The sequence below is a fragment of the Pagrus major genome, chromosome 21, assembly GCF_040436345.1.
Source record: "Pagrus major chromosome 21, Pma_NU_1.0".
Taxonomy (NCBI): domain Eukaryota; kingdom Metazoa; phylum Chordata; class Actinopteri; order Spariformes; family Sparidae; genus Pagrus; species Pagrus major.
Window position 1 is genome coordinate 21,800,477 of NC_133235.1, and position 121,896 is coordinate 21,922,372.

A 121,896-nucleotide genomic window follows, 5' to 3' on the forward strand; every position below is an offset into this window, starting at 1 on the left:
GGCAGCCTGTGACGGATGACTAATCTTCCCCTGGTAATGAATGAGACACCACCCCCTGAATGCCAAGAGGGTGCTGCTGGTGGTGGTGAGGGTGGCAACACAGAAAATCATATGATGAATGGTATGCAGGCATGATACCACGCGTCTGTGCCAGGCAGAAAATTCAGTGCAGCTGCCAGCCAGAGAAATTTCATGAATCACGGTCTGAAAGCATTGAAACACAGTGCATCTATTAATTCTCCTCATGTGAAGAAGGAGGGAAAAAAAGGGGAGGGACACAGAGCATAAATGGATCAACATGTGAGAAATTAGATTGCGGTGCTTTAATGATGGAAACATGTCATGTGTAGGTGGAGAAGGGGAGGACATGTATGTGTGTGTGTGTGTGTGTGTGTGTGTGTGTGTGTGTGTGTGTGTGTGTGTGTATGTGTGTGTGATGGATGTGATCGTCTTGACTGTGCGTTGAGTAGCTGAGACCTGTCTTATCTTCACCTCATAATGCGCAGGCGTGATCCTATCTGAGCCCCGCAACAAAAAAAAAAAAAAAGAAGAAGAAGCTTTTACCATCACCATCTGAACTAGACGTCGTGCGCGCTGCTCCTCAAAGGAAGAGATCTGAGAGAGAGAGAGAGAGAGAGAGAGAGAGAGAGAGAGAGAGAGAGAAGGAGAGAGAGATTTTTTTTTTTGCAGATCGCATGCAAACACAGCCGCAGCATGAAGCTTTCTGTGACAGCTGATCCCTCCGAACAACACACTTCAACCTGTGGATAGTGCGGAGCGCGTCTGGTGGCCACCGGCCAGTCTCGGCTATCTGGGACGCTCTGCCTCCCTCCAGCCGGGCTTGTGCGCGTCTTCTCCCCCTCTCCTCCTCCTCCAACCCCCTCCTCCCCCGCTGGCTCCCCGCTCCGTGTCGGCGTGTTCGGTTTGACCTCAGCCGTGAGCAGGTATTCAGTTTATGAATGGCACTGACATGGAGGAAATACCGTTTCAGAAAGTCAAAACCAGGCGAAAGAGAAGTCACTGTCCACCGGGCGTCCCCTTGACCACCATCGTGTGCGAGGACGAGTTCGACTGCAAGGAGCTCGAGTCCCTCTTCCAGAACTACAACCTGAAGCTGGAGCAGACCTCCACCCTCAAAGCCCTGGCCGTGCTCATCTTCATGTCCTCGACGCTGGCCGTGGTGGAGTTGCTGTCCGGCCCCAGCCTCACCATCTCCAAGGGGTCCCATCCGGTGCACTGTGTCATCTTCGTGTCCCTCTTCATCGTAACTAATGTCAAGTACCTGCAAGTGACTCAGCTGCAGCAGATCGTCAACCTGACGCTGCTCTTCGGCTTCACCTTCTCGTTCCTCTGCTGTCCCTTCTCGCTCGGCGCGATGGGGCTGGAGCCCCCGACGTCCCCGGAGCAGGGCATGTGGCAGCTCATCCTGGTCACCTTCGTCGCCTATGCGCTCCTGCCCGTGCGGACGCTGCTGGCCGTCGTGTTGGGAATAATGGTCTCCATCTCGCATTTGATTGTGACCGCCACTTCTGTCACGGTGAAGACACAGAAACTGTGGAGAACGGTACGTGCAATGCTTTCACCTTCATCCGAGGGGGTTTCATGTGAATGTTTCACCTTGAATAAGCCTTTATTTAATAACCAGTCCAGCTTTCCTCTACATGCACATACAGTATAGTGACATATGATATAGACCCATGCAGTGGAAAACACTGTCAGGAGCTCAGATCAGCACCGAGGACAGCTCCCACCACTGTGGTTTGACTTGATGGGATTTGCTCAGGCTTTGATCAAATTTGACAAAAAAAAGTGTAATTCTGCCACAACCTGTTCTGGTGACAAAAAACTACCTCATGTCAACCATAAAGAAGAACTTCTGGTGGACAAACACAAAGTGAGACTGTGTTTCTAACCTAGGAATACAAAAACATCCCACCTGTATGCAGTTCTGTATGTGTACACTGGACTGACAAAATAAGTGAACAAGCAGTGTACACAAGCAGTGGTGATCCTAGTCTGCTGGGGCCCAAGGGAGAAAACAAATCCCAGGGTGCCCCTCCAACCAGCCTTCATCACCATGGTGTTAAAAATAGTCTGACACAAGGAAAAGTGTACACAATCCTAACCTTTTCACTTGTATTTCCAATTTCACGTTAGTAGATTTAGAGCGATCCAAACCTAAATTAGCAACTAAACAACTTCAGCGTTGTCATATTGTAAGGCCAGTGATCAGTAACACATAAAGCATTGACTTTAAAGGGGCTCTGTGTAACAAATTCTTAGTCAAATACATGTATTAATCACTTGTTATCGGCCCTATGTGAGCCGATTGTAACGTGATGTGAAAAATGAGACCTTGCCCGTCTATACGAGCCTGTGGACGATTTGTTGAAGCTGTTTAATGCTGCAGGACTGTGGGTTTCTTTGTGAAGGACTCGGGTCGGGTTTTTCAACGACAGTCCAAAGGATGTGGCTTGATTCACGTTCTCGAGCACCTCTCTCCGCTCTGCTGACAGAGAGCAACAGTAGCTAATGTTGCAAAGAGTAAAAAAAAACTAAATTGTCTAAAAACAAGCCTCATTTATCGGTCTCCTTTTGAGATGATTGAGTCTTAAAGGTGCAGTATGTAGGTTTGGGGAAGCTATTTTAATCACTGACAGATTATTTTGTTTGTTTGACTCAATAAACAAACTCTCTTTGTTATCATGACTGAATAAACTGAATAAACAAACTGACCTTAAAGGACAACACAATTCCATACTCTTTTACTTTGTTTATATGTGGCGGACCCTGCCGCCTTTCTAGCTTCAAACAGTGTTCTGGGGACATTATTTCCCTCTGAGAACAGCTTGTTTATTCCGTTATGTAAAAAATAAATATTTCTGAGTTTATATTATTTCCTCATTAATATTGTAAATGTTAAAATTCTGAGTTTGAATTTCTTCTCCCAAACTACGTAGTGCCCCTTTAAGTGTAATGAGATATTTTTGACTGGTAAGACTTCTACTACAGTGAGGTTATAGTGGACTACTGTATAGGACACAGCGGGTGGTCGTGCATACCTGAAGGCTCCTTAAAAGAAAACAAGGAAAGACAAAAAAAAAAAAAAAAGCAGTCTGTACTTGCTCACGGCTGTTTCCCCTAGGGATATGATTCAGTCCCAAAGGAGCTGGCTGGGAATGAAGAACAAGACTGACATCCTGAAGTAGGGCAAACAGAGGGGCACACACACACACACACACACACTCACACACACTTTCACTTTCACCACACTATATGCTTCAGTTGTGAAAAAGAGGGCAGAGTCATGCATGCCATTTCCCAAGCTGAAATAGAAATTGATACACTGCTCTCTGTACATTTATATCTTGGCACCTTTTTCTGTGACAATGAAACACTCTCTCTCTCTCTCTCTCTCTCTCTCTCTCTCACACACACACACACACACACACACACACACACACACACACACTCTCCCTCACACACATTTCAGACTGTCATCAGGTGTGAGGAAAGAAGATATGTCACATCAGTCAAACCCTCCAGGGGTAATGGAACATTTCTGCCTCCGTATGACACGAAGATTGTGCATTTCTTGGCAAAGGAAAATTGAGACGCGATCAGTTCATCACGCCCTCGGATGATGACAGCGTATTTGCCGAGGAGATTGTTTTTCCCTGTACGTAGGCTATGAGATACCTGCGTAGCCATGTGAAGGACAGTGTTAGCTGGACTACCAGAGATAGCTAATCCATTAAGCTTAGAGATGAGCTGTGTGGCATGACCCCGCGCAGCCCAGGCTCGCACCAACCACCCACCGAGGTCCCAGGCACTCAGCCTGCAGTACTGTCTGCTTTACCTGAAATATCTTATTACTGGAGCGACTGTCGTGGAGAATATAACTTGGTTGAAAAACTGGTTATTTCTCACTCCCTGCTCTTGAGTTGTTGTTGTTGTTGTTGTGTGCTGTCAAGAATATAGTCCATTCTTTTCACTGCCACATTTTATTGATACACTAACAAGTTTGGAGTTATGTGGCATTAGTTTACAACCTTGCATGTCTAGATAAAGCCGGCTTGGTTAAACAGAAGAAGGAGAACAACACGGATCAGCTATTATATTAGACCCTAATGCAAAACATAGTCAAACTATAACGGCTGCGATAAACAACAACCAAGCCCAGGAGTCTTTTATTTAAGTATAACAGTGAAAACATGAAACACTGTATATTCAATATGTTAGATACACGTTTGCAACCTTAAAGGTGCACTATGTAGTTTTGGGGGAGAATTTTGAATCAGAAGAGAAAGATTGATTTTTTTTTTTTAATGCTTTAACAAACTAAACTCTTAAAGGACAACACAACTTCATATCATTTTTACTTTGTGTACATGTGGTGGACCCTGCCACCTTTCTAGATTCAAACACTGTTCTGGAGACTTCCTCTGAGTACAGCTTGTTAATTCAGTTATGGAAAAAATGAATATTTCAGAGCTTGTATTATTACCTTATTAATATTCTTATTAAAACTCGTGGCCCTACAACACACACTGAAAACAGTCATTCTTCAACATAAAGGTTGTAATTTCCCAGGGAGCTACAGTATATCTTACTGTCATTGAATGCAACACATGAGGATCATTTATGGCTGTCCAGAGTCAAATTGGGGTTATCGCCACAGATAAGCAGAGGTGTGAGTGTTTTACACCACTCAACTCCGATGCCAACGTTTACTTACTCGCGGCTGTAGAGTAACTCGAGCATCGTCTGAACATGCCGATGCTCGCCAGCACTCCTGCCAAGCACAAAGACAGACCGCTGCTGCCAAAAACAGTCTTTTCAAGGCAATGCATTATTCATCGGACTGGGAAACATGCCTGTCTGCAGTGATAGAAGTTTGTTAAAGTTGAGAAGTTGTGTGTATACTGTGTAAAGCTTTGACAGTGTATTTATGATGCTCGCTGAAACACCAACGCCCTGAAATGACACTGTATTTTTTACAAGTGAAGAACAGTGTAATTTGTAATAGCTTTTCCTGAGGTCAAATACGCTCCACTGTTGACTCCAGCTTTAGAAAGAAACACTGATGATGAACGAGCCGAGATATAAAGAGAATGAATACCTTTATTCTTTACGAATATACAATTACTGCCCGGGGTGACAGCTTGCTTGTGTACACTCTAGAGGTGAATATAGGACCTTGTTTGGTTTGTGTACAAAGTCGCAGCCAGCGGACCTCCGTCAAGTAGAAAAAAAAATGCTCTTTTCTTTTGTGTCCTGCACAAGGTTGAAGCAGTCATGCTGCTGTGCATCCGCCGTGATGGATGAAGCAGGGCACGGATTCAGAAATGTTTTAATGTCACAGACCCCAAAATAGAGAAATATTAGGCCCCACCACCCTCTCGCCCATCTCTCATGTAGGAGGAGGTTTGTTGTTGTGGATTTAGTTTTCAATCATTTTGCTTCATACATGAGAGAATCCAAGTGAGACAAGTAAAACCTGTGTTTGGAATAGTGATCCATACAGTAGCTCTATACACTGGTTGCTATGAATCTAAGTAGTTAATTACAGAGCCCCGACCGATATTGGATTTTTGGAGGCCGATGCGATACTAAAAGAATCCGATATCGTTATGTCGGCTGATATATACATATCTTTTGTAATAATCTCACAAATGTGGTTATCGAGCGCTTGTCACAAAGATATGTAGCAGGGGCAGGATATGTTACAGTTTAACAATAAACTGTAGTGTCATCATATTCTGCATTATTATCTCTAAAAGAAAGTTTTCATATCAGCTCACGTCGGAAAAAAGAAATGGGGAATTAATTCTAAATACGTTCATAGAAAAAAAATCTCAAAAGATCTTCTACTTAAACCTCCGTTTAGGATACTTAAACCCTGGTTTCAGGACTTCAAAATGAGAGGCACGCTTTCACTGTCACTGTCTAATGAGCATGAGCATCATGTACGCACGTCAATCAAATGACATGTTGAAAATTTGATAATTTACTGTACATGTGTGAAACTACAAATCCTCTTCTCACATCTAAGGTTATTAAGCACACTCGTAGATAAAGTGTGAAGAGTGTATACAAACACACAAATTGTCTGATAGTCGGTACATTCACAGCGTCTCCTAATGACTGCCTAGCACCGTATGTGTCAGGAAATCAAATTTTTTTTTTCTCCTGTCTGCAGTTGGTTGCCAACACAGTGCTGTTCACCAGTGTCAACCTGTCAGGGCTGTTTGTGCGCATCCTGACAGAACGAGCCCAGAGGAAGGCCTTCCTGCAGGCTCGCAACTGCATCGAGGAGAGACTCCGCATGGAGGACGAGAACGAGAAACAGGTACGGGCACCTGAGCTCAAGCTATTGGTAAAATGAGATGTGTGTCTATGTTTTTTTTTTACCCCCACCCCCTCCCCCCCTCTCTTTCTTGTGCCGTGAGTCATTTCGACACATTATTCATTTCTGTTAGATTTCATGCCTCTATGTCTCGCACATTTTCTTATCGCTACTAACACTTTGTCCTATGATAACTTTGACTGTATGAATGTATATTTTAACTTACTTCTTTGCTCTCTCTCTCTCTCTTTCTCTCCCTCTGACACACACACACACACACACACACACACACACACACACACACACACACACACACGCTTACACACTCAGGAGCGCCTGCTAATGAGTCTGTTGCCCAGGAACGTAGCTATGGAGATGAAAGAGGATTTCCTGAAGCCCCCAGAAAGGATCTTTCACAAAATCTACATCCAGCGCCATGACAATGTCAGGTAGGATCCTCACATCAACACGACTGCAGACCAATCCCAGTGATATTTAAATCCCTCTTTGCTGTGGATTGTCTTAACTTATACCAATTTTAACAGTGGTCTTTAGTACAAAACTGTATTCTCCATGGGAGAAGTAGTGGCATAAACGCTGTCTCGATGCATCATGGCGCATGCTGAAAATGAACTGTATAACTTGACCAAACATGTCCTTTGGAAAGAACACTTAGGGCTACACAGTGTAGTGTGATCCGACCCAACAGTGTCCTAAAACATTAACAGCGCCCCAGGCTGCAAAAACTGAAACATTTAATTCTTCACGTTGAATATCGAGGGTTGGGCCCTGAGTCACTTCTTTGCTATCAGTCCTGAAAAGTCCAAAGACATAAGGCTTTCCTTTTGTTTAATATGGGGGGCAAATTTTGGAGAGAAATGCTATATGGGCAAAAAAAGGAAATAACCCAAATCCGATCATATTTCTCTGCGTTGAGGCTAACATGCCAGTGGTGCATATGCCAACTCCCTGGCTGTCATATCTCAGTAGCCCCTGGGGGAAACAAGGCTTTTGGAGTGAGGGATCCTACTGGGGAAATAGAAGGGCAGATTAAGTGATGCTTAGTGACGAGAAGTTCCCTCTGGTATTTTGTTATGTGCCGTACAGTTGCCAGCAGTTTGAGAGCGATGTGTTCTGTCTTAGGATTACTCTTTGCTAAAGGTTCATCGCTACCGCACATAAATTATCTCACAGTAGCACAATCTCTAGTTAATGGATATTCTCTCTATTGGATCCAGTGTCTCTCTTTGAGAATTTACAATAACTGCTTTTTCAGAGGACATTGGCTGCCGTACTGTATCAAAACAAAGCTGACACAATTTGTAGCAGAATTAGTTGGGAAAACCTTGATTGCTCAGTAAATCCCCAACTTCTTGCCTTCATGTCATCATCGATCCTCCCTCTCGGCCTTTTTTTACCTCACCTTTCTTCCTCCCAGCAAACACACCAGCTATTAATCAATTTTATGTCTCTGGGCTGGCCCTTCAGTTTGAGCTATTCTCCAGGTTTCTGCAAACTGCAAATATGTTGAATATGTTAATATGTTAAATGTAATCTTCTTTATCTGTGATAACACTGTGCTGATGGTCTGGTTAGATTTAGGTCCAAAAACTACTTGGTCAGGGTTAAGAAAAGATCATGTAGCGACTTGCCTGTGACACCATAAGCACAGCTGGAAATGGTCCTCATGTTATTGTTGTGTTATTGTTGCTCCTAGAATATTATAATTAATGTTGTTCCAGGGCCATCACTGCAAGTGACCAATCACACTGTTGTGACGTCATACAGAAGCTCTGTGACTCATGTCGGTGTTGCTCCTGGAACATCATAACTAATGTGGCTCCAGGAAGTCCAAATCTGGAGCGAGCTGTCATGGCTGAGTGTGTTATTTATTTACTTATTTGTCTTGGTTTCTTTTCACTTTTCTGTCGCTGTTTGGTTAGATTTAGGGAACTAAAATACTTGGTTAGGTTTAGGAAACTAAAATGCTTGGATAGGTATAGGGAACTAAAATACTTGGTTAGTTTTAAGAAACTAAAATGCTTGGATAGGTATAGGGAACTAAAATACTTGGTTAGGTTTGGGGAACTAAAATACTTGGTTTGGTCCAGGGAAGTAAAATGCTTGGATAGGTATAGGGAACTAAAATACTTGGTTAGGTTTGGGGAACTAAAATACTTGGTTTGGTCCAGGGAAGTAAAATACTTGGTTAGGTTTAGGGAACTAGAATACTTGTTTAGGTTTAGGGAACTAAAATACTTGGTTTAGTTCAGGTAACTTAAATGCTTGGTTAGGTATAGGGAACTAAAATACTCCATTAAGTTTAGGAAAATATGCTTTGGGTTAAAATACACCTTTTCACATCGTTAAACACGTGTCTGGAAGGATAACTTCTCCCATGTGTGTATTTTTCTGGTCTTTTTGCCCAAGTTGCTAAGCGATGACATTGCAAAACTATGATTGGTCGGTCTCACTGATGCTCCTGGTTCAACATTAATTATGATATTCCAGGAACAACACCAACACGGCCATATCAGATTGTGCGTCTCAAACAATGGTCTTGGCAGCGTCTCGTCCATCTCTCACACCACCACTACCCCCTCCTCTTCCTGACATGAAAATCCGCTCATATGATGTGATCTGAACCTGATATGACACGTATTGTGGAAGTATTGATATGATTCTTAAAAAACATACAAATGTAACATATTCATGGTTTGCAGAAATTTACAGTGCCAACAGATAGTCTCTTGATTGGGCTGGTTTAAGCACATTTAATGTCTTAATGTTGCTTATTTACTTTGGTCTTGTGTTATATTATTATTATTATTATGTCTAATTGTTACAGATTCATTAACATGTGAGCAGCATTTCAATGTTGGAGCTAATTTTACTACTTTATTTACGTTGGTTTAGTTTAACCTTAAGCAATGAATCATATTTTCTAAACTGATTATATGTTTTGCATGTTAATACTGTGTGAGATACATTCTCAGTAAAGTTCAAGTAAAGTACCTGGTAATCTTACTTGGTAAAGTACTTAAGTAAATGCACTTAGTTACAATCCAAAACTGCAGATCTGCAGAGTCACGACCTTCACTCTTCTGACACCTGCAGCTGTGAACAACCTTTTAACCCTTCACATGTAAACAGTATGTTAGAAAGCGTGGCGTTCTCTGCTCCATTCCCTGCAATCTATAAATTCTCTCCTCTTCATCATCTACTTTAATCTGCGTTTCTTACTGTATTGCCAGATCTCCTTTATCATGCTACAACATTTCCTCATTTCCTTTCCTTATCTTCTTCTCTTCCTCCTTTCTTCTGTATTCTCAGAGCAGCAGGGAGGCTTGAGGAGAAGGGTTTGCTTAGCCTCAGGATTAAGTTGCTACAGGGGATTAAATGCAATGGAGACTAAATTCTTGTTGCATAACGCTGTGTGTTTGCCTGTGCGTGTTGCGCACGTGTGTGCGCGCACGCACGGCGGTTAAATATGGACACATCTCAGTGGAGCTCTGCTGATTACTTTCGTGCCTTGAACTCCTTCAGATAGCGCCACCCTTTGAGAGTGATCTAGACTGGATGCAGACATGATTTATGTGATTTGGGCGGACTGTAATTAGAAAGTAAACAGTGTGCAGCACAATGTACTCCGAGTTTTCTTCATTACTTTCTGAGACTGTGGGCAGTGTTTGATCTGATTAAAATCCAGCCAGGGGGATATTGTAGTAATCACTCACTAAAAGAAAAAGAATATGACTCCAAAGTAACAAACGAGATATCAGAAATATCAGCCCCATATTGACTTAAAATGTTCATTATTTTTAGTGGTGGTAATACAGGAACTCATATATTTTCAAAAATGCTCTCGATTATGAGCATGCGCAGTTTAATATCACATCGTTGTTTCAATGGAAGAGCATTTCCTGCATGTGTATTTATAACGTTTCATTCCACCATCAGTTTAATGCGAGTTAAAGACAAATTCCCGCTGATGAAAATATTCACATTACGAAATAGACGTTATGTTGCTCAGATTGAAGGAAGCTTTATAAAAGGCTTTTTCAAGTTTGCGTCAAATAGAGTGCAACAGGGATGATGTATTTTGTAGGTTAACCCGGGAGTTAGCATCTCCCTGGTTCCCTCGACAAAAATGATACTCGCATGTTTTGTTCAGCAAGATAACAAACACCACTCTGATTATTTTTAAGGGCGTAAATGCGACCGCCAGAAGTAAAAGCGGACATTAGGCTATAAACAAACTACACTTTACGATAAATGTATCAATATACAAGTTGGAAAGTTCGAGTTAGAATACAACTAAAGTCCGCTTGTAAAGACATGAAGTAGATGAGTCTCTGTGTTCGGCATAATGGTGTCCCACGACAACCTCTCTAGTCTCATTTAGCCTCTTGTTAGCAACTGCCTTTTCGAAAGACACAAAGACACGCTTAAAAACTCACATGTGGGGTATTTACTGACATATTTTAAACATGATAACCTGTTAAACCTTAGACCTTATTTCAGGCATCCTAATAAAGTTGTATCTAAGTTCTATCTTATCTAAACCAAAAAGCCATTCAAAAAAACCCCACTGATTTTGAGACCAGGAAGTGCAAAAATGCAAAAATTCTTGCAGCACTCTAAAATGCCTAAAAACAAATGAGTTCACTGAAGAGAAACATCAGAAAAATCTAGAGTATGTCATTCTGTTTTAAATGTGACCTACTTGGGTCACTGATGTCTCCAGCAGCTCACTCATACAGTACTATCACAGATAAGTTACAGTTTCCCCTTCTAAAATGTGTGATTTGGATCTCTCACACTCTGCTGTGCTGGCCCCTTTATTGGCCTGACATCAGCACACACTGGGGTGTTCTGGGGCTCTGGAGGGGCCGGTCCAAACTTAACCCTTGAGTTGGCAAGAGGCTTGTCTTCCACTAATTGAAATAACGTCAGCCAAAATAACTCCAGTAATGCCTTCCACAGAGGGAAAACGGAGATTAACATACATAATTAGGGGAATAACTTTGCTCAAATATGTGCCAGTGGAGAGGAAATAATGGATGAGGGTCTGAGGGAGGTCGAATTAGACAATATTAGACATGAGAGAAGTTACCTTGGGGAAAATCATGTTTGTATTACATGGCTTAATCATTTGAATTTGCAGTGCTTTGCCTGCTGTAGATAATAGAGTTTACTGAGTCAGACACTTGCATTGGGGATGTGGTTTTGACCTTGAGCAGTGAATATAGTGCAGTACAGTACAGTAGGTTTGGTGATAGGCAAAGGCGAAACTTATAGCTGCTGCCAAGAGTGCTGCGGTGTTTGTTTTGAAGTTTTTGCTGGAGGATATTCAAAATCAGATACAGAAGTTCACAGCCTGCCATCTCTGCGCCTTTCAGTGCTCCAACTCATTAAAACAAAGTCTATCTCAAATATCTCTGGCAACGTACAGCGAGTCAACTAGTCGATGCTCTGTAGGTTAAAATAAGCCCCAGATGTATGTGGTATTAACTGCATGCTCGGTACACACTCATTGTGATTTAATGTCCCTGCCGGAGCACACGTGAATCTGGATACTAATTACCGAGTATTCTCATGTGTGCTAATGTATATTTACTAGATTTACGTACCTTTATGATGTGCTAAGCAGAACAAGCTGCTCATGTTCAAGGTACTTAATCATAAACATTTTTAAGAGCTGAAGATGCAGCAACACAACATTTGTGGCTTATTTTGAATTTAGCAGCATCTTTTGACCCATATAACAAGCTGATCGCAGAACATTTTCTACAGGCCGTCATGGCATGGTAGTATATTTTTGTGTCTTTCCTAATCAGGGACTATATCAGTGAAGTTTTCTGCTGAACATTCTGATTTAAAGGGCTGTTCTGTTGCATTTTTTTCCAACAAGGCCCACATCTCCCACTGTACAGTGTTGTGGCGCCTCGTACGTCATGAGTGCCTCATGTGAAAGCAGTGACAATGGTGCGCGTGTGGTTTAACTGGGGCCAAGAATAACTGAGGTCAGAGAAGTTCACGTGGGGTCACGAGACATTGGGACCATGCACTCAATGGGAGGCTCTCTGCAGCACGTTACCAGTTCAACATACAGCAGGGAGAGCACAAACTGAGACATGTGTCACTTTGCAGGAGGATGTGTGTGCAAGGCAACTATATTGGCGTTTAATATCACATCAGAGAAAGAGATTAGAGAGATCAGATCTTTTCATTTTTCCCACCGATATGAAATATGCTATAGCATCACTTCAGTTCTTGTCAGAGTTTTAGTGGCTTGAACTTTGAGTGTTTACTCCACCACAGTATTTAACGTTTCAAATATTTGTCAGCCGCAGATGGTCACCAATTAAAACATTCACACAAATTGAATCCGTTCCCCCTCGTTACCGTGACATCTGTGAGACAACAAAATGACATTTAGCAGCTCCTTCTTCGAGATCCAGCACTCTGTCACACTGCGAAGACTCCAGCCCACATGCAGACAGCGCCGCAGACATGCGAGTTGTTCAGGACAGCCAGAGTTTGATGACTAATCCCTTTCACACCCTCCGTCGCCACCTAGCACTCAGGGCGAATCCCTCATGGTAAAAGTTCCTGCTCCGCTCTGATGTAGATTGATAGTGAGTCGTCTCTCAGGGGCAGCGGGGCCATATTAAGACACCAGAGTTTTCAGCACAGGTAACCTTTCCTTCAGGGCCCGTTGTCAAGTTTTAATGAAACATGACAAATGAGCTCATCAGCAGAAATCACAAACAACACACACAAATGCATAGGGTTTTTAATGTTTTAAAAGTTTGGGCATATTTGTGGAAACAGTTTCCTTGGCTTTCTTGGCTTTGCAACAAGGCGCTGGTTTTGTACTTTTAGTAGTTTAAGACTTTTTATGATGCACACTACAGGCACACCAGACCTCAGACAACCAGTTTGAAAGGAGTCTTTCCTGCCACAGCACTTGAATAAATGCAAAGTTTAATGTTTAATGTTTGATTCACCTCATCTTTCTTGGTGTATTTGTATTTCTCTGTGCATTTGCATGATATCCTCCTCTCCCATGCCTATTAGAAGTCCATCTGCAGCCACTCCAAGTCAGTTGAAACCGCTGTGAATCCCAACTGTGTGCTCGCGTCAGTTTTAACAACGCGATTGGTGGATATGTTTCCCGGTTCAGCTGTGATGAAGCAGACGGTTGGCTTTTGGACTTTCCCGTGCAAAATGCTAGGCTAACTAGCTTCCACTCTGATGCAATAATTTTTTTTCCCAGGATTTTGCCTCTGATTGGCTTACCCTGATAATCTTTCCTTCGGCCTAACCAATCTCACTCATTAAGGCTAAACCTAACCAACCCAACCAACAAACGCAACAAGTATTAGCCAATCACAGGCAGAGGAGGGCAGGTAATGACTTCGCCACCCTGGGAAACTCAGACAGTGGAAGCCTCGCTCGTTACCATTACCTGATTGTCACAGCACAATACTTCTGTACACCTGTAAAAAAAAAGCATATATGAAAAAGAATTTTACTTTCAGTTCAACTTTGAACCTAAAGCACTTTCAGTCCAATATACCAGCTGTCAAAAGGGAATACAAGTTCACCTGGAGACGGTGACAGTGCCTTGTTGGTTGCATTATATCCCAGAACAGCTCCTCACCAGCTCCTAACAGGACATGTCTCCTCCTTGATCCCCATGAGAATGCTCTCGCTTCTATTTTGAGTCGCTCTGCTTGACTGCGCTGCCAGTCAGTTGGAGAACGGAGCAGACTCTCTCTCTCTGTTTTATTTCTTTTATTTTTTTTTGCTGCTGCAGGTCATTAATTTGAAAGTTTGACTTGTCTCTCTTTAATCATCCAAGGAGAGTGTTCAAATTGACTCCATCTCAGGCTTCCTTAATGTCATTTTAAACAAATTCCTGAGAGCTAATCTGATCAGGCTTCCACTAATTCTACTCTTTCTCTCTCTCTCTCTCTCTGTTGCAGCATCCTGTTTGCAGATATAGTCGGTTTCACCAGCCTGGCCTCCCAGTGCACGGCCCAGGAACTGGTTAAACTGCTGAATGAGCTGTTTGGAAAGTTTGATGAGCTCGCCACGGTGAGTCTGTTTCCCTTCCTTGAACACATATCCCTCAATTAGAGCCACTGTTGGCATAGAAAGCTGCTCTTTTTCTCTGTGTCTACATTTTGTCCAAATTTTGACGCGGGAAGGGTGTGTGTGTGTGTGTGTGTGTGTGTGTGTGTGTGTGTGTGTGTGTGTGTGCATGCACTGCTCAGGCCACAGGCAGTTGGCACATGCCACTATAGTACCAGCTTAGCATGATGTCACACTGAATAATGGAAGCCCATATGATGCTTAATATGATTATCCAGTGCTTCATTTGAGGAGGAGTTGACAGACCTTTTTAATCTAGGCCAGATTTACCCAGGGCTAAACCTCGCCTCCACTCGGGTAGTGTGAATGAACTCAATGAAGGGGCCACTGAGTTGCACTTGTTGTCCCAATCTCTCTTGGTTCGCATGTGTAAAAGATTTTCAGCTCTCCCATCTGTCTATATTTCTCCCTTTGTGATTTTGTTGCTGAAAATCCTCTCAACTTTCACTGTGAATTCGGCCGCTGCGGTTAATCTAGTCGCTCTCAAATGTGACGCCGTCAGTGGTCGCGCTGCAAAATCTTTTAATCAAAACACAGCAGGTACTATGACGTGCTTTTGCCTTAAGTTAATCAGAATCAGAGCACATCTCCAGACAAGGTGCAATATCCCTCCGTCTGCAACACTTTCAGTTTGGCTGACACGTACAGTATCTTTGTTTGGTGAGAAGGTTGAGCCCCTGCAGATCACCCTGCCACAGCCTTATCTACATGTAATCTGGCCTCTATTACTTACACTAGGCACATGCCCTTGTCAAATCCATTAATCCACAGGATTACAACTAACCCTTTTTTGCTTTCATAGAAGGTTTTACTTGGCTGTGTCGAGAGCTGCTATTTTTAGCTTGTTTGTTTACAGGCTCAAAATTAGAACTGACTAAAAAAGAGAGGGCCTCTCTCATCACGTGTCAAATAACTGTCATTACATTTCCAGATAAGTTGCTAACCAGACACCAGAATAAATGTTGGCAAAGTGTGACTGCTGATATGTTCAAGCTTTATATTTGTTTTACTTTGTGTGTTGGTTTAGTTATTTCCTGTTTTATTTTGTAGTTCTCTCCTCATGTGTCATGTTTTGCTTCTCACTTCCTCCCTTCATGCACATTAGGGCCTCGATGAAGTCCAAAAGCTCATTTGAAATTGTGCCTGCTGGGTCCATGTTTGGTCAATCCGTACCGTCACAGTTATGGAAATAGGACCCAAATGCAAACACACAAAGTCAGGCAGGTAACAGAACAAAAGGCAAGCTTTAATAAAGTAAGCTGTAATCCCAAAAGTCTTAAAAATACCAAATGCAAGAAGCGAAAGGCAAAAAATATGAAAACAAACCAATGAAGTGCTGGGAACTCGAGGAGAATACAGGACTGACACGAGGAAACAGAAAAGACAAACTGACAAAGAGTGAGAGAAAAACACAGGCTGAAATAGACAGGGAAAAAGCAAAACATGACACATGAGGAGAGAACTACAAAATCAAACAGGAAATAACTCAACCAAAAACTCAAACCATGACAATTGTATCTTGTGATAAACGCTGTAGTTATGGTCTGGTTAGGTTTGGGCACAAAAAACACTTGGTTAGGGTGAGGAAAAGATCATGATTTGGCTTAAAATACCTGTTTTTGTTGCCACAAACACGGCTGGAAATTGCCCTGAGGTCTTGTTAAAAGCAACAGTCGTTGTCGCCACAAACATGGATGCACATGTCCCGACTTCCTGTCAAAAATATTCAGTTTTTGTCGCCACAAAAGGGGTGTCACGTTTACAAATATTTTAGCTCTGCAGTCCCTATACAGTATCCAATTGTTTCACACTTGTTGAACAAATGTTGATGCACAGTCTTGAACTATGATCACTGGTTTGCCAGCCTTGTCGCCTGTAACCATCCCCTCCACATCCAGGCATGAAACGTCTCGCTGTTTTGATTCGAGCTGTCTCGTTCATTTGGTTACAACTGAATACATTGATCTGATTGGCTGCTAGCTGGGATCCTCGTGTTACACTGAAAGGCTGTCCGCAGCCGCCAAAACTGTCTTCAAACGTTCTAGCCTTGCCCTGACCCAAAGCCCCACTCATTCTGATCCATTTTGGCAGGAAGTGGCAGTGCCAGTGACTCATAGCCGTGGTCACTGTGGGCACTCAGACTCTTCTCGTTCCATATGAAGAGCGGGCGATGCCACATGGCCACTGGGCATCGTCTCATAATACCATTCCAGCACCATCCCCACACCACCTGTCCACTCTTTGGACTTGTCAAGCTGCATGGGAAGTGGGCCAGGAACGCAGTGTTCTCCTAAAGTGCTGTTGATGTAGTAGACCAAGTCTCCTCTCCTCTCCTCTCCTCTCCTCTCCTCTCCTCTCCTCTCCTCTCCTCTCCTCTCCTCTCCTCTCCTCTCCTCTCCTCAAGCTATCTGGCAAAATTTTTAACATAAACAAAGATTAGGCTGCAAAAAAATGACCCAAGCTTTATCAGAAAGCTTCCACTCACATTACAGTCTCATCTCGTTTTAACCCCAGGTAGCTTTCAAACACGTACACGAATTTCACATGCATCAGATAAAAATAGACATTTTTGTGATTGAGCATTTAGGAACAGTTTGCCACTTTTTCAACCTCATCTCCATATCAATTATCACTAGTGCACTATTTCTGGTTAGCTGTGTCAAAGAGGCTTTGATTTTACTCAGAAGTGTACTGGTGAGAATTTGAAACTCATTTTTTCTCTTCCGGCTGTGTGCAGCTAAAAACAAGTTTCATGCGGAGCACTTTCACTGCATCCTGGGTTTAGTGCTGCCCAAGACAATTGTGTTAAATACACATGTTGATAACGCCTGATGAGATATGTAGATTGTGAGCCTTTTCAGAGTGGACATTTCACTTAGAGGGAGAAAAAAAACCAATACTATTTCTCTCTTGCACTGTGCCATATTCAGTTGGGAGCGTAGCTTGAAAATTGAAGTTTACAGGGAACCCACTCACACTGATAAGTATTTGCTGTTTGATTCCCACCACCCACAAGAACACAAGCTGGGAGTAATTATAACTCTTCACCACCAGGCTGAGAATCTGCCGACTACCGCTGAGATCCAAGACAAGGGGCGCAAACATCTCAGGAAAGCTTTGAAACCTTATCACTATCCAAACTCGGTCCGTGTTGAAGTAGTGGAAATATAACACCGAGACTGGCTACACAGAATAGGCACATATTTATGTCGTACATGGCTTGGGAACTTTTCTGTGCGAGTCTAAATACAGGAAGCGTTAAAGATTAACATAGCCGTCACAATAATAATGACATTGTTTGCTTTTTAAGAAAGTGATAGAAGGGATAGATTTATTAAGAGAATGCAAATTAACACACCAACTGGTCGCCCCTCTCACACGATAAACACTTCCTCTCCCTGGCTGAGTTTCCCACAGTCTGTCCAGCACCCGAAACAACAGTTTCTGTTGTGAGAGGGACTCTGTGATTAATTTATGGTTGCCGTGATGCTATATAACATTAATAGCTCTGGACTGGATGTGCTTCTGTGTCTGTAAGCATGTGTGTGTATGCATGTGTGCATGTGCCGTCGCTGTTTCCATGGCAGACTTTCACAAAGCTTTTTCATTCTTGTCTCTCTTCTTTTCTCTCCTCTCGCAACACCTCCCTGCATCACAGCTTTAAGACTCCTCCGCTCCTTGTTTCTCGGCTCCTTGATTGACATGCAGCAGCCTACTTCCCTCAACTGTGTCTTTTATGCCCCGTGGTTCTCTGCACTCTCTTCCTCTCTCATGTTTCCATTTTTAGGACAGCTCAGTGATGTATCTATCTGCTGCCTCTTACTTCCTCGACAAGTCAGAGTTCCCTTTTTTCATTCACATATACGTATGACTGTGAAAGCTTACAAAAAGGCCTGCGCCACATGTGCTGTGCGTGAATGTGCGCTGCTGTTTACACAAAACGTGGCATATTTGTATCCCTGCACTGCAGAATATGAATGATAAGACAAGACATCTTGAAATAAGTAAATTTAGTCTGGAAATACTAAGTGCTCAAAGGTTTGAAATGAGTGGAAAATGCTGTTTTTTAGATCAAATTATTAGACTGGCTATAGCTCAGTAATAAGTGAATGCATTGGATTTTTAGAAAAATATTCTTTTTCTCATTCTTAAAGCTCGGGATGGTAAGATTTTAAAAACCAGTGAGAGCAAGCAAAATTTTCAAAGTATCCAACCAATAAAAATCCCACCTCCTCCCTTCAGCTGGGAGATAGCGGATGTGTTTACAGCTAGTTCGTTACGTTTCACAAGCTCTCTTAGCTTTTTTAGTCCAATAAATGCATAAATAAACAACTCTGTTAAATGCCACAATCATATAAACATAAGCAAAAAAGCCATCACGAACTTAACCTCAGTCTGGGTTAGCTTGGTTCAGGGGCTGTTTGCTTTGAGCTGATGTAAGCCGCTGCAGGAGGCTGTTGCTGCCACCGCAGCTCTGTTCGGCTCAGAGGGTGTGTGCTTTGTGCTAACGTTAGCCGCTGAAGGAGGCTGTTGCTGCCACCGCAGCTCTGTTTGACTCAGGGGCTGTATGCTTTATGCTAACGTTAGCAACTACAGGTATGTGTTGCTGCCACAGTGGTACTTTTTATTGGGCTCAGGGGCTGTGTGCTTTCTGGTTCTCTGTTAGCGGCTAAACAATGGCAATGTCACTGCCCCTGCTGCTCACTTGTTCTCTGGGCAAGAATGGTATATATGGAGCCTGTTTAACCAGTACATAACTCAATTTTAAGGTTTCCTGACTAATTGAGGCCTAATTCATGATCAATTTAAGAATATAAATGAGTTCAAAGATAGAAATGAGTAAATAACTTTTAAAACAAGATGATTAATCACATTATTTCAAATCAAGGAGCTCTTTGTAGTGTGTCACTTTTTACAACTATTTTTAAGCAAATAACACTCAACCCAAGAAGCATATCTGACATTTGATAGTGAGAACTATCATTCACTGTTTAGACATGATACTGTGAGTACATCATTTACTGTCAGAACTGACAGAGCAAAGACATGGTAACCTGATGTGGTGCAATGTCAGTCGTAATCTCTTTTTGTGAGGAAACAAGTTTTTGTAAAGATTGTGAAAGAAATTGAAATACACACAATTATATTCTCAAAGAAAGCGTAATTCTGCAAAAAGTTAACTTTAGGAAACCTTTTCCAAATCTAGACGTGATCATTTGTACATCTGCAGGTTTATATAATATAAAATCCTATGCCAAGAAAAATAGAACAAATACAAGTGGTTAGGAGGCTAATAAAAATTTGTGATATTTTTAAATTGAGCACAAGGACTGCTCACTGCCCACACTGTGACAGCTGCCTGCTGGAAAACCAAAGTCTGGGTGTAAACACAACTCAAATAACCCTGTTTGGGTTTCTCTCACGAGCAGGTGCAAGGATCACTGTCGAGTCCTGCAGTTTCCCCCTCAGGCGCCTGCGAGTGAGAAAACTGTGGACTGAAGCAAAACCCAAACCAAACAAGCAAGCTTCAGTTCTTGAGGGAGGAGTACGACAGGAAAAATGTTTCTGTTTCAAGAAAAAAAACAAAATCAAGATATGATGGCTGCCATTTCAGTGACCGTAAAGCATCTTGCACTTCCATAAGCTGGGGTCTAAAACTGAAGCAGTCATGGCAGAGAATTTGTTTATAAGTTGTAATAGCTTAATTGTATGTTTTTTATATCATTCCAAGAAAATGGTGTTCCTTATTTCCAATGCTATCTTTGAAAAGAAATATCTGAACACTGAGCGGTCGTTATCTGTCATATCCGCCATATCTGTTAAATATATCCATATAGGTTTACTTCACAGATCTCCAACAGCTGCTCACTCCAACCCACCAGGTTGTGGTGGGAGGAGGAAGTGTTGATATATTATTCATTTTGTTGTTGCACATAAATGATTGCATATGAATTCAAATCAATAAGAGAGCTGGTGACCAAAAGGAAAATATCCAGTCAGTGCAGCTCGAGAGAACTTTTTCAAAAACATTTTGCCCAACAGAGGCGCCTTGCAATGAATCATCGTCTGCCGATATTGATGAAATGTTGACTCGAAGTAATTCAACGAACCAAGGTAGACTCATTTTTCTTTCAAATCTATGTAATGTTCTGATATAGTATGCATAAAATAGTGTGAGTGCGTGAGAAAAGTGTTGAAAACACACGCTATAAATCTACACAGTCAAACAGCTGGAGACAGACAGCCTGTCCTTTCAACCACCCGAAGCTACAGGAGTGGAAACCCTAATCTTTGGCCTCATCAATAATGTGTACACAGCACTGATCTTTGTCTTTGTATGACAGACAAAGCACGGTGTGTACCGCTCTCTCCTTTGGGGCCTCATAGGAAATGAACTGCTGCCTCTCTCAGCTGGCTCATCTTTTCCTTCATCATCATTCACTGAATATTCCCCTTCCCTGTCTCTGTCCCTCTTTGTCTCCCTCTCTTTGTCTGTGCGCACCGAAGCGTTTGCTTATTTGCATCTCTGCAAGCGTATGGGTTTACTGTATGTAAGGTGCCTGGTAATACAGCTACACCTGCTCTAAATATAGTCTGACCTCAGCGAAAACAAAACAAAATATCCAAAATATATTGCCTGTGCTTCCTTTTCTAGTGGTAATAGGTGTCTGACTCTACCTGTGCTTAATACACTCTACTCATCTTTCTTCTTCGCTGATGACCACCCAGATTGCCCACAATGCTTCAGTCACATGACGGTGGTAATCCAGCTTGTGACTGAATCAGCTCCTAAGCCCTCACAGTGCAGATTAGCACAGGAAAAGTACAGAGTAGGAGACTCTATAAGTACCAGGGCTTTCCCTGCTTCCTGTAGCTTCAACCATGCCTCACTGTAGCACCATCTGCTACTGCTCCACTCTGACCTTAGTTAGAGACCTGAGTAACCTTTATTTATCTAATCAGGTATGTCCCATTGTGATCACTACATTTCATTTACATTAAAATATTACCAACAGTTACGTGATAGTCAATAGACCTCTTTTGGCTCCGTTCGAAAAAGTTTATATTGCCAAATAAAGATGTGGAAGACTTCAAACAAGGAAGTAAATACATTGAGACCGAGTTTCAGGACACCCAGTTTAAATGTTTAGGTAAATAGTTTTTCGACCTATGTGACTCATAAGTTGCTTTTGACACCCATTCTAGGCGTCTGTCAGAAATTGAGGGTCCATAGAGCTCCACCAACAGCAAGTATTCTCAAAATAAGTGAAGTTCAAAAAGAAGCTCTGCATTTTCAGTGGACGATATAGGGGAGAAAAAGACAACTTTGACGATAAGATATTTTGTTGTTATTTTAGCACCAAGCTCATTCCATTGACCAAAGGTTTTAAAAGGGTCATATGTATATCAGTACACCTCCACCAGCTGCATATTCCTGCCCTCTCTTCTTTCCGACAGCCAATTGACACATACACATCTTATTTTTAAAGGCTTAATCCAAAGACGAAAAGACATTTTCTAAAAAAAAGTGTAATATTTAATGTTCACAAGTCTTTCTGCTGTTCTCTTCTTCTAGCCAAGGAAATAAATTATCATATCTGCAATGCCCAGCATTGTTTTATTTCTCAAAAATGCTATAAAACATTGATATTTTTCAAGATATTGTTTTGTAGTTAGAAATTCCATTATCTTAACAACACTAATTCTGCACGAACATATTTATTAAATGTTATTAAGGGCCCATACTGAGCAAAGCATATTAAGATCTTAATTTATGTACAACAACTTCCTTACTTACTATCAATAAGCAGTAATAAGAAGGTTAGAAAACCATGAGGTAATGGCCTTGTAGCTGTAGAAGATGGTCATGCAGGATAAGGCATCCATGAGTGTTTTATAATGACTGATAAAGAGCCAAAATGCTACTAATATGCATGCTAATAGGTAACTGATTAATGGTTAATATGTGTTCCTTAACCTTAATTAATCAGCATGATGTTTATCTAAGTACCTAATTATTATATCTCAAATAATTTTGAGATCTTTTTGAATGAGATCAGTAGTTATTATTTCATTTTGGGATTCAAATATTTCCTAAAATATTTGAACAGAAGCTGCCTTTGTCAGAGCAGAACTACAAAGAGCTGCTCAACAGTCTACAATACTGCTGCTGAGTGCTTTTTACTTTATACCTTTGTGTCCAACATTATATTTTACATGACCGGCACGTGGTGGGCCTCCATGCCACGAAAGCATGACCGGCAAATATTTGCAGCCGACGATCACGAGCTGTCTCTCTTTTTCTGAAACTCACATGGCTCGCATGTTAAAAATAGAGCATCCATCTTGTCTTGTGCCCACCATTGTGCATAATTATGAGTCTTTGTGCTCGTCACATGCATGGCCAGCGATCCCATTACCTCCATGGAAACAATAAAGGGTTATGAGGAGGCATCCATGGTAAACCCGGTCTCCCTGGTAAAATGAGCGTCTGTTGCTCATATCCTCTAATAATGGGTTACGTTTGTGAGCCGCCTTTTCATGCCACTGCTTAGAGTGAGAGAGTGACTCACCTTATTCCCCAAAGTGAGGCTGAGCCGTTGATTTGGTGCTGCAGGTGTGGGAACCATTTCGGTGTTGTGTTGTTCAAGTTCAAAGTCTCGAGAATTTGCATGGGACAATGAACATGTGATCAGTCCATGTGTCATGGCTGTTGTGTTCTAACGGTCTTTTACTTTATTGACTGCCTCTGTCTCTCGGATTTTGTGCCAATATGTAAACCTATATATACATCGGACATGAGTCTTTGGTTGGGTACTGTTACTCCGTTGCCTCCAACATTTTTTGCAATTGGTCATTTCGAACCACACAGCAGGTGTTGCCAGCATGCTGTCTACTACCATGCTGGCATAAACACTTATTTATGCCAAGGTTATTTATGAGTTTCAGGCTTTTTTGTGCCCTTCTGTCAGCTTTGTTGTGGATCTCTAATATGCTCTAACCTATATCTTATAAATACTCATCTCTGTACTATGTTGCAGCCTATATATTCCACGAAATGTAGATGTGAAGGAGCAAAAGGATCATAGAGGCACACTATTGATCTTATCTCATCTAACTCTTGGCAAGAAGAGTTTACTGTTGTGTTGGTGTTTCACTGTGGCCAGCAGATTTTTGAAAAATGTTGTTGTTCACTTTATTCTAATGTTTCAAAGTACGTATAATCCCAAAAAATGTGCCAATATTGTCCGAAAGCTGTCATTACAAAATATCCATTGTGGCCTATAAGAACTGGAATTAATCGTACAACTTTTAAGAAAGTATATATCGTTAAACTCTTACATCACAAGTGTGATTAGCTTGAAATGTTTGGTGAAGACAGATTTTTTATGATGATGATGATGTTACACTTTAAGGTAAAAACCTTCCTATTTTGAAAGGCTATAACTCCTGCACCATGAACTCAATCGACCTTGTTACTTGCAGCAACGGGTAGCTTGAAGCGATACTTTATAAATTACACTGATGGATATGGATCGGTGTAATCAGTGTAATGGATAAACTATAATTAAATGTCAGAATTTTTTTAACACAAACAACACTGTTGCTGCAATTTTGATTGAGCTAGAAGAGTGATGCCTTTTGGTCCTGTTATAAAGGTTTTTAGTAATAAATGAGCCGACTATGATGATTAAAGGTTCATTTTGAATCCTGTGAAAGGCCAGAAGTGCTGTACCATGACTTGTTTTGTGAAGTTGATCTTGTTACTGATTGGCTGATTTCTTTTTTGAGGAAGATGTTGAATCACATGTAAGATCTTGTCCTACACGTGAATGTACATGTGAGAGTCATTGGCCAAAATGCACCTACCTTGGCGGTGGACGTGTGTTTTTTGGTGTCTTAGGTTCGTGCAGGGTTCTATACCACCCCTGAAATTTCACCTGCATAACTATGATGGTGTATGCTGCAGTACCACTTCGACCAAAGGAAGAATTATATAATAACTAGACCTACAGGCAGGTTTTAACGGTGTCCAAGCCCCCCATACAGGTCGCACCAATGGCCGTCAAGGAAATACAAGTCAAGATCAAAATCATGATGATGTTACATTTGTTTGATGTAAAGAAAAAGTCTTCTTCTTCTTCTATCTGAAGAACAGGATTTATAGGCCAGGGCATCCCTGCAGCACTACAGTACTTCATTATAACGCTGTTTTTTGGTTTGCAGGAGAACCACTGTCGCAGGATTAAAATCCTGGGGGATTGTTACTACTGTGTGTCTGGACTGACCCAACCCAAGACCGACCACGCCCACTGCTGTGTCGAGATGGGTCTGGACATGATCGACACCATAACGTGAGTGTTCATATTTGTTTGGGTCTTTCATTTCATATTGTTTTTTTTAATATATATATTGAAAGTGACATATCGAATTGTTTTATTGTTGTAATCTTTATCTGTCCATCTGTTCAACAGAATATGCTTTTGCACTAAAATCGTCCTTCTCATTGTTATTTGTTATCCAAACACACTGTTTAACTGAGTCCATGTTGAGAGATTTCCTTCAAGTAGAGCAAACTGCAGCCTGATTAGCCATGTGTGCTGCGATTTAATTCTAACACTGAACATTTGAGCGAGCAGAACCACAGTTGGGTGGGAGAAAAGGCTTTACTGGTGGAAGAAAATAAGCAATTTTACTGAGCTTGAAAGTGTTTCCTCTCTCTGCATAGCCTGCGTTGTTTGGAAGTGTGAAAAAAAGGACAAAAAGAAAGTGAGAGATTGAGATGCAGCAGAAGATAATATCAGATACTTTCATGACTTGACTGAAAGCCTGCTAATTAAGATTAGACTTTTTCCTCAACACTGATTAAATAGAAATGCTTAACTTAGCAGTCTGTTTTGTTCTTCCAGTCTATTTTGGGATGTTAGAGCAAAGTAGAGAATTTTTTGAAGACTTTTTTGTTCTTGACGGACTGACATACAGTATTTACAAAGAATGCCTGTAGTAACAGATTTGATCTTATTCTGAGTTCAGGACGTGTGTTCGTCGCCTGTATCTGACCTCAATCATCATACATAAATACTTCTTTTCTTGAATTGCCTAATTACAGATATACTGTCCATACTGATATGGATTTGATCCTACAACCTCACTCCAACCCTCCACGTGTTCTGCCCCTGCAGGTCAGTAGCCGAGGCCACTGAAGTCAACCTAAACATGCGCGTGGGCTTGCATACAGGTCGGGTGCTATGTGGAGTGCTGGGCCTCAGGAAATGGCAATATGATGTGTGGTCCAATGATGTGACCCTAGCCAATGTGATGGAGGCTGGAGGACTACCTGGGTAAGTACTGGACTTTTTTTTTTTTTTTTTTTTTACAAACCTCTACACCGATGAATACATTATTTATTTTTTTGGTGCTCTGGAAAAAGGATTGTAACTGATTATGGAAGCTAGAAGCAACTATTGAAACCTAGACACTACTGGTGAATAGAGTAAAAACTTTTAATTGATAGACATTTTCCCAGTTGATTACTTACATTAAGATGATTAAATTTTGCATTTAAGTTTTCTAAAAATTGTGTGTTTAAATATGCTAAACATTGGATAAAATTAGGTAAAATATTCTTGTTACATTTTGTTGACAATCTCTTTTTATCAGTCTATAAATCAGAGAATACTGTCAACAGCCATTAAAAATGCATTTTCCCCATATTTTTTGTATAAATTGTTAAATCAATCAGGCTCTGAGTGATATACTGTGTGAACAAATCCCTCAGTAAACCTCAGGAGCTATGGATAGGAATAAAACTGGATAGTTTGGTGTATGTAAGTGCTACTAAAGTGGAAATATCTGGCTCAGATTATGAGAAAAAATGGCTTAAATTCCATGCACTTTTAAACCGGGAATGAATAGGGTTAAAAATGTAAACATTGTAACAATGTTATGTGTTGAAAACTTGTATGCTGAAGTAAACATGTATGTAATGCTGTGATCCTCTCTCACTTAAGTTACATAGTGCAGAAACAAATGATGGGGGTGCAGAGACACCATTCACCCTATTACAAAACACTGTACCATCAAAATGATTTTGAATCTGTTATTTTATGGTAAAAATGTTACATAATGTTGCGTTATAAGCAGAATGACATTTTTTTTCAGTATCCTAAAGTAAGTCTTGTCATCTTTTCATTTTTGCAAATTGCCTACAGGAGCAAGATGTCAGCCCTCATGCCTCCTGTAAAACTCTTTTGCAGATGACCTGCCCTGAACAGTTTGTGCCAAAATGCACATAACTGCTGCTGCAGTGGCTATGAGTCTACTTGTCTTGTGTATATTATCCTGTCCTGCCTGTTCCTGTGCTCTGCAGGAAAGTCCACATCACCAGATCCACGCTGGAGTGCCTAAATGGAGATTATGAGGTGGAGCCTGGAAACGGACATGAAAGGAACGCCTTCCTCCAAAAACATGAAATTGAAACCTTCTTTATAGTGCCATCTCACCGACGGAAGGTATCGTATTGTAATACTGTGCTCACAAATTTATATTTAATATACTGTTTATTTCTATGAGCCTTTCGCAGAGGAAAATGATATGACAGCGTCAGTTTTATCTTCAGATAACCCTTCCTATAAGACGTTGGCCTTAGCTGAACCTTTTATCAGCTAGACAGTGTACTGTACACATTAGCAAAGCTTCTGCAGGTCGTATGCTAATCCATATTAACCGGAACTACTGCACGTGGTAAATCAGAGTAGGTTGACAAAGCAGGCTTATCTTGACCAGTGTTTGCCAAGATCTACAATAACACCATCCTTTAAATAGAAATATAGCTTCCATCATATGATGGAGCTGGCACACATTTGTTGTTGAGCCGATCTCACGTCCAGCCTATAATGGATTGGACTGGAGCTATAAAGAATAAGAAAACAGCCAGTGGCATCTTAAATCTGCACAGTCTGACAAACTAACAGAGATATGTGTGTGTGTGCACGTCAGTGCATACGCATTAATAACATGGACATCTCCAACAGATGTGCCACAAGCAGCTGGAGAGGGAATTTCAGTCTTGTTTCCTTTCCTTTCCTTTCCTTTCCTTTCCTTTCCTTTCCTTTCCCTTCCTTTCCTTTCCTCTCCTCTCCTCTCTCCCTCTCCTCATTATTTCTTGCAGCAGGTTTCATGTTATGAAAGATAAGGCTTTCACATAGGTTACATGAGTCCTTATGTGACCTGTGACATCCCAGTTGCGTGCTTTTTTATTTCTTTGATATGCAGGAGACTTTGCTAATCCTCTTAATGGAGCTGATGGTTAGACTTCATCAAAGACACAGTTCAGAGAAAGATGTGCCCTAACTAAGCTGTGTTGGATAGGCTTTTACCCATTTCTCTATTGTGCCATTCATTTCTCCTGCTTACTGACCAACCTCCAACCTTGTGTATCGAACAAAGCATATATTTCTTACATTTCCCCAAACTCTATGCTTAATCTACATCAGTCTTTCTAAAATAGCTTTAAGAAAGAGAAATGAGGGCAGCAAAGTCCTGAAACTATTAAAATCACCTAAGGGATTGACCTTATTTAAACCACTTTAGTTAAATTCCTGAGCCTGGTAATAGTGATTGCATGCGTGTGTGTGTGCACGAGCATGTGTGCGCATGCATACTGACAGTCCAATGCCTGTGCATGATTTCTAGACCCTTACATAATATATGTAACTGTGTGGGGTATCATGACTAAATCCTTGTTCCCGTCTCTTATCTGGTGACAGATATTCCCAGGATTGATTCTTTCGGATATAAAGCCCGCCAAAAAGATGAAGTTCAAAACTGTGTGCTACTTACTAGTGCAGCTTATGCACTGCAGGAAGATGTTCAAGGCTGAGATTCCCTTCTCCAATGTCATGAACTGCGAGGACGGTGATAAGGTATAAACTCTCAGTGTATGTCTTGACGTTTCTGTGTTTGTTCGTGCTGTGATAGAGACATAAGCGTATATTGTCTGAATGTCTAGCGTTTTCTACAGTAGTGAAAAATGTTTGGTGAACGCTTTATTTTGAAAAACCTAGATTTGTAAATACCCCTAAAAGCAGGCTGATCTCTCTATTTAATCCATAACCTAAATCTTTATTGTCTTTATTTGTGGTATTGTTTAAGTATCCCCGTATAAGTTAACACAACTAGCAACAATATTTTTCAGGAAAATATTATCTGTGCAACAATTTAAGCCATTTCAAACTATTCTCCTTTATAATCAACATTTTTATTTTATTCATATTCCGGAGTGTCTTTTTAAAAAGACAACATTTCTTGAGTTGTGGATCATCCAAATGGCATTTGACAAACAGAGGAGCAACAATGTGCATTCGTGGATTCCTTCACGGTTTAGTGGCTTTCTTGATGTGAACTCTCGGACATACAGTAGATATTAGCATGTGCAAGAGGCGCTTCTGCAATTGTTCTTTGTCACCTCATTGAACATTGCACATTGCACTCCTACAGTGATATTTGCAGCACGGCCATTCTGAAGTACAACAGTGCTGCGAGATGATGGTCAAGAGTCATCTTATCACATTTCTGGGCACGTTTCCTCTTCCACAGATCTTGAGAAGTAATTTTTTTTAGCAATCTATTCCTTGCCTTGAGTATTGGAGATTGGAGTGTGTCACAATTTTCTGACATCGTATAGATCAAATGATTAATCGAGAAATAATTGGCAGATTAATTAGTGATGGAAATAATTGTTAGTCGCAGCCCTATTCTGAATCATAGACTCTCTAACTCTGTTCGTGACATTTTTTTTTTATCGATCTGGAGACGTCCACCCACACCAAGTGGTTAGCAATCACGACACCCAATTGTTTGTTTATATATAAGACTACAAGATTGTGGGTTTAGCTAAATTAGCAAACCACCGTTTAGAAGAAAATAATTCAGCCTGAGAGGCTTCACAAACCTTGGTCAGTAAATAAATACATGGCTGACACATGATGTACACTTTATTGTAAGAAGATAGGGAGTGGTGGTAATTGATGATCCTGTCAGCTATAATGACCTCAGCATGTTGCTCTTACAACATACCATTTCCCCTGCACAGACTGTCAGTGACACTGGCAATCTGGCCGAATGTCAAAGAGCTTACTTGACCTTGTGCGCCTGAAGAGAAATCCTTTGGCCTGGCAGCTGTACAATTCTTGCAACAGCTGTTTTAATCCAGATTTTCAGGTGTACGTGTGTGTGTGTGTGTGTGTACGTGTTTGTGTGTGTGTGTGTGTGTGTGTGTGTGTTATATATTTTTCTCATTTGTCACTTCCACATAAAACAGTCCACATAAGGTTAATGATTACTTTTAGGGTTAGGACTAAGATAAGGTATGTAGCAGTTATGTATAAGGTCATGACAAGCAAGCACAGCATTAATTTATGTCCAATCAATGTCATGACAAGTATAGTATACTATTTTTATGGATAGAAAAACACCAGGAGGGTGCTTTATATAGGTCATGAGCTGTTTACAAGGTGTTTTAACATTTATTATGATTGACGAAGCATCATTTCCCACTTTCATAATATCGCCCTCAGTAGGTGCCTTCAATGGATCTCGCACTACATGATAGTATCACCTCTTAAATCTACATTGCCAGTAATGACTACATCCTCACATTGCAGACAGAGGGCAGATTAGTATAAAACAGGCAAATAGAAAAGGGAAAAGTGGTGATAGGTTAAGTCATACATACACCTTCTACTGAATGGTAATTTCACATTCAGACCACACACACTTGGATTGTGTGAAATGACATATGCATTCAAGGCACGGAGGGGAGCGATATGCGGGACCTGGGATGAATGAATAGGATTTTTGGTGCAGCAGACATGGCTGCCTGATGTGTCCTGCGCTACGTTGAGCACAATATGGAGCATAAGGAGAAGTCGGCATCTGCAGGTCACTGTGTTACTGCCTCATAAATAACAAAACAAGAATGTGAGGGAGACGCAGATAAATAAGGGATGGTAATGGGGAGAGAAAGAGAGAAGAGAGTCTAGATGGAAGGAGGGAAGTCAAAATATAAGCCAAAGATGCAAAGATGAAGCGAGGATGTGGAGAAGGAAGTAAGGATTAATAGACCAGAGCAGGGGAGAAACAATGGATTGTGGACAAATAATCACAAGCAAGGAAAAAATTAGAAAGAAATATAGAACAGAAAGAATCAAGATGGGAAAAGGGGAAGAAGGAAGAATATATAAAAACAGGGAAGGAAGGAGGCGACTGAGGATGGATAGATGGAAAGAAAGAAGGAAAAAAGAAAGTAAGGAAGAATATACGAAAGCGAAAAAGTAAGTTGAGAAAAATATACAGAAGCAAGAAAGGAAAGAGAAGGTAATAAGAATTAATGTTGAATGAAAGATGGAAGTAAAGAAGAATATATAGATGCAGGAAGGGAAGAGAAGAAGGAAGAATATATGGAAACAGAAATGGAAAAAAGGAAATAAGAAAGAATCTATATGCAGGCAAAAAAGTAAAGAAAAATATATGGAAGCAAGAAAGAAAATACAGGAATAAATAATAAGACAGAAGTAAGGAAGAATATATAGAAGCGGGGAAGGAAAGAAGGAAGTAGGGAAGAAAATATGAAAGCGGGGAGTGGAAAAAGAAAAAAAGGAAGGAAGAATATATGAAAGCAGGAAGAGGAAGAAGGAAGTAAGGAAGAATATATGGAAGCGGGGAAGGAAAGACAGACGCAAGAAAGAATATACAGAACTAGGAAAGGAAGCAAAGAAGGAAGGATATATGGAAGCAGTTGGGGAGGGAGGGGCCTAGGAAGGAACAAAGGAAGTAAGAAAGAACATATAAAGCGCAGGGAAGGAAGTAACGAGAAAAATGCAGACACAGGTAAGGAAAGATGGAAATTGGAAAGAAAATTTGCAGTGCAGAGGGAAAAAAGGAAGGGAGAATATGTAAAAGCAAGAAAAGAAATAAGGAAGTAAGGAAGAATATACCTACAGAAGGATGGAAAGAAGGAAGAATATACAGAAGCAGGGAGAGAGGTCACAAAGAATAACCTGAAGCAGGAAAGAAAAGATGGAAGTTGGAAGAATATATAGAAATGGGCGAGGGAAATAAAAGGAAGGAAGAACAGCAATAAAAGAAGGAAGGAAGGAAGCATAGAGGAGCACGGAGGGAAAGCAGCAATTAAGGAAGGACAGACGAAGAAAAAAAGAAAATGAAGGAAGTCAGTGAGCCGTACACGTTCATGTCATGTAATGAACTCATGAACACTCTCGGTCACCCTCTGCTCTCCTACTGTGCCACTGAGCCACACAATTCATCCAGCATGCTCACTTACATGTACACTCACCCACCTACACACACACAAACATCCACTCTGCCGTGTTAACTCTCTGGCTTTGCTCCAATGCCCAATGTTTTGCAAAGCTGCTCACTTTGGCTTCCGAAGACACTCAGACACAGCGGGGTGCATTCAGTAATGAAGTTAAGTGTGAAGGCGACGTCCTAATTTGAAAGTATAATCAGCTGCCCGTGTTTGTTGTTGACTCTTATTCACCCCTTGTTCCTAAAACGATAATATAACACTAGTGCAGAGAAACACAGCCTCTTTGTCTCACTATTGTTTTCCAAGATCTATAATTTCAGTGAAGGTTTCTTCTTTATCCCACCAGCGGAGGGCCATGCGGACGGCTCCACAGAAGCTGAGGAATCGTACCAACGCAAACCAGGCTAATCTGATCCAGAGCAGCCCCAGAACCCGGGTCAACCGCTACATCGGCCGACTGATCGAGGCCCGCCAGACCGAGTCGGACACGGCGGACCTCAACTTCCTCACACTCATGTATAAGTGCTCTGAGCGCGAGCAGAGGGTGAGAGACTACAGACGTGTAGTGTAGCTGTGCAGTGATGAAGCCTGTGAATGAATGTTAATGACTCTTATCTGGTCTCTGGCATTGCATAGTACCACCAGGTTCCTGATGAGTACTTCACCAGCGCAGTGGTCCTCTCTCTGATCCTAGCTGCCTTGTTCGGCCTTGTCTATCTTCTCATCATACCACAGTACGTACAGCATGTTCTGTTGGCGTTTCCTTTTTATTTATCTCTCTTTCAAGTCTCTTTGTCTTTTGAACTAACTCCACCATCTGCCTCTCTCCTCTCTTTCCACTCAGGGGCACAGCAGTACTAGTCCTTCTCGTCTTCTGCATCTGTTTCCTAGTAGCTTGTATCATGTACCTGCATATCACTAGAATACAGGTAATAACAGCTGCTTTCTTATCCAAGCCTGACCCGAGTAATAATCTTCCTTTCCACATTCACATTTTATTCATGCGTCACCCTTTACCAATCCTGACCACAACAGTGTGACAAGTTTTTCTACTCTTTGATGCTTTTATAGGTTCATGTTCTCCCTCTCCTTCTGTTCTTTACTCGCCTTATTTTCCTCGTGTTGCCTGAATCTTTGTCTGATTTCAAGTCTTTTTTCCTTACACTATTCTTACAGCTAACACCCTTTGTCCTATTTTAGTTTTGCCACATATTGAGACATTTAGTATTACATAAGTACAACATAAGTATTTGTTTGTAATATAATTCAATTTCCCTCACACAATACGACTTTTTAAAATGTTATTTTTCTTTTCTTTGCTTTGCAATCTGTGTAGAAAGTTTGCATGTTGTCTGTTTTGACACCCCCACAAGAGGAACTAAAAATAAAAATAAAACAAAAAGTCTGATGAAATGAAAAATGCAAACATCTAAAACATACACAAAAAATATTCATTCATACACATACATTCATGCAAAAAATAGGCGGTAGTTTTTAGCGCATCTACATTGTAATTTGGCTTGAATTACATTGAGTGGCAACACTTTATAATAACCATCATTAATAAATGGTAAATGTATAGTTAATCAAACTTTAGCTAATAGATATTTCACTGTTAAACAATGACATGCTTTATAAACCAAATATTAAGCAATCGTAAAGGGTTATAAACATCAGTTGCAACCTCATAATGGCTCTATAATGTTTATAGATGAACTACACAGTATTTATTAAACATTTACAAAGTATTATAAACATTGGTTTCAAAATAACAATAAAAAAATGCATAATAAATAGTTTTATTTAAAAAATATTTTTCAAATTACCATTTATTAACATTGTATGCTGATTCAGTTATGAAAATGTTTTGTTTTTTTGTTATGTTGCTTTATATATGTCAGAAATGGTTAGAATGCCACCCAGCATATACTTTATTTGCCTCCACTTTGTAAATATAAATCATCTACCTAATAAAGAAGCTACTTCATCCGACTTTTCTTTGTTTTTGTCTCTCAGTGTTTTCCAGGGTGCCTGACCATTCAGATCCGCACTGTTCTCTGTATTTTCATAGTGCTCTTAATCTACGCTGTGGCCCAGGCCTGTGTGGTAAGTAGGAAGGGCAACTGTAGAGTATGTTTGGGAGTGAGATGCTTGCAGTGAGTTGTATCAGCTGTGTTTTAGGTAGGGTACAGTAAAAAGCTGAAATTGTTACTACACACAGGTGAATTTGTCATATTAATGTTTGTCATTCACAATAATATTATTAAAACATAAAATGTTTGAGCCATTGCCCACCCCCTACCTTATTTGTGATGGTGATATTAAAACAGCAGTGATATATTATCTTGTAACAAGAGAAAAGTGCAGAAGTGGTGGACTGTTGCAATCTATTCTCTACTTTAATATCTTATCATCTTTGTGCACATGTATCCTCCTGTTTGCCTCTGTCAGGTGGGCTGTATGCCCTGGTTGTGGGGTAGTGCCAACACCAACAGCTCCATCCTCATCATTGATGTGGACAGCGGCGCCAACCACACCATGGCGGAGCTGCCTTGTGACGGTGCCCGCTACGCCTTTCTGTCCTGTGTGGTGGGCACACTCACCCTGGCACTTTTCCTGCGGGTCTCCTGGCTGCCAAAGATGGCGCTGATGCTCCTTCTGGGGGTGCTGTATGTCACCGTGTTGGAGCTCAGCGGCTTTCGCAAGACCGCAGGGTGAGGTTCACAGCGCAGCATGACCACAAACACTGAACAGACACAACACACTTCCACGAAACATTTCTGGAGCTTCAGAGCAAAACAGCGTTGCATAGACCATATTCATACGGCGGCCATTTTCCTTTGACATCACGCTCACGGGTGGGAAGCTCAAATGTTGTGCTGCTGTGTTCAACATTTTCAACCTTGACGCATGGTTGAGCTCCTGCACCCACTTCAGACGGGGTGCACGCTTGTAGCTTTGCAGCTACTATGAAGATTTTGGCTGAAAAAGTGTCTAAATAACGTCTTCCGGAGACCATCTTGTATTGTTTTTTGGTTGTTTTTTAAGTCCCCATCTACTTCAGCTGCAACACTGTGAAGCTCCAGAAATATTTTGTCGACTACAAAACCTTCCATCCGTATGAGGGTGAGTAGATACTGACTGAATCTTCATTTTCGTGGGGACCTGTCCTTTAAAGTAAGAGCCCCGTAATCTAGTTTTGATTGCGAGTCATTCAAGTTATCAGAAGAAGACTCTCTGTGAATGAATTTTTGCCCGATCCGGAGAGAGCACAGATAACCGGGACTTTAGAAGAACGTTTACAGTACATGTGCCAAAATGTATGCATGTGTGCGGAGGAGTCTTTGCTTGTCTGCAGCCCACACACTCTTTCATGTAACACCCTCCGATGCTGCACATGTGCTCATTAGTTCCAAATCAGAAGCCTGAAAGGACAATGTGGGCTGGATGATGGGAGCGCGTTAGCTGTTTCAAACCAGTACCAAGGGGCCTGGCCAATTTTATTGGAGCTCAGATCATTAATGTGCTCCTGGAAAGTGATAACGTTGGATTTGTTAAGCTTATTAAGATAAGATCCCTCTTGAAAAACTCATTTTGTTTAAATGCAGTCATGCTTCAGCAAATAATATGATATTGTATGGTCCAAAAATGTGAAAACCTATTTAATTCTCTCTTCTCTTTCATTTCTCTCTTGAGTTTTTTCCTACTTATTGTTTGTCATTATTTCTTTAGTAAAATTAGCTCATGATTGCCTCTCACTCTGTGGGGGGTCCACTCAGCCCTTACGTGTAGTTTTCTGTGTGGTCCAGTCCAGTCCAGTGCTGACTTGTGTGTCGGTGTCTTCCACAGTGGGGGGTCCTTCCACATCCGGGGCTACGAGCCCATCCTGTCTCTGTTGCTCTTTGTCGGTGCCCTGGCCCTCCACTCCAGGCAACTTGACCTCAAACTACGCTTGGACTTCCTATGGGCTGTGCAGGTCAGGAAGTGTGTGTGTCAGTGTGCGTGTGAAAGAGGCTTATGGATGTCGAGAAGCTTAAATCTAATTACCATAACATAAGTTCACTGTAGAAATGCTGCCATTTCAGCTTTCTGTTAGGCCATGTATGGAGGATTTGTATTTATAGGCTGCTGGCTGTCTGTTCTTTGGCAAAAATGAGGGTAAGAAGCTTGTTCTGGCTCTGTTTTATTTGGCGCCAGGAAAAAAGGACTATTGTGCAGAGTGAGATTGAAGTGTTGAAGCTTAATTTTAAGCTATTTAATCATTTAACCGGCAGCATTAGTCGTGTAATGTATCCAAGTCCATTTTAGATCCAACTGCAGAAGAACAGTTTTTTACTGACCCCATGTGGTGAAAATACGGGACAGTCTCACAGCTGTATATCTGTGTATTTATGTGTGCTACATTTGCTGTCAGGCTGAAGAGGAAAGAGACGGCATGGAGAAAGTCAAGCTGGACAACAGGAGGATTCTCTTCAACCTCCTGCCTGCACATGTGGCTCAACACTTCCTCATGTCGAACCCCAGGAACATGGTGAGCCTCGCTAATAAACAGGCAGGCAGGCAGACTGACCAACAGGTAGATAAACAGACATAGGACAAAAAATAAGAAACATGTGAGGTATGTGATTCTTTTATACTGTCTTCTCCCTTTTTCCATTTAGGATCTGTACTATCAGTCGTACGCACAAGTCGGCGTCCTGTTCGCCTCCATCCCAAACTTCAATGACTTCTACATCGAGCTGGACGGCAACAACATGGGAGTGGAGTGCTTGAGACTGCTGAATGAGATCATCGCTGACTTTGACGAGGTGAGGCAAGATTTTTTTCTTTTTCTTAAATTTTAAACAGAGGGAGATTTTAATCGTGTTGCATTGTGTGTGTTTTGCAGCTCATGGATAAGGAGTGCTACAAAGACATAGAGAAAATCAAAACCATCGGCAGCACATACATGGCAGCTGTGGGCCTCGTCCCCACCATTGGCACCAAGGTGACAGGACATTTTCTTTTTTGCAAGTGTATAAATGGATGTAGGACATCATCAGGTTGCAACAGTATCAGATTTTACACGCTTAAATCACGATGTTTGATATATAAATATTACTATAATCAGTTACAATGACCCTTAAAGGTGCAATATATAAGAATTGGCCAGCTGCAGAAGTCATACTTAAAGATTTAGGGGTCAGCGTGTCACCGTCGAGTATTACCTAACTGTTGCTAACTGTAGCTGCCTTTAGCTAGTTAGCTCAGTTAGCTGTGCATTTAGTGGTCCAGACTGGGAGCTCAGGGCACCAGAGGAGTGTCGGTGTTTACAACGCTATGACAGAAACCTCAGACTGGTATGGGCTGGGGCTAGCTGGTTAGCATGCTAACTGCAGTAGATATCTCTGCAACACAATACATCATAATGTAAAACCTGTTATTTCTTCACATTATGTTGATCATTTCTAGTGGATTTTCTGAATGTTCTCAACTAAAATTCTTACATATTGCACCTTTAAAGTAATGAACACAGAAGGGGTGTTTTGGTTGAACAAACGCTTTATAATAATTTTGTGTCCTGACACATGAAAGTGGATATAAACTTGAAATATATATATAATGCAGTAGAATTCAATACCATAGATAAGCAACAGCACATGTATGATAACCATCAAGGTTCATACCACAGTATGCCTCGAAAATGTTATACAGCTGCAACACGAGTGCATAAAAATGAGAAAGACAATATGAAGGATAATTTCCTGCACAGATACTAACAGCTTGGTTTACTTCCTTTCTTTAGGCCAAGAAGTCTGTTTACGACCATCTAAGCACGATAGCGGACTACGCCATTGAGATGTTTGACGTTCTGGATGAAATCAACTATCAGTCATACAATGAGTTTGTCCTGAGAGTGGGTACGTCTGCCCTTGTGTTAAACTGTTAACACAATCACAAAGTAAATCACAATGTGAGTTTGGCATTGTTTTGTACTTAAACATTTTCTCCTGTTTGCGCAGGTATTAATGTGGGTCCAGTGGTCGCGGGGGTGATTGGGGCACGACGGCCTCAGTATGACATCTGGGGGAACACAGTCAACGTGGCGAGCAGGATGGACAGCACGGGAGTACCGGGAAAGATACAGGTATCCAACGCATCTTAAATATTTATGTAAATGTAGTTTTTATATGAGGTACAGTTGGTTAATAGACAATGCTTATGGGGAGAGCATGAATTAAAGCATCATAAAAACGCAAAACTCATTAAAAAGAAATACAAAGCGCAAGGTACATGTCCAAATAGACCAACGTCTGGAGACAGAGGAGTCAGTGTGGAGATAAAATGCAGTTATAAAGAGGCGAAATTGAAATTTCTTCTTCAAGAATAAAATATTGCAGAATTTAATGTGATGTAATGTAATTTTATGGTCGCTTCCAGTGTAAAAGTTCAAAAGTATTACCAGCTAAATGTACTGAAAGTATCGAACGTTAAACTATGTACTATGCAAAATGGTTCCTTTCAGAGTCTTTAAGATCCTGAAAGATTTATATTTATATATATATATATATATATATATATATATATATATATATGTATATATATATATATATATACATATATATATATATATATATACATATATATGTATATATCGATCCGCACACAAGATAATCATTTGTATATACTATTATATATTATATTATTGTAACGTCCACAGAATGTCAATGCAACAATTTTACTACGGACAAGTAATTTATAATTGTATAATAAAAGACATTATGTGTTTTTATTTTGATATAAATCAGTGAATTGTGAATGCTTTTGAAAATAGACATACATAGAGATTGGTCAATGACAGTACTTGAATTGATATATTTTGTACAAGAACAGTTCTTTAGATAGTTCTTTGGAAAGCAGGAGTGAAACTAATAGATACAAGTTACAGCAAACAACTATCAAAGCTAACATTAAGTGCACTTTAAAGTGTGCTTGTTCTAAAAAATTCCCAGTGTTCTTCCAGTAATTAACCAAACTTTGTAGTGTTGGCTCCTTGACTCTCCTTGACTCCTTGACTCCTGGAGAGTACTCGAAACATCCTTTTATCTGATTTTAAAGAAGGTGTGGGAATCCTGTTGATATTCGGTTGAACCCCAGGAAGGCAGTGAGTGTTTTCCTACATTAGTTCACATGAATACATTCACATGTATGTTTTCCTTGTTTTATATAATACAGGTAACCGAAGAGGTCTATCGCCTCCTGAACACCAACTACGACCTGGTGTGCCGCGGCAAAGTCAGTGTCAAGGGTAAAGGTGAGATGCTGACCTACTTCCTGGAGGGGAAAGTTCAGGGCGTGGGCACTACGATCATGTCTTCAGTGGTGCGTTCCGCCAGCCTGGCGCGCCGGATCCACTCCTGCGGTAAGACGAGCGTCCCGACCAATCTGGGCAGCGTCTCCTCCGCCGCCAGCCTGACTGTCTTTCCCAGCATGGGCAGCAACATGCAGATGAACGCCACCAACAGCAGCCACGGCCAAGCGACATGCCTGCCCCCGCCCTGCGTGCCAGCGGTGGGCGAGGAGGACGAGGAGGACTTAGAGGTGACAGGGATTGAGATCCAGCCGGTGGCAGCTGTTGCAGATGTGGCAGTGTAGGATGAAAAAGACTGGAAAGTTCAACTTGAATGAATAAAGGAAGGAAAACCCTGGTTGGAGGCCTAAAGAAGACAGGGCTGTCCAGGTATTTCCTGTAAATCCTGAGCTACTGGCACAACCCAGAATATGCTCATTCAGGATATGAACATCCGGAGAAATGACATGGTGATGCGGACAATCATTCTCGTTTTTAGGGATTTTTACTGCTGGGAAGACAAATGTGGAGTGAAGAAGAAAGAAACCCGGAATCCTCTTTTAACATCTCTATACCAGATGATTAGATTTGTGGTGTTCCTGGGTTCCCTCAGATCCAGGTATAATGTGCATCTTTGTTTCATATGTACTACATATTCCACATATAAGGGATATGTGCATTGATATCCAGAAAAAGACTGATCATGCTATTGCTTTTGCACTGTCTTTCTGATTATGCCAAGGATACATTGCATTATTTACAGTGTAAAATGGTGTTTCTTCTTTTTTTTTTTTTTCTTTTTTTTTTTTGGTGTATGTAAGCATGCATGCGTGTACTTTGTGAGTGTGTGTATGCATGTGTGGTTAATTCTGAATTGTAACAAGAAGCAGCACAAAGTTCTTTTTTATACTCGGAGCTCACTGGATGAAATAGGCTTTTTTTGAGACGTATTTACAGTTAAATAGTGCATGACTTTTTAAGAGTTGACAGCCATAGTAACGGTACTCCTGTTGAAAGAAAACCAAAGTATTGAGCCTTCCATAGATCTTTAGTTTTACCGCTTGTATTGCCTCACCACACAGGGGAGAGGAGGTTGAGCATATTTGGCTTTCAGACTTAAAAAGTGTATTTTTGCGCTCCTGGAGAGACAAAATAAGGGTTTCTGAACACCGTCTTACATTGTCCTAATTCATGATAGTTTTAATGCAATGTGGCGTGTGTTGAGTCTTCTCACAGACAGCGGTGGGGGCAGTAAAGGTGTGTAGACCCAAAGAGCAATGGAAACTAGTTAATGCCAAAACTGGACCAGTCACAAAGTACGATAAGCATCACATAGAGGAGGACCAGGGCACCCTTACGTAAGGTGCAAACACGCATGTAAACAACATCCACGGAGGCATTCATCACACACAGAGGAGAGCACACTGTAAGCACATAACACAATAAGCACACAACTTCTAACAAATTGCACGAGCTGAAGCCTTTTTCAGACGCTCCACGTAACATTGGCGCATTTCTTCGGTGCAATGTCTGGCTATCTTCTTTTCTTTTTTCTTTTTTTTACAGGGCGTACATCGTTGTCTTTTCGCTACACATTGAAGCTACATTTTGAGTTTTCCTCAGAAAATATGAGCTTTAGCACGTCCCTCAGATACGCTCTCGGGCACGCGAGGTGCTTCAGATATCTTTATAGCCTGTTTCTTCATCATCGTAGAACTTTCACTGGATCTGCAAACGTGTAAATACATCATGTTTCAAGTTTTTTGCCTTACTCAATAAGCTTACAGTGATTGCAACCTGCCTTTTTAGATATATTCACTTTGATATGCAGATCAGACTTTTTGTAAATAGCCAAAAGCTGTAAACTATGTTGTATCTTGTACAGTGTAAAGTTGGGTTATTGAATATTTTGTAATAAAGACGATATTGGTGTATAAAATTATTAAAGTAAATGGATATTATTGTCAATATTTAAACAAGTAGGCGTTTGGGATGGTGGTTTAGGTTGTAAATGAGGATCTTCTGGTGGATTTTTAGGTACGAGCCATGTGAGGATTTTCAATCTGAAACACAATATTTACACTTTAACCCCCCAGACCTCAACATGCAGCACGGCAAACGATCAGCAGCTAACAAATATAACTTTTTACGAGCAGTTTTCCCTGTTAGTTCCGCTCTATAAAATTTCATTTCTCACACCTTCGTTTATTGCTCTTAAAATAACAGCTTTCACTCTGCGCAGCAAAATATGGCAGACATTGACAGATTTACTATGCCTATCATCAGCCAGCAGCCAGTTGAATGTCACTATGCCCCCAAACACCGAGTGGGGGCCAAAATTGTTTTCCCAGCATTGATGTAGGATTTGTCTTGGGTTCACTCAGTGTAACAGTTAAGTCAACAAACACCTGGCTCGCTCCACCATTTTCAGGGTAGTACAGCCGAGGAGTTATTTCTGCTTTGGAATGAAACATAACAAATTCTGATCAGTTAATGATGACATGAGATGAAGTGTAATGCTGATGTGTCTTGAATGAGATTTTAAAAAAAAAAGCTATTAAAAGAGTGCAGCTGCTGTTATCACCCTCCCGGTCAAGTTGAAGTGAATCTGAGGTAAATGATGGTTCACAAACAAACACTCCCACTGGTGTCATCGGGGCTAAAGAGGGTCAAGATGAGTAAATTAGGTCGTGACATGCATTAATGATTACATTTCAACAACCAAGAAAACAACAGACGATTTGGATAATACTTAAATTTGTGGATCTGAGATGTTTTTTTTATTATCATTATTATTTGAATCTCCTGGAAACAAAAATGTATTTTGAACTAATTTGAGGGAAAATAGAGAAAATATTTTATTGATCTCCAGAGGAATTTCTTTTGAAAGAGCTGCTGAAGTTTGACCTCAAGTTAATATCCATTCATTATCCACTTATTTAAGCAGCTTCATGAGACTTTTATATTGATTCTGTCTGCCCCTGTTAACAAAAGCGGTATGAGCATCACCTCCTCCTGTGGGAAACAATTTGAGCTTGTTTTGAAAAGGTGTGAAACACATCTGTTTGCAGAACACATGGAACTGAGGTAATGTATCTGTTTGTGTGATAACTTTTATATGACAATGGTGAATCAGCACTCCACCAAAAAAAAAATGACTTTGCTTATGTAGGTCAGTGTTTCATGAACAGTTTAAAGTACCTTGTTGTATGTCAAACAGAATGTATTGAATGTATTTTCATGCATTTTGCATGTTTTTTTTTGTGGGCAAACCTGCTAAAAATAGTGGATTCACTCCTTTTTCATTGCCATCAGACAAAATTCCCTTCATGTTTTTTTTCCCCCCCGAGTCTGTCATGTTCGACACCACAAACAGGGAAGAGCAGAAAGCACCATGGAAGCCAGTCAGGTCGCAACAATGGTAACTTTTTATCATTTACTTCAGTCTCTTTTTGAAACACAACACCAACTGGAGAATGTTCGAAGGCTGCTTGGAAAACAAAACATCTGGAACTTCACGTCTTTGCATCGCAGTGTAAAAAGGAAAATTAGGGTGTCACGTTTCCATCACTGTCGATCAGAGCTGGAGCTGACATATACCTGTGACTACTGCAGAGTCATTTGACCTGGGAATGACTCCTTTCCCACTGAAGACAAAAGCCAGATGTGAGTAGGTCTTTATGTTTTTTTGTCCAATGGGAAAGGAGTACAAGTTACACTTGTTAATTAAAATTAATTTATAAATAATGGAAGTGTACCAAGTGAACCCGTTCTGTAAGTACCAAAATTACAGAGCTGTTTCCAGGGTATTCAAGTGAAATTATTGGAAAAGTATTTTATAAAAAATTACAGACGCACAGCAATTTAGAAAAAAAGATCAAATGTAATTCATCTAAAGCTTTTTCAGCTTTGGCTCAGATTAAATTCCCTCATTTGTCACTTTGTGTGTCAGACAGGACGTTCACTTCCACCCTCACCTGTCTGTCGTTAAGCTTCCACACCTGATTTGAATAATCAGCTAATTACAATCTGAAGCTGCAGGGTCCTTTCATATGAGAAGCTCAGTCATCAAGCAAAATGGACCTTCAGCAGCAAAATGTAAGTTTTAATCCATTGTTTTTTTGCTATCTTCATATGAAATAAGTCACGGTTCAAATATCTCTCATTAAATATGAAAATAACATGAATGTAAATGATGGAACAGAGGCCACATCTGGAGCCAATACAGGAGGAGTCAGAGCAGGAAGATGACATAGAAGGAGGCAAAACAGGAGAAAGAGAAGAGGAGGATTTTCAGATTCAAGTAGGTGTGGAGACGAAGGAGGTGACGGCAGAAGAGACAGAAGAAGACGAAAATGATGAGCTGAGGGTCCTGAGACCGAGGCGACTGTCTCGAACCCTCAGCCACGTGTTGAGTTTTCCTCAGAGGCGATCCGCCAGCAATCACCAGGAGCAACTGGAGAGTTTCTCTGTGTCTGATTTAAATGATGAAGCTACCCCACCCAAACAGGCAAGGCTAGGAAATGAGAAGAGGTCTGGTAGTGGTGAGCTGAGAATAAAGGTAAGTATTTTGCCGCAATTATACATAAAAACGAAACATGTGACAACTCAAATGAAGAATGAACAGGAGGTGATGCTCTTCTGTGTTAAGATCTCCAAGATCATATGGCAAAAACACACAACACCTAAACCGCCAGTGCAGAGGAAGGCAAGCAGGAAGAGGCCCAAGAAGGAGTCTCTGGTTGTAAGTGTTCATTTTAAGCAAAGATGTTTTAACGTTTAAAAATGTAGATTATAATGATTTATTTTTTTTCACCAATGTCCTTAAAAATATTTCAAAGGAGGAGCCGTTTCCTGAGTGGCTGGTGGACCTGATGGTCAACATTGAAGAGGCAACAACTCACCAACTGGTGGTTGAGTAACAGCTTTGGAGGTCGAGGTGAAACACGTCAACCTCGTTGGTGAACACTGTATTAGAACAAACTTATCACAGCTGATGGGCCATATTAAGGGTTAGCATTTAATGAGCAAGTCACTGTTTTTCCTTTTTTGTTGTTATCAGTGGATAACAAACATAAAAAAAATAGAAAACACACAATAAGGCTGCTCACTGCATTATGAAAACATTTGTTCTACATGAGTAGTAGTTTTTGCATCATATTCAATAAATCATCAGCTTCAGCCTGAACCTGTTTACCTTTTTTCCAAGTCGGTGTTCTTGATTTGAGGGCCAAAACACTGTTTGAGAGGCCAAAGCTCTCTCCGGGCCGTCACACACGTACACAAACCACACAAACACGCACGCCCCCACACATAGTGGGTGGTTTAGCTTGTAAAGAGCAATAGGGGAGAGGTTATCTTTCAGCTTGCTGGCTGACACTTTGATTCGATTGTGATTTATTTAAATAAGATCAATCTTCATTAATTAAAAAAAGAGATACCAGGTCGGCCCAAAGCGTCAGTTTTTGATGAGTTGGGAGTGAGACTCCAAAAATCCTTGACCTTTCTAAAGGCACACTGTGCAACTTTTTTACAGGCCAAAGTCAAGTCCTCGTGTGTGTTTTACAAGTACTTTAAAGGCAGATATGTTTACATGTGTATTTGTTAACGCTAGAGAGAAACAGGCTTATGTTTTGAGTTATGGTTGGGTGAGAAGTTTTTCTGAGTAGAACGGGCTGAAAAACTTACTTTTTCTTCTTGCGTACAGTTTTACATAAATAACAAAACACAACATTTAACCAAACAGCAAAACAAATACTACACATACTTAAGTAATGAAGTAAAGTAATATAAGTGGCTGAAGTGCAATCAATTTAATTTAATCACTCCTCTTTGTGTGTGTTTTATGTTAAGTGTGAAGTTACATAAAATGTAAGTAGTCAGGTAAAGTGCAAGAATCGAGTTATTCTGTTTTTTTTTTCTTTCTTTTTTTTTTTTTTTTTTTTAAAGGGACTTATATTTACGTTTTGGTTTGTAAAAATAAGTTTTACAATCGGTCCAGTAGATCGCCTCAGCTGACGTGACACAGCTGAGATGGCTGCAACGTAATCCTTTGTTATTGCTGCAACTTCCACTGTTGTTAAGTTATGTCCACTGACAGAACAAGTTTGTTATTAAAAATGCCTGACAACATTAAAGATTGCACTTGTTGTTAAATAATAATCCATTACATGAATCCCTCATGTAACCAGAAACACGCTCAAGGTGAAGTCTCGCTCTCAAATCTGCCGAGATATGAGTTGTTTCGGGGAGGCGATGTTGGAAAGAGTTGGGGAGAGGAGTTTGGCAGTTTTGATCTGGTTGAGGCAACAAACTGTAACAACTCACCTTGTGAGATTTAAGATGAAGACTTCTCAAGTGAGACTTGTGTTCCTGGTTACACTTTACACGAGATCTGATTCTGTCAGCTGAGTCGATATACCGGACACATTACAAAACTTTTGGTATGAATCATTTATACACCTTGACATGTTAACGTTTGAGTACTTTCTACTACTAATCTTTTTCCAATATGTTCCTCACAGTTATTCCAAGGTCAAGGAGTTTATGTCTGTACCTTTTCTAACTTCAAACACATATATACACACAGTCCACATGCTCATCATTTCAGTGTTATTCATTGTGCTAAAATGCCTTCTTACCACCACCAGTGTCAAGGGCTTTGACTGAGCATGGATAAAGGGTCACGGCTAAATATGCAGCTACATAAACATGTTGGAGTTTACAGACACACTGAGGGGCAAGTGAAGATGTTTTATTTTCTGGTGATCCATTTTTAAGTTTGATCAAAATTGTTTTCTCTCCTGTGTTTATGACTTGACAACAGGTGAGGGGGGAAAAAAGTTTTGCTAAGTTTGTTAATTTTTTTTCTCCATCTGTAAAAATGTGTGAATAAAAAATCAGTTTTTTGTTATTATTATTATTTTCATGTGTAAAACACAGTGAAAAAAATGTAGTAGAATTTTTTTTTCGATGTGCGTGATTTTTTTTTCTCTCTCTGAAAAATGTGTGAAACCAAGTGCGAAAAAACATTTTCCAGGAGAATTTGTTTTATGTGTGAAAATGTGAAAAAAAAAAATCTGGATTTAAAAATATATATATATTCCATGTGTGTGAAAATTTTCTTTTTTCAGGAGAAAGAAAAATTTCATGTGTGAAACGAAGTGCAAAATAAAAACTTTCCAGGAGAAAAAAATTCGGTTTCACACACGAAATAGAAAAAACTTTGTCTTCTGAAGAAAAATTTTCAAACAGTTTCACAAATACATTTTCTTTTTATCTCCTAGAAAATAAATGCGGTTACACAAATAAAAAAAAACATGTTCTCCTGATTTATTTTTTTTTCACACGAGAAAAAAAATTATTTTTTCTCCTGAAAAAGTTTTTTTTTGTTTGGTTTTGTTTTGCATGTGTTTTCACAAATGGGGGGGGAAAAAATGAAGGAACTGAGAAATATTATCCTGGAAAAACTATTTTCCCATCAGTTCTCAAGTCATAAACACAGAAGAGAAAACAATTTAGATCAGACTAATGTGGAAAAAAATCCTGATTACTTAATTGGTTGAAGGACTGTATCCGAGGGTGGCATTTGTTTGTATTGCAGCACAAAACATTTCAAATTAGTGCTTACACATCAAAAACAACCACAAACTTACAAAATAAGAGCTTTGGGTCATATAGAGTACACAGCGAGCGTGATGTTGCTGTTTGTATCACACAGAGTAAGTGGAGGTATCCGACATCTGCCATACATATCGTTATGACAAATACTACACCAAAGAAACGACCAGTTACTACAGTCTCTCTTCCGACAAACATGTTGTGATTCTAGCAGAGCAATCCATAATGTTAGGGTTATGCAATGTAAAAGGGGAATGATCTTGTTTATCTGTCTGCCTGATAAGAGGAACCTTCACCAAGGAGACTAAGGGACAAACAGGGTTTGAGTGTGAAAACAGTGTCAGAGCAAAGAGAAGAAAATCTGTCAGCATCACTTCACAAACGTGTTGGTCAACAACAACAATCACAGATGGAGTTTTTATAATCACCAGTCATTATTTTATAGCCTATAACTCCTTGGACTTATAGAGTGTTCCTTATTGTGGATGTTATTATTTACTACTTCATTGATACATATCTTACACATAAAGCAGTTTTGGTGTGATTGTTGTCATAACCTCAAAGCCACAGATGAGTAATTATGGCCGTTCAAAAACAGGGTTGTTTTGATGTACAATCACTTTGTTCCAGAGTCAATATTGACAACAGACCTTGTGAACGTGGATCTACGCACGTCAAGCAAGGTCATCCACCGTTTACAGCAGCTTTGTCAAAAATGTTTTATATCTGTGGTCAGTGTGTCAATCATTAACGCCTCTGGAGGCTGTATAAATACTGCTGGTTCGGAGAAGTCACTTTAGAAGGAAAAGTACAGTCGCAACAGAGACAAAAAAGAAGAAGCATCTATCTGAAGACTGGAGATGCCTGGATTATATGAGAAGCTGATATTGGCGGCAGCGGTGTCCTCTCTGGCTGTCTTGACCGTGGTGAGGTCGTCCCCGGTGGTGGGGCCCGAGCCTATCCACTGTGCCCCTTGTGTGCCGGAGAAACTGAACAACTGTCCGGCCATCCCAGCAGACTGCAGGCAGGTGCTGAAGGAGCCCGGCTGTGGCTGCTGCATGGCCTGCGCCCTGGATAAAGGAGCATCCTGCGGGGTTTACACAGCCCACTGTGGTGAGGGTCTCCGCTGCATTCCCAGGCCCGGTGAGCCCAGGCCGCTCCACGCTTTGACCAGAGGACAGGGGGTCTGCGCTGAGGATGTGGGCCATGGTAATCTCAACGTTTTGTTATAAGATCCTTAAATAACAAAATGTGGCAGAGGAAACACATTTCTGATAAAAAAAACATTTTAAAAAAAGACCTTATTTTATACATTAAAGTAATTTTATTCCCTGAACTTGTACAGAGGAAGCTGATGGAGCCACTGATCACAGCTCCCCTCCCTACATGCTGGGTACCAACCATGCTGTCGACCACCAAGAGACTGAGGGCCAGGAGAGCTTCAAGGCCAAGCTGAACGCCATCCTCAACAAACTGATACCACTGGTGAGGGAAAAAACATCAATCTGACACTTCAAGATGATTAGTCTGCCTTCCTTCCACTAGAGGGAGCACTAGGTTTTGAGCATCTCTGAGTTGCTGGTAGAGATAACTGGGATTTCTATCATTTTGAAGTTAATATATGATGTATTTGTTTATATGTGAGTGTAGTTCTCACTGTTTGTCTCTCTCTTGTGCACAGGGTCCCTGTCACATTGAACTGCATGCAGCACTGGAGGCGATAACCAACTCTCAGCAGAAACTGGGAGAGAAGTTCACAACTTTCTACCTCCCCAACTGTGACAAGACCGGCTTCTACAAGGCCAAGCAGGTGAGAACTAAAGGATTTCGCAAGGGGTGCACAAATACTGATGTTGAGGACCGGAATAAATGGACAGATTACACTTGCTATATTTTTCGGGGCCCCCTCCATACACATTTTGATATTTGGTAAACAAACAAAACTACTTAACTTCCCCTATGACTGTTATTGTGCTCACTGATTTAGTAAGGTATATATTTTAGCATATATTTCTGTATTCGTACATTTAATATATATTTTTAAATTTCTTTTTTTTTCATCTGTCTCAACTCATTTAGATTTAGATATTTAAATGGCAAAATGTCCATTTATGGATGTTTTTCCTCTGACTTGATGAGGTGAATCCACTGAAATATATTACCCTTCACCTTAACCCTAATATTGTGTATGTTTATGGTTAATAAAGAAATATATAAACACTGGAATAAAGTTTTAGACAGGAGATTTTTTCAATTTTTTTTATATTTTTGGAATATATGTAGGGAGTTGATGCTCTTTTCTCGTCTGTCGGGGCCCTCTAGTGGCAAGGATCCGGCCAAGCCAATGTTTAAATAACAATTTGGCTAAAAGCTGAGGCTGATACCGATTTGTTCCCCCTTTTTGTGCCAGGAAAACAAAGAAACCTTCATTCCAAAAATAGATTAAAAGTGTTTTAAGGTCATTCACACCTTCAATACACTATCTTTGAAAGATCACAAATCTGAGCACTCAAATTTTTTAAACAACCTTTAATATAACCTTCTTTTTTTAAAGGTAACTGCTTTAAATGCCCTTTTAGCTGCTACACAACTACCTACTCAATGACAGGATTTTTTCAGGACTTACATATCCTTACAAACTGATTGCAGGGATCTCACGAGCCAGTCGCTCATGAATGTGCCAGAGCTGATGATGATGTGACACATCAGATAAACATCACCCAGAAATGTAATCGTATTTGCCAAATGAAGCCATATATTGGCCGACACAGATGTTTGGCTGATTAATCAGTGCATCCATATATTTTCCAAGAAAAGATTAATTCCACCTGTTGAGAGGGATTCATCTCGCAGCTATGGGTCATTTATTTATGTGGTTTCCCATCCCTGTTTCTTTTTCAGTGTGAGTCATCTCTGGTCGGACCTCCCGCCCGCTGCTGGTGTGCCTCTTCCTGGAACGGGAAGAAGATCCCGGGATCGGCCGACCTGCTCGGTGACTCAGAGTGTCACCAAGAAGTCACTCACTGAAGGATGGACTCGCTCATGAACACACACAGACACATACACAAACACAAACACACATAAACACAAGCAAACATGCTCCGTAGCCTCAAATCGGGAAATAATGTAAATCGGATTGCAACCACCTGATGAACTGCAATCATTCAGAGAAAATGTAACATCCTATTTTTAAAGGGGGAAATTTCCTCTCACTTTATTTTCATGATGTATGTATCTATCAAGACTTATTTATTCAGTGCTTGTATATTCTTCCTAGCATCAACCGTTTTGTCATTTTTAGATTTTTTATATGTCTGCCTATTTTTTGTGATTGTAAATAGGGCAACACTGTATACATTTGTGTTTCTGACTAAATAACTCCATTGCTAAAAACCACAGGCCCACAGCTCTGCCAAGCCCTCTTCAGGATCAGCTTTTTTTTTCAATAATTCATTCAAAACTGGAGCTGCACACGGCACGAAACGACACAGCCGCTCATTCATTCAACATGTTGACATTGTCTGAATGTATCTCCATTGGCGTTTCCTCAATGGGTATTGGGGGAAATACTTAAAGTGCCACAAGTATGTGCACGGTGGCCAAGCACAAACATATCAGGACTCATCCAAGCCGCGGTGAGGTTTGGGATGGGTTGCTCTGCATTTGTCTACCTCTACTAGTCTCTGCAGGTCCACAGGCTTAGCAGAGGATTGCTGAGGGCTCTTCTCAGCTACAGCTTTCTCACACTTATTTTGACCTTTTTTCTTGCATATATTCAAATATTTATTATGATTCACTCGTGTGTGTATGCTTTTTGTTTGCTGCTGAGCTCGTGGAGAGAATGTCTGGGATGCTGCTATTTCTTTTTTTGTCTTTTTGTTGAAAAAATGCACACATTCTTCTAATTCTGTGGATGTGCTTTCAAATAAAATGCTATTTAATCATGACGGGGTCGTGTTTTAATGTGTTTTCCCACAGTTTAATACACACTCAGAGCAGGCGAAGGTACTACGAAGAGATAAAAGAATAGAAAAGCGATGGATTGATCTTTTTAAACTGCCTTTATTAAGTAAAAATAGACCTCTGAGGGTTGCATTGTACATGCAAACAGCGTATTTACTTTGACCAAGGCAAGTGATGAAAATAATTTCATTATTTGTGGCCTTTATCCCAAAAATTCAGCTTATGCAAAATGACAACAAAACAGTAACAACAGGTTGAAGGAAACGTCCCTCTTTCTGTGGCTCGAGATCAAGCATAAAAAAGTTTATATGCACTGGAGTGTTTGAGCTGCACAGTCCGGTAATCCAGCTCCCCGAGGAGCAGGAAGCAACCGGAAAAAATGGAATTCATAGGAATAGGAGTTCATAGTAAGGCACTGCATGCTTACTCTGAAAAAGTCATACATACATACATTTTTATGGTTGTCACGACCACACACAATATCATTGTAATAAATCACAAGCATACAAATTACGAATATACATCACAAGCATGTACACATGTGCAATGCCACTCAAATTGTGCGTAAATGAAGAGCACTCTCATCAATGTTTGTGGCAGGTACAGTTGTCTCTTGTGTTTTTATAATCAGGCTTCTGAGATCAACTCTTTAAAGTGTATCCTCTTCTCAGAAAGTGTCCTTGCCAGCTTATGAAGAATCCATCCACGGCATCTGGAGGCTGTTTTTTCCTCCCGCTACTCTTCCTCTGTTCCCTCTGCACTGCCTCAGAAAAGGTCCCACGGGCAACAGATAGAAATAGCAAACATCCATATATCGGCCGAGCCATCTCTTGACCTCTCTCCCAATATCCTCAGTGTCTCCGTTTGTTTACAATTCTCCTTGCGCTCACTCCCACCCTCCCTCCCTCCGTCCTGCTCCGCTCCTATTGGCTCTCGGAGTTGTAGTACTGGGCGTCTCCTCGCTCCTTCCCATCAAAACCTGGCAGAGGCTGCCCGTATTTGTCCACACACCAACAGAAGCCTCGCTTTCTGCCTTTGGACGGACGGCACTGAAAGTGAAGGAAGGGACAAGGTGAAGGGAGGGAAGAGAGAGGGGGGGAGGGGAGGGGAGCAGCTAAATGTGCAAATCTAGATGAATATGCAGCATTATGGGTAAACGAGCCACTTTACTCAATGAAGTAGAACAACGATAGTTAAGAGGCATTAATGGTCAGATTGTGCTGAGTCGACGCAGCCTTGGCTATCCAACACGCTGTGGTATTTTGAGCTGCTTTTATGGTCTACCTCCTGTTACACACACATATAGAGACCTTTAAGGTAAACAGAAACCTGGTAAAATATTTGCTTAGTCCCATTTGTGAACAACTGAGAACCAAGATCTATTTTCAGAAGCTGGTGGCCAGTACGAATCATCTGTTGCTGATTATACCCCACAGCTCCAAATTATGGGTACTACAAATGACTTACAGAGTCTGTGGAGCTACCCAAGGGCTGTTATTTTACTGCCAATTTTACTAAAGGTCAACCTCCACTCTAGTAAAACATGCAGCCATTCATTTCAAAGGCGAAAGCAACTGCGCTGCTGCTGCTGCTGCTGCTGCACAGAGGAGCTGATCAGAAAGGAGGGCATCCTTATTTAGTTCGATAGTTCAGCGGGGTTTGACTGAGAGGCTGATCGCAAATGAAGTAGGGCTGTCTAGCTGTCGGGCTGCTGGTGCGTTGGAGGTATAGAGGGAGTAAGTCACGTGTAGCTGCGAGGAAAAAACTAATACAGCAATCAAAATTTTAGGCCCAGTTTCGGAAAGAAAAAATGCGTCTGCTTCCAGCATTAAATCAGTCCTGGGTAGGCTTTTTTTTTTTCTTTCTAAAGACATTAACTGTTATTAAGAGCTGTAATAAGAGATGTTTTCGCTTAGAATCGTGCAAACGTCCAAATTAAACTGACCGAAATGAAATGTCTGCCACTCCTTCAGCGCCTCAGGGCTCGGCGCGGTACACTAGGCCCATTCTACATAAACAAAGACAATGAGCCTGGCGTTGTGAGGCTGGTTATGAGATGATTGCAGGTCAAGGAGAACACTTCCATTAAGCAGGAGGGACTGCTGTGTTATAAGAGAAGCTGCCTCGGTGATACAGTGGCGCGGGAGCCCTAAGTGCCTCCATATGAATGCGTCAGAACCGCTCATTTATTACAACCCGATCGTGGGTGAACCATGTGAGCGTGGGGATGGCTGCGGCTCTATTTCTGTGCACGCTTCTCAAAAGTCCAGCAATTATGGGGGGAGCGCATCGGGTGCCGGTGGCCACCTTGACGTCTGTCTCCCTGGGAGGGTTCCCGTTAAACGGCCAATCGTCCCAGCCGTCAACCCCACTGGGGTTTGGCCCCTGTGGTTGCCGTCTCCAGAGCCAGTGGCTAGGGTCTACCTCACTGGTGTGGTGGTGCAATGATGAGGCTCTAATAACTACCAGTGAATACAGGAGGACAGCTACAAATCTGTAATTGGGCTGCAGGAGACTTAAAGTTTTGAGTCACTAGGCTTCAGCATTGAATCTCTGTTAATGCAGCATGTAAAAAAGGAAATGCGGGTTTCCTTTTTGCTTTCAAAGTTGTGAACAAGCGTTCATCAATTAGTTATTTAAATAACGTGTAGCCACTCATGAAATCATTGAAGGAATCTATATTTTAGCATCAAATTAAGGTGCTTTCTTACCTGTTTTTTCTTATAGAAGCCCTTCTTGTCACAGTTTGGTATGCGGAAACCTCTGGGGTTCAGGATGTCTGTGATCTTAAGGCTGCTGAGGATGCTCTCAATCTCTCTCCGACAGGGACCCTACGGACGAGGGAGCACATAAGCAGTTAATGTCATTTCTCTCAGATCTGAGTGCAGTTGATGTTGTTTTACAGTGCGATTTTGACATCAATCCGCTGTGGGGGTGGGCGACACGACCCAAAAAACAAATATCAGGAACATCTATTTAATTGCAATCACAATCTAAATTTCATTCTTTTTCCTCCGTTTTGAAATTTCCTGCAGACCTCAGTCAAGCTTGAAATAGTCTATGAATTTCTCCTCAAGCATTAGCATCGTTTGAACCAAACATTGCATTCTAAGAATTTTTGGCACATGCTCCTCGTCCGCCATGCTGCTAGCTAAAACTCACTGTCTCACGCACTCAAAGGAGAGCCACATGAACAAATTCATCCTATTAGCTTCACAGTCTATTTAGCTTAACATAGTGTGAATCTGGACATATGCTCCTAGTGTTCTGCATTTCTTTATGGATGGGTGGAGACGCTACCGCTAACATGAGAAAGAAGATCATTATATCTGTTTTTTATGTGCATGGAGCATCATCGAGACTAAAACAGGACCAAAAACGCAACTCGACAAGTAAGTTTAGCCAGTTTTGTTAAATATTTTGTTAACTGACGAATGTTCAGATAAATTACGCATGAGCTATATATGTTACACAGCTAGCATGCTACCAATGTTAGCTAAATATGGCGTTGAAATTTTCAATAGGAAAAAAATGTATAAATAGAGTCAACTCAAGTCAAGCCAGTTTTTAATAATTTAGCGCCAATCCACGACAAAAATCATCTCACGACACTAGAGCTGTATTACATCTATCACTCAGTTAACTGATGTGTTTATGCTAACTTCCTGTGGCACACAGGGCATACACTTTGTCCATAAAACAAATTTAGAATTTTGGTACTTGCGTCTTACGGACCAAAACAATGGAAGGATGAGTTTCGTATACACATGAAGATCACTGAGGTTCTGGTAGGAGTGAATAGATTTCGGGTTGGCTCGCATGCGCGCACAGAATCATGTGGAAATGAGCCATGAGAACACATTAACTGCTGCGATTTCAAGTTGATCAAGTTGAGTCAAGTAGATTGTGGACGCCTCATCTGATCGCTCACCCATAATTCTGTTTCATTTCAAAATAAAGACGTTAACAAAGCCGATTCACGCTGCATCGCACACCGCCCTGCGGTAATTCCTAAACAATGGTTGCCGCAATATGAAAGAGGTGAGGGATGAGAAATTAATTCATCTGGCTGATTTTGTAGCAGCTTAACAGCTTGCCAAAGCTGCTTAGGACTCTTACACTTTACACAAAGGATGGGGGATAAAGTGAATTCAAAGAGCTCAAAGAAGGAGCCAAAAGGCTTGTCCTCAAGTCCAAGTGCTCCAGTCACTAATCAAAGCAGCCAGTCAAAGCCCATTACTAGTGTGTGCTCACTTCTCTGGCCAAAGAGAAGATCAAAATAGCAGCAGGGCTTCCCAACAGGCACTCACATAGGCCAATCCATCATTCGTTGGCTCCCAGTACAGCCGGCACGCGGACGCCTTGTGGCCAAACAACCGCCTGACCCGGGTCAGCCGCAGGGCCATCATACCCGCTCGCTGCCATGCCATTCTACTGCTCATGATGCCTGCCAACCATCGGCACCGCGACCCAAAACATTTCATCACCCGCAGGGGGAGAAAAACACCAAAAACACAGAGGAAGAGGGGAAAAACATTCCTCCAGTATGCTCTGAAGACTGAAAAATATTGGTTGTGGTACTTACATAATCTGGCTCCTGTTTGGTCTCTAGAGAGAAGTTCTGCTGGTCTGTGATGAGGGGTCCCGGGAGCTCCTCCATCTTAAAGCTCTGGGTCCTCTTCTGCTGCTCCCGGCGGAGCACTTCTGACTTGGCAGAGGGGAAGAAGGGGTGAGGCGGAGGTCTCATGGGTCCCGTGGGTCTGTGAGTGCTGAACGAGGTTTGAAGGCCCGAGCCAGTGGAATTCCTCTCCTCGTCCTGAGTCTCCATATTGTCTACTAAAGATTGAGAACAGCGTGTGTTTAATCACAAAACAGTCCACCAGCATACATCATATTTCATTTAAGGAGGTATTTCTTAAGATAATTCGGACGTATAGATCTTTTGAAGCCAGCTGGAGGTCACTGATGGTCATGAATGATCCACATCTCTGAGGCATTTCCTGAGATGATGCATATCTTTTGAGTTTAAGATGACTCCCAGCACCACTTCATTCCACATGTTTCTACCTTTGAACCTTGAATCCTTAAAACCATCTCAGTCAAAATCATCCTAACATGAAAATCAGCATTAAGTCTTCGCTGATGGGTTCAAAGAGGTCCAGGTCTTCAACACCTATCTGATAGTGAGCTGCACCTCTCTTCTCCAGGGCTCAAAAAACCCTTCCTATTCTTCAACCTGTCTCATTCTCCACCTTCTCTTGATTTAATGGGGGAAATCTAAGGGTGAGTTGATCATCACTTGTGAACTTGTCAAATCTGCCTAAAATGGAGATAATAAATTGTGGAACTACTCCTTTAGAGCTATTAGAAGCTTCTCATGAACACATCTTCCTTTGTGATTAGAGGATTGAGATGTAATTAGGGTGATACATACACGTTTCTACACTTGTTGCACAGTGATATGCGTAAAGTCTCTAAAATGGACGCAAAAGGGAAAAAAAGGTGCGCGCACTAGACTTACCTGGCAGTTCATTGACTGGAGGTGTCGGTCCGGCTGTGAGTCGTTTAGCAGTAGCGTTTGCACAGAGCCCTCGACCCTCCAGAAGAGCCTGCAGAGGTTTCGTCTCCCCGGGCTGATGCTGACAAGTCATCCCGGAGCCACATCTCCCGGTGTACACGCCGCACGGCTGGCCGAGGCTCAGCGCGCAGGTCATGCAGCAGCCGCAGCCCGGTTCGCGGACCTTCTCGGCGCAGTCCTTGGGCAAAGGTTTGCACAAAAGCCGCGCTCCGACGTCACACGGCTCGCATTTGATAACCGGTCCGACCGCACCTGACCTCCGCGTGAGCGATGCCAGGACAAAAGTCATGCAAAGTGCGCGAAAACAGGAATCCATTGCGGGGAGTCTGCCCGGGGAGTGTGCGGTGTCAAGAGTCCTGCTTGTCCTGCTGTGGTGACTTTTCACTGGGGCAGCTTCTCTCTCATTCACATAAAGCCACCGGACAAAACATCTCAATATATAGACCCCAGTGACTGTAGTCACACCCCCGGGTAGCCTGCGGTCTACTGATGAATTGCCTCGACTCCCGTTATTCATAACCCATCAGAGCTGCAGCACCCCGGAGCTTGTTGTGCAGACCAGTAGAATAACATTTCTGATTATTTTTCTTTATTTCTGATTTATTTATTTTTTTAAACAAATTGATTGATTAACTTTTTACCTTGTGCATTTCACTTAAGTCACAATATTCTGTATATACTGAAGCCTTAAGCAGTTTTCAAGCTATGAGACACATTAAAGGGGGAAAACGTGCAAAGAAAAACACAGAAATGTTTAAAATGTGTCCCAACTCTTGGTTTTGAAGCATCTGCCATGCGCAGATTCATTCATAGGGGGCGCCAGTAGTGTGTGAGAGAGAGAGACAGTGTGTATGTGTGTGTAAACTTTGTTGGAGCTCCAATTTTTCAGTGATTCAGTGACACTTTAAAAGCCTCATCTGCTTCATGATTCTGTGTTTTTTCCCCTCGGTTCTGTCTGTGTGTTTATAGAAGTGTGTTTGCATGTGTGTCCACTGATCTGTGGCCCCTAGAAGCTGCTGCACATGACCCTGCATGACCTGTATATGGTTTTAAGCGCATAAACTGTAACCAATCCATTCATAAGATGATTATTTCAAGCTTTGATATGGTGGTAGCTACAGCAGTGAAGACTGGATGCAAAATCAGCGCTGGAAGGGAGCGAAGTACAGTTACTCAAGTACTTAAGTGCTTAATTCCTCTCCTTCCCTTCATTTTAGAGGCAAATATAGAATAAAAATATATAATAACACTTTGTATATACAAGACAAATTGTTGTTTTATTAAAAATTGTGCATTTTTATTCATGAAACAACCAAACAGTGCGTGAAATGTTCCACCTTAGAATATTAAAAGGCTGTTTCCAAAATGTATCAGTACTTAGAAAAATAAGTTCAAACTACTTTGTTAAAAAAATTGAGTCTATTGGCAAAAGGTGCCCAGTTGTTCACAGGTCATACATAGGCTGAATAAATATATATATTTTTTAAATAACTCACTGTTGATGGGGAAGTGTAGGAAACAGCAGGTTTTGCACACAGTGTCCATTAGTCAGACGCCTACTTTCCAGAGTCCTGGTGGGCATATTGCACCAAAGTCGATTAACCAGGTAACAAAAAACTTCTCTGACAGTTTGTTAATAAAAAGAAATAATCAATAGACTAATTGACACCTGATAGTTTTTATGTCCCAACATTGTTTGAAGTTACAGTAGTTAAGTAGTTATTCATAACTTCTTTTTAATCGGTGTTTATTGGCTCACATTTGGTTTAATTGTTTTTGAAATGCAATATTAACATTTTCTTAATATCTTATTTTTAATGTATCTGTGTGCCTTTGAATTGTGTCTGAATGTTGCTATATGAATAAACTTGCCTTGCCGTAAAGAAACAGTTGACACAAAAATGGGCGATGGAAAGTCGGGTGAAGTTTCGTAATCCACAAAACATTCCTGGAGCCTTAAAGCAAAACCGTGTCGCAGCATTTTCCTAAAACAATTGAAGTGGATGGGGACTTGTTTTAAAACGTTTTTAAAAAAAGCACAAAATGGCTCCATCCAGCAAGATGTTATTTACGGCCTTGACGAGCAGTCAAGCTCGTGCACCTACTTCAGCCTTTGACTAAGCCACTTAAGTGAAGATTTCGGCTTAATAAGGCATGTGAACAACATTTTATCAAATCAGATCTCTGGGATTACACCGAATTAGCTATATGGAGCCATTTAATATATTTTTTTTTTTCTTTCAGGTTGTTTTTCTTTTGTCACGATTTGAATCAAGTCTCTGTATACTGCAGTTGTTTAGCAGAATGCTGCAACACTGTTTCATTGTGATGCTCCGGAAATGTTTTGAGAGCACCAAAACTTCACCTCCTTTTCTAGCAGATAATGACTGAATTTTCATTATTGGGTGAACTTATCCTTTACGTACACATAAATTGCAAGAGGTAAATATTGATTGAACTACTTACAGGTTCCTCAAAATGTACCTAAACTACTTGTTTATTTAGATTTAATTCATCACTCCCCGACACTATCAGTATATTAAATTGTATAACAATTTACCTCTTTATTTAACTCAAATCTTGGTATTTGCAAGTCGTTCTGCAGAACGCCGGCTTCAGAAGGTTATAGGCTTGATGTTTGTTGCAGGCTTTGGCTTTATAAAAGGGACGAATATGATCCAGGTGGAGAGATTTTATATCAAACCGAAAACAAAACGAACGCCACAATATAATTCAGCTGCAAGATCTGCCGCAATCAGTCTACACAATCAGTTTTGTTTAAAACATGAAGACCAGTCGAGCATAATTCAAGGTGACCTGCCCATATGGTACTCAGCATTCAGTGCAAAAAAGGAACCTCAAGTACCTGTCCCTCACACATACAGTGAAGTAATGGTCTCTGAACTTGTTGTTGGGAAGTGTGACATAGTTGGGCCTGTTCTAGTCATTTGTCAGTGCTACAAAGCAGACCTTGAAATAAGGACACATACCACACGTGTAAGTGAGAAAATTCCTGAGTAATTACATCTGAAGCATTTTTAGCTCCACTATTAATTGGTTACAGATGAGAGAGGGAATACAAACACCGGCACAAAATGTCCAAAATACCTCAAAAGAATAACAGCAGGAGAGGCGAGGTGTACAGTTCCTCTTTGCTTTTTGAAATTTCTTGGAAGCCAATGTCAAATCAGTTGCCAACAAGCCCTGGCGTACAGCCGCCTGTTAACAGACAGGTCTACAGCAGAGCAGTGCTCCATGGAATGCCAAACATTTGTTTCATAAAGCCTGCTGATTTTCCTCCCTCTCCTCCGCTCAGAGCTCTTCGGAAGGGGGTCTCTCAGCCACCTGTGCATATTCAGCATAGCAGAGGAGAGCGTCGGGCACAGGGAGTAATGTACTGAAGGAATGTCGTCCCGCAGAGCAGCCACTCAGTAGAGAGGGAGTGTGAAGAATTTGCTTTTGCACACACAGGATATTACTGTACATGTGTTTAACATAACCTGCTGTCAGAGGCTGCGAAGGCCAACCGCAACCTGCTTGTCAAATCCTAATCCGGAACAATTTTCCACTGTTTTAAAATGATTTGGACAAATCGGATACACTCGCTCGAAGCTCTGAGAGTGGTCTGCATTGGCCCCGGCAGTTGTGCTGTAGCTTAGGTAGGCCAAAAACATGCTAGCTACTGAATGCCTGCCTCTGGATGCCACACATGTTGTTAGTTTTATCTTATAAAAGTCAGGTTGCTGCTCTGTATAGTTGTGAGTGGTTATTTTCATAATGTTGCGCTAATTCGGATATTTCTGTCCCTGTATTCAGACAACAATTGGAGTTGTTATCTCTGTTGTTGAAAGTGTAATTTGTAATATATGACCAGAATTTGAAAGAAGCTCCAAAAAAATAGGGAGCTGCCAGAAACCAACAGTTCTGTCCTCGTGTGTCACGTTTTGCTTTTTATTTCCTCCCTTTGTCTGTTTTCCCGCCTTTTTCACTCCTCACCTGTGTTCTATCAGTTAATCATCCTCGTGTATTTATGTCCTTGTCTTCCTGTCTCTGTTTGTCTGTTTCGTCTGTTCTGTTTTGCCCTTGTCTCTCCTGTGTCTCCCTGTCCCATCTTCCTGTTTCCTCACATTTATTTCTGGTTTGTACTTTGTTTTACTTTTGTTTCTTGGATATGTCCTGTTTTGTTTTCTTGCCTTTGTTGCTTCATTTCTGGACTTCTGGTTTTCAGCTTTATTTAACAAAACTCGCTTTTTGTTCCGTACCTGCCTGCATGTGCGTCTTGTGTTTGGGTCCCCCTTTGTGTAATCTGACACTGCTGCTCTTTCTAGCTATCATTAGCTGTAGCTAGCTACAGTTAGCTAATTAGCTCATGACTCAGTTAGCCGTGGAGCCAGTCGCGCTCCTCAAGCCACCGAAATTCGGAAAATAAAATTTCTCACCTCTGGTTTTGGCTTTTGAACAGTAATGTTCTTCATAGCGTTAAAAAAGAATAAAGATTTAAAGATTCAGAACCAACCTGTCAGTTACACATGATATTTCTAATTAAAGGAGGCCTATTACCCTTTTTTCCTTTCCTTCAGTGTTTTATATAGGTTCTTCTGCATGTAAAAGTTCTTGAAAGTTAAAAAGGTCACACCAACAGAAGCTCCGCTCTCCCACAGAAATCACTGCTCCTGAAACGCCTCATCAGTAACACTGCCTTTAAGTCCGCAACTTTGTGACACCACACTATGTCACCATATCACACATTTGCATAATTTATGCCAAGCGGCTAGTTTGGCATGTAAGAATTGATTGATCAGTTGTTGTTATTGATGCAAGGTCAGGCATGTGTGAGCTGACCAATCACAGCGGACAGGGTATTCGGGAGGGGGGTCCTTAAAGAGCTAAAACAGAGCATTATAGACAGAATACAGTGCCACAGCACATTAAAGCATGTAAACCTATTCTGGTAGTAACGCAAAATACAATTATGACCCTAAAAATTACCATAATATGTCTCCTTTAAAGGTAAGGAAATATATTTTTTGCCTTTTTATTACCAAATTTATGGTGATTGATGTTCCTTTTCAAAATAAATAGCCAGCTCACATGAGAGAAGGAAGAAAAGGGAGGAAGAGAAGAATATAGTTCACATTCTTGATGTATGTTCAGATTTTCTCTCATTAAAAAGTACTGCGACGTATTTTGATATTTCATATGTAATAATGCTTCTTTTCCCACTTCTGGCTCTGTTTGTGTGATTTTGTCAGTGTTCAGTGCAGAGATGGAGGGGATGGTGTTACTGTAGTGACGGGGAAAAGCGCAAGAATCTGCAGCGACAGCCAAAGCTCACAGATTGAAAAGCACATAGTTTTATCAGCTGGAGGTCTGCAGAACATGTCTGGGTTAAACCAGGAGATGTGTGTGTGTGTGTGTGTGTGTGTGTGTGTGTGTGTGTGTGTGTGTGTGTGTGTGTGTGTGTGTGTGTGTGTGCATGCCCCTCACTCTCACAACACCAACCAACTCTTTCCCCATACTTACCTGGAATTTGGGATGGCAGTGGGGGTCCGGTGTGTCTGGAGAGTGAGTGTGTAGGTGTGTTGGGATAAGAGGGGAGGGTTGGGACTGTTTAGGAATGAGGCTGCCACAGATCACATGACAAGTCTGGTACGGTCACTGTTATTATTTTTTTCCCCCCGTAGTCTCATGACCCTCTCTCGTATAATCGCCCCTGTCTGTTTCGAGCAGATGAATCGGACGCAAAGGTCTCTATTATGATTATTATGATCATCTTTACCCTTTGATTCTGCTCGCAGAGCTTCGACAATTATCCGATTATTAGATGTGGTTTGAATGGTGGACAAAATAAAGAGCCAAAAGGGCAAAGGCCACCTTTCATCTAATTCCAGAGTGGGTTAATTATTTTTCTGGAGTGGTCTGTTCGTGGAGCTGTCGTGGTCCCCATTTCTGGAGGCTTGGCCCCTGAGGCAGTGCAAGGCTGTAATTAGGCCCGAGCGAAGTGGAGGACGGAGAGAGAGGAACTCTCAGCACTCAGCCTGACGGATTGCAGAGTGCTCGGAAGTGGGCTGAGAGTGGCGCCGCTCACTTTGGGCCCCGAATCCCCCCCAGACAGTATCACTTCCTATGTCTGTATTTCTCTGTCTCGTGGAGGCACATTAGGACTTTTGAACATGTATTCGCACATGTATGTGCACTGCCTCACATCTGCAAAACACATTGACTCTCATGCTGCCTTTCAGTCACTCTCTCACTGAACTTCATTATTTAAGAACTACATATAGTAAATAAAATATATGTACATCATGTTCTAAATGTAAACATAAGCTGTTTTTGAGTCCTTTTTTTAATTCATGTTTGATTTATTTTTTTCTTTCAGTGTGATTTAAATACAAATGAAACGGACATGTAATTTATTCCTGCACAGTCATGTATCACTCTCTCACTGACACCAACACACCATTACTCATCGTAAACAAAGGCAAAATTATAGCTGGTGGAGGAGGGAATATCCCCTGCTCCATTTATTTTATAAGCTATGGTGGTCTGTGGGTGCAACATGTGGTCTGATGCTGAAATGAAGAGAAAATGCAGCTACAGCCCTCTCTGACAGGTTCATTCAGCTAATTCAATTTCCTCTCTATAGTATCATTCTGCATCTTGTTCAAGATGTATCTTTCACTATTCCCGTTCATAATTTGTTATGTAATTGTAGTTGTGGTTTACAATGTAGTTTACGTTATTGGTCTTTGTTATAGTGCACTGGGATAAGCTAGTGCAGACAAGTTACAATTGATTGATAAAGAAGGTGTGATCAGGGATTTTCTCACTGCCGTCATGGCCTAGTCAGAAAATGGTGTGGAAGGTTTCACTCTTTCAGTCATTCAAATTAAGACAGTGGGCCCAAATTCATCTGCAGTACTTCACTCTTCTTCATCAGCCTGGCGATTCCCAACTGGAAGTACTTGTAACTCTGGGGCTACATCTGCTGCCGTAGGTGTGGTGCTGATCTTTAGTATATTTCTCGTGAAAAAAACAACAACCACTTAACCAGCAGCTATGATAGGCTGACTGCACAGGACAGGCCTCCCAACAGCCTGTGGTCGTTGTACCATGTGTACAAGAGCGCAGAAAAAATTGTTTGCAAGCAAGATGAATTATATCAATATTCTGTTTTAAATCATTAACAGCATGTAGAGAGTCACGCCCCTCCGGTGGAACACCATAGGACTGTATTTTAGAAGAAATATGTACAGTCGTGAATAGTGAGAAACAAACCATTTTTTAAATCTATGTGTCTTGTGGCATGAATCACACATATGATGTTTATCAAATTAAAGAAGATACATTTTTAGGTCAATAATTTTATTTTTGGTTACTACTAGAATAGGTTTACAGGCTTTAGTGCTCAAAAAACACATCAGTTTACTTATACTGTCCAGTGCTGCAGCACTGTATTCTGTTTTAGCGCCTGTCACTTTAAGGCCTGGCTCAAAAATATAAAAATGTGGAGTCTCTTGGCATTAATTACTGTACGAGTTTTTTCTGAAATAAGGTCTTGTGGGGCACGCCAGAAGAGGCGAGACTTCACCTCTCTATTGGATGGTATTAATGAAGGAGGGCTTAAGGTCATCCAACAGGACTGGGGGGGGGGTATGTCACTCTTGAACCAAACACAAATTCACATGACAAAGGCAACACTTGGCCTCACTGCTTGTTGTTTCAAGTTCAGTGACCATGACCTGCTGAGACCACTCCACAGCCACCTGCCACCCTCTGGTTAATGGGTCCTCTAGACAGCAATACATTACAAACGTTTTTGTTTTCTCTGTGTATGGCACAAAAAGACCATTGTGCATTAGTCATTAACAGCTTATCTTGACCCGACCTTTACTACAGCGTGGCCCGATATTGGCGCCCGCAATTAATCTCACAGTGTGTTTTGAGGTTTCGGCGTCTGCTGAAAACCAAACATGGGGCCTCAAATTGTGCAGCCATCCCAGAATGCGCTTTCTATTTTTGCTCCCCAACCTTTATTCTATGCCTCAGAGCAACAGAGATGAGCCCTGCCCCTCTAATTGAGTGGCTGTAAAAGTGCTGCAGAGCTCGGGGTGGCGGAGGAATGAGAATGAGTTCTGTCAGCCCGCTGATAAACAGGGCCTTTCACCTCCACATTATCTGCAGAGTGAAAGTTGATTGGCTTCAGAACACTCGGAGAGAGAGAGACTGGTGTAAATCTGCAAAGTTTATTGGAAGGCTGGTATTTGTTGAGGCAGGCATACTGTATGTGACAGGCTTAATCAGTGTCTGTTATGGGTCCTCGCTCAGGTCGGGAACGACAACACAATAGCGATTATATTACAGAGGCTCATTATGTGTACTCTCTTGCCTGTTTTTCATTCTTTTATACCATTAATCAGCGTGTTATTATTAAATACTAAGACTTTTAAATCAAGTCTGATGTGGAATCATGGCAGTGTTTAGTCAGGCCTACACAGCACTCTCACACACTGTTATTACCTGTGTGAAATATCGTCTCTCCTGACAGGTTCCTCTGTAGTCTAATAATGTTGCTTGCTTTTCTGGACTTTCCCCGGCTTCTTTTATTTCGAGACCACTCCGCACTAAATAACAGAGGAAGACGGGCTCTGGGCCCTCTGCAGTCGCCACACCTGGGCCTTCGCTTCCTTCCTGCCCTCCCCGGGAATTCTTCACTTTCACCACCTGCAGAGGGACAGTAGTGAGAGGGGGGGGGGGGAGGGAGGGTCTACCCCATTACACCTTTCCTCCCTCCTTGGCTAGGCTCTGCAATTTTATTCCCTCTCAGCACCATTAGAGCGACCTGTCCGGGCTTGCGTGGAGGTAAAATCCTCTTTTACTGCACTTCACAAATGAGACAGTGGACACGTGTGTGTTGGATCTCTGCATATGCACTGAGAAAACGGAAAGCACAGATGCACAGTTAGAAGATGGGGTGGTGGTCCACTTAAGTCCCCTCACGATTACTATTTAACCTTTAAGATTCAGCTGAAAAAGTTAATTCTGACTGGGGAAATAAGCCACGTCACAAAACCACTCCACTTGTGCAGGTTCAAAAGTGTTGTGTTACTAGTGTCCTCTGCTGGCTGCACATTGAACTGAATCGATTTGTTTTTCCACAAAGCAGAGTTTACTCCTTACTGACCCATGTCATGCCGTGTCATGATCTGCTTACTTCTCAAATCCTCCTTTGTTCTGGGAGATTAGCTGCTACTGGAAGACACTAGAGCTACAAACCTGCCTGTGACTGATGCTGCAGTTGTTGTGGTTGAGACTTGAGGCCAGGTAAGACCTGTGCATGGTGTCTTTGGTTCAGCAGTGTGCTTAAAAAACCCTTAAAGGGGCACTATGTAGTTTTGGGGAAGAAATCCAAACTCAGAATTATATTTACAATATTAATGAGGTAATAATACAAACTCAGAAATATGTATTTTTCCCTAACTGAATAAACAAGCTGGTCTCAGAGGAAAATAAGGTCCCAGAACACTGTTTGAAGCTAGAAAAGTACGTAAGACAGTATGAAGTTGTGTTGTCCTTTAAGGTCAGTTTGTTTATTCAGTCATGAAAATGGAGAGAGTTTGTTTATTTAGTTTGTAGAGAAGTAGAACACTGTATGTTTTAGATTGAATTTGTAAGAGTAAAGTTGTTTATTGAGTCTTATTCCCAACTCACCACATACTGATGTTTTGGATTTGTGTTTGGCCCAACCTACCACACAACTAACTTACAAATTGGAAATTGGAACTTTAGTGTGAAAGTTTGACCTTTTCTGGATTTGTGCTTATTCTCTTTACATAGATATGAAAAAATTAGCTTTTTATCTCAATTTAGTGAGATAATGACCTGTTGCCACAAGAAAACAAAAGGTTAGTCCAGAGGTGCCACGCCAGAGATAAGGGCATTAACAAAAATTGAAAGCATGGCCGTTCTTAGCTTCCACAGATACCAGTTTAATGCCTGTTTGCGAGCCAAATATGACGCTACCGCCATCAGCTGGCTAATGTAGCTTAGCACAAAGACTGGAAACATGACTGGAAACACTGTTTATCTTTACAATAACCGAAGGCAACTGGTCCTTCTATGTTGAAGTCGAACGGATCATCGAGATTAAATAAATGTTTTGTTTTGTTTATTTACAGAACACATCAAACAATGCAATATCAATATACAAATAAAACTGTTCACATGTAGCATGTTATACACACAGAGGCACAGTATGAGATAAGTATGAGGTACAGATAATAGGTCATGATAACAAGATAACACATGTGTACATAATCAATGTCAGAATATCAACAGGGCTGTACGGTGGTGATGGTGGTCGTAGGTCCCTCTCTGGATAAAATGGCTGCCCAACACAAAAAGTCGAAAGGAATAATATATCTCATATGCAATGTTAGCAAGCACTCAACTGGGGTAATAAGCAGCTTGATCTCTGTCCAAGAGTTACAGATACAATGTACCATTGTTAATGTAACAGAGACATGACTCATTTATTTGTTTAATTCCAACACTGTGCACTTTTCTTTCTTATGAGAACGTTTAAAAGACCAACGAAATTACAGCATTTATACTCCATATAGCAGCTTATGTCTTTTTTTATATATCAAATCAAACTTAAAAAATAAGGGCATTGATACATTGTTGATCCTGAAACACTGCAGTGTTGTTTATAGAACAACATAAAGTTAAAATCTGGCATCTGGCACAAAGTACTGATGTGTTTTTAACCATGTCGAGTCAATATATATATATATATATATATATATATATATATATATATATATATATATATATATATATATATATATATATATATATATAAAATAGGGTTTAGTTATAATATTTTCTATGGTTTCTCTCATTTCATCACAAACCTGCACACTTTTACTAAAATGTTGCAGACAGCTTTAAAAGTGGTCATATTCACATACACCTTAAGAAAAAGGTTATTAAACATGTTCAGAGGAGCCAGATACATGCTGCACATGTACAGAAGGCCGTGGGTTTAAAAAAATAAACATTTTACATTGCATAGATAAAATAAGATAGGCCAGTTAGCGATGATGCCTATCACAAAGTCCCAAATTATACATATTTTCTGCGATGTTTTTCTGCATTTTTTTACTACATGCTGGTTAAGCTGCACCACTGCAGCTTGAATAAAGTTTGTTTTGGTTAAATATTAGAAAAAAATACATGCAACAAGGTAGGGTTTTCTTGATTTGTTCATAAAACTGCTACGCAGGAATAAGAAAAGCAGCCTTTTTGTTATGTACTTAAAATACGTTGAGAATATATCTAACTGCATAAGACATTACAGTTGAACACCAGTAAAAAAGGATTACACATTTCTTATGCTTTAGTTGTTTTCTTATTTGGCTACTTTACAGTTTATTTTACAAGAAAGAAAAACAACAGAATAAAAGGTATTTATATTCTTATATTAAAAGATGTCATTAAATGTCCTGGTGCTGGTAAGTGGTCATTATGTATGTAACATCCAGTTAATATCCAGGGTTAAAGTCCAGGTCATCATCATCTTCAGTCCATACAGTTTGTTCTTTATTCAGCCTTTAAGTCTTTATTTCTTGCTTCTACACTCAGTAAGTCTTTTCCAGGTGTTCAGCTCAGTCCACGGGCCTACTTACTCTTCTGCGAGCCGATCATCACCTTGGAAACAAAGTTGACGATGGCGCTCGCTGGCTGCTCGGGGTCGTGCTCCGCAAACAGGTGACATACATTGTCCGTGGAAGTGCCAGTTTTCCTCGCCACAAAGCCAAAGATCCTGCACAAGTAGATATAATGCTTGATAACAGCACTGTCATCTGCCTCAAACAGACCACGTCACTTTTAAAATAACTGCTTTAATGCTGCTCTGGTTGTAGCAATGTAATAATAATGACAGTTTACTTACTTTGCTGAAGGGCAGCCGTCCTTTTTCCACCTGTGAGCAGAGAAAGAAGATAATAGTGTTACCGGCTTGTTACACTGAACCTTACTTTGAGCTTGCACATTCTAAATTAGCAGTGACAATGTGCAATTTATTCTTTTTTCTTCAGTTTTTGCATTACCTGCCCTTGTTGTGATTTCAACGCAATAATAACGGGTCTGCTTAACAATAGCCCTTCAAACACACAAAAAGTTTAAATCAGCAATACTCACTTTCTATCTTGAGGATCCAATGCGCAAAATATGACCGTATTGACATTGTAGTGCCTCCTGAAGAAGAGCCTAAAGGGAGAAACGGGGTTGGTTATTGTGAGATGAAGGTCTCTGCATGTACTGTATGCATGATGTGAATATGCCCGTTGCTGCACTCACTTCCTCTGGTTGTCAGTGAGGGTGATTCCCTGCGAGGACACCTTGAAGTGGACTACAGTAGAGGTTGGTGGAGGGTTGGAGCTCAGTGTCATGCTGGTGGCTTTCTGCACCGCCTGGACGCCCGTTAGAGACTCCATCTCCACGGAGCAGAGGTACCACACATTGCAGGCTGGGGAGCACACATTCAAATTACACTCGGATCACAGGTGCAAGTAGGAGCAGAGTAGAGCAAATGTATTCGGTGACTCAGTCCGTAATAACAGGACAAAGAAAAAATGCGTGGATGAGCACTAATTTCTAAACAAGTCAGTGTTTATGTACAATGCCATCATTTCTGTCATAATGTCTATTCGAAGCAAGTGACGCCTGATTACCTGCGCCCTGTTTTAGCAGCTCAGCAGCAGAGTTGGTGACTGATTGTGAGGTAGTCTCCACAACATCTTCAAGAGGATCTGTGAACAAGAAAAAGCAAAAAACGTCAGTGAGATTATACAGGAAAAAACCCACAACATCAACAAACGAATGACCAGACAGTTTAGCAGACAGATCGGCAGATCTGGGTCACCGCAAAACCTAAATAATGTTTATTTTCTATTCTAACCATAATCCTCCGCTGTAAAATTAGACCTGTGACTGACTTGGCGTTGAACGTTTACCTCTGTCAGGTATGATGAGTTTGCAGGGCAGGGCCAAGGGGGTGATTGAATGTTGGCAAACCAGCGCGGTTAAGCTTCCTGTAGAACAACAAGAGATCAAATCAATATTACAATATTATGTCTTGTTTTTAATACTTTACACAATATTCCTGACTGTTTACAATGCCTCATTTTTGCAGTTGTCACATACATAATTAGGGTTCATTCAATTTACATTTTAAGAGTAAAATTCAGGACCTTTCAAGCACTTTCAAGGTTACAAATCCTTTACATTTCCCGACTTCTGAAGCCTCTAAATTGTTAATATTAATAGAATTGTAAAAAAAAAAAAAATTTACAATATTCCTTTATACCCACATTGTCACTTTGTGTATTTTACCAGCTGTTCATAATAACTTTGATTGTATGTTTTGATCAAGATTATTTAATTTAGTTAATTTTATTTCTTGTAAATTAAATATTTTTCATGTTATATATGCAAATTCAAGCATATCCTACACTGTATATTTTAAATGTTGACTTTGCTTTAAAAAAAAGTCAGGAAACTGATGAACCTCAGAATCACAAAGTAAAGTAGACTATTACATTTAAGTTGCACGAGCTAAAAAGTTTAAACAATTTAAAGCAGTTGTAGAAAGCAGTGGAACTCAAGACTGCCATGAGGTACATGTTCTTTAAAAGTGTACATAAACTTTTGACCACTGTATTGACTGTATTTCTTTATCAGGATGTAGTTAAATATTTTTCTGGCCTGTGTGATTCATGTAACTTTGTCACTTCTTTTTGTTTTATTCAGTTTGCAATTTAAGAAACTACATCACATCTGTAATGCAATGAACTTTACATAATTAAATCAGTGAAGTCTGGGAAGTGGTACAATGCACCACAGACCAATAGAGGGCAGTATGGTGCATGAAGTCTTTGACTTTGGTGCAGTGTAGCCAAACAGCCAGGAAGTGTCACTCTTGTCAACAAGCTGTAAAGGAAGAGGTTTTAACAAACTAGGTACTCACCAAAATAAGGCTCATTAGGGCATCCCTTCAACCGCACTCCTTTCTGTGTACACTCAATCAGGAAGTGGCGAACTAATTCGTTGGATAGATCACCCCCTGTTTTTTAAAAAAGGGACACAGAGGATACAGAAAGAGATACGAGAGATAATTAATTTCACAAAATAGTCTCTAGGTCTGTCCTCTATTTGACACCAGTTGAATAATAGCTCCCAAGCATTTACCTCAGTACAACACGTTATTTTCCTGCCTTGAAAAGTTACATAAAACAGATTGAATCACTACATTCAATCTCTCCAGAGATTAATGGGATTACGATTCAACAGACGCGCCTCTAAGGGGGCATGAGGAATCTATGTGAGGAATGTCCTGACACAAAGGCTTGGAGAAAGGCCCGCTCCTTAAGGTGGGTTGGGTTTCACACTTATAAGGAGCCACAATGCCCTAAGCTGAGAGTGCGGAGAAGGACCGTGTCATGATGTCACCACAGGTGCCGTTGGACTGCGACGGGGTGAAGGAAAACAAAAGGACAGGTGTGAGACGGGGGGTGAAATGAAAGGGTTGAACGCTGTGGTTGGGCTGGTGCAGGAAGGGCATAAGGGCATCCTTTGAATCCTGTGTGGCTTGTGACAGAAAATACACCTCGTAAATAATCCAACTCGTTTCTGATACACATCGCATTGCGTGATTGGCCTGTTTTTGAACAGGAAGAATGATGTGTGAATCTCTATCACTACTCAATCCAGCCTTTGTTTTCATGCTGAAACATGGCCAGAGAATGTTTGGCCAGATTCCTCTGGAGACTTTGTTTCCTTTCCAAAAAAAAATCCCCCCCCGTAATTCCCGAATATGCTAAACAAACAGACTAAGAAGTAAATAACTCAGCGGCCAATTCTGACCCGAGCTGCTGGATATTACACATATAGCAGACAGAGTTATGTGGGGCAGACAGCTTCCCAGGAAAGGGCCCTGGGATCAGAGTAGGCTTATGGACCCGGCACATCCTTTGTTCAGGGGTGAAACATTAGCTGTACATCTAAGACTATCAGGCAAAAGGGGTCTGTTTGGCTTCATCGTGATGATGCCCAGGAGAGAAACACAGAGTGAGGAGCTCTCACACACAAACAGAGGGAGGGACTCTCATGTTCCAGCACGCAGGTGAGTACAGTGGGCTGTAACTGTAGATGGCTTTGTGTGTGACTGTGTGATGTATGATTCCCAGGGAGTCTGAAAATACTGGACCGATCTCTGAGATCTCAACTATGATAAATGAAAGACTAATTTAATCTTTTGGGAAATACACTTATTAGCTTTCTTTCCAGGAATGAGATCAACAGGTTGAGCCCAGTGTTATGTCTGTGTATCAAATATGGAGCTGGAGTCAGGAGGATTATCAGCAGTCATCCCCACGTTACCAGGGTCCAGTGAGAAATAAATACTAAAGTTGGTCTTAATTTCAAACAGAATAAACTCCCTATTTAAAACAAACAGGTTGTCATTTGCATCCACTGTACCTTTCTTAGTCTGTTGGAGAACTGACGGTGGTGGAGTAGCCACCTTCATTGCCAGTCCATAGGCCCCTCTGAAGGAATGGCTGTCCCGCACGATAAAGCAGCCAGGCTCCTTGTCCTTCAAGACTGATATAGCTGCATGAAGAGAAACATGATGGTGAAGCAGATCTACAGATCAGTTCTCTTTTCTTTTATTACCTCGGAACTAAAGTGAACACTGGAAACCTACCTTGATCCCTTGAGATATCTGGCTTGTACCAGAATTTGGATGTGTCCTGCACAAATTTTACAGTAACCTGTTTGCTGGCCAATACATCTAGAAAACATGCAAAACAAAAAAATGAAGTACAGTTTTAGTTCGTGTGCAAGCCACGTGACACCAATGAGGCTGTTAGATTCATTATGAGACTGTAGCTTACCTGGCAGAGGTGAGGCTGTGCCCGGCATCTGAGCTGAGAGGTCAGGCAAAACATTGGGGAAGGGAATACTCAGAGAGCTTCCACTGTGGGGACTCGAGAACCCACTGAGGGCTGGAGACGCTGTTCCCAGCGAATGCTCCCCGTCTGACGCCCTCTTCTTCTCGGGCAGAAGCGGGGGCTGTATCTGAGGCAGTTGTAACTGATTCTGCCCGTCTATGGTGGTCAAAAGTTCCCTGTCCATGCCCCCATTTCCCAGCAGAGTAGAGGTGGAGTTTGAACAGTCTGTGCCATAGCCAAGACCTGAGTCTTCCTGCTCGTCAAAGCTTTGAGCGGGACTGCAGTTGACAGCGTATCTAGCCATGCGGCTTCGTTGGCTGCTCCGAGGGGAGCTGTGGGCGTTGGGGGCAGGGTGGATGTGGGGGTGGTGGCCATAGTCCAGTGACATGGAGTGAGGTGTTTGTCTGGCAGAGGCGTAGCTGCTCAGAGAGGAGTGGCGGCTCAGGACGGGATGCTCTGGCCAGGACTGGTTCATCGATGAACTTCAGGGGGGAAAAAAACAATGGCCATAAACATACTATACTAAACAACAGAACTATTAAAAGTGCAACAGTTGAATCTCAATTTTCTGATTTCTGATTCATATGGGCAAATTGAAAATGAACATAAAAACAAGTGGATAGAAATTTATTTATAGAGACTGACACAGAGGACTTGTAACTAAAAGTGCTGCTTGTACTGTCAATCCCACTGTGAATCAACACCACAGTCTTAAGTTTATTCTGGAAATGCTGCTCTGTAGCAGTAAAAAATGGTCAATTCTACTTTAAGGTTCGGAATCGGACCGATCGGTACCTGTCCGTCCGCTGAAGGGTCCCAACAATAGAAGCAGAGTGTGTGGCGCTCAGCGTCCTGTGGCAGTTGATGGAGGAGTCTGGTAAACCGTCAACTCCACCGTGACTGATCATCTCTGAATATCCCCGGGGTTCTGTTTGAGAGCAAGAAAATCAAATCAAGCAGCATTTATTGATCAGATGAATTTTTGTTTCAAATGTTGAATAAAATACAAAATAAATACAAATGCATTAGATATAAATCATAGCTATACAATAATCACTGAAAGAAAATCTGCACAAAACAAACTTAGAGTTAAAATAAGAAAACATTAACTTGATGAAACAAGTGATATGGAAAATGGAGTGTAGAAGAAATCCCCTGGGAGAGGACTCGTCAATATTGGAGTTGAAATTAAATGAAAACTGTCCACATGGCCTTAAGCGTGGCCATCTATCTATATAAAACCAATCACCAATTTACCCTGCCACAACCGAAAGGGTCCACAAATCAGACTCCATTGGAGCTAGAAATGAAAAGCCCTTTGACATAATTATCTAAAAGCGTTCTCTTTTTTTGTTTTGTTTTTTAAATCAGCCCCAATCCAAAGCTCATGTTCCAACTGAAGTTTTCCAGCCAGGTTTTCTCTTGTTTTTAAACTTTTAAAGGAACGAGAGGTGCAAAGCTGAAAGAGTTGCTGGTTTCTTCTCATCCCTATTTCCCCTCTGTGTACACAGAGACACTTTCATGGGGGAAGAAAAGTTTTTTGTGTCATGCTTCCTGACCCACAGTAACCATGGAGATGTGGCAGGACTGAATGTGGTAATTCTCGCCTGGGTGTCTGAGGTGGTAAGAGGCACAGCAGGGACACATATCTGCTTCTAGGCCTGACAACCTTTAATCATACTGCGTATGACTGTGGAAACAAGTCCAACTGAATCGGAAGTAGAATGAAAATGAAACTAAAGGTTGGGTTCATGGAGATATCATCCATCTGCATAGTTCCCAACGTGCACAATCTTGTTTTTCCATGACAACATTGGTCCAAAAACATATCAAATGAACTACAGCTAACTCGGGGGCAACGTTCAGTATCATCATTAACAGGCACCAGCCAGTTTTATATTGTTTGCAATAGTTCTTTGATGAAAATTGAGGAAACAATTAAACATGAAAGGATTTTGAAACTGACATCAAAGTCAACAAAATGCTATAAATGCACAACTCTTTCCATCTCTGAGAATCTTCCAGCCAGGGTGTGTTCCACCTCGGATAAACACCACAGAAAAACAAAACTGTCCAAAAAGAAACAAAGGACACTTAGTTTTAGTCTAAAGAACAACACTGTTAAGTCTGGGAAAAAAAAAAGGTTCTCTCGAGGCCGTGACCACGCAGACATTCCCCAAAAACCAAACATGAAGGGCAGAGACTGGTTGGGAATCTCCCCGCTTCTGCATTCATGAGGCGTCTTTGTTTTCGGCCTCTGTCTCAAACCGCTCAAATTCCACAAACAACAATGTTGCCATTATTAGGTAAAGCAAGAGGGACCTGAAATAGCTCTGTTTTAATGAGGTAGTGGATCCACACATGCAGTCACAGGACACACATGAAAGAAGACTCTTGCAACTACCTACCACTCACTGCATGTCTTTCTGTCACTCGCTACATTTAATTGGTTTAGGGGGGAGAAACACAAGACAACAAGAATAGAATAAAACAAAAGGAAAATAAACTTAGAGGAGACCTCTTACGCATTTTCTTATTTTTCCTTTCCTTCTTTGTTTTATATAGCTTCTTTTGCGTGAAAAAGATCTTGAAAATAAAAATGGTCAAAGTCTGCACCAACAGAAGCTCCCTTCTCCCACAGAAAACACTGCTCCTGAAACGCCTCGTCAGTAGTCTCGCATTTAATTGCGTGACTTTGTGACATCACACTACATCACAGAGTCACACATTTGCTTTAATTATGCCCAGTGGCTAGTTTGTTAGCATTGCTGGCTCATGCATGTGCTGACCAATCAGAGCAGACTTGATATTCAGGAAGGAGGGTCTTAAAGTTCTTCACAGCAACTTGGTCAACTGGTTAACTTATTATAGTGTCAGTCCTATAATATCACCAGAATGGCCGCTCACTTCCTCTTACTATTCTCTATTCAGAAGCTATTTGGCTGTTGCTACTAGCAAGTTAGCTGTGCAGCTAATGGCCCTATAGCTGACTCGAGTCTGCCCGGACCGGGAGCTTGGAGCACTGGCAACCGGGCTCAGCAGCCTCCTAGTAAAAACAGCCAGACAGGGACTGGGACCAGACAGAATAGGCTGGGGCTAAGTAGTAAGCATGTTAACTTCAGTTAATATCTCTGCAACACATTCATCTGAAGTCAAAATTGTTTTTTCTTCACATTTTGTTGGTAATTTGGGTTAATTTTTGAATATTTTAATCTAAGATTATCACGTACATCTTACATATTGCACCTTTAAATTCATAGGCGTAGAGAAAAATGTCAAGTGATATTTTTAGTTCACAAGGTAATGACCTTTCTGGATTCTGTAATGTACCAGCAAATTATTCCCAGGGTCTTTTCTGCTGCTGTTAAAATGCAAATAAAGGCCACTTTCTTCCCTCAGATTGAAGATTACAGCTTCATGGGATGTTCTCTTTTCTCAAAATAGTGTGTTAAATTTGACTTTTCGAAGGGATTTGAACCTACCGTGGTCTGTTCTGTAGCCTCCATAAGACTGCATGCTAGGAGATGGTGTTTGCCTGAGGTGGGTCAATTCTGAAATATTTTTCACTGAAACCACAAAGAAGGGACATTTAATTAAACCTAACAAACAAAGCTGGTCACAAATAAATGCAAAATCAAATGCTCAGATAAGAGAAACCTATTTACACTGACACAGGAAACATAATTACCATAAGGTGTTGGCGGAGAGATGGGGAAGGCGGGAGTGGGCGGAGTCATGTCACTACCAGCCTCGACTCCACTGTCCACGTCTGGGCCCTGAGCCCTGTAGTCAGCACTGTCGCTCCTGAACAACATGTGATGCTGTAACAGACAACACACACTTGTAACCAACCACAGACAGTAGAGAGATACATGGAGTGAGGGAAAAAAAGACACACACATGCTGTATTTACCTGTGACTGTGACACACAGGGGGAGTACGTCCGCTGGCCCCTGTAGTCCTCCGTCCCACCCCAGAAGCCTGGGTGATCTGTGACATCACTTCCTTGGCGACTCAGACTGCGCGTGACACCCAAACGGCCCTCACCGGACTGGACAGCTGGATACACACAGGTGGACAGCAGAAAGCAGATCATTAAATGTTAACAGATTTACAGGATGACTGCCTTCAAGGAAGTGAAGTACACAAAATTCTTCTTCTAGTCGAGGCACAATGTCTTTCTACTCTGATAAAGGACCATGGTTGAGAAATATGGCATAAAAACCATCACTAAAAAGTACTAAAAGACCACATGGCAGCCATTTTCCTCTGTCGTATTGTTGTGTTCTAGGTTGCAAGTCCTATAAACACAGGTAATCTGACATAGGTATGATTTCACCACTTTCTCATTGATCACAATCTGAGAAGACAATGGTTAGTGAAAATCTGGAGGGAAATCAGGCCATATTTTAAGGTGAAACAACATATTTTGGACCTGTTAGCTTCTATATGACAACAGCTAACATTAGCATTCAACCACTTCCTAACATTACCATTTAATATGCTACGTGATGTGATTCGAAAGGCACAAATTCTAAAACATCAACACACATTTATTTGAACCAGGAAGTAAAACACACTGGTTGTAATTAAAGAGTAACATTAGCTAGGAAGTGGTTGAACGCTAATGTCAGCTAATAGGTTATCGAATATGTTGTTATACCTTGAAAGACGGCTCAATATCCCTCCATATTTTCACTATACATTGACTTTTACATTGCTGATCATTAAAGAAAGGGTGAAATGATGACTTCACTGCACTCTTAATGTGTGGAATTTTAAGTTTTGAATATAGCTTGCTCGAACATAGAAAACAAACATCCTGAATTGCACTTTACTAAATTGAACTGTGCGCTCTGGCGATCACACTATTTTCAATTCACACGTTGATGTAGACAACTTTGTAAACTGGCGTGGCTACTTTCATGACCATGTAAAAAGTTAACGATCGATGACATCTTAATTTGGTCAGTCCATAAAGTAAAAGGCACCCTGGGGTCGTGTCTACAGCTGACATGTTTTCAGTGGACAGCTGAGGAATGCCAGGGGTCTGGCTGGTGGGCTGGAAGGTGTGGAGTGTGTGTGTGTGTGTGTGTGTGTGTGTGTGTGTGTATGTGTGTGGGGTGGGGGTGGGGGTTCAATGTTGTGACTACTCTGAAGAGTGAAGCCACTCAGCACCAGGGTGTTAATTTGAGCCCTCCCAGCGAGCTCCGACCTCTCAGCTCTGAAGAATGCTAATGGAGCAAGAGTGCTAATGCCGGGGATCATTAGTCACTTTGTCTAGGGCGAGTATGGATGACACAGACAGTGCCATGCATACTTGGCAGTGTTTCTCCATACATGCATCACTTTTATTGTACATCCCTCTACTGGATTTTGATACTGATCTGTGTAGATCCAGAGAATGTGTTTTCTTTTTAGGAGGCATGAGAAACAGTCATGAGACAAGCGAGCATGGATCTGAACGCATCTGAACTCTCTTTAATGACTCACTGTCAGTTTATGTGAGCTAATATGCACTCAGGAGTAGAGGTTTGAGGACAAATTCAGTATTGTGTGGCAACACCATACCATAAGGTCTTCAGCTGGTTCAAATCAATGAGCAGGAGTGCATTAAGGCAGCTTCTTGACTTGTCAGGTATTTAATTAATTTGATTTTTATCTGGTTATTTATGCTATAAGTTATTCATCTATTCATAGGTTTCAAAACATCTGCAGTTGAACCTCAGCCAGAAGGCTAACACTGGCACATTCACAGTATGTTGATTGTGTGTTGTAATAATAATAAAAACACAATAATTGATCAAGTGAATACTGATAGTAACATAAGGTGCTGAATAAACTCAATATCAACATAATTAAAATGTTGCATCCTGGGAGTCATGAAGTTTCTCCTGCCAGCTTTACTTTACTTGAGCCTCAGGTGGAGCTCAGCCCCCACCTTCCTGACTTCTTGTCACCTTTCATCAGCTGCCGCATGACATCCCCAGTTCCCTTGACACAACATAACTACTGTAACCTCCCACCTTCATCTCTCTCTTCTCTTTTACTACACCTCCTTCACACAGCCATCGGTGTTAAACAATTGAGAGGAAATGAATGAATTAATGACAAAATAGTAAACAGTTAGTAAAAGTTATAACTAAATGGATACTGGATGCAAACTTTAGCCAAAATAGCTTCAATCTTAAGGTCAGTATCAAGGTTAAACACATGTTATCACAGAACAACTGACAGATGATGATGATATTTATAGGCAGTGCTGCAAGATGTACGCACAAGCAAACATGCTCTCACAAGTTTAGTACATGTAAAGATGTCTGTTAGCAGCATACTGTACACGACTTTATACTGCACACTTGTGGTCAAACTACAAAAAAGCTAACCGAGACTTAAAACAGCTTATAATGATGACTTGAGAATATTACTTAAAGGACAAGTTCACCCGAAAATGAAAAATCAGTCATTATCTACTCATCCCCATGGCAAGGGAAAGTTAGGTCAAGCTTTGTAGTCTGCAAAACACTTCTGGAGCTTCGTTGCACAGCGTTCCAGCATCCTCCTCAACAGCTAAAGTAGATGGGGTCTTGTTTTTAAATGTTAAAAAAAATGACCAAAAGAAGAAAAAAATGCATAAAATGGCTCTGCAAATTATTTAAACCCGTTATGAAACCAAAGTCTTCCCTGTAGCTGTGAATCTAAAAGCATTAGCGGGCACCACATCTGAAGTGGCTGGACAAGCTTGGCCATGTGACGATATATAAATCATCTTTTCAAATTAATCTGGTATCTCAGTGCTTACGTAGACTTTGGGCTTTTGGTGGGTTTTTTTAATGTTTTGCTGTAACGCTGTTTTGTTGTTGTGAAGCACCAGAAATGCTTTGCTGACTACGAAACTTCACCTGACTTTCCATCGGCATGAGTAGATATGACTGATTTTTCTTTTTCGGGTGAACTTATCCTTTAATATCTCTGAAAATAATGTCATTTTTGAGACATTGGTACAGTTGTCTCTTTGTAAGACACTAATATGAACTGTTAGCCTCCTCCTAATTTATTCTATGGAACATCCTGTCTTTAACCCTGAGTCAGTCATAAAGATTGAAAGATTGAAAGTGAATTGAAAGTGAATTGAAAGTGAATTGAACTGATTTAAAAGTCAAAATGAATTATTCATTAAATCATATAATTTAACCAGAATGACTCAGTGCTATGACTCCTGTCACCAGTGCAAACTTATATGAGACAACATTTAAAAGGAACAATCCATTACTTCCTACAGGTTGTTTTCATACTGGCTATGTTGGAGCCTCGGGCATTTGTTTCTTGGAATGACGCTTCTGTGTAGTTGATATGCACAGACAGGTATGCTTCTGGAATCAAATGGGAAAAACATTGCCTCCGGGCTCACTTGTTCCTCTCTTGGAAATTCCTCAGGCCTCCCCATCTTGTGCCCCCCCCCCCCTGCAACCACACGAACATGAGTGTGATTCACGCACTGCTAACACCCAGACAGCTTTCTGCATTTTCTCTGCCTCGCTGGTTTTCAGCTTAAGAAATCTGTGGAGTGCCATTGTACCTCGGAGGAATACTCTTGAGTCAGTCGTAACGAACTTGATAACCTGTGAGGGTGAGCCAAATCTAGCCCTCATCTTCATAGCATGGGAAAGAGATAGGCATCATCTTTTCTTTGTTGTTTTTTTCAATTATGTTTGTCACCGGGGGACACAAACTTCGTGCAAATCCCAGTTAGAAAAACGCATTTTGTGAATTCTTGTGCAGCGTTTGAAGATCATAAACTTTGTCCTTGAACGTGGCCCTGGGATCAGTTTCTACATGAACAAAGTGGAAAAAACACATGTAGATATCTACTGTGATACAAGAGTGATCACGTTGCATAGCTTCTGTCTGCACAGCAAACTTTAACAATCAAAGGAGAAATTAAAAATGTTCAGCGTACAAAGTGTGATGAACATGACAGCAGAATAAGGACTAACTTAACACTTCTTCTACCCACAACAAAGAGCACTCAGTCTGTTGGAGGGACTTTGATTTTGTAAATATCCTAGTACGCAATCTCTATAATCAAACACTGGGAGACGGCAATGCTCAGAGAGGTCGATGACAGCTGCTCTCCCTCTCGTCATGTATCGTACTGATCCTCTCGTCAGATAGTTGCACAGACAAGTCTGGACGGCGCTCTTTCCTCAGAAACGTCCTGAAAACATCTGAAAAACCTGGCAACAACCCTGCTATTTCTGCCACTGAAACATGCCAGGTGGGAGAGGGAGAGAAGCTGCGCTTTGTTAACTCTGTAGTGAAGGAGAAGGAAAGCTGATGCGACTGAAGAGGAGCTGCTTTCAAAATATTCTTATCATATTAATTAACGCTGTTTTGTTTCTTGTATCGTTGCCATGTTTATCAGACATATCCAGCAAAACAACCTCTCTGGTTTCATAATGACATTTCTTTTCACGACCACACTTCCATAACCACACCACATCATCACCACCACCACACCCAGGCTGTCTGACTATCTTACCTGTCTGCTGTGTGTTTGTCAGGGTCGCTGCATTATTATCGTTGAGTCTGTGATTGATGCCGTTTGAACATTTGGGGGCTGAGCCATTCACGTGCGTCCCGCCGTTCCTCTTGATGGAGCCGCTGTGGCTCGACACCGGCACAAACGTGGGATCCAGGTCCATGATCAGCTGGTTGAGCTGGTCGATGGAGTTGTCGATGTCCATCGTCAGAGATTTGAACTCCTCGTCACGTTTGTTGTTGTTGTTATTGTTCAGCGTTGCCTGCTCCTTGTGTGGCACCGTGTTTCTCAGAGCGTCTGTCGTCATGACCCTGGTAGGGCCCTGTGGTTCAGCGGGCAGGCCTGCTTTGGGTGGACTGCTCCCTTGCTTGTTCCCTGGGTATCTTTCTGTATCATTCCCATCCTCAGGCATGTAAATAAACTGTTGTGCAGCAACCATCTGCTGCTGGCGAACCCAGGACTGTGTTGAATAGCTTCCCTGTCTGTAGACATGCTGCTTGGGCATGGATGCATTGCTGGGATTAGACGTGGCCACAGAGTTGCTCCTGGAGCTCAGACAGCCCCTTCTTGTCTCAGCATATGCTCTCTCATACTCTTCCATGGGAGGAGGTGCAGGGTGGTGGAGGTGATGTTGGTTTTGGCTTTGCTGCTCCTCTCCTCCGGGACTCCCAAAACCATCCGACAGCAGGGAGTTCTGGCTGCTCTTGTGGCAGGAGGACGACAAGGTCCCTAAACTGTCCACACTGTGCAGATCATGACCTGTGTTGACCTCATCATCCAGGATGTCCGTTTCCCTCTCTCCAGGTCTGGGGTCCCCGTTGATGTGCACTTGCACGGGGACTATCTGCTGGATGCCCACTCTGGGGCTTTGATCATCCATCTCCTCCACTGCAGGATCCTCAAGTCCAAAGCCACTCAGAAGACGCTTCAGCTGGACCTTTTCCTGCGGGCTGGGGCCCTGGTTAGCCTTGACGGTGGTCACAACAGGTGTGGGTCTGTCCGCCCACAGAGAGGTGCTGGACAGGCCTGAGTCACTGCTGACAGAGAGGGCGTGGTCGCTGTGGTCAGGGCTGGAGGTGGCGGAGGTCGTGCGGGCCCCTCGGCCCAGCGTGGCCTCTCCTCCGTTGGGGCTCCTCTTGTTAGCCGCTTTGTCCTGGGTTAGGCCTTGAGAGCGTGGCGCTGCAAAATAGAAGAGATGCAGCGCTTCATACAGTCAGCAGGTATGGGGCACACGTACACACAGAGACACACTTACAGCAGACGAACACAAACGGCACAAAACCACAGACAAAACAAGACTCCGTTCACATGCACAGTCATGTCGTCCCACAAACTCCATCATTCAGAATCTGTTATTGAGGAAGCCCAACACTTACAATCACACCTCACCTGACAAAGACAATACTCCAGACAAGACAGAGCAGACAGCAGACTACAAATAACTCCAGCATTAAAACATTGACAGGGAAAACATGTGAATCATCTGAAGTGAAGTGAGACAAATCCCCTGATTAGATGTGTCTTAGAAGAATCAGCCAAATTATTCAAAAATCCTGTTTTTGAGTCTAATCTGATCACATTTCAAGCAAAGATATTCAATTAGGCCACCCACTGAACTGCCAAGGTGCTAGTATGCGATGTGCGCAGCAGACAAAAGGTGTTCGTCACGCTCAGGTTGTGTAAGAGATGTTAAGTCTTCTGTACGCCGCTACAAGAGTCAGATGGCTGTGGATCTTCAGAGTGTGACCCCTGCATTCCTCACCCCGCTGTGATTAAGCCACCCTACTCCCTCTCGCTTGCCCCTTGACCCCTGGCATATGTCCAAACAACCTCCTTAATCCTTCGGAAAGTAAAACCGCAGAAGTCAGTATTCTGGGAGGCAGAGTCAAATCCATCACAACAGAAAAAAAAAAGTCAGGTTCTAGACTTACGCCAGCGTTGCCAAGTAAGTAAACACTTGCTGTTTCACTGTAACTCTCCCTCTTCCTCAACAAAAAAGAGCTGGAACATGACTCCTATGCTTCTCCCTCAGTCTGCCGCCTTGAGTACTTGCCTTTCAGTCAAACCATGACTGGAGGAGCCGAATACCAGACATGCATGATAAAAGCTCCCCCCTCCTCCTCCTCCTCCTCCTCCTCTCCAAAAGCTCCTGTATGTATGGCTTTAACCCCCACCACACTCACACAAACACACTAATTGAACCTGCATCCGGCCTTGAGCTGCCTCGGCTCAGGCCTCCGTGCATGTCAGCTCCGCCGGGAGTTTTCCCCAACAAATCCCTCTCGTAACATTCCTCCTAGCAAGGTGCAACAAGGTTTTCAAGACAGATGTTTCCCCTCTCCGTTCAATACTGGCCATCTTTCTCCGTCAGCCCCCTGTCATTGTCCTGCCCTCTCTTTGCTTTATCCCCCCCCCCCCCCCGCCCTTCATCTGGCCACTCATCTGTCTCAAGAGGGGAAAAAAAAAAAATCTCTTACCTTCGCCACCACTGCCAGGTAAGCACATAAGACAGTCTCCAGTAAAAGAAAACTTGAAGAGGACAAGAGGCACAGCAGACACACGAGAGCGGACATGGCTTTCAACCAGCAGATAATTGTCAGGGTCAAATCAAGAGAGTTCGAACAAGTTGGCCCCTGCTTTCTTTCTCCTCTGCTGAGAAGGTGAGAGTGTTTGCACTCCACACAAGGGGGGACCTTGAGATCTCCAAATAAGGGCAGAGGAATGTAAACAAGTGAGGCGGGGCTTCAGGGTGGAGGCGGGACGGAGGAAAGGAGTAACCCGACCTCTTGCCCCGCATTAGGGGACTACCCCACCGAGGGGAGAAAAAAAAAAAAGAGGGAAAGAAAGAAAGGAGAGAGGGCGGCCCGGAGAGGATCAGAGAATGAAAACAACATTCCTGCAGCTCCAGACTTTTTCACTCTGTAAAAAGACACTTTTTAATTAAAGCAATCCTCGCCTTCTACTTGGAGCTCTGAGCAATTTTCGTGAAAAGCTGCTTTTCTCTCACTCCCGTGCGTGTCATGAAATTGCATGCCTGCCGTCCTAATGTACAATATCAGCAAAGAAACAGATGTGCCCCTAAACTCAATTATGGGGTGCGTCAGTTGTTTTAAAAACTGTTTTACCTATCGGGATTACACTGACATTAACAAAGCCATGACTGGTTAACCAAGTATGCTCTTAGCTTAAGAAAATCAGTCAAACTTTTTACATCGAGCATTCATCATGTCGGTTGTTGTGGTACGGTCGGTCCCTGAATAATCCGACGATTACAGTGCAGAGAGCGGCGAAACCAGAACTGTTCCTCCAGCTGCTGTCGTATCGCAGGAGGAGGTCTGGATGTGTTTGGCCATGTAATTACAAAACCTTTCCATTCCCTCTCAGTTACTACCATCCCGCACCTCCTGAATGCCAAAACCCTGAGTCGAAAGCATAATGATCATCATCTTCATCTTTTTCTTCCGCCCAAGCTTCTGCATGTGCCTCCTATATGTAGATGACAGGCTTGTGGGAAATGTATCTCTTAAAAATACTGTGTACAAACTGTATAGTACATACAGAAAGCATAGAGAGGAACAGACTACCGAGGGAAAAATCCATTATAAAATAGCTTATTAATGTTTCTCACATAACCCTAGTGGTATCTTGCCATGCAGGCAGCAGGTTTTGACATATCCCTGAAAATTCTACCTCTACTTAAATACCATGAAGGTGAATAATATTGTCTTAGTGCAGTTCAAAACAATAAAAAAAAAAACTACATGCTGAAAATTCAAAAGCAACATTTCTTTGCAGAAACAACATCTCATTTACTCTAAAACAGTAATCCATAGAATTTATTGTAAACACTTGTCTCTTTTTGCAACTTTTAAAATCCATATTTTCTTGTTATGTTCTTGTATGTACTTGTTTGACATAAGCAGCACGAGTCTTGTACTGGAAGATTTTTCATATTGTTGGTATTGTAGACAATAGCAATCAAGTCTTCCCCGGTTAGGATTTCTGTGTGATGGCATCCTAGCTAACAGCCATAAGTATTTTTTAAAGAGATGTTCATTCTGTGCTGCAAATTCATATATTGAATTTTTGTATAATGTGACGAGGGTTGCAACCAACAATTACTTTCACTATCAAATTAATCTGCCTATTATTTTCAGGATTAATCAATTTGTCGATAAAATGTAAAAAAAATAATAATTAAGTCCAAAGTGACGTCTCCAAAATGCTTATTTCATCAAACCGACAGAGCAAAACCCAAAGACTCTTCATTTACTGTCCTGAACGACAAAGAAAAGCATCTAATTCTTACATTTAAGAAGATGAAACAAGCAAATGTTTGACATTTTTACTTGAAAAATAACTTAATAAATTCATCATCAAAATATTTGGCAACTTATTTTCTTTTGATCGGCTAATCAATTAATCAGCTGTTCATTGTGGCTCTAAACCCAGACAACCCCAGGAAATATGAACATGAGCCATTACTGGGTTCACTGACTCATTAAGACAAAGAGGTGTGCCAAAATAGCAGATTATGTTCCTCCAACAGAACTCTGTGCAGAACTGTTACGTGATGGTTTTTGTCTGGTCTTTCTGTGAACCCACCACCAGTCTTCCTCAGTTATCTCGAGGCCTGATTAACTCTACAGTTTCCTTTTGATAAGGGACAATCATTTTTGGAGTTTTGTATTTTATGTATAATTCAGATATTTGGTGTTTGTGGCTGTGAAAGGTTTTTTTTTTATTGGGACTTCTAGCAGACCATTAAAACTGTCCAGAGTATTAAGAACACATTTTCTGAAAAGAGATGTTGAATTTTTTTAATGCAACTTTTTGATGCTGCCACGCCCACAAACAGCAGAAATCTGAGAAACCGATAACACAGAACTATCTGCATGGCTATATACTGCTAGAGGTGGTAGCATGTAATATATATGTTTTTTGTAATTTGGGTAAACTGACACTTGACGCTCCCCAAAGACAACAACCTACTTAGACAATAAACTTAAGTAAACAACCTTTCTGGAAAAACAATCTTTAAAAATTCGACTCTGAATTCACACGTGGGGATAAACACACACTCTCAGTGAAAAGCCATTGAAGTAAATGAGGTTTTCTTTTCACAACCTTAGCACTACAGTGGCAAACGTTTTTTTCGACTTCCTCCTCCTGACCGACCCCTGACTGACAGCCTCCCGAAGGCAAACTGATCCTACCGGAGGACTGGTGGTAAGTAGATGTAGAATTCCAACAAAGCTCCCAGTCTTCCCTCTCAGATGTAGTGTTTACATGAGAAAACAGGGCTGTAAATATCCCACATGAATGCTTCAGAATCAAGGCAAGAGAAGAAAAATTGCCCCTTTGTTTATGTCTTTGCTTTGCTTTGATGAATTCTTAAATTTGAGTGCTTTGCTCTTTCATTGCATACCCAGGGGTGCGTGTAAAATTTCTATAATGGAGTGTGGGGGGAATTTAAAGGAAAATAAAAAGAGCTGCTCAATTTCATCAAGCTGAACTTCGCTTATAAAAACACTCAATGAATACTGGGAAAGGGTGGATCTGTGTTTTAATGCTACCACCACGTCGCTCTATTCTGGGAGGTTGTTGTGAATTCTGTGGTTGAGTGGAGAGCAACAACCACAGCTAGGACGGGACGCCCCGACAGGGTGGCTCTGAGTGTGAGTCTGTGTGTGTGTGTGTGTGTGTGTGTGTGTGTGCGTGTGTGTGTGTGTGTGTGTGCGTGCATGTGTGGGATGGTTAAAGCATGCCTATTCATTTGATGAAACAACAAAATAGAAATCTCCTGAGAACTGACTGCTCTTCCTCTGAACCCAGCATTCCCCGCATACAACAACTCTCCTCCCTGTCCTTCACACAGAAACAACACTGTTTGTCAAGATCATCATACACCAACCTAAAGATACGTCTTAGCTTTCATTTCCTTCCCTCTCCATAATACAAGTCTTGTTTCCACAGGGGCCAGCCTGCCAGCCTGCCTGGGATTTAAGTCCCACTCATGAGCAATAACTCCTGTTAGCAACGACTGAAACCTAAACCAAACTGGTGGTGACTGTGTGCATGTTAATGCAATCACACTGCAGGCCCTCAATAACATGGAGCACAGGATCTGTCACGCTGTGTTAATAAGAGAAAAAGAGAGTTTGTGTGTGTGTGTGTGTGTGTGTGTGTGTGTGTGTGTGTGTGTTTTAAGAGGTGAGAAACTTCATTTAATGCCTAAATAATAACACCACATCGCACCACGCCGCTGATATTTTCTCTCAGATAGTCTGATTCATTAAGCAGGTCTTGGCACCGTTATGACAAAGCCTTGTGAGTCATGCAGCGTAGTAGTAGTACCTTCACCATCGCAGATGTTCTGGTAGGAGTCCCAGCGGATTAGAGGATCTGCCGTGTTGTAGTCCACAATAACATCCGCCCCGTTTTGCCACCTGTCTGCACCTGGACCCAAAAATAACATTATTGTAGATACTGTATCTAGGTGATCTTGTTTCAGTAAAACAATATTGATAGTATCAGCTTTCAGTGGAATTACAGTGTTGACTTAATACCGCCCAGTCCTGTGGATATTTATAATTAAAAAAATCTTACCACCCAAGCACACAACACAGCAAGAGCAACACAGCAGACAGTTAGCTTAGCTTAGCTAAAAGACTGGAGACGGGGAAAAAAAATAATTTGTTGTTTGTACATTTTGGTTTAAACAAACCAGATTAATGTGTTAGTAAGTAAGCTTTAGAAGTGGTGTTTTCTTAGTTTTTCCCAAAGCTAAGCTAACTGCTTCTTGGCTGTAGCTATATATTCACTGCATAGACATGAATCTGATATTTTTGAGCCAGAAAGAAAATAAGTGTATTTCCCAACTATTCCTTCAAAAGCATATCATGGGACACTGACAACAAATAAAGTCAAAACAAGGTTAAATCAAGTTCCAATCTTGTGAGGCACACCGTAGGATTTGTGCAAAATGAATATCATCATATTAATATGCCTTTAAATTGACCAACCCTTGGCGAGTCATTATCAGCAGTAGCTTATTTTTATTACTTTTAATTTAGTTTTAATTAATGGTTTTAATTTTGTAACTTCATCATATTGTTGTGGGACAACAGCAGTGACTGCCAATATCACATTTCTGATCCCCATTGCATGGTACAGTATGTACCCTGCACCCTGGGCATAATATTTTACCTTTGCTGTACTAAATGTGTTTAATAAACACTCAAGCATCTCCATACAACACACAGTAGGTCACACACACACACACACACACACACACACACACACACACATCCAGACCCACATAACACGCCTGTGTGGCTCTGGGTCAGCACATGCTGTGCTTCTTTACGTCTCTGTCAGCACACACTTCACACTACATTTCCCCTTTGCAGCATTCCACATCCCTCCTCACCGGGGGGCAGAGGGGGAGGAACGGAGCACAGGCCGGCCCGGCACGAAGGGAAAAATGGAGAAACAAACTCTGTGTCTGCTTTTCCAACTCCCTCTAGCAACTTTTGCAAGAAACAAAAAAAAAGAAGAAGAAGAGTAGGGGATCTACCTGGGATCCTCTCTGGCCCCTCGGAGAACACCAGCTCCACTTTACCGTAATCTGCAAATCTGGGATCTGGAATGTAAGCACACAGGAATGCCATGAGTGTGGCTACTCAGAAATGGAAAGATGACTGGTGTTGTCTTGCAAATAGGATTCTCGCAGTACACGTAACATGTTTGGGAAAACAAGATTATCGGTCTCAAAGTGCCAAGTCTAAATTGAGTCCAGACGGAGCCCTGCAGATGCTGCGTGGAGCAGAGGAGCTGCTGTAAACTAACAGCGGCACGTTGAGGCCTGTTCTCTGGGTTTTTTTTTTTTCAGGTCTACCTTTGTTGGCAGTCTCCATGTCCTCTTTCTCAAACATCAGGTTGTAGCCCTGCACTGCTCCCGTGTGGAACTGCAGCCGGAATATAACTTCACGCTCTGAAGTTATGTCGCTCTTGTGATAGCATTTAATCTACAAAAGAACACACACAACTTTTGTGATCAGGACAAACAATACAGATGTCAGAAAATCTAAAAAAGGCATCTTCTGATTTTCCTACCATGATGTCTCCTTTTAGAAGTTGGGCAGGCTCCAGGGTGATGCACACACGGTCTCTGTGGCCTGGACCGATGTGACTGAAACACAGTTGAGTCATGTCAGTTTATTTTTTATATAGCCCATTTAAAAACAACAGGAGGTGACCAAAATTGTTTTCCAGACAATGCAGATGGGTTAGAAAAATCTGCCTAAATATAGGTGTGCGTGATTGAGAGAATAAAAGGTACATAAAAGGCAATGATACATCAATACAACAACACAGAAGGCAGGACTAAAAGTGGAAGTCAGGACTAAAAATGGTTGAGAATTTAAAAATTAAAATCAGAGTAATTAATAGGAAGTTAGGAGAAATAGAATAAGATTAACAACAAGCATTAGAGGGGCGATATGTACTGACCCCCTGTTGAATTCACCCTCAAAACAAATATTGCATACTAATTTTCTTCTTTAAGCATGGGCTGTTTGCAGGATGCATAGCGATGAGGAAACGTATCTATTTGTGTGTGTGTAACATCAATAACTGTAATATGACGTTAGTGAAACAAAGTAAATCTTGTTTTAGTAGCCAGTTAGAGCTACAGCTAGTTAGCCTACAGCTAACAGATCCAGTTACTCGTTAATAGAGATTTTGTTGAGAAAGCTCAAGTTATCAACATGCCCTAGTAATGTCAGAACGTTAGAATACTTACTAGATTCCAGATGAATACACTGCTTGCATTCCCTGGTAAACCTTGATGTAAGGGCGACACACTGTAAAAGAAAGAAACAAAGATTAATTCTCAAATAAATAATAGTTAAGTGCAGTGATAACGTGACCTTGAGTGCCCTGTTAGCCGGTAAGTTATTCATGAGTAGCTTCTCCAAATGTTTTGCTCAAAGTGTGATAAGCTGTTGTTGTGAGAAAGGGATTTCAGCTCCACGATGTTGTTTCAGGGAAATCAGCGAAAACAGCAATTTGCACGCAAGCACGGGTGTGAATTCTCATGAATTTACTGGGAGCCAATAAAGAAGTTCTCCTCTTCAGTTCTGTTTATGTAAGTGCCTCTCTATCTGTCTGAGCACGCATGTGTGTTGGAAAAGGAGCGAGATGTAAAGCTCAGATAAGTCTCCGTCTTGTTTACTGTGCAGGCTCTGATGTGGTTGTGTCTGGATTCCTTTATACTGTCATGGTAGCAGCGACTGGAGTTTCATTGGGCGCTGCAGCTGTGTATTAGCGGTAAACAATATGCGCTTAACCTCCAGTGGCGTCGAAGTTTGGTATCCCGTGAAGGATGATGCAGTGTAGGAACAGCGGTGAGGCGTTGATCTTCATGGATCCACTTAGGAGACTGTTGAGGATCCAAACATACCTGATGTGAAAGCACAGAGCATGATGTAAATAATATGCAGGATTATTGGAAGTTTATCAACATCAAGGCAACACAGGGCTGAAATATACAGGTGTTTAACCCCTAGTATGGGTCAAGCTCCGCAAACACTTGATCCTACACTTCCCATAATGCAACATGATGATAGTTACACCTTGCTTATCTGGCAAATGTCCTCGTCTTTCAAACTGAAGCTCTCAGTATGAATGCAGGCCTTTCAAAAAAAAGAAAAAATTGTAATCTTCAAGCCCAAACTGAGTAATCCTGGTGACATCACTATGACACCATCAGGGCTATTTTCCCAGACTTAACAATATTTCAATGTTTTGGAAAGTAAGCCTTTTCGCTTTAGAGTTAGATGTTAAGGTCAAGACCGCTTCTTATGTCGTTACGTTGGATGTGCAGCTAGGCAGCAGCCAGTTAGCTTAGCACAAAGACTGTAATTGGAGGGAAACAGCTAGCCCTGCCCTGACGAAGATAACAAAAGGTTTATGTGCCAAGTTTCTCTGCTGGTAGTACTGACTTCAGGCTGGTTGCTTGGCAAACCTCACAGATTTGATAAGATATCAGGACACTTCCGGACGCTAGATAAAAAAAAAAAAATAAAAAAAATTATCCTGGTCTGGTTCCAGAACTCAAGCATCAAAGTCGCACTAGCTCGGGGTTCATACAGCTTAAGTAAAGTTCGAGCAATTTTCAAGCACTTTCAAGATAACTAGACCAAAAAATTCCAGACTCTCTAAGCCTTTATCACCACAGCTAAATCATTATATTACCAGCTGTTTATATTGACTTTGATTGTATGTTTTGATCACGATTCTTTAATGCTCGCTAATTTCTATGGCAGGCGGCAAAAACCCCCCCACAACAATGGGATTGTTTCATCAGTCCATATTGTCATTGCTTAAAGTTTATCTCATATAAACTTGGGGATAAGAAAGCACAGGAGCCACCAGTGTGAGTTAAACAGGGTTAGGATTACACCAGGTCACCATGGGGTCCCATTCTCATTACAATAATCAACAATGACGGGCTTTTCAGTGGAAAAAATAGACAAACAGCACTGGGAACTGCAAAGTTTTGTATTGAATCAGGTGGGTCAGGGACGTGAATGTGTCGTCAACAACGCGCCAGCCAAACAACGCGTGTTGCTAGACAGCAGGGCGTGCTTGAGTTTTGGGTCTTACCGCTTCTGCGAAGGTGTCATCAGAGCTGAGACCTTATCATCATAGTATTTCCTCATGGCGAAGCGGTCCAACGCCTGATCAGCACTTTGAGGGAGACAGAGAGACACATTAAACACTTTAGGCAATTATGACTCCAGAGAGCGATTACACTCCGCTGCTCTATAATTGAATGCTGTTAACCCCTAACTTAAATTAGGACAACACACACACACACACACACACACACACAGACATGCATAATGGGCAACAGTGAAAGTAAGCAGAGAGACAGGGGATTCCAGCAGAGAGGAAGAGAATGGCAGCCTTAAGTAAACACGGAGGGGGAGAGGAGGACAGAGAGAGGCCAGAGTGTGTGCACAGCTCTGCTATTCAGACAGACCTAAAACCAACAGGCGCTGGAGCCTTTTCACCACAGCTCTGTTTCTCTCTCGTCGGCCCTCTCCCTCTAACCCCCCCGCCCCCTGAATCTATTCCATTGTAAATCTGCCTCATTGTTTTCCTATCTCTTCCTCTACCTCTTTTTGTCTTTCACATTCGCCTTGCCGACCCGGTTCTTCCTTCCAGCGGGACACAAACATTAAAGGGAAGCACAAATCGAAGGCCGATGTGTGCAGAAAGGATCTACCTAGTGGCATAACACCAGGCCGCCTCTCCTCGTGTTTGCTCCATTTCTTAACTTAAGGGCTCAGTGAAGCACCAGCCTCACTGGGTTTGTACGGCTAACAATGGCTAGAAAATTTGGTTTTCTTCTCGATGAATAGATTTCATGAAACTGACACTGTAGCCAGAAGCAGTTACAGTAACTTGCATGTTTCCTAGTTGATTCATGCAACTCAATACGGGGTGATTCATGGCTTAAATTGTGTGGGTTTTCTTTCAGATTTGAAAAGCGGTGACTTTTCTTTGACTCACTGAATTTGAATCACCTTGACCCTCAATTAAAAGGGAGGCGATAAATCATCCGCGGTTAGGTAATGACATTGCTTGTGGTCTTCGTCAACTGTTGTGGGTTGTTGTTGATATCAGCCGACAGAAGGTGGGGGCGCACTCATATCATGATAAATCCTGACATATTCAGGGAAAACAAGAACATTTAAAGTAACATGACATGAAAATGTGACACACTGCAGTGGTTACCTGGCTGACACGTCGGTGAAATGCACAAAGGATGAAATGACGACTCCGATACGACCCTTGCCGCCCTAAAGAACCATGACAGACAGGAGATGAGTCACTACACATGCAGCACTTGTGGTTTTAGTCTGTTTTAAACGCCCAACATACTTGTTTTCTAAGTCATCTTCCAACTATGAGTGATGGGATCCTACATAAACGCACTTTTTTCTGCTGTAATTAGAACAGCATTGGTGTTTTTCGCATGACACATTTGTTTTTATTTCTTCTCTGTGCTCTCCACACTGCTTTGAAGTGGGCACGGCTAATTTAGAAAATGGGGGTGTCACATATTTGCGTGCATCATTGAGACTGACCAGGACATATGATGACAGTTGGCGGGTTATTTGGTCACAGCCAATCAAAGATGGGTGTCAAAATGAAGATTTTTTTTTTACTTTACATTGCTGCTCATAAATATTTAACATTATAGAGAAATACTTGTTGAAGTGCTTAAGTAACCACTAACTGCTGCCAAGTGTAGGTGTAATTAACTAGTAAGCTCCGTTAGCAGCGCAATTAGCGTACGTATTAGCTAAATGACTGCCCAGACTGCCCACTTGGACCACCTGGATGAGGAGGTTTTCGGGCTCAGGGCCGGGGGGTTGGGTGGATGCAGCGAGGTGGTGGAATGGGCACCAGAACTGGAGCCAAGCAACAGAACCGGTCTCAGCAGCCTCCCCATGAACATGGCCATACCTGGACCGAACACAGCCTCCATGGAAGGTCAATGGAGGTCAGTTTGACAAAGGGGAATACAGTACAGAGGCGATTTACAGCAGCTCCGACCAGGATGACACAACAGGGCGGGTTCAGGAGAGACGTAAAGTAAAAACGGAGCGAGATCGGGCCTAGCGATACTATCAGACTATCGCCTCTTGAGGTTACAAAGTTGTATTTCGAGACAGGACAGGTCGAAGCTTGCTGGTTAGCATGCTAACTTCAGGAGGCATCTCTGTAACACGATACAAAGACATCTATGATACAACATCAACACTGTCATTCTTTGAATTCTGTTGACAATTTCAGTTCATTTCTAATGTGTTGCACCTTTAAAGTAAAAACTGACAAAATGTCATCCCCAAGTGTTTCCTTTGTATTAATTTAGTCAGCAGCAGATAGAAATAGTGACAGTCAGCTTTCATTTTTGGAGATTTCATGCCCGGTGGCACAGAAAATGACATTGTGCAATCAAAGTTCATAGGGAACCAATCCAAAACAATGATGGTGTCATTATTATTGTGCAATCAAAAATACATTTCATAATGATACATGAAAGCAAAAAACTAAAAAAGGGTACATTATTAAATCTAAACTAAAATCAACTGCCGCAACACAAGCTGTAGATGCTCACCCTGCAGTGTATAACAACCACATGAAGAGGGTCAGCATTGAGCCAGCTCTCCATGGCCTTACAGATGGTGCAGATCTTATCCAAAGGTGGAGCATGCATGTCCGGCCAGCCTGTATCCAGGGTCTGAAATCGCAGAACTCACTGTAAACATCGACCCATGAATCATCAATCAATGTTTGCTGTAGCTGCTTAGACACAGCTGATCAAAGTTTTCCGAACTTACCTTGGGGTTCATTTTAGAGAGGTCGTGTCTTCTCTCTGACAGGTTGATGATCTAAAGAGAAAAATACAACAAAGCCCATGACTAATGATGTTTTCTAAGATTACTGCATTCTGCTTCTTAAATTAGCACGGGTGAAAGATGAACTGTGCCTCCAGATCAATACTCTCATGTCAATATCCCATGAAAGCCCATCAGCCCTGACATCAATACTGTTTGCACTTTGACACTTGACTTCAAGGTGAGACAGCGAGCGGCACACAGGCGAGCACTGACCAGGTAATTATCCGCATGCTTGGACTTGAGCATTCGCGTGACGTCCTTCAGGTTGTGAGAGTAGATCTCCTCCGAGCAGCCCCGAGGGAAGGACACGGCGATGATACGCTCTGTGATGTACGTCAGGTCGAGCTCATAACCCTCCTCCATCTTGACTCTTGTGGCTTCCTGTGAGAATTAATGAGACGGAGACACATGTGGGTTCAGTTACCTCGCACCATTCCCGCTTTAAAGCAGGTGACTTTGCTCGAGTCAATATTTGACGGTCAAAGTCCTCAGCTTTAGTCATTGTGTCCGAGTTTCCCGCAGATATCTTTAGAGAATGACCTCAGTTCCAGATTGCATGACAGAGGGTGTCTTGTTTGCTCAGAAACGGTCAACAGTGTGCGTCACACATACTGTACCGGTTGAAAAGAAACACTATATCAAGGGCTTTTGAGCATGTGAGAGATGATTGCTACTTATCTCTACTGCAAAAAGAGACACAGTGCAGTGGTATCAAAAGATTGACACCAGCAATCTAGTCAGTCAGTCCGTCAGTCAGTCAGTTGGAGCAACAATGACAAAGACAAAGAAAACTTTCAAAGAACTCCGGTTGAAACCAGTTGCTGTAAATCCCTGAGTGTTGGTGTGTCCCTGTGACCTCATGGCCGTGCACTTCCTGCAGCGGTGGTCAGGAGAGAGCCTGTCTCACACCACCACATCCACAGACACATCCCTTACTCTCTTATCTAGTCATCTCTGTATGCTCTGTGCGAGAGAACGGCACAGTGTTGACAAAGTGCTGACACTTTGTAGTCGATTAATCAATAAGTCAACTGACAACTAATCGTTTTCTAACAAGCCATTGCCGTTTCCAGTTTTTTTAAATTGTGCTTTCCTTCTGTTTGTTTTCAAATTAATATTTTCCAGGTTTATGATTGTTATAAACAATCTATTCAAAGTCATCATCTGGATGTCTGCATATTTTGTGTTCACATGTTGTTTTCTTATTGTTTTTGATGGCGTTTATGTGCAGGACAATGTTTTACGAGGCTTTGAAGATTTTTATGTGTGTTTCGAGCTACTCTTGGTATTGTGTCAAGGCAGCTAGGGGAGGCTTATAGTTGTAACACCAGTTAATCTTCATAAATTCAAATGTTAATTGGGTAATTTGAATAAAGCTTCCTTTGTCAATGCCAGCTGAAGGGAAAAAGGTACTTCTTTTAATTAAAGAAGAATCAAACCCTCCCTTATAATCTTTATGTGTTTTTAATGTTTTAATTTTTAACTTATTGGTATTTCATTTTTAACTGTCAGACAACTGTTGTCATTTGTAATTTCATTTAGTCTTTTAGTTGTTAGCTTCTGAAAACAGAAAGTACTGTATCTTCTGCTTATATGAATCAATTTTCTTGTTTTTCTCTTTTCTTTATGTGGGAGGTTGAATTCTTGCCTCCATCTTTATAGAAGCTGGTGGCATGTAACAAAAAGTTCAGTGCAACTAATGCTGCAATTTCAATTTCTGTCGATCAACTAATGAATTAATCGACTAATTGTTTCAGCTCTACTTCTATCCCTGTCAAAATCAGATTTTTTTTGTATTAGCTCTATATCAAACACTGAAAAAACTGATTCACACTAGTTTGTAAGGTATAAGTAATCAATAGGGGTTGATAAATGATTCAGATCTCACACAAACACAAGCACAAGCATACACTCAGAAACAGAAACACATTCCTCGAGCTGCCAAAGATACCATCATCCTTCTTGAATGACTCCAATTGTTTGTTGTGATTAAAACGATCCATAGACAAGAATGTGTCCATCAATTTGCAATGACTGCAGGCAACAGCCCAAAACTTTGAAGGGGTGGGAGGCAGAGAGGGAGCCATAAACCAGAGACAGTGTGGTCACAGCTTAAACCAACCCTCAGAGCGGAATGAAAGAGGCCATGTGTATGAAGAGGTCATCTCTCGGGGAAACAGGGCTGTTTTGTGTTGGTGGAGGTGGTGGGAGCAGGGGCAGGAGGTCCTCCAGGATTGTTGGAACTAATGGTGGGGTTAGTCTATTTCCCCTGAGACTCTGAGGAAAAAACTGTTGACTAATGGGAAATTAATGAACAGGTCGGCCCAGTACTTAGACTCTGTGTATCTCCAGGGCAGGGGCATGGGAAGAAGGCTTAGTGATGTTTTGGAAGTGTCAAAGTACTGTGCTAACGGGAGACTGGAAGAGTATCTAACCAACACTTAACCTCCATTTGACCCAGGAGTGTGAAAACATGTGTCTTTATTAATTTGATGCCAATGAGTATAAAGATCTGCTTTAAAGGAATTCTTTAAAAGTTTGACATTTTTGTGAAAAGCATTCATTTTCTTGCCAAGAGCTGGATAAAAAAACGACTTAGGTAATAGGCAAAAAATTCCTTACGCATGAAGCTCACTAATTAACATGTTATATCTCACACGTTTAAAACATGAACAAACCAAAGTGTAAAAACAACAACACATACTGGTAGGCTAATTTTGTTAACTAAATCCAAGCTAGCTGTTTCCCCCTGTTTCCAGTCTTTACGCTAAGCTAAGCTAAGCTAAGCTAACCAGCAGCTGGCATTAGCGACATATTTAACAAACAGACATTAAAAGTGAAATCAATCTTTTTATCCAACTCTTGGCAAGAGAGCAAATAAACATTTTGTTAATCAAAAAGTCAAACTATTAAATAACTGATTAAATAACTAATGTCAAGGTAGCTAAAGAGAAATAAAGATTTCAACCAGTTCAAATAAAACCCGTAAAGATGCAAAAAAGTTAGCTAACACACCAAATTATGAAATAAATGATAAAGCTTCTAAATCAAGCTAACATTACTGCGAGTAGCCTTTAGCTTAGCCTCCCATAAAGATGGCGGAACAGCTAGCCTTGCTCTGACCAAAGGTAACAAAATCTTCCAACAAGCATATCTAAAGCACTAATTTAACACAAAATGTTTCACATGTTAAATACAAAAACCAAAGCGTAAAAACAACAAATTTTACGGGGGGGGGGGGGGGGGGGGGGGGGGGTGGTGGTGTTATGTTTCCAGTTACCTTTGGACAGATCAAGCCTAGCTGTTTCTGCATTTCCAATTGTTATGCTAAGCTAGGCTAACCAGCTGTTGGCGTTGGCTTCATATTTAACGAACATACATGACAATGATATCATATTCTCATCTAATTCTCAGCAATACAGCAAATAAGCATAATTATAAAAAAGTTAAATTATCAAATAACTGATTTCAAGGTAACGAAACAGATAAGATATAAATGTTCCAACCAATTCAAATAAAAGCCATATAGATAACATATATATAATATATCACATTATAATATAAATCCCATCCATAAATCCTAATCCTTCTAAACATCGACCTGACGCTTATTAATGTCACATGAATCATTCATGCAAAACACTGCAGCACCCAACATCCTTTTTCCTACAACTCACTTCTCCCACTCATCATTCAAGCTAACATGAGCGACTTGCCCCAGCACGCACTAAAGATAATTGGTCTTTAATTTGCACTGACTGCTTTTGTTCCTGGTTTGAGGCGCAGCATTAGCTCACAAAGGCAGAATAAGCAGTGCCAAGGAACTCAAATCCCGAGCCCACCCATGGCACTGTGAGAGCAAAGGCTGGTAGAGCGGCGGGGAAGGCGAGGAGAGACTGGAGAAAAAACGGGTTGCCAGGTCTGCTGTGGGCAAGCTGCGACAGGTTTGCTAAGGTCAGGATGTTGGGGGATTAGGGTGTGTCTGGCTCCCCCAGCTCCAACCCCTGCAGGTAAGAGCTTGACTAGGCTGCGTGGGTGCTGTCAGCCACGTTCACACATGCATGACCATCACTTGGGACCGGCTCCAAATGCCTTTCATTCAGTTATCCAGAACAACGCTGCGAATGATTAAACATTACATTCACGAGTAAAAGAAATGCAGGGAAGATAAGAGTGGGAAGGCATATCAAAGCGCTGGGATGAAGCCCGTTTCTATTTCTGGAGCCACACCCTCCACCTGGACCGCACCGTATGGAATCTTCCATTTTGTACGAGCAGGTGAAGCACAAGATGAAAGCAGACGGCATCGTGTAGTCGGACATAAACTGTCTCAGAGCCACCACGAGTTCGTCAGGCCCTAAGGGTTTAATCACGGCCTAATCATGTGAACAGTGACCTCATAGTTGTTTTCATTTTTGAGTCGACTGTGGTGACAACAGTTGGCAAAAACCTTGCACGCTTGTCTGTCGCAAATCGTCTGCCAGGGGTTGAGCCACAGCAGCCGAAATCCATTTACGCGAAAGTTTGTTTGTATGTGATTAAGCTGGTTGCTACATGTCTACAGACTCCCTGACTGCGTTTTCCATTAGCGATCGCAGAGTGGCCATCATCCTGCAGATTGCTTTTACATATTTGTAAGGTGAAAGACAGCGTCAGTGATGAGACGGGGGTACGAGCGCTGCGGTAATGAAAGAAAGAAGTTTAGCTTTAATCAGCTGCAACTTTTATTTCTGTTATCAATCAATGCATCGAATCCTTTATGTATTCAATGTTTAGTCCAAGAGAATGTCAGAAATACGGAAGAGGATTAGGGCCACTGTTTTTTTCAGAATTTTGACTTATATCTCAGAATTGTGGGTATAAAAGGTGTTTTCTGTTCACTCTGGGTTCCCAACTCCTCAAAAACTGATGCTTTGGGATGGCGGCCGACCCGTCCTACAATCCCAAAGAGTCCCTTTTTGACAAGTTGGCACTCAAATACAGATTTAAGTCAGAATTTCACAGAAGAATTGTGAAAAACAAAGTCAGAACTCTTCCTTTTTTTGTTAACAGTGGCCCTATTTCTCTTCCCTATAAAAAATAATGACAAATTCTCACCAAAAGTTACCATCAAAGCGCCAAAAGTCCCCAAAAAATCCTTATATTGGAGAAGCTGCAACCACCTAACTTAAATCTAATATAATTCAAATCAATTAAACTTAAATGTCCACAACCATTACATCCGCACACATATGAAAGCAATCAAGGCGTCCCTTCCCCCCAACGCGCTCTGAAATCAAACTGAATTGCTTCTGTTGGCTCTGGCGTCGACTTTATGATTGACGTGTTGTGGCAACAGCCTCCATTTTGTGACAGCTTAAATATTATTCTAGGTCCATTAAAACTGAAATAATGTGTCTGAAATGAAAAAAAAAAATGATATGAACGCTTTTCCAAAAAGCACCAAACCCCCCTGTTGCAAATCAACACAAACTCTTCTCTGGTGCAGACTGCAGAGCTGCCGCTGCAGCTCCGGTTAGAGCTCAAAGTGGGGCGATAAAGCTCATTCAGCCCAGCATGTAGGAACTGGCTCTGTTCTGCACCTATGGAAAAAGCAGCTACACATACATCACACCGCTGTCTCTCCGGGAGACTCTGGACAGATTCATGATCTCCTGAGCTGTTTGTCTGCAAACCTGAGTAACACCTAAAGTGCCATAAATGCTTCAGGAAGTCTGGCTGCCTGCACGGGGGGGGGGGGACTGCTGGACTGTTTCACTGTTTACTATACACATTTTTACTAAATTTAGCTACAATTTTTCCCCATTAGCTTCTTTTCTTTGTTTGCCCGGCTCATGAAAAGAACTATTCATGCCTGTTTACAGCTCCATCAGATGACAGGAGTGGTCAACCAGAACCGATTTGTTTCTTGCCCTCTGGCTGCAGCTCCCAGTCGGTATTTAGCATTCACATCTAATAGCCACCTAATAACTTTGATACCATCAGCTTCACTGTTCCAAACCGCCCTGTATTCATACTTGGCACGAGCGTGCGCCTCATACTGCGGGATAACATGTCCACAGTGACATAACAGGCTGGCTGAAGGGCCACGGAGAGAGGGACAAGGCCACAGTTTGTTCTGGCCCTTTCCTGTCAGGGGCCCTATATGTTTACGCTGTGGCTTTCGACACCCTTTCACTGCCGAAGAACTGAAATAAACAGAAACTATGAGAACTATTGAACAAATCAAACCCACAGGAGGGGGGAAGCTTGGTATTTTTAGCAAGTTTATTCAGTAACTCTGGAACTCTAACGTGTATTTGTCCCACGTTTTTATGGGATATTTCGAAAGGGGGATAAAAATGACAGCCCTGGCTCGGAGCAAATCTGTGCACCCATAAGGCTCCTAAAAGTACTCCCTAATTACCGTTTTCTATCCCAAGGTCATAGTGGAATGCGTTCCAAAATGGATTACGTTCCCACTCTCGCTCTCTCGTTCCCTCCATCTCTCTGTTTCGCCATTCTTTCCCCCCTTTATTGCTTTCGTTCTCGTTCCTTTCTCCAGGTTCTCCGTCTCTCTCTCGTTTAATGGCTTACACATGTCAGCCAAGTGGCCGTGGCACCGCTGTGACAAAGTGAAAATGCCCCAGTGCTCAGTCCCATGCTGTTCCTCCCAGGGTTAGATCACAGTGTTCTGCTTACAGTACACAACCCCAGCCCTCTGCCAACCCACCTGTCCAAACCACACTATCAGGATGCCTCATTCATCAGCCGCTCCTCCAGTCCTTTTGTAATTGCCGGCTGTTATCAGCGAGGAAAAAAACTGACACTTTGGGTTTTCTTTCGCCTTGAGGGGCAGATATTGTTCATACGACTCTGACCTCAAAATAGAACCACCAACAAAAGCTGTAATTGCCAGTTCAAAAAAATGTTTCTCCTGCCTCTCCGGGTCTGTAATTAAAGCTAATCTTGAAAGAGTTTAGGCTGCAAACTGTTCGGAACAACCTGCATGGTTTATGTTGCTTGGAAGGAAGGAAGGTGCGCGGGCGGGTGTAAATGCAGGTGTGTGTCTCATTTCCAAGCAAGGAAAGGGAGGGACTGATAAGACTCGGGTGAAGAAGAGGAGCTGCTGTGATGTAAGGACGTTTGTACATGTCATCAACAATGGCTGCCTGAGAAACATAGCCCTAAGGCCGCAAATACCACGCAGCAGCTGTAGCGCAAAGAAAAAAAAGTCTCCTGTTCTGATCGTCTCCATCATTCCTCCACCGACAGAGACGAGTCCAAACAGTCGACAAAGGACGGAAAAGACTCGTTTCTCGAGGAGCTCTACGAAGAAGTCTTCCACAAGAATGGCCCCCATATGTTTCACATTATAAAAAAGGTCTCCAGTGCACCCGACAGCACAGGAACCCCCAAATTATAGCCGCTGCAGAACACAATTCGTCTAAAAAGCTAAAAAAAAACGACTCAGAGAGGTCAAGTCGAGCTTTAGGGAGCTCGAGTCGAGGGGCTGTAAATAAATACTCTTTCACATGAAAAAAGAAACACAAGATCAGTGCTTGCTCAGTTTGAATGACTCCCTTCTCTGTCTCCAGAGTGCTGCTGGTAGAGCTGGAGGACAAACACACACACACACGCACACACACACAGGACTCAGAGCCAAAGTAAATAAAGAGAGCAGTGGCCTGTTTTGCTCTTTGAATAAATGAGCAAACTCAATGAGATGTGACTGAGCAAAGGGCTGAAGAGAAGAGAAAACCTCTCTGTGAGGTGCTGCAGTGTGTGGAGCTCTAATCCTGCTTTTTGGGGGTTTTTTTAAGCACTGACCAGCCCGACTTTCTTTTTTTTTTTTTTTTTTAAACCCTCCCTTTGCTAATGATTGACGGTGGAAAAGTTCAGACTTACCTTTTCAAACTGCTCTGGATCTCCTCTCTGTCTCCTCTTCTGTTTCTCTTTGTCAGTCAGAGCTGCTGAAAGAGGAAGAGTGGTTTAAAGTCCTGCTCACAGAGCCCTCAGCCCGTCACACAGGCTTCATGCAGGCTGAGAGGCTCATTTTTTTTTTTTTTTCTTTTCCTCTGCTGGAATCTGCAGCCGAGCTCACTTTTTTGTGCTTTTTTTTTTTTTAATGTCCCAGCTGGACCCGGTGCTCTCCTCCTCGGCTCTTATCTGTGGATGTCTGTCGGTGATAAAAATGGAAGTCTGTGCTCGGATCCAGACGTGCCGCTTGCTCCTGTTGCTGCTCAGCCCCCCCACCACAGCGCACTTCCTCCAGTCCAGGCTGCCGCTGCAGCCGCCACAAGTCCTGGCATGGGGATAGTCCTCCCACTGCGCCGCTAGGGCTGTCTCCCCCTTGTTCCCTCCCCCTTCCACCCTACCTCCCCCTGTCCGTGGCCTCCTCCTCCTCCCTCTGCCTCTCTCTCCGTTTGTTCTCACCCGCACCCCTCACACGCAGACGGAGACTTCCTCCAGCCAGCCCCCCTCCAACAAGAAACCTCTACACATCTAAAGACAATGACGAAGTTTGCAGGAATACAATCAGCTTTTTGTGTCAAAGTGTAATTCTGCAAGTTGATACCGACAGGCGCAGAAAAAAGGCGCGCAGACTAAATTATTTGAGGTTTCTGCATAGGCTGTATGTTTTTACTCTTAAAGGGGCAATGTGTAGTTTTAGAGAAGAGATTCAAACCCAGAATTTTTATATTTACAATATTAATGAGGTCATAATACAAACCCAGAAATGTTTGTTTCTTTCCATAAGTGAATAAACAAGCTGTTCTCAGAGGAAAATAAGGTTTGAAGCTAGAAAGGTGGCAGGGTCCGCCACATGTAAACAAAGTAAAACAGAATGAAATTGTGTATAAGTATACTTATATCAGTCAATGATTAAAATGTCTTCCTCAAACTACATAGTGCACCTTTAACTTTATTGAAAAACTTCCAATTTATGACTTGTGATACATGTTCCAGAGAGCTTTTCACAATAAAAGCTGCAGTATTTCACAGTATAATACATTTTTTTCCAAATTCTAACAAAATAAAAATACCATGAATAAATTTGATCGCGCAATGTATTATAAAACCCAAGAAAAGGAAAGAGTAACACAGAAGAACAACAACAACAAACTTTCGAGGTCTGCTAAACAACTGGAGTCAATTTGAAACTTCTAAATAACCTAATAATGTTCACCAATTTCTGATTTTTGAAGTTTTCAATGGCAGTCAGATATGTTTTTAAAGTTTTATGGAGGCTTTTTATGTATATTTGTCAGCCAAAAATCACACATTTCTCTCAAAGGTTTTTAATGACCTTTATCTTTAGGTTTTTATGTGTAAAATTCTCTATAAATAGCCTATTTAAGTTTGTTTCACTGTTTTAACGGTAGCCTACATAGTAAGGAAAGACCAGTTATCGGCCTAGCTGATTGTTTTTACCAATATTCAGCATCTTTCCGATTATCCGTATCTGTGTTTTTGTGTCCAATTGCCGATAAATGAATTTAAAAATTCAGTACTTTGGCTTTGATGCAGCATTCTCTGTGCAGTAATAGTCTCTCTCTTTTGGGTGTATATTCAGAGTATAGGGTAGGGTAAAAAAGTAGCCAGCTAGAAGTCATACTTGAGTAAAGATATGCTAAAATATTACTTTGGCAAAGGTAAAAATCACCCATATGAACAGTACTTGAGTAAAAATCTAATAGGGTCTAATGTTAAATGTACTTAAGTACCAACAGTAATTTTCTTGCAGTAAATGTACTTGAGTATCACAAGTACAAGTAAAAGTAAATTATCTTTATATTGTGGGGGTACTGCGAGGGTAAAAAGGAAATAAAACTAACCTTGGGTAGAAAATTAAACACTGACCCAAATTTTTTATAACAGGGATCCCTCTAGAAAATCAAATGTTGAGAAAAAATGTATCTATTAATTATTATTTATCTAAGGACCTGAACTTTTGATTGCCAAAAAACTTTGATAGAATTCATGAATTATTAAAGAGGCACTATGTAGTTTTGGAGAAGCAATTCAAACTAAGAAATGTATTTGTAAGTTGTCCCTTGAGGTCAGTTTGTTTATTCGGTCATGAAAATGAATAAAACTAAAGGACTACTAGGATAGAAAGGCATGTTTAAGCATTAGCGCCATCCGTAGGTAAAAATGGATACTGCTCTTGACACACAGACATACTAAAGCCTCTGCTCATACAGTTTCAGTGTTTAATGCACAGTACAGATACCCAGCTAGTAAATGAATGAATGAGTGAATCAAAATTGCCATGACAACTTTATTTTTAATCACTTGAGAATAACATCGTAGTGGAGGGAATTTTTCATGGTTAATCATTATTTTGTCATGTCAGTATTTCAATCCAAACCAAAAGCATTTTCCACAGACAACAATCTTGTACATATATATATATATATATATATTTTTTTTTTTTGCAAAAAATTAAAGAAAACATACACAAGTCAAGCTGCAAAAAACTACTACTACAAAAAATAAAATAAATCTGCATGGTAAAACTGTGCTCAACAAGCATATTTGTTAAAATCTACAAAAGCCTTATATTGAAATTGCTATGACAAATATATTCATTCAATATTTATGCATTAGCATAAGAGCATTAATTATACTCAGCATTAAATTCATTAATATTCAAGCACCAAATCACCAAAAACTGCAAACAATCCAAACACTTGTGTATTACTTTTGTATATATGTAAATGATTGTAAAATTAGATTCAGTATTCAAACAAACTTCCCAAAATCTCATAGGTAGCAGGAAAAACATTTAGAAAAGCAAACTGCATAGGAACTGCTGGTGATAACTAGTCTTGTTTCATTATTTTTCGATGCTGCGTTTTAAGATTGAGTGCTGGAGCTATAGGTAGCAGAGCTGGAAGAGAAGCTGTAGCTGTAATTAGAGGAGTAATCCACACTGCCTCTGCGAGATCCATTCCTTGAGCCGGCAAGGGAGCCAGCCCTGGACCCAGAGCGAGATCCTGGGTTAGAGACATTGTAAGGGCTGCTGATTCCCTTGGAGGAAATTGAGGAGGCCTGCAGCATCTTCATACCATTGCTTTCCTCCACCATGCAGCTGTCCATGGCTTCCTTGTAGGAGATCTTTAGTTTTGTCTTGGGACAGGTCAGAAACTTCTGGTGGTTCCGCGTATCCTGAAGCTTTTGGGCCCCCTGGCCATCTAGCCAGCCTCTGCGGATCGCCTCTTCGATGGTGATGCGACGTGCAGCGCCAGGCTCTACCAGGCCTCCTGTCAGGTACTGAAACGCCAAAAATCTATAGCCAGCATCGTAAGGCAACCATGCCTCCTTCACTGCCTCTGCTGCAGACATCCTTCTTTTAGTCTTCACATCCTCAAAACCAACAAAGGCTTTCTGGGCAGGTTTCAGCTTGGTGGCCATGCTTTCATCAATGATGCTCTGATGGACAGCATCCTGCAGCGACAGTCTCTCACCAGTGGCAGGGTTGATAATACCACCTGTGCATGCCTGGGCCTCCAGTAGCCTTTGTGCAGTAAGAGTGTCAACTATGCCTCTTCGTTGAGCTTCAGGAATGGTTATTTTCTCCAAGGTCTCTGTGTCGAAGATTGCCCCCACAGGGCTATGGTCATCGAACATGTCAGGGGGAGAAACGGTGATAGAAATACTGCTGAAGCGTTTACGGACAGTGGGAGAAGATGGTGTGAGCTGGGTGGGGCTGCTGCAGGTGACCATGTCATCAACATTGCTGGCTGCAATGGTCATCTCGGTGCTGCTGGTTCTTTCGGTAATTTGGTCGGCAAAATGGGTCAAAGAAAGCTTTCCAGCACGATACTGATCCAAAGCGCTCTGGTCAATGATACCCCGCTCCAGGCAGTCCTTGACGTCATACTGGGTTCCTGTTTTCCTGTCCACTATCACCAAACGTGCAGAGCCATCAGACCCCTTGATAGTTATTTCCTCCCACTCGCACTCCTGCTCAGACAAGTCCAGGAAAGTGTCATAATCAATGAGCTCCCGGTGGTAAGCTTCCCTCACTGACATCTCCAGCCCAGTGTCTGGGTCAACGATCACGACCCGCCTCTTGCGAAGGACATTGGTACGGCTCTCCTGTGACTTCACGGGCTTCTTCTTGTCTCTGAGTGGCAGGAGTATAAGACTTGTTTTGCGATCTGTGATGCACCTGTCCTTCAGCTGAAGATATGTCAGGTTCTCCTTAGTATTAGGGTCAAAGAATCCCTTAGTGTCATCTCCCTCGTAAGTTAGGATCTCATTCATCTCTTTACCAAAATATCCCCTTTCATAGGCTACAGCAACATCAATACGGTGGCTCTGTTTGGGGTCAATAATCCCACCACTAGCAATCTGGGCCTCAAGAAGACGGATTCCATGACCTTTCTCAATAAGATCTTTCGCAATAGCCTGGAAGAGGGAGATTGTGTTTCCTGTGTTTGGGTCAGTGTATCCAGTTACTGCCTTCTCTGCAGACAACAGCTTGGCCTTAAACTCTTTTCCTACCAGGCCTCTCTTTACGGCGTCTTCAACTGTTAAGAAGATATTGTTGACTGGATCAACAATGAAGCCTGAGGCAGCTTGGGCCTCAAGAAGCTCCAGGGTGGTTCCTCTCATGAGCAGCCCTTCCTTCATTGCCTGATAGAAAGGAAGTATTCGGTCAGAGGCCTCCTCATAGATCCCTGCAATGCAAGTACTGCCATGGAGATAGGACTTTAGCTTGTCTTGAATTTCACTGCTGGTCAGCGTGCCATCCTTGTACTTCTGCAAATCAGTTTCATCCAGCAGTCCAGAATTGATAAGTTCTGTGAGAGAGACTTCACTACGTATACCCTGAACTGTGATGTTTTTAATGGGTTTTTCTGTAGCACGGAGCAGAAGCAAGCCAGCTACTGGTTCTACTGTACACTTCTTCCTAAGGTCATTATAGCCTGTCTTCTCTCCTGTCGCTGGATCTAGGTAGCAGGTGGGTTTTTTGTTCAAAGCCCTGTAGAGGTCCTCATCAATAAGATTGCGATCCAATGCCTGATCTTTTGGAAGGAACACACTCAGAACTGGGTCCAATATGCCTCCAACAGACTCCTGAGCCTGGAGCAAGCGGACGGCTGTGTCTTTGTCTACGAGGCCCTTTTTGCAAGCCTGACCCACAGATAACACTTTGCCAGTGTATGGATCTCGGAAGCCTGTGCTAGCTGCTTCAGCTGTGACCAAGGTGTCTCTGTCCTCTGTGTCTACGATCCCTCTTGAGCAGGCAGTATCCACAGGCATCTTCTCATTATATGCGGGGTCAATTATGTAGCCTGTTGCTGCTTGAGCTTCCAGGAGCATGAGGGCGCTCTCTGGGCTGAGGAGCTTCTTGTTTTTGGCTTCAGTGAATGGCATTTTAACTTGACTAGATGTCATGCCAGCAATGACGCCAGTGCCCTTTAGACTAAGCTGGATGTCTGCAGCTACCTCATCCACTGTCTTTTTTCCCTTCAGGAGCTGGTCAAGAGTGGCTTTACTGATTATACCACAGTCACAAAGCTGGTGGGCTGTGACTTTACGGCGCACCCCGTCAAATACCAACTTGGATGGATCGATTGTTGGGACCTTTTCATCTGTCTGGGTATACCTGTTGAAAGTGCTGGGTTTCTGCCGCAGCCTCTCTATCTCTCTCTCAAGGGCGTCTCTCCTGTGAGCCAGGTCTGATGCCTCCTTTTCAGAGATCGACAGACGGTTCTTGTACCTCTCCTCTACACTCTTTAGCTCTCTCATGAGCCTCTCGATCTCACTCTTCAGGGAGAGCCTCTCTCGTTCTGCCTTGTCTCTGTCTGATTCACACTGCCTAATCTTGCTGTCTTTGTGCTCATACTGGCTCTTCATGTAGGTGAACTCCTTGTGGATGGAATCTTTCTCATCCTGCAGCCTCTGTTTGTTGCGGAGCTCAGTCTCTAGCGTGAGCTTGATGCGGGTGAGCTCCTCTTCTACGCGCTGATAACGGGTCTTGTCCTGCTCCAGCAGTTTAAGCCTGGATAGCAAACTGTCCCTGTCCATCAGCAGCTCATTGTACTTGCTTTGGGACTCATGCACTGTCATGGATGTCTGGGGAGAGATAAGAAAACACATTGTCACGTCTGAAATGGCAATAAGTCATGCACAGAGCAAGTAACCACAATTCAAATTAATAAATCATTAACAGGAGAACACATGGCTCTCCTTATCAACAATAATAAATAATAATAATCAATAAAATTGAACTGAATGTCTTTTAGAAATGACAATCACTTGGTTAAACCATAATAATAATAATAATGATAATGCACATATGTAAAGAGGTGTGTATTTATGACATCAGTTAGTATGCAGTGATTCATTGTTATCATCATATGAGTTAAAATCATTCTCATAATGTGCAAAGTAAAAGGGTGAACAACGTGCATTTCTAAGCAAGAGCATTTGTAAGTAAATGATTTCATGCGACAACTCAGCAAACACAAATCAGTCGTGATGCACCTACAAGCAATCATGCAAAAGCAAGAAATAATTAGTTGATGTATGTAGAGATGATCCTTTGGGGCAATCAAAAATACCTCAATCGATTGCTTTTGGAATATGTCTATTTCCACTTTAAGCTTTTCTCTCTCCTTGGTCAGGTTGCTGATGAGAGCCTCGAGCTCCGCGGCCCTCTTGCTGCTAGTCTGAAGCTGGACATGCAAGGCTGAGATCTGAGTGGCACTTTCTTCATCAACAGCGCTCTTGCTAAGCTTCAGGTTATCCCTCTCCTGTCTAACTGCCCTCAGCTCCTCCTCCAACCTCAACCTCTCCTTCGTCAGGTTCTGCGTAAGAGTCTTCAGCTTTTCAATCTCTGTAGTGTGTTCGTTAAGCAGGCGGCTCTTCTCCTCGATGGTCTTGTACAGGTTCTCATTACGTTGGTTGAGCTCAAAGATTTTAGCCTGTTCCTGCTGGAGCTTCTGCTTGAGTGCCCTCAGCTCTGCTGTGACAGATGCCAGTTCCTGCTTGGTGACTTTATGCTCCCTCAGGCTCTTGTCCAGAGCCTCCTGGAGGGCACTGAGGTCCTGCTCATGCTTCCTTTCAGTGGTGGAAACCTCTAACTGGACAGATTTCAGTGTGTTAATTGTGGTCGTGTGCTGTCTGCAAGTATGTGTCATCCTCTCCAACTCTGCATCCATTCTCTTTCTACGTGTGAACTCCTCCTGGGTTGCTTTCTTTTGCTTCTCCAACTCAGCTTCCATCCCCTTCAGAGAGCACTGAAGCTCCCGGATGCGGCTGTGCAGCCTGGAAGAATCCTGCTCAACCTTGGTTTTCTCAGAGGTCTGCTTCTCCAGTTCTACCCGGGTGATGTGGATCTCCTGCTCAGACATTTTAAGCTTGTTAATTGCCTCCAGATAAGAGGTGTTCTTTGACTTCAGCTCTGCCTCAAGCTGCTTCAGGTGACCGACTTCCAACTCCAGAGATCTCCTCTTCTTGCTCTCCTCCTCGAGATTAAATGTTAGTGTGCTGATCTGCCTGGTCTTTTCCTGATTGTTTTTGGTGGCATTCTTTAGTTTGAGCTCATCATCTTGTCTCTGCTGCTCAAGTGTTCTCAGCTGAACCTCTAACTCACTGCGCAACCTTGTCTCTTTTGTCACTGACGCCCTCTGCTGGCTAACCTCCTGCTCTGCCCTGTTTCTCTGCTCTTCTGTGTGAGAAATGGACTGCCTCAGTCTTCTCAGCTCCTCTTCAATATCTCTCTTCTCAGCAGTCAGTCTGTCAACTTGCAGTCTCAGTTCAGCTGTGTCCTCTTCTTTCTGTTGTGAGGTTTTCAGGATCGTGGTCTTGGTGATGTGGATCTCTGCTTCATATGTCTGCTTAAGTTGATTAATCTCCTGGGTACACTGTGTTCTTACCTTTGAGATATCGGATTCAGCATTTCGTCGACGTGTCGCTTCCTCCTCTAGCAGGATCTTCATCCTCTCCAGGTCACGTTCTTTGTCATTCACAGACTTTTCCAGGTCAATCTTGATCCAGTTGAGTTCTTCCAGTTCTTTCTGTCTGCGGCGAACAGCCGCCTCATACTCTTCTTGCTGGCTGTTGTAGCGTTCCTCTGCCAACCTTCTTTTCCTCTTTTCTTCATCCAGCTGGTATCTAATGCGCGTAAGATCGTCATTGAGATCTTGAAGCTTGGTTTGTGTGCTGTCCAGGTTCTCCCTGGCAACAGTAACTTGCTTTACACTTATACATGTCTCTTCCTTCATAGAAAGGAGCTGTTCTTTTAATTGAGAGAGCTCCAGTTTGAGACGGGCAGATTCATCCTCCAGAGACTTGTTTTTCAGATTACTATCCCTGATTTCTTCCTTCAGACGCCTCAGTTCCTCCTCCAGCAGTTCAATCTTGGTGTTCCTTATCTGAAGAGAGCAATGACAAAAACAGAAAACAGCCTCAGTCATTTAATATTGTTAAACAAACCTATTAGCTCATTTATCATACTATTTATTTTCCAACACAATATTATTTACTTACAGAAACAAAGTCTTAAACGGCATCATAAAAACCGGATACCTACCTTTAGCTCTTCCATGTTCTTCAGCAGCTCCCCGAGGAACTTGTAGTAGTCACCAGAGCGGGTAAGTAGCTCTATGTAGCGGGACTGGAGGTCAGCCGCCTGATGGAGTAAAAAAAGAGGATGAATATTGAGTAAGGTCTTTAAATGACACATGCAATTAAGGGATTAACCTTTAAATTAGTTACATGAGCTTGAAATACAATATGGAAATATGGAACTTGCAATGATTTTATGAAGGTTGATCAAACAGAAGATAATGAATACCTGGCCGCATTAATCATATCTAACTGAAAATAGGTTTAGTGTGACTCAGTGGAGAGATAGTACTCATACCTCTTGTCTGACCACAGAAGCGGGGGACTGGAGCATTGTTCTCTTGATGGGAATATTAAGCAGAGTTTCCAGGCCTGAACTGTAGGAAGCCAGCTGCAGCTCGTAGTCCTGAGAACACACGACACAACATGGACTGTTGTGAACTGTAGTTCCTCATGCTCATCAACTTGGTTATTTGTACAAAAAGGTTTCATAATGAATGAAAACAGTGTACATTGACTACCTACCTTTATGGAGGCGGCACAGTTGTCTGCGTTTTTATGCACATCCTCTACTTTCTCCTTCTTTCCTTTAATTTCAGTGTGAAGTGCCTGTGCGGTCAGCAAAAGTAGCCATTAAATTCACTGATTCAAGACATCCATTACTTTATTAAACAACATTTTAATGGCATTATTATAGGTGGTTATTCAACAAAACACACACCCACTCCAATGCTCACGGCTGTCAGCATCTCAATTAAAGTGTCAATGGTGGATATGTCCAATCCAAAATCCTTACCAGTTCAGTTAAAACATTATTACTGATTATAATATGTTGATGTAAACAATGGAAGACGTGCCTTCTGCTGGTTGAGGTGATCCATTAGAGTCTGGATATCACTGAGCTTAGCCGTCTGAAGGTTGTCCTGGCGCTTCCTGGCATTGTCTATCCACTGTTCCAGGGAAGTGCTGCTCTGCTGATAATGTCTCAGCTGTTTCTCCTGCTTCTCCAAGTCCCACATTCTGAGGAGGAAAGTGTGGGAGAAAGAGGAAGGGATGAGGGGATTGTTTTTAGTGTTGTTGCTGGAAATGAGTAATACCGGTTATGGAAAAATATGCAAAGCGATTGAAGAGACACGTGTAAGTGCACAGACTATCCTACCTGCTATCTATCTGGCTTTGGATGCGGCGCCAGCGGTCAGACATCTGACCCACCAGGTCCGAGTATTTGGACAAGTCCACATCACACTTGTGGAAGGAGTCAGAGATTTGCCCATTGCAGTGCACTGCTTTAGTCAGGTCAGACTCCAAAGCTGTCAGCAGGTCTCTTTTTTGCTCCAGATCGCTCTTCATTACCTATAAGAGAGATTCACATACAAGATTAATTTAAATTATATCCGTATTCACTATTTAAGTCTTTTTTACATCTAGAGGTGGGTGCTATGGCGACATATACATGATATGATTTGAAGCATTAATGTACAAAAGTGAAGTAATTAAGTTCCTGTCTGGTTAATTTATCCATAAGTTTCACCTGTGTAAGTAAATAATCACATGGTCTTCAACAGCAAATGCAATTGGCTACTTTTTTGTAGAATAAGTATTCAGTTTCTTTTACTTAAGTAAAAATAGCAATACTGCAAAATGTAATATTCTATTACAAGTTAAAATTAAGAAAGTAAAAGTACTCACACAAACTAATATATATTGGATTATTATTATTACTGATGCATTAATGTGTATCCTGTAGGATATAGGACATACATATGTTTTGTCTGTGCAATATTATTCTGAAACTAGCTATCACATAAATGTAGAGGAGTGAGAAGACATCTCTGATTCTGCATCGTAGAGCAAAGAAGTATAAAGTAGCATAAAATGGAAGTACTAAAGTAAAGCCCCTCAAATTTGTATACAAGTAAAGTACTTGAATAAAAGTACTAAGCGATATTCAGTGAGTCCTACCAATCAATTGTTAGCATTATTGTTCTAAACTGGTTTACATTTTTTTTTGCTTTCAGACTTGAAACTTGCAAGCAAGACAAGAGACTGCAGTTTAAACGAAAGATGAAAAGTGTCTCGAACCCTCAGTGTGTTGCGGTAGTCTTCCACCTCTCTAAGGTCCAGAGAGGTGGTTTCCTTCTCTGTGAGCCGGGTCTCGTGGACTTTAATGATGTCTTCGGCCTGGAGAAGACTCTGGAGCAAACCCTTCAGAGCTGACAGTCTGTAAAAGAGACACGCAGCCATTATATTAAATACACCTGCCTTTTAGTACACTTAATGAGACAAAAAAGTGATTTTACTCTACAATCAGTGATTATTTTGTGCAGTATTTACTCAGTCACTGTGTGATAAAGGACAAGAATAATGTACCTTTGAAGGTAGGCTGGGTAAAGACCCTGCAGGCCTCCCAGCTTTGAGTTGATGATTTCCAGCTCAGATTGGAGGAACTTGGCTTGCTCGGAGTCTCGAGGTATCCCTTCCAGCTGCTTTAAAATCTTTTCTCTTAGTCGCAGGTACTCATCATGAATGGAGTCCAAATCTTGGTGCACATCCTAGATGTAATATGTAATGATGAGTTAAAGTAACAGTATACCCCCAAATTTTAAAAATCATATCTATCCTCTTACTTGTAGTGCTATTTATTCATCTAGATGCTCAAGATAATCAAATGACCTTGTGAGTAGATTCATGTAGGAACAAGAGGCTTGTCCATGAGTAAATAGCACTACAGGTAAGAGATGAAACAAGGGTTCCTTATGAAATTAACTTGTAAACTCCTTGGAACCTCACTTTTATCCATGAGAACTGACATACCTGCAGGCTCTGGATGTGCACTGAGCACTCGTGCACACTGTTTTCTCCCAGGGGAACATGCAGATGACTGGTGAGATCGGACGCGGCAAGCTCCAGCCTGCGTCGCATTTCCTGCAGACTGCTGAGTAGGGTAAGGCTGAGGGTAGAAGTCACTGTGACTTTGGGGGGCTTGCAACCCACAGGCTTGACACCGTCCTTTTTTGGGGGTTCAGGCATCACCCCTCCCTCTCCCCCTTTAATGGCTGGTAGAAAGTTTGGAGAAAATAATTTACAGTGGACAAATTAGCAGAAATTTCTACAAATCTAGTGGACTGACAATTTAGGTATAAAGACATTTAACACTCACTGTAATTAGGCAGCTGGATTATCAGAGTGTCGTAGTGGCTCTGGGCTTTATCAAAGTGGCCCTGGATAGTTTTCTTCTCCTCCTCTCCAAACATCTCAGAACCTTGGCTGGTACGCAGGAACTCCTGGTAGTGAGTCTCAAGTCTTTTGATGATGCTGCGGTACTCCTCAGGACGCATCTTGGACAGCTGCAAGACAACGGAGAGAGGATCGGGTTGGTTAAAAGACACAAACTCTTGCAGACAGTGTTTCAGATCAGATGGAAACTGAATCAAATCCAGCTTTGCTTGGTATGAAAACAGTAAAACTTTGAAGTTTGTTGCAATCTCTGTGGTTTCCTACCATGCTGAGCGTGAGGGAGTTGATGTAACTGAGGTCTTTGCAGCAATACTGCCATGAGATGAGACTCCTGATGTTGATGTAGAGCTGGTTCCAGATGCCCATGATGGCTTCATAATACTGCTCATTCCTGGGGAACAGCACAAGCCATTAACAACTATTAACTATATATGAAACTGTATCTCACTTTGTTCTAATATACAAACACTGCATGATCAATTACATGTATGGTATGGTTATTTTTATATTGCCTCTTCGGCTTGTAAACACCTATCAGAAACTATTAACCAATGTCAACAAAATATACTACCAAGACCAAAGGAAGACTGTTTGTCAGTGTTTCTTACTTGGTGGCGAGGCCAATGCTGAGCGGGTTCGGTGGGGGGATCAGCAGACACACAGATGGGATCAACATGTCCAGACCTCCTGGTCCAGTCACGAGCCACTTGCTGCGCTGTGAGTTATCCTTCAGGATGCCCTCATTCCCTTTTAAAATTCCTTTCTAAAGCACAAAACAGAACCGAGCAAACACTGAAAAACAGCTGTAATAATTCACACCAGCCTTCAGTGCCTGTGTGTATGTGTGTGTGTGTGTGTGTGTGTGAGAGAGAGAGAGAGATCTAATATCCCACCTGGTCTTGTTTAAAGTCACATAAGGCCTGGACCATGACGGGGCTGCTGCTCTTCTCCTCGGGGTTGCGAGGCTTCAGCCTGACGATGGACTTGGATTTGTTGACCAGACTTTGGACCTGCCTCTTATTCTCCACGATTCGCTCCTTCTCTCTCTGTCAGCATGCAAAAATCAGTGTTTTTAATTGAACCTCTGTGCACTGCAACTATTATTTATCTTTTTGTATTTTTAAATGACTGATGCCAGCATTTTGTATTTTATCTTAATAGATTTGATATGCAAGCATTTGTCATTTGTAACACCTGGCACCCTGGGCCATACGAGCTACTCCATTTAGACTCTAAACTGGCCTAACCAGTTCACCAGACATGCAAATTGCCGACACCCGTGTCACTCAACAGAACAAAGAGAAAATAATTATGTCCCAGACTTAACAGAGTTTAAAACATACCTCCAGGTTTTTCAGGAGTTCAGTGAGGTTATCCAGCGGGGTGTTCTTGTCGCAGGGGAACTTGGTCCGGATAATCTCGTGCTCCTTCTGCAGCTTCGAGTAGGTTTCATTGGCCTCCTTGAAAAACTGAAGATGGCAGCAAGAAGCTTTAATCAGAGTTCATGTGAAAACATGCAGGGCTGTAATTGCATTAGGGTGAGAGCAGGACTTACTTGGCTGTAGGCAGCATTCTCCTTCAAATGAGTATGTATACACTTGGTGATCTGGAGAAGCCAGCTCCACTGGGTCTGCAAGGTGTCCATGTAGGCCTGTGGTGCCACATAGACTCATCAGTACAAAGCAACTGAATATTTGTGGTTTAGGTTGTTAAACACCCACAATAAATGAGACACCGTACTTGAATCTTATCTGAGGCAGGATGGTTGCTGTTCAGGAGTCCATCTGACTTCACCTTCAGCTTGTTCAGCTCTTTCTCTTTCTCCTCCAGCTCACTCATCATTCTCTGTCAGGAGAGCATAACGTAAGAAATGCAAACGACTAGACTGTGGAGATGTAACTAAGATTGTTAGCGGAGAAAAGATGAGCTCAGTTTACCGAGTAGCCCTCTTGCTTCTTGGGGATATAGTTGTCGATGTTCTTGTCTCCCCAGTCAAACACGAGCTCCTCCTCCTCTCTCTCATTCACCCACATGATGGATCGGGAGATCTCCTCGATGATGCTCTGAAGCTCACGCAGCTGACTTATGCGGTTGTGGGACATTTTCTGACACAGACAGGACGTACAATTACACATTTGATACCCAAAGGAACACGAGTGATCAGAGTGATGAAGCTCAAAAACTTTTTTGTAAAAGAGTGTGGCTCTACCTGCAGGCTGTCCCATTCTTGCTCCAGCATGGTGAGGTTGTACCTGTCGCCCTTTGAGTTCTGAAAAAAAGGATTTTGTTTGTTTTAAACAATATTACAAAATAGCAGAAGTTTGATGCCTAGATGATCATCCTCCTTAACAAACACTATATAAAAAAGACTAAACATTAGGCTCAAATAGTCCAAGGTAAAGGAGTAACCATGAAGCGCTTCGAGACCACTTACCAGTTCATCTCTGGCACGGTCTACTTCCTGGCTCCTCTGGAGAGAGCTGTGGGTTCTGTTGTGGCTCATGATTTGCTTTTCTATGGTGGCCGAGTCGTCTCCCCATGGCGCTGTCTCGATCATGCGCTGCAAGATGCAGAATCAGTTTATTAACTTTTAAATTCTATAACACAGTAACAATAAGCAAATCAACCTCAATTGAAGGGAAACTGCATATTTTATGGAACCATAGTATATAAAGGTCTATAAAAGAACATATACTGTATTAGGTATAAGCACCATTAGTCAATCGGTCGGTTAAATGTTGCTACCTACTAGTTGGCACTGGAAATACTAGTCGGTTAAACTTATTATAGGACTGCGAAATGAATAGGAATCCACTATCCTAACCAAGATTGCAGTGTCTATACAGTTCTCACATGTTTGTATTCATATTTTTAACTGAAAATCTAGCAATTTTAAACCTATTTGTATATATACATATATTTCTAAGAACACACATACAAACATATATATACCTATATGGGGGCGTTATAGTTGTCTTCACTTTCTTTGGCAATGTAAACATCTGTTTCCTTCGCCGATAGCACTGCGTAGTCGCTGGGAGAATCTGAATCCCTACGCCAATGACGCTCTTTAAAACGTTTAGAGAGATCAACTCATTGTTTTGGTCTTTTTTTTCACGATAAGAAAGCTATACAGCGTGCCATCCTTGTTCTTTGAGGCAAAACAATTCTAACTCTGAGCAGATAAACTTCTCTCCCACTGCTTTTAAGCCCCCTAACCTTAACTTTATGTCCTTCCCCTCTTTGTCCTCTAGGTGTCAGCATATAAGCACTAGGTGCATTGTTAAGCAGGAAACTATCCCAACTATTCCCCCCCTCGTTTGCTGCTTCAGCTTTGATAAGACCTCTAGCCAGCACACCGACTTCAGCCAATCCCTGATCTGTCCTTGCATTTTTTTCTCTCTCTCTCTTTTCCTTTGTTCTCTCACCACTCCCTGTTCCTTCGTGGTTACTGGAAGCTACACACACAACAAAGCTATGAAGAGACAGCCGTGTAAATGTCTAGAGAAGAGGGCAAAGGTTAACAAAGCTATGTTATGTTCTGTTGGCCTAAAAGCATGACCTTAAAAGCAGCGCCTAGAGACAAGAGGTACAAAATGGCAAATGTGGTAATCAGGTGAAGATCAGGAGTGTTTTTTTTAAAGGCAATACCTGAAGCATAAAGACATAAAAATATGTTATATGTGTTTCTACATATGATGACATGGGGGGAAAATGAGTGACGGAATAAAGAGGGTGAGGCTTGAAGTGGTGACAGAATGACAGGGTGTGTTTTTTGGTTGAGTGGGAGGGTCGGGGAGGTAGAGAGTAGAAGGGCGTTTTCCCACGAGCATGTTAGAGATCTGCTGAACTGCCCTGTCCCATAACAACTGACTCAGTTGCGAGTGTCACATTTCACACTCCTTTACTTCTACTTTTCTTTCTGCCTCACACAGTGTCTTTTTTATTTTATCGGCCTCCCTATCCCCTGTGCTATCTCCTGCTGCCTCCCCCTTTCGCTCTCCTGTCTTCATTCTCAAATGGCTCTCTTTGTTCCAGTCTCTTGGCCTCTTTCGCTCACGGATCAGGTTTTGGCAGCGTGTCCAGGTGGTTTCGGTTACAGGAGGTCAGAATAAGTGATAGGGTAAGTGCATTCTCCCCCTCCTTCTCCTCCTCCCATTTCCCTCCCCTCTTGTACAAAAAAAAACAAAACAAAAAAAACAGTGCGCACTTCCTGCACCCCCTGCACGGGCATGCACACACATGCAGGTGCAGGTATTCACAGGGTTTTACAAAGACGTTTTTTTAAAGACGCCGTCACAGAATGCACCAGACGAGCAGAGTGATGCAGGTAACATATCCTTTCTCAGTTGCAGAAAATGAGTCATTACAGGTAAATTTGTAAATAAAAAAGAAAACGAATGAATAAAGTTTTTTGTTTGAACACATGGGAGGAGTTTTGTCAGTAACAAAGGAACAGAGATCATTTATTTGAACATAAATTTGATTTCATTTGAGATTCTACATACATTTACCACATTGTGGGATAAAAATTCTAGTATAACCTACATTTGTTTTCTTAAGGTGTTGTCGGCAATTCTGGAGAAAGACAGTTAATTATTAAGACTCATTTCCAGATCATCAGATATTGCCGCTGCGTGTTGGGTTGGGTTGGGTTGGGTGTGTTTGGGTTGGGTTGGGTTGGGTTGGCGATTCACCAACCCACAGTAGCAATATCTGACAACCTGGAAATGAGACTTGATCAATTAGACTTCTCCAGAAACAGGCGACGCCCAGAAGCATCATGAACACTCTGCAGATACAGACACCGCCCACGCTTCTAGTGCGCCATAGGCGACTTCTTACGAAAATCCTGCATATTACACCTTCAAATGTCTCTTAAGTATGAAATGCTCACCTTCTGTTGAGCAATCCAGCCAATGGCATCATTGAAGGCCCTCCCCCCATCGAGGGAGCCCACGCTGCCTCTGTTCGGTCTTTGACCCATGCCACCGAGCAATTGCTGTTGCAGACCGCTGTGCATGTGCTGGAACTGCTCTACACTGTGGATTTGAACAAAAAAGGGAAAATACTAAGTGAATCTTCCATTGGCACACTTGTCAACTTGAAAGAGCTAAGCTGGGGCAAACACACATGAATAAGAAGAAGGTGTTCGGTTCAACTATAAAATGAAATCAATTGTTGCTCAAATCAAATCAAATCATTTAACACCAACTATCTTGAAGTCGTAGGCATGGTTACTTAAATGAGTATACACAGTCACCACATACACAAACACACACTCACTGCATCCTGTCTTACTTTCTGAAGACGTCATTAGGGACACGCATTTGCTGCAGCTCTTTGCCATAGAACTTCATCTGCTCTATGGTCTCCGAAGCCATCATCAGGAACTTATCCGCCTCCGCCGCTGGACCCCCCTATAAAAAAATCACACAGCACGGACACTGATCTTTAGCCACCTGTCGAATTTTACTGTGCTGATGATATTATCTGCTTTTTAAGGAAGTAAAATCCCGCAAAAATATCTGAAACAGCATCATCATCAAGAAAACTTCATGATTGTGAAACCGACTCAATTTTCTTCCCGTTCCACCCATAAGAAGTGGAAGCAAACACTTGAGGTCAGTTAGGGTCAGTGTTATAACTGTGCTTCACTTACACCGTGGAGAATCATCTTTGCTCGCTGCAGGTAATCTTGAGACTGGCCTGTCAGGTACATGGCTTTCTGCTGAATAGCCTGCACACTACACATAAGAGAAAGAAACAGAACATTTTCAGAAAAAGTAACAGATCTCCTGAAAAAGAAATCAAAAGCACCGTAAATAAATTTAAAAAATCCAACTCGATTATTGAGAAAAATTAAACCGTTCATTAAAGCATGTCATCAGCTGACAGACAGGTGATTTTTTGAGATGGATGCTGTTAATAAAGTTGACAGGTTACTAAACTGTACAAATGCTTGTAAATGATCATTCGATTTGATAGAAGTCCAAAAACAGAAAATAACAGATCCAACTTTTTTAAGGAAAAGAAAGCACTACGTTGTTTCTGATGAGGAACGATCCTGCGAAATAAATGATAAACTCGTATTACGCAACACTCATTCAGTGTTTTTAAAAGAAGGGCATGGGAAAGAGTCACCAAAGAGTCACTTTACACTTTCTCTCTTTGAAACTCCACTTGAATTAAATCCTTTGCTTTTCGTGAGTAAAGCATTTATTGGGAAATCCTTTCTTCTTCTTTTTTGTAAAGACATTCTCTGGAAAAGCTCTGACACAGACACAACTATTACAACATTAGACACTGACATCATGATGCATGACAGTGAGGGGAGGGGATTCAAGGGGTGTGAGCAAGTATTTCTTTTGTTATTCAATATATTGGGCAAGAGATCTGGATTTACAACCAGGGTTACTAGGATACACAACTAATAGACGTGGGGATCCATTCAGAACAGTTTTTATGTACAAATAGCTCAACCACAGTCATGCACTGGGCCAGCTAACTTCTCAGTGGCCTTTATGAAAGCTGCTTAATGACATTTTTCACATTTATGGTGCAAATAAAACCTCATAAAAACATTCCCATATGGAGATAATATTCCTCTAAATACACATACATTTCTAGTTGTTGTATTTTTATTTATTTATTTATTTATTTATTAGACCTGTAGCCGGTAGTAACTTTCTCTACGTCACATTTGATACAGGCTACGTTTAAATGGCTAATTCAAAAAAAAGCAACAGGTGCCCACGAACGTCTCACCTCATTCCTCCGCCACCTCCGCCGCTGACTTTCAGCGTCCCGAGCCCCCCGCCGTGCATGGAGCTCCTGGTGAAGGTGGTGTGGGTGTACCCTCCGCCGTCCTGGTAGTCCTGGAAGCCGTTCCCACCGACGAACACCTCGTTTCGAAAACTCGCACTCGCCAAATCCGGTCGGGAACTACTTCTCGGGCCCATGGAAGCCAGTCTTTGGTTGGAATCGTACATACTCATGTTTGTAGGGTTTGTGTTTTTGGGAATTAAAAAAAAAAAAAAGTCAAAGTTTTGCCGTCCGCTCTGCTCTCTTCTGCTCTGCTCTGCTGTCCACACAGAGGACAGAGCTCTCTCCCCTCCCCGTCTCCTGTTGCGCAGATAATGGGACTGCTGTGAATAGACGGAAGCTGGCTGCTTTTGGAGAGAGAAACCACACCTTGCTTGTGTTTATGAAACACTCCTGCACTCACTCGCCTGCGTGGGAAGATTAGTTGTCATTTTATTCTGCTTAAAAACCTGTGTCGCAATCATCACTGTGATTGCTCAGATGAATTATCATGAATTACAGCATGTGTTCAACTTTCTTTAATTCTTGGTTAAAGAAAGAAGAGAGCAGCCCTGTCTTGTTGTAGATAAAGGAAGTTGTCTGCCATCTTGTTTTACACAGTTTACAATGTCAGAGGTGTTGAATTATAATTGGAGACCAGCTGTGTAACTGTATTGGGTTGTTTGTATTGTAAGGTGCAGCTACATTTACTGTAGGAAGATTATTTTTATATAGGTCGACAGTGTTTGGAATAACATCAGTATTATGCCTTTTATTTTCTCATTTAAAGGTATGCTATGCAGGATCATAAAAAATGTAGTTAAGTTTATTTCTGTCGTTTGTTTTTTTTGCACCGAGAGGAGTCACAAGTTCAAATCTCACATATGGTAAAAAAGTGCCTAAAACATGTGT

At 41.8% G+C, this 121,896-nt stretch overlaps 5 protein-coding genes across 8 annotated transcripts; 2 read left to right on the plus strand and 3 right to left on the minus strand.

Annotated features, from left to right (window-relative positions):
- Positions 1–955: 955 nt before the first annotated feature.
- Positions 956–39,479, plus strand: LOC141016976 (adenylate cyclase type 1-like). Its single transcript, XM_073491589.1, has 20 exons — positions 956–1,564; positions 6,203–6,352; positions 6,680–6,798; positions 14,344–14,455; positions 24,740–24,867; positions 25,696–25,854; positions 26,883–27,024; positions 28,282–28,437; positions 32,191–32,388; positions 32,481–32,578; positions 32,689–32,773; positions 33,861–33,950; positions 34,296–34,558; positions 35,694–35,820; positions 36,259–36,420; positions 36,506–36,652; positions 36,733–36,831; positions 37,630–37,744; positions 37,847–37,971; positions 39,060–39,479. Exons 1-20 carry the CDS (start codon positions 956–958, stop codon positions 39,477–39,479), a joined length of 3,504 nt encoding a protein of 1,167 aa, XP_073347690.1.
- Positions 39,480–47,595: 8,116 nt separating this feature from the next.
- Positions 47,596–50,741, plus strand: LOC141016540 (insulin-like growth factor-binding protein 1). Its single transcript, XM_073490953.1, has 4 exons — positions 47,596–48,003; positions 48,140–48,279; positions 48,476–48,604; positions 49,696–50,741. Exons 1-4 carry the CDS (start codon positions 47,655–47,657, stop codon positions 49,819–49,821), a joined length of 744 nt encoding a protein of 247 aa, XP_073347054.1. The 5' UTR covers positions 47,596–47,654; the 3' UTR covers positions 49,822–50,741.
- Positions 50,742–51,680: 939 nt separating this feature from the next.
- On the minus strand, positions 51,681–56,651 carry LOC141016958 (insulin-like growth factor-binding protein 3). The gene is made up of 4 exons (XM_073491567.1): positions 56,279–56,651; positions 55,343–55,593; positions 53,469–53,588; positions 51,681–51,806 (listed from the first exon to the last, which is right to left on the minus strand). Exons 1-4 carry the CDS (start codon positions 56,649–56,651, stop codon positions 51,681–51,683), a joined length of 870 nt encoding a protein of 289 aa, XP_073347668.1.
- Positions 56,652–67,156: 10,505 nt separating this feature from the next.
- Positions 67,157–102,638, minus strand: LOC141016312 (tensin-3-like). Of its 3 annotated transcripts, none has more exons than XM_073490601.1 (28): positions 102,458–102,638; positions 102,262–102,323; positions 94,588–94,755; positions 94,315–94,365; positions 94,092–94,214; positions 92,702–92,766; positions 91,565–91,648; positions 90,247–90,359; positions 89,700–89,760; positions 89,012–89,087; positions 88,794–88,923; positions 88,473–88,538; positions 87,251–87,352; positions 80,894–82,072; positions 76,265–76,410; positions 76,040–76,172; positions 75,834–75,917; positions 73,147–73,279; positions 72,295–72,833; positions 72,105–72,191; positions 71,879–72,010; positions 70,368–70,463; positions 69,355–69,432; positions 69,073–69,150; positions 68,699–68,867; positions 68,540–68,608; positions 68,292–68,321; positions 67,157–68,162 (listed from the first exon to the last, which is right to left on the minus strand). In XM_073490601.1, the coding sequence occupies exons 3-28, from the start codon at positions 94,735–94,737 to the stop codon at positions 68,018–68,020; spliced, it is 4,119 nt and encodes a 1,372-aa protein (XP_073346702.1). In that variant the 5' UTR covers positions 94,738–94,755; positions 102,262–102,323; positions 102,458–102,638; the 3' UTR covers positions 67,157–68,017. The 3 variants fall into 3 exon arrangements, with proteins under 3 accessions (XP_073346702.1, XP_073346701.1, XP_073346700.1); XM_073490600.1 differs by having other exon boundaries at positions 102,262–102,326; XM_073490599.1 differs by having other exon boundaries at positions 102,262–102,638.
- Positions 102,639–104,618: 1,980 nt separating this feature from the next.
- On the minus strand, positions 104,619–121,301 carry dspa (desmoplakin a). Of its 2 annotated transcripts, none has more exons than XM_073490596.1 (24): positions 120,949–121,301; positions 119,843–119,927; positions 119,482–119,600; positions 119,078–119,222; positions 116,615–116,740; positions 116,390–116,449; positions 116,118–116,285; positions 115,921–116,025; positions 115,736–115,831; positions 115,524–115,649; positions 115,074–115,226; positions 114,789–114,943; positions 114,445–114,571; positions 114,104–114,290; positions 113,758–113,999; positions 113,314–113,495; positions 113,026–113,164; positions 112,103–112,296; positions 111,801–111,963; positions 111,469–111,552; positions 111,242–111,349; positions 110,909–111,007; positions 108,936–110,750; positions 104,619–108,447 (listed from the first exon to the last, which is right to left on the minus strand). In XM_073490596.1, exons 1-24 carry the CDS (start codon positions 121,176–121,178, stop codon positions 105,217–105,219), a joined length of 8,139 nt encoding a protein of 2,712 aa, XP_073346697.1. In that variant the 5' UTR covers positions 121,179–121,301; the 3' UTR covers positions 104,619–105,216. The 2 variants fall into 2 exon arrangements, with proteins under 2 accessions (XP_073346697.1, XP_073346698.1); XM_073490597.1 differs by having other exon boundaries at positions 110,253–110,750; positions 120,949–121,300.
- Between the last annotated feature and the right edge of the window lie 595 nt (positions 121,302–121,896).

What these genes read in the sequence shown, in the direction of transcription:
- LOC141016976 (XM_073491589.1), top strand. Translation starts at nt 956, where the DNA reads ATGAATGGCACTGACATGGAGGAAATACCGTTTCAGAAAGTCAAAACC. An exon ending in AGGACGAGAACGAGAAACAG is followed by an intron (nt 6,353 to 6,679) that starts GTACGGGCACCT and finishes TTACACACTCAG; the next exon opens with GAGCGCCTGCTAATGAGTCT. An exon ending in GAGTACCGGGAAAGATACAG is followed by an intron (nt 37,972 to 39,059) that starts GTATCCAACGCA and finishes TATATAATACAG; the next exon opens with GTAACCGAAGAGGTCTATCG.
- LOC141016540 (XM_073490953.1), top strand. Translation starts at nt 47,655, where the DNA reads ATGCCTGGATTATATGAGAAGCTGATATTGGCGGCAGCGGTGTCCTCT. An exon ending in CGCTGAGGATGTGGGCCATG is followed by an intron (nt 48,004 to 48,139) that starts GTAATCTCAACG and finishes GAACTTGTACAG; the next exon opens with AGGAAGCTGATGGAGCCACT. An exon ending in GCTTCTACAAGGCCAAGCAG is followed by an intron (nt 48,605 to 49,695) that starts GTGAGAACTAAA and finishes TTTCTTTTTCAG; the next exon opens with TGTGAGTCATCTCTGGTCGG.
- LOC141016958 (XM_073491567.1), bottom strand. Translation starts at nt 56,651, where the DNA reads ATGGATTCCTGTTTTCGCGCACTTTGCATGACTTTTGTCCTGGCATCG. An exon ending in CCAAACAGGAGCCAGATTAT is followed by an intron (nt 53,589 to 55,342) that starts GTAAGTACCACA and finishes CCTCGTCCGTAG; the next exon opens with GGTCCCTGTCGGAGAGAGAT. An exon ending in GCTTCTATAAGAAAAAACAG is followed by an intron (nt 51,807 to 53,468) that starts GTAAGAAAGCAC and finishes CTTCACTTTCAG; the next exon opens with TGCCGTCCGTCCAAAGGCAG.
- LOC141016312 (XM_073490601.1), bottom strand. Translation starts at nt 94,737, where the DNA reads ATGGAGGAGGGTTATGAGCTCGACCTGACGTACATCACAGAGCGTATC. An exon ending in AGGCTACAGAACAGACCACG is followed by an intron (nt 73,280 to 75,833) that starts GTAGGTTCAAAT and finishes GCTCTCAAACAG; the next exon opens with AACCCCGGGGATATTCAGAG. An exon ending in CCCTAATGAGCCTTATTTTG is followed by an intron (nt 69,433 to 70,367) that starts GTGAGTACCTAG and finishes GTTGTTCTACAG; the next exon opens with GAAGCTTAACCGCGCTGGTT.
- dspa (XM_073490596.1), bottom strand. Translation starts at nt 121,178, where the DNA reads ATGAGTATGTACGATTCCAACCAAAGACTGGCTTCCATGGGCCCGAGA. An exon ending in AAGAATGGGACAGCCTGCAG is followed by an intron (nt 116,286 to 116,389) that starts GTAGAGCCACAC and finishes TGTCTGTGTCAG; the next exon opens with AAAATGTCCCACAACCGCAT. An exon ending in GTGACTTTAAACAAGACCAG is followed by an intron (nt 114,944 to 115,073) that starts GTGGGATATTAG and finishes TTTGTGCTTTAG; the next exon opens with AAAGGAATTTTAAAAGGGAA.